The 119,143-nt window shown below is 34.3% G+C and overlaps 12 protein-coding genes and 1 pseudogene across 14 annotated transcripts; 10 read left to right on the top strand and 3 right to left on the bottom strand.

Annotated features, from left to right (window-relative positions):
- Window positions 1-2,047: 2,047 nt before the first annotated feature.
- On the top strand, window positions 2,048-3,146 carry LOC132047125 (uncharacterized). Its single transcript, XM_059438030.1, has 2 exons — window positions 2,048-2,355; window positions 2,772-3,146. Exons 1-2 carry the CDS (start codon window positions 2,079-2,081, stop codon window positions 2,984-2,986), a joined length of 492 nt encoding a protein of 163 aa, XP_059294013.1. The 5' UTR covers window positions 2,048-2,078; the 3' UTR covers window positions 2,987-3,146.
- A 4,045-nt stretch (window positions 3,147-7,191) lies between these two features.
- LOC132047124 (auxin efflux carrier component 8) lies at window positions 7,192-10,500 on the bottom strand. The gene is made up of 6 exons (XM_059438029.1): window positions 9,126-10,500; window positions 8,179-8,359; window positions 7,989-8,074; window positions 7,736-7,893; window positions 7,592-7,668; window positions 7,192-7,496 (listed from the first exon to the last, which is right to left on the bottom strand). Exons 1-6 carry the CDS (start codon window positions 9,631-9,633, stop codon window positions 7,430-7,432), a joined length of 1,077 nt encoding a protein of 358 aa, XP_059294012.1. The 5' UTR covers window positions 9,634-10,500; the 3' UTR covers window positions 7,192-7,429.
- An 18,066-nt stretch (window positions 10,501-28,566) lies between these two features.
- Window positions 28,567-32,064, top strand: LOC132047123 (probable pectate lyase P59; annotated as a pseudogene).
- Window positions 32,065-33,010: 946 nt separating this feature from the next.
- Window positions 33,011-41,094, bottom strand: LOC132047122 (FACT complex subunit SSRP1). Its single transcript, XM_059438028.1, has 16 exons — window positions 40,909-41,094; window positions 39,921-40,106; window positions 38,977-39,082; window positions 37,823-37,959; window positions 37,563-37,646; window positions 37,352-37,446; window positions 37,160-37,268; window positions 36,923-37,009; window positions 36,754-36,846; window positions 36,402-36,599; window positions 36,169-36,314; window positions 35,935-36,079; window positions 35,425-35,520; window positions 35,163-35,333; window positions 33,734-33,812; window positions 33,011-33,546 (listed from the first exon to the last, which is right to left on the bottom strand). Exons 1-16 carry the CDS (start codon window positions 40,960-40,962, stop codon window positions 33,419-33,421), a joined length of 1,914 nt encoding a protein of 637 aa, XP_059294011.1. The 5' UTR covers window positions 40,963-41,094; the 3' UTR covers window positions 33,011-33,418.
- A 1,390-nt stretch (window positions 41,095-42,484) lies between these two features.
- LOC132047121 (uncharacterized) lies at window positions 42,485-44,891 on the bottom strand. Its single transcript, XM_059438027.1, has one exon. The coding sequence runs from the start codon at window positions 44,886-44,888 to the stop codon at window positions 42,864-42,866; it is 2,025 nt and encodes a 674-aa protein (XP_059294010.1). The 5' UTR covers window positions 44,889-44,891; the 3' UTR covers window positions 42,485-42,863.
- Window positions 44,892-47,598: 2,707 nt separating this feature from the next.
- LOC132047119 (uncharacterized) lies at window positions 47,599-56,539 on the top strand. 2 transcript variants are annotated; one of them, XM_059438024.1, is made up of 8 exons: window positions 47,599-47,750; window positions 48,358-48,544; window positions 50,626-50,723; window positions 52,885-52,990; window positions 53,627-53,844; window positions 54,616-54,658; window positions 55,387-55,649; window positions 55,806-56,539. In XM_059438024.1, exons 1-8 carry the CDS (start codon window positions 47,629-47,631, stop codon window positions 56,236-56,238), a joined length of 1,470 nt encoding a protein of 489 aa, XP_059294007.1. In that variant the 5' UTR covers window positions 47,599-47,628; the 3' UTR covers window positions 56,239-56,539. The 2 variants fall into 2 exon arrangements, with proteins under 2 accessions (XP_059294007.1, XP_059294009.1); XM_059438026.1 differs by lacking the exons at window positions 52,885-52,990; window positions 53,627-53,844.
- A 9,438-nt stretch (window positions 56,540-65,977) lies between these two features.
- LOC132047118 (plant cysteine oxidase 2-like) lies at window positions 65,978-70,093 on the top strand. The gene is made up of 5 exons (XM_059438023.1): window positions 65,978-66,357; window positions 67,394-67,512; window positions 67,985-68,135; window positions 68,859-69,086; window positions 69,726-70,093. The coding sequence occupies exons 1-5, from the start codon at window positions 66,165-66,167 to the stop codon at window positions 69,830-69,832; spliced, it is 798 nt and encodes a 265-aa protein (XP_059294006.1). The 5' UTR covers window positions 65,978-66,164; the 3' UTR covers window positions 69,833-70,093.
- A 4,803-nt stretch (window positions 70,094-74,896) lies between these two features.
- Window positions 74,897-79,066, top strand: LOC132047117 (ubiquitin-conjugating enzyme E2 2-like). Of its 2 annotated transcripts, none has more exons than XM_059438022.1 (6): window positions 74,897-75,037; window positions 75,836-75,969; window positions 76,073-76,098; window positions 76,693-76,782; window positions 77,482-77,570; window positions 78,653-79,066. In XM_059438022.1, exons 2-6 carry the CDS (start codon window positions 75,845-75,847, stop codon window positions 78,779-78,781), a joined length of 459 nt encoding a protein of 152 aa, XP_059294005.1. In that variant the 5' UTR covers window positions 74,897-75,037; window positions 75,836-75,844; the 3' UTR covers window positions 78,782-79,066. The 2 variants fall into 2 exon arrangements, with proteins under 2 accessions (XP_059294005.1, XP_059294004.1); XM_059438021.1 differs by having other exon boundaries at window positions 74,935-75,037; window positions 75,770-75,969.
- A 5,217-nt stretch (window positions 79,067-84,283) lies between these two features.
- On the top strand, window positions 84,284-90,777 carry LOC132047115 (protein IQ-DOMAIN 31). Its single transcript, XM_059438019.1, has 8 exons — window positions 84,284-84,365; window positions 84,495-84,542; window positions 85,535-85,656; window positions 86,216-86,500; window positions 87,016-87,219; window positions 87,517-87,567; window positions 88,873-89,896; window positions 90,528-90,777. Exons 3-8 carry the CDS (start codon window positions 85,579-85,581, stop codon window positions 90,554-90,556), a joined length of 1,671 nt encoding a protein of 556 aa, XP_059294002.1. The 5' UTR covers window positions 84,284-84,365; window positions 84,495-84,542; window positions 85,535-85,578; the 3' UTR covers window positions 90,557-90,777.
- Window positions 90,778-92,723: 1,946 nt separating this feature from the next.
- On the top strand, window positions 92,724-95,475 carry LOC132047116 (uncharacterized). The gene is made up of 5 exons (XM_059438020.1): window positions 92,724-92,994; window positions 93,534-93,583; window positions 94,241-94,364; window positions 94,465-94,572; window positions 94,677-95,475. The coding sequence occupies exons 1-5, from the start codon at window positions 92,823-92,825 to the stop codon at window positions 95,291-95,293; spliced, it is 1,071 nt and encodes a 356-aa protein (XP_059294003.1). The 5' UTR covers window positions 92,724-92,822; the 3' UTR covers window positions 95,294-95,475.
- Window positions 95,476-99,384: 3,909 nt separating this feature from the next.
- LOC132047113 (uncharacterized) lies at window positions 99,385-102,086 on the top strand. The gene is made up of 5 exons (XM_059438016.1): window positions 99,385-99,660; window positions 99,807-99,856; window positions 100,896-101,019; window positions 101,121-101,228; window positions 101,311-102,086. Exons 1-5 carry the CDS (start codon window positions 99,486-99,488, stop codon window positions 101,937-101,939), a joined length of 1,086 nt encoding a protein of 361 aa, XP_059293999.1. The 5' UTR covers window positions 99,385-99,485; the 3' UTR covers window positions 101,940-102,086.
- Window positions 102,087-102,674: 588 nt separating this feature from the next.
- Window positions 102,675-104,978, top strand: LOC132047114 (uncharacterized). The gene is made up of 5 exons (XM_059438018.1): window positions 102,675-103,201; window positions 103,339-103,388; window positions 103,572-103,695; window positions 103,795-103,902; window positions 103,974-104,978. The coding sequence occupies exons 1-5, from the start codon at window positions 103,027-103,029 to the stop codon at window positions 104,591-104,593; spliced, it is 1,077 nt and encodes a 358-aa protein (XP_059294001.1). The 5' UTR covers window positions 102,675-103,026; the 3' UTR covers window positions 104,594-104,978.
- Window positions 104,979-106,765: 1,787 nt separating this feature from the next.
- LOC132047112 (uncharacterized) lies at window positions 106,766-109,312 on the top strand. The gene is made up of 5 exons (XM_059438015.1): window positions 106,766-107,151; window positions 107,241-107,290; window positions 107,997-108,120; window positions 108,238-108,345; window positions 108,594-109,312. The coding sequence occupies exons 1-5, from the start codon at window positions 106,980-106,982 to the stop codon at window positions 109,214-109,216; spliced, it is 1,077 nt and encodes a 358-aa protein (XP_059293998.1). The 5' UTR covers window positions 106,766-106,979; the 3' UTR covers window positions 109,217-109,312.
- The last annotated feature ends 9,831 nt before the right edge of the window (window positions 109,313-119,143 follow it).

Raw genomic sequence — 119,143 nt, 5'->3', positions numbered from 1 at the left:
TCCATCTTTCATTAATTCCAATTTTTGGTCCCAAATTTTTCTAATTAATGCATACCAACAAATTCATGCACAACTTATGACTCAAAATAAAATCGAAAGTCAAAAGTCTCGACTTTGCATCCCGGAATGGTTTGGACCCTAACTTATCATAATTAATCCGGATTGTTCCAATGTACAAAAATACGGGATATAACATTAAGTATGAAACTAAAAAAAAGGTGATAGTTGGGGTGTGTTTTTGCCTCTTATTACTACTATATATAAGGGAGAATCAAGGGCTTTTGTAGTCCTCACAAAAAATTTCAAATTAATGCTAAACTTTTCAATTAATTACTTCTAGGTCCTAATGTTATTTTTTAAAGTCAATTTTACTTTTTATGTCTTTTTAATTATTTTATTACATAGTGGTAGGGGAAGGGGAAATGCGGGAGGGTATTACAACGTGGGATTCGAACCCTCGCCAACAAGGTGAAAGTTCAGGTAGCCAACCAGCTGAGCTACTAGATCCCAACGTCAACTTTACTTTTTGTTCTTATGGTCTACTTTTTAAAAGCTGTCAAACACCTACCTTATTTCTTCTTTCACTTTCTTCTATTGATCTTATCTATTATTCTAATAAAACAATTATTTCTTCGCTAGATATTCTTGCTTCTTGCCGCTCTCTCCTTTCTCCTTTTTCATTTGTTGCATATTATCCTCCAACTTTTTTTTTTCCTCCTGTTGTTGGTTCGTTGGTTGTAGATTCGTACATGTAGGCATTTCTTTTACTTTATACTTGCATCATTGAATTTGAGAATTTCCTGAAAATTTGTTTACTTACATGTAGGCATTTCTGTTACATTATATTTATACTTTACCGAGCTCATGTGTTTAAAAAAATTTGTACTAAAATGATTTTCAGGTATAATTTTAGAAATTATTTAGTCTAAAACTAAGGTTAAAAATTACATTTAACCAGCATAAACCCTTAACACAAAATAATGAGTGCATAATTTAATAAGTATCAAAACAGATTTATTTTTATCTATAAATAAAATCACACGCTTACAAATTCACAAAAATATGATTTTTTTTTTTGATTTATGATTTTTGCAAGTTGTAATTATCCTAATTTATCATCTTAGCTTAGGATATTGAATCACTTGTGTCCCTTTGAGACTTGCTAATTTTTCTACTTAACTTTGTTCCTCATAAATAAATTTTTCGTTAAAAATCATCTAATTGTGTGATCAAGAAACTTTAATAATTATAAAACTTATTAATAAAATATTATTAACCTGCAAATACATTAAATTAGTTATCCGGTAGAAAAATTGTACTCCCTCCATCTCAATTTATGTGATATAGTTTGATTAGGCACGAAATTTAAGAAAGAAAAGAAGTGCTTTTGAAACTTATGGCCTAAAACAAGTCATATATATTTGTGTGGCTGTAATTCATTTTATTAAGGGTAAAAGGGAAAAATTTTAAGTTATATTATTTCTAAATATAGAAATGTATCATTCTTTTTTATACAGACTAAAAAGGAATGTGTATCACATAAATTGGGACATAAAGAATAGCATGTTATACTTATTTAATAAAAGATTATATTTTTATATTTTGAGTTTGGGCCCGGGCTTAACACGGGCGTTCCATAACTAGTGTCTAGAATATATGCAAAACTTAATCTTACCTTTATTAAATATTCGACAAATGCCTTTTTAAATATTCTAATAAAGTTAAAAGATCAGAATTATTTAGGGAAATCCCTTTGAACCTACAGGCCTACCCCGTCACCGACCATAAAAACACAAGGGATTATTTATCATTGTTTTTTCTGTTAAAAGATTATTTGTCATTTTTCCTATAAAATAAAATCCATCAGTATCAAAATCAAAATGATAATTTCAACCACACATTTCCAAAATTTAAATAATTCTAATATTGACTGAGCATCAAACCCGGAAATAAGCTTCCCAAAATTTCCTCCCTCTCTAATGCTGGAAATCAAAACCCAAATTAAGCTAGCGCAATCAAAAGTAGCCTCAATAATTACTCTCTCGAAGTGTCACTCTGTTTTAAGTGGACACTAGCAGATGCCGTTTCACCCAAACACGATGCGTAACAAAGCAGGTGCTCAAATTGCAAAATCATTCGATGCCCAGAAATACCTGAAGAGAGTTGGATTAGGTAAAGAGGATTATCACTTCTGGAAACAAGTAGGAAAAGCTTTGCTCTGTACTTACACTCTGTTTGGGGTGATGTGGGTGTGGAATGAAACTTCACCGCTTGGTTGGTGGACATTAAAGCCACGTCCAAAAGAAGAAAAAGAACTAGCACATCTTTACGAACGCCGCAAATTTCCATATCCAGGTAGGCCTGAATTTGGGCGGCTCAAAATGGGTTGAGCTAATATATGGGTGGGTCAAAACCCAACCTGGCCAATTCTTACTGCTAACTTTTAGTAGACGTTTGGCCATAGAAACCAAATATTTCTCACTTTATTTGGAGTTTTTGAAGTTAGAGCTGTGTTTGGTTACAGTTTTCGCAAAGAATATTCGATTGTTTGAATTTACTGAAAGTAAAAAAGTGAAAACAGGGTTTTAGTTATTTTTCATGGCCAAACGCTGATTTTCAAATAAAGTGAAAAAAGTTTCTGGAAAGAAGTGAATAATTCTCATGACGAAACGGGTCCTTAATTTCTTTGTTTGTTCTTCTATAAATTTTTTTTAAGTACGGGTTGGGCGAGTTATGTTTTTATGGGCTAATTTTGCCACCTCTATATCCAGGTGATGAGAAGGCTATGGAAGAGTTTGTTGCTAAAGGTGGGATGATTGGTACTACTATTGGTCCAAAGGGAGTGATTGAATCTGATAAAGATTCGTATAATTATCAGAAAGCATTGCAGGATAAGAAAGTTGATCAAGAAGCGTTCAAGCTGTGGACGAGGATGAGGAATGAGGTTATTTCTGAGCTTCAAGAGAAAGGGTTTGATGTAGAGTGAATGAATATAGCTAACTACTGTTATTGGTTTTATAACTCTAATGCCTATACCCGAATTACGTTTTTTTTCGTCTTGCAAATTTATTATGTATTGTGGATTCTGTAGTTGGATGTTTTATTTTATGGAATTATGGATTAAGGTTTTGGCTATTTTAGCTCAATCAAGTGTTATCTCGGTTTCGTTGGACCTTTCTCATTTATCCTACTTTAATTCGCAGAATGTGATTTCATCCCTTGTAGTCGAGCGTTGTCTAGTTTTTCTTACCAGTAGTATTATTACTACCTTCCTATTATCTTTTTCTGCGATTTTTATTACCACCTGTTGTTTCCTCTGTTTCGGTTATCGTACTATTTGCTGTGTCAAAGTGGAAGAAGCTGCACTCTACCAGGAAACTTAGGTTTTTGGAGAAGTAAGGAAAGAGGGAAAAATCAGCTATGAGTAGGGGCTTGGGCATACCAGTGAAGCTTCTACAAGAAGTGACAGGGCATATAGTGACAGTAGAGATGAAGAGTGGTGAGGTGTATAGAGGTAGTATGGTGGAGTGTGAGGCAACTGGAATTGCCAACTCGAGAGCATTACTTACGCAGCTAAAGTACGCTTAAAGCTTCTTTTCTGGTTTGTTGTGATTTTCCTGATGCGTTATTACCTGTGCTTTCTTTGCTGTTTCTTAAACCCTAAACCCTAGATATCTCCTATTATCTTGGCTGCTTATGATATTGATCTTACTCTTGTTTGCACGTGTCCTATATTCATTAGTTCGGAAACAAGCTAATTGTCAGTGCAGTATTTAGGGTGACATTAGTGGAGACTTGCTTAACTTCCACAGTGGAGAAGTAGTACACAAAATGGCATGTTCTTATTTCCTAAGTTTTAGCCATTACCAATTGTTCCATATTTTACCAGGAGTGTCATGCCTGGTTAAGATCAGTGGAAATTATGGTTATTCACATTGCTCAAAGTAGGAAGTTCTCGATCACTTGATTTCTGTGAGTTTGTTCCTGGAGTTGTACTATTTTGGTTAGGCATTTCTACTAGAAATTTTCTAGTAACAACAACATACCCAGGCATTTCTAGTCTGGGATTAAATTCCTGTATCTTCTAGGGTTTAATACAAATATAATTGCTTATTGCTCTGAAATATATCATATATTGACTTTTAATTTCAAATTGTGGCCTTTATAATTATATCAAGCTCACTTTTATCCTGTGTGATAACCGAGCCTACTTTATCACTTGGAAACACTTATGTTTAGCTCGAGAATTGTACCTTAAAGTCAGTTGCTTTGTCTCGTAAAAGTTAAAAGCGATAACGTGATGGGAAGCAACGGGTTATCACTTCATGGGTGAAAGCATGCATTTCAAAGAAGTGTGTGTTTCACACAATGATGCAGAAAGGGATTCCAACGAGAAGTAGTTGATTCTCTTAATCTCAACTTTGAGGATTTGGCTTAATATCAACATTATTGTTATTGGATGGAAATTAGTTATTTTATTTAAAATTTGCTTACATTGTATTTTTTAATCTTTCGCAAATTGTGTGTATCACTTTTTGCTTTTCGCTTCAAGCGCCGTGGACCTTGTCATTCTTCTGGGTGTTTTTGGTAGCTTTTGATTTACTTTTATCAAATCTCAACCATGAAAAGCAAACATGGTGTTGACTGTCATAGTTGCGTAGCTCGAAAACAAAGATTTAGGGTATCTCTTACCCAATGTTGTTAAGATAGCATAAATAATTTGAGAACCTAAAGAAACAGGAAAGTTTTTGAAGTTTCAGTTACCAAGAGTTTGCTCCTTTTCCTTTTCTTCGGCAGGAAAAAGGGGGAACTGCAGAAAGCCTCATTCAACAATACCAAATGGGGGCAGTTTACTGACAATTCTTGGAGTTGAATATATTGTGATTCCTCGAGACACAGCCCATATGCGAAAAGCCAAGGGTTGTTTTCCCTTCTTCTCCTAATTATGAATAAAAAGGCTATACTGTTCATTAATGAGGTAGTCAGAATAACACATCTCCTATCTCCCTTGTTTCTTTACTTCCCTCAGTCTCCCATCAATATGAGAAGGGCCTGAGGACATCCATCCATAGATCCGAGTTACTTCCAGGCATAAAATTCATATTGTCAACTAAAGAAATTGGCTCAATAGGCATCTTAAATATCGATAAGGGAAGAATCTGATTTTCCCTGCCATGAAAACCCATTTTGAGGTCCCACCCACGGATAGAATAATGACCAGTAGATCTTCCTCTCTGTCTTTTTCCTTTCAATAGAAAATGAAGAGTTCATGAAATTTCGTTCAATTGAAAACAGAAGATCTTTTCTTTTTCTTGACTGATAAGATGAGAGTTGGAGTGAGTCCCACCATCTTTACGAGGCCTTCACAAATCATCATAGCTCTAGAAAAACCAACTATATTGGCATACTAGTGTGCTTTGTTTGCAAATTGGTGCTTTTCATTCACCCTCTTTTGGGGATAAGGTAGGTCGTTCTCAATCACTTCCGTGGGTTAATGCTTTCATGTTCTTGAGAAATCTGCTTTGTGTTAATGGAGGAGCTAGTTCAGTCATTAGAGAAACGTCTTGCCATTTCTAGTGTTGAACTAAATTCACCCAAAAAAGAAAGTCACGGGAAGATGAAAAACAAGAGATCTGAAAAAGGACCTCAACTGTCTAAAGAATGGAGAAAAGGGAATGTTCCGAATCGAGCAAACCTCTATCTTCCAAGTTCTTTTTCTTTCTAATCTTGGGCTTACTGATGTCGTACAAAATGCTGATAGTTGAAGTACCAGTAGAAATTTAGTGTTTGTGGCATTTTGTCATTCTTATATTCATAAGGTGTTCTACATATTATTTTTAACTATATGCTTTCTTTTGGTTGCTCACTGTTTTTCTTTTGCTTGGGTAGGTGTATGCAGTATGCCCAATAAATTATGAAAAGTAGGAAAAACTGAGTCGGGCCTACTGCTGTGCCTATCCTTGATTTTGATAACAATGTTTTTTCTTTAGTCAAAGACAAAGGAAACACATTGTAGCAAATGCAGAAATTTTTGGCCAGTGAAGAGCTCCCAAGTTCAGAAAATGCAAATAGCGAAGATGAGGATGCTAAGATGGATTTGTAGGCATACTAGGAGGGATATGATTAGAAATGAGGATATTCAGGGCAAGGTGGGAATGGCCTCCGTGGTGGATAAGATGAGGGAAGCGAGGCTGAGGTGGTTCGGAGATGTGAAGAGGAGAAGCGCCGATGCACCAGTAAGGAGGTATGAGAGGTTGGATATGGTGGGTATGAGGAGAGGTAGGGGAGGCTGAAGAAGTATTGAGGAGAGGTAATTAGACAAGACATGGCGCAGCATCAGCTTACCGAGGACATGACCTTAGATAGGAGGGTATGGAGATCACGGAGAAGGATAGAAGGTAGGTAGGTTGCCGAGCTGCTATACTCTCCTTTTCATAACAGATTTGTTGTACTTGAGCCGAGGGTCTTCCGAAAACAGCCTCTCTACCTCACGAGGTAGGGGTAAGGTCTACGCACACTCTACCCTCCCCGGAACCCTTTTGTGGGATTACATCGGGTATGTTGTTTTTGTTACTGTTCATTTCTTTACTATTTTCGACATGTCTTCTTCACTACTGTATTTCCTTTTCAAACCTGTTTAGAACTGTTTTACTTGAGCTGAGGGTCGTTCAGAAACAATCTCTCTGCCTTCAGAAGGTAGGGGTAAGGTCTGAGTGCATACCACCCTCCCCAGAACCCACTTGTGGGATTACACTGGGTATGTTGTTGTTGTTGTCACTTGTCAAAGTTTGAGAATTTACTTCAATCATAGTACCTACATTACTGCATATCCTTTTTTGGTTTGCCTCTTTTACATCAATTGATACGAAGCTATACTTGTGAATTCATTAGTTTTGTCGTTAAAATGCGTGCTGACTATCTTAAAAGTTTCTTGACCAGGAACACCTCCTAGTTGTTCTCTTTGATTATCTAGAAACTCTTTTATCTCAAATATTTCAGTTCTTCTTTTTCTTTAGTCAACAGTTGTAATCTTGAAATTGTTTTATCCTAGTATGGTGGCTGGTTTAGTTATCTTGTACTTAGGTTTTATGTAATTTTATGTTTTAGAGAACATAAAATGGCATTCTCTCATCAATACCCGTTCATGTCATTCTTGTTCTCTCTGAAATGTTTGAACTTGGAGACTCTGCATTGACTAAGTTTGGATTAATTCATGTATGCTAGCTGATGTTTTAATATAATAAAGCAGCTGGTAAGATAAAATGAAACACATTCATCCTTTATTCTTTTATACAAGATCTATAGTTGCTAAGATTTTTGTCCTTTCTTCATTGTAATCCCTCTACAGTTGAATGTTGTTAGAGAAGAGCAAACTGTATCTCTGATGAATTTGTGAATAACTGCTAATAGTCATGACCATGTCTGAGTTTCATATTTCCAACAGGAAATAGTATGCCAAAGCAATTGGTATTGCAATCAGCATGCCAAAGATTACCCTGCAATCAGAATGAAACCACATTAGAAATCATATCTGCTTAAAATGTTCTTAGTGGAGGAGTTAAAAGTTTGAGATGATAATTGTATCTGGTACCCTGTACTTAAGATGGTTGGATGTACGTTATACTCCTTGGCAAACACAAAAGGAACGATTCCTTGGGGAAGGGCTGCCTGCAGTACAAAGTACATCATTGAGTAATCTGCCATGAGTTGACAACAGAAAACAATGTAGTTTCACCTGCACTATTGCCAATTTAAACAATTTTCCCCTTAGTCCAACAGCAATAGATGAGATAGCCATGAGGATAGGTCCAAGCACAAACTTCAATGCCATTGCTAATATTGCCTTTTTCGTTCCGCATGCTATAATACTAGCTTGGGATGCCATGAAAACACCTGTAGGATTAATGCAATATGAGTAGCTGGCATTTTTTCGTTTTCGGTAGTTCTCTAGCAATTCATGCGATGAGTGCTTATTTTATGTTGTGTACCTATGCTAAACATTGCCATTCCTAGCCCTCCATCTGAAAGTATTGATATTGATTGTTCAACAACTTTTGGCAGATTGACTCCCCACCTGCACTTCATTTTGTGTAAAAAGAAATAAGTCCATTGACTTTTAATTTGGATTTTCTGTAGAAGATAGGTTTTATGTTCTAGAGAGGCTTAGTAAGGCTTTACCTGAAGTGTATGCTTGACCAAATAACACTGGCCAGAGTTGCATGTGTATTAGGATTTATTATGAGTTTCCTTCCAACTGTTAGAAGAATTAGCATAATCGTTTTCTTCCTTGGGGATCTATCTTTTGCTTCCTCCTCCCCATCCTCTTCTAGTTCTGGTTCTTCAGGTACCTCTAGCTCAACTTTCAATGGCAGAAATAAATGTATAAGACAAAAGAGCTTGCATAATGATGCTTGCATGAATAGTCGACGCGTCGGAATGGTCATTACTTAAAACTTACTAATTGCTAACTTCAAGTGAGCTGTTCTTGTTTTTGTTTTGGTGGCTGGGGTTGGGTTTTTTTTTTTTGGGTGGGGGGTTTAAGGGAAAGGAAGGTGGTTGCATCATACTCCGGGGACCAATTATGGCTACTGTCTACTTTTTTCACTGTTGAAGGGGTTGTCTCAGCAAACTTCCTATTTGTTTCATTTAGGTGAGTTGAAAGTATTTGTCTCTCACAAGTAGATGAATCAATTCATTGTGGTAAAGCAAACCTATATTTCGTTGGAGACTGTTCACCTCTCAGTTCTTTAGCTTTTGCTGCCAAACTACATTAATATTTTTTAGGAGTGACTTATGTTATTTAAGAGATGAAGCAAGTTGATGGTTCTTTACTCTAATTTTGAATTTTGACTAGTTTTGAAAATGGGAAAAGAGCATCTCAGAAATTGAGCGCTGTCATGCTTCACGATATCACAAATTAGTTCATCTAGAAATCATATGTAGGCTAATCTGAAATTTGTGGGCCCAGAATAGGATTCTTTTTTCACTTGACACATTTACAATCTATTGCTTTTTGGTTCTTAACAGTTAAATTTGGAGAGCTTTAAATTGGTTCTGTTACAGGGATGCCATCCAAATAGATATTCTACGTTTAGGAGCCATTATTCTGTTATCTGTGTAAATACCTGCTACTTCTGAGGGTGATGTCACATAAGATTCTGTTGTTGCATTGAGCTCAAACAAGAGTAGGAGGAGGTTGTACCAAACTAAACTCTGCAGTGCAATTAGCTGCGCTAGTAATTCTGCTTCCGCATCACCAAAAATGGCCTTTATTAGCGGGATCCCCAAGATTAAGGTGTTTGGAAGGGTGGAAACTGAAAGACCTGTTATGATCCAAGTCAGGCTTCCTTTTGGCTTCAGTTTGGCAAAAACTGCCAGCAGAAAGACAGCAAGAAATTTTTGAATGAAATCTGCTAATAGAAGCTTCAGGTTTACTTTGTAGAGGTTGCTTCCTGATATCACTTGGAAGGACAATAAAGGTATTGAAAATTTCGCCACAAACTTATTGATGCCAGAGCATTGCTCTGGTGAAAAGAGTTTCCACCACTTGACTGATATATAGGCTAAGATCATGACAACATATAAAGGTATAGTGGCTACCACAACATGGTAGACATCAATTAGGGATATCATGGTATTTCTTGTAGATTTTCATATGTCGAAACCTTAGTAACAGGGCCTTTTATGCTGTTTGGTTTGCTTTATTGGCATATGATAGGAAAGTGACCACTACATCTTTCTGGTGAAGCTCTCTGACTAATCTTTTTGAGTTTTATCCCAGCATCTGTTGGTTATCATATATGAAAGTATTTACTTACCTATGGCTTTGTACCTTCACAGACAGTGCAGAAAGTAATCTGCTTTTTTAGTGCGTGCGTCTTCCCTCATGTAACACCTTTTTTAGGCTGTAAATTTGATATTACTGATGTTTACCATGCTTGCATGCTCAAAAGCCAGGTATCTAATCTTGTTTAGTCAAAAAGTTGATTCTAGTTGTCTTCATGTGGTTAAGCCCTTTTTGCTTATTTGTCTTTTGCTCATTTCTTCATGCGGCATAGATGTTAGCCTATACCTATATCAATAGGCTGAAAATAGTAAGCTATGCATGCTTTAATTTGTCTCCTGTTTCGTGCCCCCACTTGCACTTTATTTCCATGTTAGATTTCATTTAGGAAGAGGTATTTCACTACACTTTACATGCAGTGATACATGCAGTGATCTTTACTGCACCAAAATGCCTTACATTCGAACTATTTGTCTTTATCTTTGGTGGCAGCAAAATTCAGGAGGGAAAAATGTGTTAAGTTGATCCTGCCTAAGTCTCCATTTATGCAGTTGCATAGCCTTTAGCTGCCTGGTTATCTGAAAAAAGTAAGCTACGAGAATAAAGATGTAAATTGCAAAAGAAGTAACTGACTTGAAATGAGTAAATAACGTTCCTGAAGCAAGAATTTTTGATATATATGGTCAAAGTTTTGGAATAAGTATTACAGGGTTTTGCTTTTAGAGGTATGCAATTTTCACAGCCAAGTTCTGGTGCCTCCTTATTACTATTATTTTTATTATAGCTCTTTTTATTTTTGGGTATTCCTCCACTGTTACTCTTGAAATACGGGCAATCTAGCCAAGACACACCCCGGGGGTGGGGGTGGGGGGGGGGTTTGGTTTGCTTTTCTCTCTTAAAAGACAAATTATTTAGTTTTAGCAATATCGAAATCAAATGGATCTGAATAGAGTGAACTGAATGCAGAAGATTCACGTAGTTGATCCTAACCAGTTTCGAATTTGTGGTGTAATGAATTGATTGATCTAACGTTTTTCATGGAACGTTTCCTGATCCTCTTTGTCACATTAACATTTGGAATTTTTCCATGGTTGGGAGGGGAGCAGGGGTGGATCGACGTTTAGGCTTTACGGTTCAACATTTAAGGTTCTTATCATTGAACTAATTATATTTTTAAGATTATGAGTTCATATCTATTATTTATTGTAATTTTAGTAGATTTTTACACGTAAATATATGTTGCGCATAGGAAATATTGAGTTCAGATGAATCGAGTATATAAACTGCCCCTGAGGTGGGGAGAGTTGATTGGCTTTCTAATCAGGGGCGGATTTAGCATATATTATGGGGGTTCTTGGGAACCTCCATGTATTTGTGCGGATCCTATATTTGTATTGAAAAATTTAATAATTATATAAGAAATACGTTTTGGGAATTTATTAATAAAGTGTGTTGTTGGTTCAGTGGCAAAGAAGGAACTTTGTTTCTTTTGGTCAATGGGTTCGAATCCTTGGTCACCTATAGGTTTTTGTTTCGTCTCTTTGTATTTTTTAATTTGAAATGGGTTGGAATCCACAAGCATCAAATTCTGGATCCGCTCCCGTTTCTAATGATGATTATTTGCAGTTTCGAAATGGATGTACATTGCGATTCACATGCGTTTGACTGTTTATATGTACTTTTTTCTTTCTGTTTGACTGTTTATATTGTATGTTTTGCTTTTAACAAGTAAACTATTCTTAGAGGTAAGCTTAAGCTTAGCACATTCTTTACTCTCCGCAAAATATGCAGATCGCTTTTTCTGAAAAAAATGTTCTTTTGAAATGGTTTTCCCTTGTTAAAGAAGCCTTCTTAACAATGGACTTAATCCCTAGGAAATTACTTATCCGCTTTGATTTTGGCGAGGGCAATATTAATCAGAATAAATTAATCAAGAAACTGGACGAAAAAATGTTATTTCCTTTGTCTCAAATTATTTGTTATGGAAATTAAAAATAGTTGTCTCAAATTATTTGTCGTTTTAGGAGTTCACGACATAATTAATTATTTTTTCTTATTTTACGTTTAGTAAAATTTTGTCATTAGTTAAGATGACACATAAATAGAATAAACATTTAGTGGAGAGATAGTATAACTCTGACACAAATAATAATAAGTTAGTCAAGTATCCCTTCAAATTAATATTTCTTAAAGGACGTATAAAACAAAAAAGCAACAATAATTTGAGACGAAGGGAGTAGTATTTGAGGAAAAAAAAAACGTATTCGAAGTTCAAGTTGGTAAAGGCTCTTATTGGGGGCACCTAAATCAATTGTTGCTGTTTAAGAAAACAAGTCGCTTAACCTGAATTAGAAACTTCGAGTTACATATTTAAAATCAGTTTTTGAACTTAATTTGTGTGATGTTTTTTTACTATATATATTTCACTTGATTGTCACTTTTTCAATCACTTTGTTCATGTCGTTGTTTGCCGCCGTACAACTTTATGGTATGCCGCTGCCTTGTGGAGGCATAACGCAAGGGAGGAAGTAGAGTACTACTCCGTTCCATTTTATATGCATTAATAGTTAAAAAAAAAAAAAAAATACTATTGTAAACATTTATGTTATAGTTAATATATAAACTTTACCAAAGCTAATGTGAGATAATAAGTAAAAGATGACTACTTATTACAATTAGGAGACTTTACCAAAAAAAGGTAATGGAGATTATGAAATGTCATTTGCGTGATCTAAGCATTAGCCAATATATGTGATGTTTGTTAATCCACATTGAATTTGGTATATCAACCCACTAATGTAATGTTGATGTCGAATTAAATACACTACATCCAACCAAATGATTCCCAAGTTTCAAGTTTTTGCACTATTCAGTGTTCAATTGACAATAGAACTTTGTGCCATTTTGAAATTGAGTCAAAGTTTTGCGAAGAATCCTCGAACATTTTTGGACCCATAAACTCAGAAACGTAGTTCTATTTTATGGACGATATATGTTCACGGATTAGCTGCCGGGCCATTTGAGATAGTGTACACTTGGTTTTTTACTCTTCTCCATCCAAATACCAGGTATTAGGGTAATTATAGAAATGCCATGACTGTCATATCACAGTGCTGGGTCAAAATATGCTATATGTCCTGTATTTTTTTTTTTCACCAAATCCAAAACAGAGAAAATAAAATTCAGACCAGTGTCCCTAAAGCAAAAATTGTGACTTCAGTGACTATTGTTTGTACATCTTGCGGTTCTTGTATTTGGCGTGCTCCATCAAGAGAAAAATACCCAATGTATATTTGAATTATATCTATGAAATTATTAAGATTCTATTTAATGGTGAAAATGGGACAATTTCATGACGAGAATTTAGGAAAAATATGTAAGAAGCTACTTCTTACTTAATTATCTACTCCCAACTTACAGAGACAGGCTATAATTATAATTGTGAATTAAAAAAAATTGAATAAAATAAAATAAAGAGTTTGATTCAAAAAGTCGAAAAGAGTAAGTACTAAACTAATAAAAAGACTGAAACATAAGCTAATACAAGAAAAGATACGAAGAGATGCGTCCGCCCCCTATATATTTGATACCTAATAGATTTGAACTATGTATGAAATTATTTCGATACATTATACTTAGTGATTAAAGTTGAAATCCATGTGGTGACAATTATTAAAAATATTACCCTAACCTTGAATATTTTTTAAAATATTAGATAAATTCTGGTGAATGGTAAAGATGCGTACAAGATTGCCTGAATAAGTCCACTTGTTACGCTAACTTTTAGTGTGAGTCACTCTTCTTTTAGTTTGAGTTGCTTTCTTGGCGCCGCCTCAACAACATTGAAAAATTTAAAAGTGCCCAAATTCAGAGGGGCCTAATTTTTTTTAAAAGAAAAGATCGTGATATATAGTTTTCTACTTTTCTAGCTTTTTTAGATGCGAAGTTATTGTTTTATTATCGATTTGTTCTAACAATTCCTTTTCAATTGATAATATGCTAATTCATTCAATGTTTATCATTAGATCATATAGAATTGACAACAAGAATGGGTATGGATTGGCTCGATCAGGAGGTATCTTCAGGGTAATTGTTGAACATCAAAATTGATGATTAAATATTATATCAGATTTATAATTTAAATTAACTTAAATAATCCAAAGACTTTCTTGAACATTTTCCAGTGGAATTCCAAGAAGTTGATTATTCTCTTCTACCCTTGCTGGTTCATCAATACCCACGTTTGTTGGAGCGTTTGTAGTGGCGGCCAAAGGAATTTCATGAAGTTGATCATTTGTCACGTTTTCTCCAAGAAAATCAGCAATGTCTATCAGATTTTCTTGAACATTTTCCAGTGGGATTCCATGAAATTGATTATTCTCCTCCACCCCTACTAGTTCATCAATGTTTCCCACGTTTGTTGGATTTGCTTGAAAAGTTTCAATAGGCATCGTTAAATTGAAGGGATTATCGTCATGCAATTCATTCCATCTGTAGGAATCTGATTTGCACCAACTGCTGCATCATCATTTTATTCCATTAAGAAGAGATGGAATGAAGTCTGGTAAGAGAAATTAAAGTATGAGAAAAGTGATTAGAAGGTGGAAAATTGAGGGGTTGTAAAGTGTAGAGTTAAATCAAATAGCGACACAGATTTTATATTTCTTGAATTCAAGTGAAGTGAGTAGAGTTGCAGCGGGCGACGTATTTGAATAAGAATGGAGATATTCTTGATTCTTGAAATTTACTCCAGATTAAATCAAAATAGCGACACAGATTATATATTTCTTGAATTCAATTGAAGTGAGTAGAGTTGCAGTGGGCAACGTATTTGAATAAGAACGGAGATATTCTTGATTCTTGAAATTTACTCCAGTATTAAGAGTTTCTATATTTTTATATTTATTTTATTATGTTCGGATTATATTGTACACTTTTAGTCCTTAAGGACCCATTTGACCATGAGAATTATTCAATTTTTTTGAAAATTAACGTTTCGGCGTGAAAATTGGAAGACGCCAAAACCTTGTTTTCACTATTTTCACTTTTAGGTTTTATATGTTGCTTTTGTTTTTTCTATTTGGAATTTTACCCTAAATCTTTTATTTTTATAAATTTGACCCCATTAATATCGGTCAACAACTAGGGAAATACCCAACTTTTGCTTCTTGAATATTTCCCAATTTGTTTCTTGTTGGTGCCTTACATTGTTTGAGATTCAAGATTGTGATCTGATTACTTTATATGGTTTCCATTTATTTTCCTACCTCTGCCTTGCTTTGCAACAATTATGATCTGATCTTAAAGTGTGTGTATCACCTCTACCTCCACATGTGATGTCTGAATTACGTTGTAGAGAAACAACAATATCTGAATGTCATATATGAAATAGAACATTTCAATGTAATTCTTGCCAATTGACACTCTTTGGGAGTTAATCAGTTTGAACAAAATAATAAGCATTAGAGTTAATGAATATAGTTTCATATATTGCATAACATAACTAGGATTAGAGTTAACGAATATGATTTGGATAGAGGAAGAAAATAATAAGGATAATAAATTCGGGTAAATTAGTAAAGTTGGTGATTGTGCTAGTTTTAAAAAAAGTGATTTTTTTTTTTTTTTTTGGCCAAACACCTACTTATTAAATGTAGAGTTTAAGTTCTATATGTTGACTAGTGGGCATTTGGCCCGGGCTTAAAATTAAAATTAAAAGTTAAATTTTTAATTACTTTTTATTTTTTTCCCTCTTCCTTGTGACATTAAGCTATTGAAAGATTAGTTTGATTTTTTCTGCAAACTCTAGCACGGACCCAAAATCAAGATTAAAAGTTACAATTGCAATTATTTTTTATTTTTTCCCCCACTCATTATGGAATTAAATTATTGAAAGATTAGTTTGATATTTTCTGCAAACTCTTAAAAACTAAAGGCTTCCCATATATTTAAATTGCATAAAAATATTTGAAAATTGAACAAAAATTCTTTTTTTGTCCTAACTTTAGAACCCCCCCCCCCCACCCCCCCACCCCTTTTTTTTTTTTTTTTTTTTTTTTTTACCTTAAACCAAATACATGACATAAAGTCTCTTAATTTTTAACAACAGATATCCAATATAACATTTTCTTTAAAAAGAAAAAAAAATAGTTTGGTTCTAGAGACATCAATTAGATATGCTATATTTATTTGTTTGTTGAGATTTTAATGAGGTTACTTATAAATAAAAATAAATTTTTATACTTTATAAATGTTTGTAGATGTTAATTCAATTAAATTATACAAAGTATATTGAAAAGACGAAGAAAATTAATTACTTTTTTTTTGGGTGAACAATTACATTTCTTAATACAATTAGACTTTCCTTTTACTTTCTAAAAATTTACGTGAAGAGAAAATGACATTTTTTCCATTTGCTAGTTTAAATGTTACATTATTTTATAAAATGCATATTTTAATTATTTTCTCAAACACAAATGAAGATTCAATGCTTCATGATTCATTTAATCATGTTTCCCTATACTAACAAACACTGCCTAACATATTTTTTACCCCCGTAAAAAAATGATACTCAAAAAACATAACAAGTTTACTCTTTTTGTCACAAGATGTTGGACATTACTACTACTAGAAAACTAAAAATGTTTCATTAGCTACATATTCTCAAAGATGTTCTCAACATTTAAACTACTCCATCAAGTTCATATTATAATTTCTTTTTATGTAACTTTTAAGAGTATTTTATATATTAAGAAATATATTTATGAATTCATACCAAAAATTGAACTGCCTAACCACATAGTACGTCTTGCATTATTTTTTTTTAAGATGAACGCAATATAAACTACAACTTACATTGTTCATTATGCATAGAAAATGTAATTAAGTATGCGTGCATCATATTTAAAAAATAAAATATTATAATACACAAAATAATATCCAAAAAAGAAAGTTAATTTTGTTAAGCATGAACGATATGGGCAATCAACATACAAACCAACAAAACATGCCGATGAAAAGATTCAAATTTCAATAATGTTAACCAATGATTAGATAAAAAAAATATTTTAGATAACAATATCTAATCCAAATTGTTGGCAGTTTCGGCGGCTAAAACAGCAGCCTTTGAACGCCTTTATGCAGAACTAGAGGACAAAGGTGGGGATAAGAAGCTATTTAAGCTCGCCAAGGCGAGAGAAAGGAAGGCACGCGACTTGGATCAAGTGAAGTGCATCAAGGACGAGGATGGCCAAGTGTTGGTACAGGAAACCCGCATTAGACAGAGATGGCAGTCATACTTTCATGAACTCTTGAACGAAGGAGGGGACAGAGACATTGTGTTGGGAGACTTGGAGCACTCTGATAGGCGTCGCGACTTTGGATATTGTAGGAGTATAAAGGTTGAGGAGGTTAAGGGAGCTGTTCATAGGATGCGCAGGGGAAGAGCGACCGGACCTGACGAGATTCCTGGGGAATTTTAGAAGAATGCAGGCAGGGTAGGCTTGGAGTGGTTGATTGGGTTTTTAATGTCATTTTCAAGACAGCGAAGATACCGAAAGAATGGAGGTGGAGTACAATGATTCCCGCGTACAAGAACAAGGGAGACATTCAAAGCTGCAACAACTATAGAGGTATCAAGCTGCTAAGTCACACTATGAAAGTGTGGGAAAGGGTGGTGGAAATGAGGGTGAGGAGAGGTGTGTCTATTTCAGAGAACCAGATTGGATTCATGATGGGGTGCTCGACTGCAGAAGCCATTCATATTGTAAGGAGATTGGTGGAGCAGTATAGGGAGCGGAAGAGGGACTTACACATGGTATTCATTGACCTAGAAAAGGCTTACAACAAAGTGCCAAGAGAGGTCCTATGGAGATGCTTGGAGGCTAAAGGTGTACCTGTGGTGTACATTAGAGTGATAAAGGACATGTATGATGGAGCTAAGACCAGGGTAAGGACGTAGGAGGAAACTCGGAGCACTTCCCCGTTCGATGGGGTTGCGTCGGGGATCGCCCTCTTAGCCCGTTTCTATTCGCCTTGGTGATGGATGAATTGACGCGACAAATACAAGGTGAGGTGCCTTGGTGTATATTGTTCGCGGATGACATAGTCCCGATTGACGAGACCGCAACGGAGTTAACGATAAGTCGGAGGACCGGGAGACGAGACGTTGGAGTCTAAAGGATTTAAATTGAGTAGGACCAGACGGAAGAATACTTGGAGTGCAAAGTTCGGTGGCGTACCGCGTGGGCCGACGAGGAAGTGAGGCTTGGTACCTGTATTCAAAAGAAAGCAAGTTTCAAGTATCTTGGGTCTATTATATAGGAGATGGGGATATCGACGATGATGTTTCACATCGTATTAGTGCAGGGTGGATGAAATGAAGGCTCGCCTCCGGAGTCCTGTGTGATAAGAAAGTGCCACCAAAACTTAAAGGCAAGTTCTCCAAAGTGGCGGTTAGACCGACTTTATTGTACGGGGCGGAGTGTTGGCCAGTCAAGAAATTTCACGTTCAGAAGATGAAAGTCGCGGATGTAGCATCCCCTTTGGGAGGATACCACTTACGAAACAAAAGCTAATTTTACACTTACAACGTTTAAAAGAACTTATGCCAAAAGATATTCACAAAAATATTTAATAGCGGAAATAGGCCCTTGCGAAAACAAAGGGGTGAAAGTGCGACATTTTTCTTTTCCATTGTACCCTCTGAAAATTTCTTAGATGAATTACAATATCAGAATATCAATTTAAAATGGTAATTCCCTCCTCAAATAGTCAACACATTAAGAAACTTCGTTTCGGAATTAATATTTTCAAATCAACACTACAGCGGGTCCATAAGACACACGAAACTCAAACTTGCGATTATCGCAGAAACTAGTAGCTTCCTTTGTACATAATTACAAGGCAAAATATAAACCCGGTACATGGCATGACTTGGGTTGAAAGCACACCCTAAAATAGCAAAACAAGTCATCAAGTTCAAGCTACAAGCATATGGTCTTGTGTCCAACAAGCCTCCAAAATTTCATACATAAGAGCCACATATGAATCATGTACAAGTCCCCAAAATTTTACAAGACCTAGATACTTATGCAAATGTGATCTTCATTAAGGCTCCCAAAAGTCTACTCCAATTGGCCATCTTCAAGACTCTTCCCGTACATTACCTACGATAGAAAACAACTATCGCTAAACATAAAGCTTAGTGGTGTATAAACTTTGGGCTTGGAGCCATTAGATTCTCCAATTCCCTTATCTGTCATAGGTAGCTCAATAAGATAACAATAAATCAAGTAAACGAATATATTAAAGTATCAAATATCAAAACCTTGAAGAGTTTCCAAATGTCGAAATCAATATTCGAAGGTTCAAGTATCAAGAAAGCTTACAATTCAATTCAAGAGAGTTTGTCAAATAACCAATTTCGCCCGATATATACGTCATGCCATCACACTAAGCACAATCAATAACAAGATGGACCGAAGCCCCGAATCAAGAAGGGTCATCACCAATAAAATAAGAGAATCAAGAGCCATGTTGAAAGTGGCTTTCCATTCGTACTCGAGAATGGACGAAAATCCATCATCAAGACGAAATGTAAATCCAAAGTCAATATGGGCAAGATCCGAATCGAGAGGCATGCCGATATCGATGACAAAGTCACCTCAACAAGAAGGACAAAGTCCCAACAAGAATGCAAAATGATCAAGCAATTCGTACAAGTGGGCGATTCAGCGAACGTTTTGCAATACTTGAGAAAATAACCATACAATGATATAAGATGAAGAGTAAGGAAACAACCCATCAAGATACTTCAAAAATTTCAAAAAATTAAAGATATTCCAAGTTCAAGTTTATACACAAACCTTGGCGTTTTACCACACAACAAGTTCTACCACAACTCGCGAAGTTTAGATCGTACACGCCGTAGACCAACCAAAGTCCACTTCGTCACACAATTCCTCTTAGCTTGTACAAGAGCATATATACCTTAAATACACACAATCAAATATCTACTTAAGTTTAATAGTTTCAGCACGTCGAAAACTAAACAAGAAATCGATGAAAATCAAATTTTAAACTATCAAAACAGATGTTCGGACTTGATGATTTACACCGTCTTGTATGAAATTTTCAGTTTCAAAGGGGTAAACGGCAAAAATAGACTTTGTGGCCTTAATGAAAGTTGTAGATATATGTCTTAGGGTCTCAGTGGAATTCGAATCACTCCTATAGCAATTTTGTACAAAAAGATATGCTCAGAATACTAACAGCAGTACATGTAGGGTTTGCAAAACAAAATCTGGGCAGCACCTGCCCTGTACTTCCTCGCCCCTTTTCGAGTAAATACAAGCAAAACTGGGTTTTTAGTCCTGAACGAAAGTTGTAGGGCTATGAAATAGCTTTCTAGAACATCTTGAATCACTTAAAACGGAGCTTTATACAAGGAGTTATGCTAAAAACAGTAACAGCAGTCCAGTCTAAAAACGGGTTTGCAACTTACCTTAATCGTGTGGAGTTGTTTGGGGCTCAACCAAGGCAAGTCTTGATGATTGATTTAGTGGATGAATCTTGTGAGAGAAGAGAGGTTTTGGTGTTTTTCTTCCTTGTAGAAAACGAAATTGGAGGGGTGTGGTGGAGAGGATAAGAACTAAAGGGTATATATCTTACTTAGTAAGCTAAAGATGAAAAATAATAAAATAAAATAAAAAGGGCTGCCCACTTTTATGAATATTTAATCCATTTAATAAATTTAATAAGATAATCATAGTAGGTGTAGTTTATATAACTACACCATAACACTTCACACAAGTTTCAAATATCGTCAAGTTCTCATTCAAGAAGTGCGAAGTAAAATATACCCTTACTATCAAGATATGGTCAATAAAAAATGTGTTTGAGTTAGCAAGAAAAGAAAAAAGATCTTGGGGTGTTATAGCGGAAATGCGAATGCTGCGGTGGATGTGTGGGCACACTAGGAGGGATAGAATTATGAATGAAGATATCCGAGACAAGGTGGGAGTGGCATCGGTGGAGGACAAGATGCGGGAAGCGAGGCTGAGATGGTTTGGGCATGTGAAGAGGAAAGACACGGATGCTCCGGTGCGGAGGTGTGAGAGGTTGGCTATGGACAGTTTCGGGGGAGAGGTAAAGGGAGGCCGAAGAAATATTGGGGAGAGGTGATTAGACAGGGATATGCACAGTTTTAGCTCACCGAGGACATGACCCTTAGATAGGAGGTTGTGGAGGACTCGTATTAGGATAGAAGGCTAGGTGGCTTATCCTTTCACCATAGTAGTTGTAGTTTTGCTCATTTGTTTATTGCCATTTGATTCGCATTTGATTCTTGCTATATTTGTTGGGCCGTTGTACTTTGATTATCTTATTTATCTATAGTAATTAATGCTTCTTTCTTTCCGGACTGTTCTATCATGACTTTCTCACTTTTGTTATTCCTTATTTTCATATTGTTTTTGATATGCTTGGTCCTATCTGACCTTTTGTCTTGTTTTCCTCTCTTCAAAGGGTCTTTCGGAAAGCAGCCGACCACCTTTCAAGGGTGGGGGTTAGGTCGCACAGACACTCTACCCTCCCCAGACCCCACATGGTGGGATTATACTGGGCTTCTTCTTGTTGTTGTTGTTGTTGTTGAATATCTAATCCAAATTAAGACCAACTTTATCTATTAAATTTTCAAAGTTTCACACTAAACAATTAAAGAGCTGTTAATTAGAGAAATTTCAATTTTTTTGTGCAATACATGTTTTAATTAAGGTAACTGCAAATGTGGTGTACTCTCTCATTCAAATTATGCATAGTGACATGTTTTTTTTTAAATTGACATCATCACAATTCACAATTTCTTAAGCGTAAAAAGAGGACCTTAAAATTTTCTAAATTTACCAAAATTTGGTGTGACGCCTTAAATAATAAAGAAATAAAGTAGGACTAAAAATAAGCCATATGAAGAAGTTATAGGACATGTCATCACCTTCAAAAAGTTAGTCTAAGGGATTTTCTATAATAAAAAAGGCTTAAAAGTGCCTTAATATTTCTAAAACACTCCATAGTAGAATAAACAATAAAAGACAAATATAGGAATAAATTTGGAAGAGGAAACCTTTAGTTGGCAACGTTAGTTGTAATGTATCCAAGGACTCCAACTAAGTACTACAAAAAAGTTAGATTGACCCTTATTATATATAGTAATGTTGTAAGAATATATATATATATACAATCAGGTTGTTTATAAGGTAATAATAGACGAATGTTTTCATAAACTTTAATTGAATTAGTTGTTATTACATGTGAATTTCCCTTTTAATATAACTCAAATTCTGACATGTATAAGTTATTCTCTAACCAGCTTCTTGTTTGCAGCGGGTAGTGCTGAAATTAATACGTTATACCGCACCCTTCTTCATTTTTCTTCTCTATTTGGCCCTTAATACATCCTTCTTAGAGTTAATTCCCTAAAAAGTCATTCATGTTTTGAGAGATAATAGTCAAAATACCCCCCAACGTTTGACCAAAATGCCAACTACACACCTAACCTTTGCGTTGGACCTATTACCCCCTGGATAATTTTTTTCAGTATTAAAATGCCCCTTTTTTGGATGTGGACAAGAGCGTGACTACACCGCTCGGTGGCGCGTTATAGCCTTTAAAAAAAGCATCCGATGTGTTTTAAAATGCCAACGGGACTGTAGATGCCACATAGATAAATTTAAATTCCCTCCATTTTTAGGCTACTTCATCTTCTTCTTCACCTATTTAACACCCATCTCCATTTTTTTGGTCAAAATAATACCCATTATAAATTTAGAGCTAGGATAGTGATTATTCTTATAATCACTGTTTTTCCAAATCAAATTCACAAAAAAAAAAAAAAAAAAAATCAAGAAAAAAAAAACCAAAAAAGGGAAAAAAAAAAAAAGGTTGAAAATATAATCTTGTTAAAGAAAATCGATTGAAAGTTGCTTGTTTGGAGTTGCTACTTGTTGCTTGGTTGGAGTTGTTTAAGCACTAATTCTTTGATTTAGGAGAAAACTAAACTCCATTGTTAGAATTTGGAGAAAGCTATGAAGAACACAAGTGGGTTTTCTTAAAGGGCAATTCGTTAATTGCCCTTCGTTTGGGGTGGTCTTTAAATTTTGCCCCTCATATTTGAAATCTTTAAATTTTGCCCTTCGGCTAAAACCCATAGGTTCCAGTTCGAACCCACGCGATCAAAAATTTGAAAAAAAATTCGCAAGGTAGTTAAATTTCGCTATGCCCCCAACGGCGCACTGGCGCGGAAGGAATTAAAAAGTTATGCCGGACCCCGGCATACTTATGCCTTATGGGCGGACTTGGCATAAGTATGCCGGGTCCGGATAACTTTGATAATTCCTTCACAAAGTATGGGCGTCGGTCCCAGATAAAAGTTTGCCCATTAAATTTTGCCTTATAAGGCAAACTTTTGTTATACCTTAAGGAAAACTTACGCCTTACGGGGCATACTTTTAGTTATGTTTTATGGACACACTTTTAGCTAAGGCAATACTAAAAGTTTCCCTTGAAAAGTTAAAAAAATATATATATATATGCTCAAGGAAAGTACGCACCCGGAGACTTTTAGTTGTGTTCAACTTCAAAAGTACGTCGAGGGGGTACTTTTAGTTGTGTTTAAGTAAAAGTCGCGTGGGAGGGCAGACTTTTAGTTATGTTTAAGTAAAAATCACGGAGAGACAGACTTTTAGTTGTGTTTAAATAAAAGTACGCATGAAGGAGACTTGCCTTATATATATATATATATATATATTTACTTTTCAAGGTAAACTTTTAGTTATGCCTTAACAAAAGTAAGCCCCAAAGACATAACTAAAAGTATGCCCATAATGCTAAAGTTTTTCTTAAGGCATAACTTAAACTTTGCCTTATAAGACAAAGTCTATGCATTAAGGAAAAGTTCTTGCCTTATGGGGCATAATTTTGTTATGCCTTAACTAAAATTCTGCCCCACAAGGCATAACTAAACTATGTCTTAGGAAAAATTCTGCCTTATGGGGCAGACTTTTAGTTATGCCGGATCCGGCATAACTTTAGCTTTTCCTTAAAGATTGTATGCCGGATCCGGCATACTCTCTCGATCTGCCTTGCGAAATTATTTTTTATTTATGCTTGAGCGGGGTTCGAACCCTTAACTTTATGTATTCTTGATTGTTTGATCAAATTAATGGATGAAATTTGTTCTACTTTGGTGTTAGGAAGCTTCCTTTCACATTTGAATTTTTTTCCCAAATCAAATTCAAAAAAAAAATCAAAAAAAAAGGTTGAAAATCTGGAAAAAAAAAAAAAAAAGGTTGAAAATCTAATCGTTAAAGAAAATCGATTGAAAGTTGCTTGTTTGGAGTTACTACTTGTTGCTTGGTTGGAGTTGTTTAAGCTAAGCACTAATTCTTTGAGTTGATTTGGGGAGAAAATTAAACTCCATTGTTAGGAATTTGGAGAAAACTATGAAGAACACCAAGTGGGTTTCTTTAAATTCTTAATTGTTTGATCAAATTAATGGATGAACTTTGTTCTACTTGGTATTAGGAAGCTTTCTTTCACATTTGGGTTTTTTGGATCAAATTTGAGGAAGTTGGTGTGATTTTTTTTTTTTCAACTCCTAATGAAGATGATGATGATGATGATGTTGATGAAGATGAAGAAGAATTGGGTATGGGTTTTTGGATCCTCATACTGAAAATGGAGTGTGGAAAATTGAGAGATTTTTTTTTTTTTTTTGAAGAAGAGTAAATGGATGGAGGAAGTTGGGGAAATTAATAAAAAATGAAATTAAAGATGTGGCAAGACGCTGGGTGCGCGTGTGGACAAGCACCGTAAATAATTTGAGGTTGTCATATTGGGTACCACATCAAAGAAAAAAGGGCATTTTAATATTGAAAAAAATTGTCCAAGGGGGTAATAGGACCAAAGCAAAGGTTCGGTGTGTAGTTGGCATTTTGGTCAAACGTTGGGGAGTATTTTGACTATTATCTCCATGTTTTGACAATTATCTCCTAATATCACTTTTGTTTCTTTTGGGACTAGAATATCACTTAAATATCACAATTTTTCTCAAAAAATACTAAACATAACAAAACCCTTCTTCTCTCCTAGTTGGCATGCCATATCACATTATTATTTTTTTAATAAAAAATTAATGAAATAATTTCAAAGACCTCCTCCAAGTTTGTCTTGATAACACTTAGTTCTCTTGTTGTTTTAGATATTTACACTAACCTCCCTTATTTTGATTTTTGTAACCAAACTTGTTTAAATAATAAAAAATCTATATATTCCAAATTTACCCTTTTATAACTTAATTATGGTTCATAACAGTTCTCTCCCCTAAAATTGTTAGGTATTATATTAATAGTTAGGCTAAAAATGTACAACTATCTTATAGCTAAATAAGAAATCCTAAATTCTAGTGTTAATGTAATATATTTTTTCGGTAGTATTAATGTAATATCACTGTGACAAATCCTAAATTCTAGTGTTACGGTAATATTTTTCTTTGTTCTTATAATCATGTTATTAATAACAATATTTAGTCTAAAATGAGCACATCTCGCTTTTACAATTCAGGGGGTGAGATGAATAATCGATTTTTTAAATTCTTATAGTTGTATAATGCAATAAGTTTTAAACTAATTATTTGGGTAGAAGGAGCATAATTATATTTACGAAAAAGGATTGGAAACTGTATATACAACATGAGACTTTAAAAATTATCAATGAAGCCCAAGCTTTTTGAATCAATTTTCATATCACAATTGTTGAATGTCATGTTTTAGCGTTTGAGATTAAAATTTTCAAGCACAATAAAAAAAAAAACCCAGCACTTTACCTATAAAATTAGATAGTTATAAATTAGAAAAAAATCTTACGATCAATGAGAAGCTATTATTATCAAAAGTTTAAACATTATAAATAAGGTTACAAAAGGGTATATTAGGAACATAAATAATTTTTAGTATTTAAAATTAGTTTGGTTACCAAAGAATCAAAATAAGGGAGGCTAGTGTAAAGGAAACTAAGTGTTATAAAGACAAACTCGGACGGAGGTCTTTGAAAGTATTTTATAAGTTTATTATTAGAAAATAAAATTTTACTGTAACATGGCATGCCAATTAGGAGAGAAGGAGGTTTTGTAATGTTCAGTATCTTTTGAGGAAAATGTGATAGTTGAGTGATATTCTAGTCCTCACAGAAACAAAAGTAATATTAGGAGGCAATTGTCAAAACATGAGTGACCTTTTAGAGAATTAAATCTCTCATTTGATAACTCTATGTTTGTAAGAGCGTTCATGGTGTAATCATTCCACTAAATTTCCTTCATTCATGGACATTAAAAATCTACTATTTGGAAAGTCATCTAGGAATTGGATTTGCATATAATTGGACCTAATTACATAATATTACATGTATTTGTTTTATGGAATTCAGTATAATTAAAGAGTGCAATTACATCTCCAAATCTTATATGGTTTACACTGCAATTACAATCTAAGATATTTTTTCTAAATATTTTTTTTGTTTCTTCATATAATATTACTATTTTTTTTACGAGCTAAGGATTTATTGGTAACAACCTCTCTATCAAGGTAAGTTCTGTGTACACCTTACCTTCCCGTGCATTCTACTTGTGGGACTACACTAGTATTGTTGTTGTTGTTGTATTACTAGTTTTTTTTTTTTTTTTTTTTACACTATTCTCTTCCATTTCTCTTATTCACTTGTTTCAACCTTCCAACACGTTATTTATGGTGTGGTTTCATATAGTTTTGCAACTTCTCATATTTTGCTTCTTCCTTTTTTATTTTTCTTTGTTTTTCTTAGTTGTTAAACATGATTCATATTTTCTCAAGCGTTGTTTTCTATTCATTTGTACAAATACCTATAAAAATTATATTCTATGCTCATATTTATCTTTTAGTTATTTAAAAAGTGCAATAAATCATAACTTTCATATTATATTTATATGAGTTGGTAAAAAATATTAAATTCCCAATTGAACTATTATTGATTATTTAAAGCTAAGATACTATTTATTTGAAAGATATTCAAGATACTGCTTATTTTTTCTTTACTATATCAGTGTCAATTTATAATTATTTAATTTTTTATTTTAAAGAAGAATATGTAGTCTAAATTTCTAGTAATACATAATATTTAATATTTTTTACATATATATGTATTTGTCACATATTAAAGTTTGTTTACTTCTTCATCTGAAAAGAAGTTTATTTGACTTCTTATAAATAATTTTATCCTTAAAATAATATGTGATAATGTAATTACATCTTTTAAACCAAACTAGTTTTTTTCTTTCTAAAATGACTCAAACGTGTCATATAACTTTCATCGTACTAATATTCTTCAAAGAGCAACTTTTCCAAAAGTTTCAGTCAAAAATAAAAATTACGAGTTTGTGTGAACTGTGACGTTTTAACTTAGCGTTAAAGGAGGTGTGTAAAAAATGTACGTAACTTGTAAGGGCAAGAACACTTGGATGGACGTAGTTAATTAATTCAGACTCCATGCAATTGAAACAATTAAATAGATGCTGACTGGGAGAGCATATATATGTGATTAAGCAGCTAATATCAATCCCAAGATTGAGTCCATTACTGTAATCACCTGGGCTGCTACAATATTGTAAAAATAACACAGATGGCAACAAAAAGGATTGGTTGGACAGGAGGTATCTTCAGGGTAATGGTTAAAAAGCAAAATTGATGATTAAATAGTATATCAGATTTGTAATTTAAATAACGTAAATAATCCAAAGACGTTCTTTAATTAAAGTTCATTTGGATGTGAGAATTCAAATATATGGTTAGCTAGGGGTGTTCACGGAAAACCAAAAAAAATCGAACCAAATCGAAAAAAAAAAAAAAAAAAAAAAAAAAAAAACACCTTTTGGTTTGATTTGATTTTGATTTTTAATTTTAGAAATCGAAAATTTGACTTGATTTTGATTTTAAGCAAAAATAACCGAAATAACGGAACCAAACCGACAATATAAATATCTATCTAAAAATTATAATTTTTATATAAATGATGTCATCCAATTTGTTACTAGTTTAATTATTATATGTGATTTAATAAATATTAGATTAATACGCAATTGGTAATCTTCGATTTTTAATTACTCTACGTACATCAAATACTTCTTTAAGAGGAAAACTAAAATGAGGGATATGAGAGTTGATAAGTAAGCAAATCGTGCATTCCTCTTTTAACATGTGAAACTTACTATAAACATTTCTTTGATGTTGTGATTAATATTTTAAACTTTACCAAAACAAATGTGAGATAATAAGTAAAAGATGATTACTTATTACAAGCCAGAGACTCTACAAGAAGAAAGAAGAAAAAAAAAAAGGCAATGGAGATTATGATTTATGGGTAATATCATGTAGGTGATCTAAGCATTGACTAATATGTGTAATGTTTGTTAATCCAGATTGAATTTGGTACAAAATACTTAATTGTTACATATCAACGCACTAATGTATTTTTAAAGTACCAAAACACAATAGAACATCGTACTTCCTGAAATTGAGTCAAACTTTTTACGAACAATCTTCGGGTATTTTTGGACCATAGGCAAGTAATGCAATTAACCATGCACTTGTATAAGCTGTTTGCCTTTGAAAGAAATGGCTATGCGCATCTTACGGTATTTGTCATTTAATTTGTCCATTAGCATTTAGTATTTAACCAACATTTTTTGCCAGAAAAAAACACATCTTTTTAACGTTGTTGCTTTTTTAGGCTACAACAAAGAGGGTCTCACCCCTAAACATCCAAAGGGTTTGACCCAATTAAGACCTTCTTTCATATATTTTAAAAACCAAGAAAACTTCAACTGTGATTCTTAATTAACTATAAATTCTAATTAATGACAGGATCTAAGCTGATATATTTGTGTCTGTTACTATTTTCCACATTTTTGGCAATAAATGGCCACATTGGTGACTTTGATGACGTGTGGCGGAGGAGAGCCCAGGAAGCTGATGAATGGGCCCTTCAGGCCTATAAGCCCGACCCGATGAATGTCACCCTTGCATTTGCCAAGCAAACTAGGGAGTACGTTCATTAATTTCCTCCCTCTCTAATTTCTAGTAGTTCTTTTTTGTTTGTTGTGCTTATAACCTTGCAATTATAGTAACATCAATAATTAATTTAGGTGGCATTTGTCCATAAAAGATGCCTCGAAATCTTTCTATAGTTTCTTCTCTTTCTTTTCTTTTTTTTCAAAAATGTGCCCCTTCAACAAGTTTTACAATTTTATCCAAAATACTATTTTTTGCAATAACTTTTCTTTTCTCCAAAAAATTAACAAATGGCTCTTCAACTATTTACTCTATTAAATATGACACCACCACAATTTGTGGAGTCGAAATATTTATCCTTTCATTTATAGCAATTTTTACGTTGTTTCTTGTTATCTAATTTAATATTAAAAGATTAAGAATTGGATATTTAAATTGAGACAGAAAATTAGATTTTTTGACCCTCATACACTGAACGCTTTCCAAAGAGAGTAGCATTTTAGGAAATTATAAATATTGTAACGCAAAAAAGGTCCAGAATGCAATTTTACAATGCATAACCATCTGATCCTGTAAGAAATATTTCTAGCATCACAAAATTCAAATTCATTCAAACTGGCTAACAATTTAATTTCTGGACTCGATTACTGATCTTTTTAACAAAAACTATAAAACAGGACCTTGGAGGACATAAACGAAGCGAAGAAGCTGGCAACAAATGAAACAAGGAGACAATTAAAAGGAGACAAAAAATACAATGGACCTTGTTTAGTCACAAACCCAATTGATAGGTGTTGGAGATGCCAACCAAACTGGGCTGACAATCGTCAAAGATTAGCAGATTGTGCAATGGGGTTTGCAAAAGGGACCACTGGTGGAAAAGCTGGTGATATCTACATTGTTACGGACAATTCGGATGACAGTAGCGACCCAAAACCAGGAACTCTCCGTTACGGTGTAATTCAAAAAGAGCCATTGTGGATTATTTTTGCTAAAAGCATGAACATTAGGCTGACTCAAGAACTCATAGTGCAAAGTGATAAGACCATTGATGGCCGTGGAGTTAACGTTCACATTGCAAATGGCGCAGGTATATATAGATACGAACGAATTTTAAGCGTTTGGATAAGTGCATAAATAATTAGGCTGATCAAACTAGCTTATAAATTTTTTTAGTTTATATACGTGTTTAATAAAAACTAATAAATGTGTTAAATTTAAAGTTTATGTGTTACGAACTTACTAAGCATTACCCATAGCTCGTTTTAGTTGGTACTAAAATCGCAATTAAATATACATATTTAATAAATTTCCTAGTATAAATACACAGTCTAAGCAAAAGTTACTGAATTCGTTGAACCCGTACCTGATAGTGTAGCTCCACCCTACATACCCAAAACGTTTATAAGTCAAACTCGGTCAAAAGTCAAAAGTTGGTCACCCCTAACTTATGAGTTTTCAGGTAACAATCACTTTTGATTTTGATCAAATCTTTTACTATTTTATACCAAATATTTTAACCATGTGTACGTCATTTTTCCTTTTCCATACAAAAATATATACATTTTTTTGTAAAGAGATAGTTTAAGGGCATTTTGGTTATTTTAACAAAGGACAGTTTCAGTATTTCTATTCAAATATGTAAGTGCTTATTAATTGATAAAAAGTCGATGCTTGTCAACTATTTTTAATCAGCTACAACTCAAACGAACTTCTAATCATATTATGTCTGGACAGGTATCATGTTGATACGTCAAGAACGTAATCATCCACGGTCTCCACATACACGACATTCACGAAGGCAATGGTGGGTTGATCAGAGACGCCGTGGACCACATTGGCCAACGGACAAAGAGCGACGGAGATGGTATTTCTATATTTGGTTCGTCAAATATATGGGTCGATCATGTGTCAATGTGGCGTTGTTATGATGGGCTTGTTGATGCTGTGGAGGGATCCACTGCTGTTACAATATCTAACAGTCACTTCACTGATCATAACGAAGTTATGCTTTTTGGTGCGAGTGACAGTTCTTCAATTGATCAAAGGATGCAAATCACTGTGGCTTTTAATCATTTTGGGAAGAGATTGATACAGAGAATGCCTAGGTGCAGATGGGGTTTTATTCATGTTGTTAACAATGACTATACTCATTGGAATATGTATGCTATTGGTGGTAGCCAACATCCCACTATTATTAGCCAGGGTAATCGTTTCATTGCTCCACCTGACCAGTTCAAGAAAGAGGTAATTAATCAAACATTCCCATTCAATTTTTTGTGGCTTCTTGGTTAACCTCAAGTAGTTTGGGCATGAATATGGAAGAATCTTCACACTGTATCACTTAAAAGATAACTATACCAACTGACCATAAAGAGTGAAAGTAGTAACTTCGAAGATAACTAAAAGATAACTAAAAGATAACTATAGACGATGCTCCATAAAAAGTAGGACTTGTAATATGAAAAATAAGACAAGTTACCTTACGATACAACAACATACTCCCACAAGTGAGGTTTAGAGAGGGTAGAATGTACGCAGAACTTACGGTAATATGATAAAATAAATCGACAGTGTAGAATTTCTTTTACATTGTCGGCGCATATAAGTTATATCCCTAGAAAATAAGGCAAAGTACTTATTACAAGTTAAACATGCAGTGTAAAAATCCTTTACATTGTCGGCGTATACAAGTTACGTCCACTTGGGGCTGAGGTATAATAGCTCTGGTTTCCATATTATTGCTGATCTTTGCATCTGGATTTTTTTTTTCATGTGCAAATGCAGGTAACAAAGAGGGACTATTCCCCAGAATCAGTATGGCAACAGTGGACTTGGAGATCACAAGGTGATCTATTCATGAATGGAGCCTTCTTTGTTGAATCTGGAGATCCAGATTGGACCAAGAAACACATCGACCTTTTTGATGGGATTGCATCAGCCTCAGGGGATGACGTCACTTGGATTACAAGGTTTTCAGGCGCACTAAATTGCAAGCCAGGACAAGCTTGTTAAGAGAGTTTTGTCCTATACATATTATCACCACAGCGAAGTCGTTGTCATCATATATATGTCCTTAGTTTTACGCTGTATGCACTTATTGTATCAAAATTCTTTGTAATTTTGAGTTGTTAAGGATTACAAAAGCACAACGAAATGAAAAAGGGACTAAAAATTGCAAATTCATACCAATTTACTGGCTATGCAACTCTGCGTCGATGCTTTGGTTCGCAAATTTAGATGCAATCTCTATATCAGTACGCAGTTTGTTAAAAGCTAAAAAGAAAAAGATACGAACCATTCCACGAGTTTGAAAACCGAGGAAAGACCAAGACATGGTCTAAAGAACCATACTAATGCATTTTCATAAATTAGTTTATAGGCCATATTACAATCAAATTTCTGTTGTAGTATTAGTACTTTATATTTCTTCTGTTGGGGATGGATACTAGTCGTTTATCCATAACTAACATTGCTTTAAGAGGAGGGATTTTAATGAGAGCTAGTTGCAAGCAATCTTTTTCTTGAAATGTGAAGTTAGGTGAAAAAATCTAAAATTTGCTTGTTGGTTCGTAATTAATCAACCTACTATGGTACAAAAATGTAAAAAGACAAATATCATGTAGTACAAATTTTCGCAGGACTAGCTTTTTTAAGTGATTCGACCAAAGACAATATAACAGTCAAGCGATTTATTATTTCCCCTTATTTGCTTCATAGTTGTTCCAACATAGTCCCTGTATCTAAAGTCTAAAACACTCGTGTTTGTATTGGTCCATTAAGAATTATCTGGCTTATAGAAGTCAACAATTTTTGTTAGCCTCCCCATTTCTTCGGAAATACAAATCTTTTCTCCTCATTTGTCTTAAAATGAATTGTTTATAATATTAAACAATTGTACTAGCTTTCTTTTGAAAATTTGAATCGAAAATGATTTGATTTCTAAGTCAGATTTTCCAAAGTTGCTGCCGTTCACCAAGTTCACATTCGAAGAAGTTCTACAAATTATTGGCAGCAATAATCATGTATAGAGCAGGGACAGATCTACAATGTCAATGATGGGTTCGTGACCCAATAACTATTGCCCGGAACCTATGTATGTGTTTTCCAATTCACTAAATATATTTAAACATTTAACCATAAATCTAATGGATTATATATTAACTTAAAAATTCTTATAGGAATACAAAACTTTTAAATCCTAGATACATCTCTGGTAAAAGCACACCAAACTATAAAACTACATCTTTATATTCTGAAAACACAAGTTAAGGATAATTTATGCAGTTAGCTCCCAGATTATGCTGCTACACATACATAGGAATATCTAGAAATACTCAGCATGTCGTGGACAATTAGATTCGTTATGCTGTCGATTAGAAGTGCCTCATGACACCTATTTCTCATCTGCCCCAAAACTTGAACTTGACAACTTGACATAAACGTCAACAGCAAGCACTCCCAAATACGAACCACAAATGCTGATTAGGCACTTCTCGACCTTCTAAGTTCCTACTCTCAATCTAAATGATTTTTGCACTTAGGAACTCCCAGAATCATTCCCTGAATCCACGGCAGTCGGCTGAGGGTTCTTGTAACCACTGATCTGATCGCTGTAGCGTTTCTTATCTGCCTTAGCCATTGCCTCATAGGGTTCTTTCTCCTCAGCTGCAAAATCATTAATCCAACAAGTGAGCCAAGGATGTATCAATTGCCCTTAAATATCAAATAATCCATGAAAATAAAAACACAAAAACAAACTGCAACAAGCATGACCAAGTATTGTGTCAACTGCCTTTAAATATAAAATAGTTGAAGCAAATAAGACGAACGAAAAGAGATAAAAATAACCAACCTGACAGCTTGTTCCATCTCTCTCCAAGAACCTTCCCAACGTCAGTGAAGGAGATTCCAGGATTACTTTTCTTCACATTCTAAAAATAAAACGGAAGGCATGTAAAGAACCATGATGAGCCTCAAAAGGTATCTCAAAGCAAGAAAAGCACACCAACTTAACAAAGCAGCAGGTTACCATAGACTGATGGCGCGTGGTTGAAATTTCCATAAAACCAGAAAAAATTATGAAAAACTCATCTAGGGAAGTTAATGAGAAATGAATACAGAAAACTTATCACAATGATAAAAACGGGTACACAAATATAGAAATGCTTCCCGAAGGACTCCAAACAGTCACCATTACCGCTGATCAGCAATTACACTCACTACAAACATATCCAGTCAACTGCTTTAAGAACTCTCATCACAAACCTTTTGCAAGTAATGAAATCAAAATGATAATTACTCCGAAAATAAGATAAGTGAGATGATTCTTCTCTCGAACCAGATATAATCAAATTTTAGGAAAGGAGACGAGCCCATTTACATTTTGTGGTGCATTTTGGCTCCCAGATTATCATCCCACCAAAGGAATTACAGAGTTGTGCTTAAGTCTACTCATGGTTTTTTTTTTTTTTTGAATTTGATTATGAACTCTGTTTGTTAGTCCTATAGCTCCTGTAGAAACATCCAACAAACAAAATATTGGTAGTGTGTCCCTTGTTAAATTTATCAAGGATCCAAAGCCTGGGTTTCGTTTGTATTTCCTATTTTCTTTCCACCCCGAGCATTCTACTTTAACCACTAAGTCTCTCAGTCAAACCTGCACGAGAAATAAGCCCTTTTCACTATCCATGGTTCTTACAATCTTATCTATCCATGCCTTTGTCCTCAGGGACACAGAAAATGTTAATTTAGGAAATCAATCTACTATCCAGAATGCTTTTAGTTTGGAACTCTCCCCTAACCATGGATGCTAGATGTGCTACTGCCCAAATGTTCGATGAAATTCCCATGAAAGGTACCGATTCAAGGAACTCAATTAATTCAGGATTTATAAACAAAGGGATTCTAGAATGGGATTAGGGTACTCAAAAGAAATTATGGGCTATGGCAATTTTTGAGTTTTACGATTTTATCAGCTTGATCATGGACTAGATTTTCTTGTTGTTAATAACACGATGATGCATGTATTGGTTGTTTTGAGTATCCTGGACTCCAAATACATTCATGTGAGAAAAGCCAGACTTAGTTATGCAGCACTGGGTGCTTGTTTTTATTCCCGATGAGGAAAGAAGACCTTGTTCCCTTCAAAACGAACATTATATTTCAGTAACTCTCATCACAAAAAGCTGGGACACAGACCACGGAATGCACGGAAAAGTCATCAAAGTTCCATCAGCATGAGAAACACACACAGATAAGAAATCCTGTAACAGAAAACCTACCTCTCTTTCACTCTGCGAGAAGAACATAAAAGCACTAATTGCCCTCTTTGGGGCATTTGGATCCTTTTTCTTTTTCTGTTTTTTCTTCTTCGACCCATCATCATCTGCCTTTTTCCTGCTTGTAGATGGCTTTGAAGTAACCTCCTTTTTGGGCTTCTTTTTTGCAGGTTTCTGAAGCCACCATACATGAACATCAGCTCATACTTTTCCAATTTGCAAATTAGGACATGAAAATATATTAAATGTAGAAGGGAAATTATACCTCCTCATCACCGCTACCACTGGCATCAGATTCAACCCCTCCAGAGTCATCAGTAGGAGACCCTCCATCATCCTTATCGAGGACAAAATCTTCGTCCTGAAAAGGTCATGAATATCAGACAGCATTTCAAGATTTTTTTTTTTTTTTTTTTTTTTTTTTTGATGAATTAATTGATTCTATTCAAAGCATTAAGAAGATGCAAAGTAGTTACAAAAGATTGAGCACAAGAATGTTAGCTCTAGTACATAATCAAAGAAAAAAAAAATTCCAAAAGGCTATCAGGGGAATCTACTGGGGATAAAAAAGCCCAACTATGTAAATAAAAAAGACATTTAGCTTTGAGCATAGCTTGACTAGTTGAAAGACCATCAAAATATCTTCTATTCCTTTCAAGAATTTTTGACAACAGAAGAGGTAAGAAAAAGATACAATCCAACAAGACACTTGAGGATGAGTTAGAAAAAGACGATCATGGAGTTCAAGATGAAGTATACAAATAGGCATGTTTACCTCTTCATCACTATCATCTCCACCTGCTTCATTCTTAATGCGCTCAAGATGCGGATCAACAGCATCATCGTCATCATCGGGCAAAACAGGAACACCTTCTGTAGCCCGAGCTTCATTAAGGTTCATTATTTTCAGACCCTTTGAACTGCATTACTCGATAATTGTGTCAGAAAGACGAAGTAGACTTGTTAAAGCCCATATTGAGAAAGAAGGCGGCTTGAAAGTCGCGCTTACTTGATGAAATCAAAAAGATTGTGGTACTCATTTCTCTGGATATTCCGGAAAAGATGTTCTTGTTCAGTCTTCAGTCTAATGAGAAGATCAAAGTAATGCATGTTCGCTGTTCCCGCAGCATGCCTCTCAAACTCCACATAATCAATCTAATTGCATAATGAAATAAGTCAAAATTTCAAGAATGAAAACGTATAGCTCACATGATTTTGAGCCTTATAGCAACTTGAGTATACCTCCTCATGCAGTATAAGAGTTGGTGGTTTAGGTAAGAAGAAGAAGCTCTTCTCCAGAGGATAGAGGAGTCCATCTTCAGCTTTCAATGAGGACTTCACCGCATACCCATCTTGACTGCTACGGAACTTCCCTGGTTTAGTGACTTTGGCACCGGACAAGCCCCGTAAAATTTGAGTAAAGATGTCATGGATAAGACCCTGGTTCATAAGTCAAATTATATGCTAATAAGTAAACAAACACCAAACATGTGTCCATAACTTTAAGCAGCAAAAATGGAATATAATGAACTTGCATTTCTTCTTTCTCAGTTGATGCAAATCCAAATGACTACAAAAAAAAAAAAAAAATTACCTTGTAACCCATTAGCAGCCTATCCTTGTATTTTGTATTTAAAAGATCTTCGCTTAGAGCCAGCGAAAGGTCTACCACATTGTCAGTCTCAAACTGGTAAGACAAAAAGTCAGCAGGTTGATACCAAAAATAGAATGTATGTCATTATCCAATATTCATCAATCAATACCTGCAATACAATGTGCGGATACAAAGTTTGGCCCTTCCTAATTGGAGGATCAAGAGTGATAACTACTAAAGTGTGCGGTTGATTATGCTGCAAAAGCAGAGAAGTCGCATTTTCAACAACACTAACTTAAAAGTTCAATGAAGACAATTTCAAAAGACTCCATGTAGAAATTAAAAGGAGTAGGCATAGCTAAAACATTGATGAAGGTGCTAAAAGGTGAATGAACATAGAAATAACCTTCGGCAACAAAAAAATACGGACTACGCTGCTGTACTGAATTTTAAAGTCATTGGCTTGCCCTTGCAAGCGCAAGAATGAGAGATGAAGCTCAACATTGTAACGACCCCTGCAGCATATGGGCACATGTTAATCACTCTGAAGCAAAAAGTAGATAGTAATAATGAATGACATGAAAAGCGCTTAACCAACCTTGGAGTAAGAATAGCAATGCCGTCAAATGTGACAACAGCTTCCTCGCCTCCAGCACCCACATCAGCCATTGACATGATTTTGTCACGAAAAACCTAATAGGTACAATCACATTACTCAATTTCTACCAAGAAAAGTTACCATGTCATGGAAGGGATTAAGGATCCTCTCCAGTGAATTCAAATAATTGAATTGATACGCCTTTGCTTACTTGAGCAGGAGGTCGGTTTTCATCACCAACAAATTGAGTGTTTGAATTAGGGATGTGAAAGCTGATTTCCATCAGCGAGTCTTTCTGCAATCAATAAAAGCGTGGCTTACTAAGACTAGAGCGGCTTCAAAGGATTAGTCAAGAAGTGTGCCATTCAAGTAGGACTGGGCATGACTACCAAATTAGGAACACATTAATGTAAAATGGTAAAAAAAAAAAAAAAAAAGGGAACTCCTCAGCAATCATCAAACAGAGAGTACCTCATTAGCTCCAGTTGTATCATCTACATGGAACTCCAACATAACATCATTTTTTCCTTGAAGCTGTGTTTGAGAAACATCTGCTAATGATATCTCAAATGCTTGCTTCGAACCAACAAGAAAAGCAAGCATATTCCCTGCAAAAAGAGAAGTAGAGTCAAATGTGTCTGCACATTCCAAATAAAATTGATGTTGCAAGAGAAGATCATGTTCAAAAGTATATACACCCTCTGTCCCAATTTATGTGATACACTTTCCTTTTTAGTCTGTCCCAAAAAGAATGATACATTTCTTTATTTAGAAATAACTTAATTTGAAACTTCCACTTTTACCCTTAATGAAATGATCTACAGCCACACAAATATCTATGACTTGTTTTAGACCACAAGTTTCAAAAGTGTTTTTTTTTTCTTTCTTAAACTTCGTGCCCAGTCAAACTATATCACATAAATTGGGACGGACGGAGTACCAAAATAGAAAGAAAAAGAAAAGTAAGTATCAAACAAATAGAAAAAAATTATCAGTACACACACAGGTGGAAACAAATAAATTACACCATTGCGCCCGCTCTTTCATGTCATATGAGTTGCCCAACTCATAGAATAAAGCAGCTTTTTAAAGTGAGGTAACTAACTCATAGAATAAAGCAGTTGGTGATCTACTAGTAATCTAACACCAGAAGTAGAAAGAATGGGTCTCATGCTGGTAGAGAAGCTTAAGGACTGGGTGGGGGTGGGTGGGTTGGGGTTTCTCTTTTCCCTTTTGCCTTTGTGCCTTCAATATTTCCTCCTAAACCTTCAACTTTCCCATGCCTATTTCAAAAAAGAAAGTCCTTTGAAGATTGTGTAAAACCAATAGTCACTAAGAGTGCCCCATGTAGACAGAAGAATTACTAATATAACAGCTCTCTTCAGTATTAAATCTTGCTTCCACATATGATCTGTTGCAGACTATTAAAAGCAATATGTGCGCTGTAAACTTTCCATTTAGACCACTCTCATTCAGCCAGTTAAGTTGAGGCAAAAAAATCAGTATATGCGTGATTAAGGTTAATTTCAATTACAACTCATTTACACAAGAAGAAAAAACATGTATGTCAAGCATAAGCAAATCAGGGAAGCCAGAGAAATCATGAAGAAAGTATATCTGCCAACCATTTAGATCAACTTCTCCCCAATTTTTCCCACTAACTGATAGCTGCTTTTCCTCCGGAGATATCCCGCAAGAATTCTGGAAATAGGTGGTCAAACTCACAACATCCTGCAAAGCAGTAAATACACAACTAAGGGACATCAAAACTGATAACACAAGATAATAATGCATGAATGTGCTCTATCCCAGAGGTCCTCCAGCTATCACATACATTGAAAAGATTCAGAGGCATAAACTTGTACAAAGAAGTTAGAGATAATCAACCTTTACCCATTTGTTTGGTTTTGACTTGGCACGGAGTTTAAGAAATAAAGAAGACTTTTGAATCTTGTAGTCTTAAACTAAAGATATGTAGAATGTACCGAAAAGCTTTTTTATCTTGTGGTGGTCTCAAACATGCCTTGTGGAAAGTTGGAATTAAAGAGTTACCAAAAAAAAAAGGAAAGAGGAATTCTTTTTTAAACGGACTAAAAAGGAAAGTAAGACAAACAAATTGAAACGGGGGGAGTATCACTTTCTTTGGCTTCAATAAACAAACACCACAATAAACTCAGAACTTTGCTCCCCTTGTTTCTCTTTCCTCACAGCCTGTAATACAGTAGTGAACCTGCGACACTAAGCACTTCCAGTAGCCAGTTCCAAACTAGATGTGTGTTAGGTGTCCAAGTCACCCCTAATTCAATTAATTTACCAGTGAACGTGTAAGATTGATAACCATTACGAAGCCTGATGTGTCAATTCCCTGGGCTTCCCAAAATCAAATTATTCTTAAGTTGCTAATTACCATGTACTGAGTAACCTAGTAATAATATTTTCAAACCTATTCTGGCTAATCGTCTATGCTTCTCTCCATTGGTTAAGCTGTTTCTATTCCACTACGTCAGCAATGAAATAGTTCAAGAAGCTGATAAATTGGAACTTACTAAAAACAAAATAAAAGACTTACCTGGTCACGAAAGCCAGTAAATTTGTAGTAAAGACCATCCTTAATCCGCACACCCAGCTGATTAGATCGAGGAACCTTCATCCAAGTAAGGCCCACTATATCATCCTTGTCCACTTCCACAGCCTTACCACCACCTTGTTTCTTCCATAATATACCTCCAGACTGAACCTTGAGCTGCCCTGGATTCTGCATTTCTCAGAAATGAAAAATATAAGTTTTAACGTTAACAAACATCGTAGGCGTTTACGTCAAAAAAATAAATCTTTCTACCAAGGTAACATTGCACTCCCCTTTTTCATGGTATCCTAGCAATTCTTTTGTTTTTCCCTTTACTTTTTGTCCAAATGGATCCAAAACAAATGGAAATGTACCATAAAGACACTAAATTAGAACTAAAAACTAAGAAAAGCAAGAAACAGATAGAGTACAACATTAGGGTTTGCAATTACATTAAAGAATCATCAATTAACAGGAGCTAGGGTTCCAAGTATCCATCTAAATACAACAAAAAATGAAGAAATTCTAACAAAACAAAACAAAAAAACAGGCTTTAACATTCACCATCCCCTTTTTCGGATGTATCGTGGAAATTCTTTTATTTTTTTCCTTTTCTTTTGTCCAAATGGAACCAAAACAGATGGAAATGTACCATAAACACACTAAATTAGAATCAAAAAGTAAGAAAAGCAAAGCAGTAAACAGACAGAGCACAAAATTAGGGTTTGCGATTACATTACATAACAACAAATTCATGAATGAATAGGAGCTAGGGTTCCAAATGTCGATCTAAATCCAACAACAAAAAAAGAGGAAATTATATCAAAACTGAAAAAACAGGGTTTAAGAAAAAATCATTACAAGGATTTTATCGTAAAACATAGGGTTTTCAGCATCCATCTAAAGAAACAAAAATCATATAGAACAAACATATGACACTCGCAAATAAATCAGCGAAGATATTAAAAAAATAATAATAATAATAACTTACGGTGCCTCCACGGCCGCCGAGAGAGATGTTGTTGAACAAATGACCGTCCGTCATTGCTCCGTTAATATGGAAGAGAATGAAAAAATGCACACTGCTTGCACTGAGGAAAACCTTATATATATATGTGCACAGATATCAACCTCCTCCCGCGCGAAAACGCATTAGGAGGTTTGGGAATTTTCGACCCGACCCGACCCGGAAACGACTTTTTGCAATTTCGCTTCCGATAGAAATTTATTTTTCTTTTCAGTATGCTAAATTGTATTTTAATCACATAATGTTATATGAGACTCGTTTTTACATTGTCAATACTAACATATATCATGAAAATTTAATTCACTACCAAAGTTTCTTCTTTAAAAAATGTTTTTCAAATTAAAGACGGAGTATTTCATAGGTTAATAATCTCTAAATTTTATGCAAATTATTTCGCTCAAATTACAGAAAATAGCATTTCTAATATTGAATGAAATATCATTTTCCTTTTTTAATAATTGTTTGAGAGATTTTAATACTTTATTTTTTAAAATTTATATATGATAGTATTTGATCGGCCACGTAATATAAGATTTTCTTTTAAACACGTGAGTCTAAAAATCAATGCATATTACCTACTCGAGTTTTACTTGGAAGTTGGAACGTGTGTTACATATATGTTGCCTCTTGCTATAAAACAAGTTTGGAGTTATTTTTTCCAATGACGAGAAACATTTTGAAAGAATCAAATCGATCATTAAAACTTCTAATTTCAAAGCCCGAATAAATAGCAATTTCATGCATGTTCATGTTTCAGTACTAATGCGGAGATTCTTTTTTCAGAACAACAATTGTTTTTGCACTTCATGTTCAATTCTAATAGACATTCTTTTTTTACTTCAGAAAAATAATTGTAGCATATTCCTTTTGAAATTATTCGACCTTAGGAGCTGCATAACATAAAGGGTAGAAGAAGTAACCACAATAGCAATCATACAATTGCACCAAGATTAGGCATCTTCAAAAGCAGTGTTAACATTATAACTCAAAATCCTCAAAGTTATAGCTAGAGAAAAAGAGTTGAACAAAATTTTCTATCCGTGTCTCAAATTAATTCTCTTTTGCTCCCCCTACCCCCCGCCCCCACACCCCAATCATGGATTAACATATTTGACTAAGATTTCTAATATGTGAAGTCAAAATTTTGAAATGTCAAAGTTAGACATTTGTAGCAGAGCTCAGAATTTTAGATTCTAGTTTTATTTCCAAAAGATGAATAATTTGGCGCACAATGTTGCACCAATAGGAATATGAAAACTGGACCAAGGGAGTAAGTGTCCACTGCCATTACATCCATATGTCTCATATCCTTCCTGATTTTCACTAACTTCTGTTGTCACCATAGAAAGGGTACTTAAAATAACAGAAGGTGAATCAGATGAGGAGCTGAGAAAATTAAAAAACAGTATACCAAGAATCAGGAAATTATCATTTCTATCAAATAAAATAAAAAATCTAGAAACTATCATTAGAGATTTTTTATAGAGCAATAAGCATAACTTAGATATAGTTCTCTGCCCAAGATAAAAAAACTGATCACTAAATCGAGCATAAAATTCTTCTCTGTTTTATTCAATTTAGAGATTCTTTGTGTTCCTAACCCATTGTGCAAGAAGCTAATTCACAAAACTCGAAGTTAAAACTCTTCCTTCTCGGAAAATAAATTACACATGGGAGGAAGTTGGCAAACAAGTTAGTTGATGTGTTTATAATCTATTAAGACTCCAATGAAACATCCATATGAAGTTCGACCAAAATGCTCATATATGATCATCGGCAAGCACGATCAAGATGTTCCGTGCTAGTTGAAAGTTGAAACTGCAGTACCTTCTCTTAACAAAATGAATTCTAATTTCAGAGCTTGCAGCATACAGGCATTGTATCAACTCAGATGTTACAAAACAGCGCTTCAGAAAATATCAAAATTGTTTTCGCTTGTTGGAAAAGAACTTATCTCTCTTTACCCAAACATACAAAAGGAATATTAAGACTCCAGCGGTCATAGAAACTGATGCCCAGGGAAATGGTGGGTCCTTGAAACAGACTAGCGATGCTTCCAGCTCTTGAGAAGCATGATAAACAATAGAATGAATGGCATATATGTCATGATCCGATGCCCTCAGGTAATACAAAGCCATTTCAAAGTCAAAGTGTGAGAGCGCTGAAACTGCCTTGTCTAGCTTGTACTTGAACAAGTTCCACCTTTGCATGAACTCAGTACGCTGATTATGCTTTAGAAGCTTTCTCTCCCCGCCATGAGCAGAAATGGATTCAAGAACTTCAAGAGCACTAGTAATACTGAAGTTCAACGATGTCAACAATACATTTCTCCTTGCAGCATCCTTCTGTACAAATGATAACGAAGAAACCTCTGAAAACGGGCCAAATGGTGTTTGCCCGACACTCCATGTATAGTCTACGAAAGTACTGTTGTGTCTTGGGCTCCAAACTAAATGTGTTGGTGAGACTCCCCACATGCTCTGTAAAATGGAACCTACAATAGGCCTCTCTAATTCGCGAGTCTGAGTAAACACATGACGCCCATTACAACTATAGTCACTCACAGTCTGTGTACTCTTTGTCCTGACCGCTATAACCATATCCTTAAACGCCACAGACTGATGATGCCGATCAAGCAACAAAATCGAGCTAACATCCAAATCAAAAACATAAACCGGAAGTATCCTACCACTAAAGTCCTCTTCAGGAATCTTAGCAATCCGCCTAAACTGATCAGCCGATTCAGACAACGTCTGGTGTAACCGCTTCGAATCCAGGTATTCACTCACAATCAAAGTATAGTTATCAAACAAGTACCTAGAAGTATACGAAGTAGCTGCCCTCGAAATGGCAAAAGAACAAATAGGACACTCAGCTAAATTCACCTCATACTTCTTAAATCTCAAAGATTGATCACCAAACAACAAACCATTCTCATTTACTTCATCCTTGAAATTCCTCTCTATCAACTTCCAATCTAACCCAAAACTATCCTTATTATCCGAAGAACCATATATGTGTATAAACTCAACTATCAAAGAATTCTCAAACGGTACAGGAATTCGCAAAGAGGGAACCATAAGAACCTGATAAGCACTCCAAACAAGCGACGCCAAATCAGAAAGCAATGCCTTTTGGGATTTAGGTCGACCGTGCAACGTCGCGAACGGATGAAACTCGCCACGTGGCAGCACGCCATCGCCCGACAACCCCGGGCCATAGTCAACCGGACCAGCCCCCAAATCAATCCATAAATAACGTTCCTTTCCAGTCCAAACAGTGCCTAAACACTTAGTAAAAGCAGGTGATGGATCACCAGGTGTGTAACTATAAGCATAGGGTTTTGATTGAGAACCCAAATTAAGAATATATATGTAAATCCCATTAATGGGTTTCTCTTTTTCGAAATCTTGTTTGATAATTTCATCAATTATCCCATGTGGGACCGATGCAAGAACGGATCTGAAAGATGAAGGAACAGTAGCAAGATGAGTTTTTAGGGTTTGAGATAAACGTGAAGAAAGAGATGAAGGAGAAAGTGCCACGTCAAGGTGAAGTGAATGGGATATGGATAGATGATGTGATGGTTGAAAAGAGAAAGGGGTGATGACGTGGAACTGATCGGAGGTAATAGCAGAAGTGAGAAATGAAGAGAGTTGAGATTTGGCGTTAGAAGAGAAGTTGGTGCCAACGAGTTTAACGGTTATGGGGACGGAGATTTGGAGGGAGAGGAGAGAAGACGGGTCGACCCGGGATTGTTGTTGAGAGAGAAGTTTTTTGAGAGAGGATGGGAGGGAGAGGAAGGAGTCGTTTGAGCAAGTCGGGTCAACCCGGGATTGTTGGTTGAGGAAAGAGTCGAGACCTAGGATTGGGGCGGAGGTGGTGGTGGTGATGATGACGTGGAGGAGGATGAGGACGGAGGAGATGACGGTGGTCGGAGGCATTTCAGAGGGTTTGGGATCTGTTGGTTCAGTTGACGGAATTGGAAGTGAACGACTGAGGACTGCGAACCTGATCAGTAACTCATTTTTTTTCTTTTTTATTTCTTTTGGATGGGGAAAAACTTAGTAATAATTAATAAATTACTCACTAATTCACTATGCACCGTGTTCTGGGCGTTCGGTTCTTCAGTTCGATTTTTTTAAACTTCAATTCGGCTATTTCGGTTTCGATTTTTTAAAAGTGGATACCAAATACCAAACCCAACTAGTTCGATTCGATTCTTTCAGTTTCAATTTTTTCAATTCGATTTTCTTGATATGATATTAGAAACGATTTTATTTACACTAATTTATATTCTCAAAAGCAATAAAATATAAAACTGATAAATTGAAATCAAAATTAAACAAACAGGATACACAAGAACAGAAAACCGCAATCATAATATAGGATTATTAGGTGTTATATACATACAGTAAGAATAATTAACAAAACACATAAAAGACATACATTAATCCTAAAAACACATCCTAATATACATTAATCCTAAAGACACATCCTAGTCATCTTCTTTTGTTGAGGATACTACGATTGAGTTTCTTTTTGGTTTGTTACAATTGGATTTTTTTTTTTTTTTTGGGAAAAGGACCTGAATAATGGCGGATTTAGCCACAAATAATCCATGTACGCCCAAAAATTAGCCCATAAACTATTCCCATCTGATGGCCAAATCTGTAGCAAGCCTTTTAGTAGCCACAAAAGATTTAAAAAGTCACCAGTAAAGGCTGGGTGGTCCAACAGCCCCATCGTTTTTTTTTTTTAAAAAGTCGGACTTTTTTAAGCGACTTTTAAATTTCTTCTGAGAAAAAACGTTTTTTTTAGTGGCAATTAAAAAAGTTGCCACTAAAGGTTAAATATGTCAAAACATGTATAATATGTGTATACTTAATGAGAAATATCCCAAAAAACTCTGAGGTGATTTTTGTATATAATATGTATCGTTTGTGTATAAAAATATGTATCAGTACCTATCTATAATGTATAGAAACTGTATAAAATATGAATCACTAAGGTATGTATCATTTTTGTATATAATATGTATCATTTGTGTATATAATGTGTATTATAGAATAGAAAATTGTATCATTTTTGTATAGAAAGTGTATATATAATTCCAACTTGTGTATATAAACTATACCAGTCTTGTATAGAAAGTGCATCATACGTATAAAAAAATTATCATAGAAACCGTATCATTGTGGTATATAATATGTATCACTATTGTATATGTTAAAAATAAATATCATATCATTATTGTATAATATGTGTATAACAAATGTATAATTAACGTATAATTTATGCAAAATAAATGTAAGATTAATTCCAGCACACGTATATAAAATGTATAATTCTTGTATATAAAGTGTATATATAATTCCAACATATGTATATATCTTTAACCCTTTAGTGGCGACGTTTTTGTGGTGCTTAGTCGCACAAAAGTTTTTTTTTTTTTTTTTTAACCTTGGCATTATTTTGGGCCGAGGCCATTTTTTAGCATTATTTTGGGCCGAACGGACACCTAGTGAGATTAAGCCCAAACAATGGTTAAATGTGGGATTAGTTTGGCTGAGTGGACACACACTGTCCTTTTCCCCCTTTTTTTTGCTTAAACTTAATGGGCATGGATTTTTTTTTTTGTTTTGTTTTGGTAATGTATTAAATTTCGGTTTAAACCGAAATACTAAAGAACCTAACTCCAAAAATCGAACACCGAAGTTTCTAAAAACGTAAAATGAAATCGAACCTAAAAATTAAAAATCAAATTAATTCAGTTCGGTCCGATTTTTTAATTTTCGGTATTTATGCCCAGCCCTACCGTGTGTTCCCTTTTATGTGACTTGGCTGCACACAAAAGTTGTGATGGTACTATATTATTGATTGATAATTCAGGGAAGTACTAAAGTAATACTCAAAAAATTATTAAAGTAGTGCTTACTTATTTGAACAATTTTATGAATTGATTTTTGCAAATTGTCAAATTTCTTTAAAAAAATACTATAACAGGGTAGATACCTAGATTGAGATTATTGTAATTCTCAAGTCAAATTTTAATAACTACATTACTTGTTTGAAAGGAAAAGCAGTTTTTAAGGAATGCATATTTTTCTACTATTAAGAACTTTGCAATACTTCGAGTTTCGTTATCTAATTTACGGAAGTTGATTTTAATTATATTCTAAAATTTGTCTTTTATTATGCACATGTGTATATAAATATAAATATTTATATGACATCTTATAATATTTTGTAATATATGATTTGCATCACTACTTAAGTTTTAATCTGTTTAATTTTCTGTTGTTCACAAGTAAATCAAGATAATAAAAAATAAAAAGTAACCCATTTTAGAAATCGGATAATTCAATTTTCTTTTCTTTTTTAAAAAAAGCTCTTCCTTTCCATTTTAACACTTCTACTAGTTTCACGTTTCACTAATTAGAAGAGGCAATTGTTGCCAAATGTCCCTAATCCTATTATTCTTTTTTTTTCTTTTTCTTCTAGACTTACTAGAACACGCTTCAATTACACTGTTACTACTATTAATTAACCATTGAAGATGAAGGATTCTCTTATAATTAGTCTCTCTCAATTTTGATTTTGAGGGTCTACAATCCAAAGATGGAGGACACTGATACTTCACCGGCAACTCAAAAAACCTCGACAAGTATAACAGACCTAGACATGGACTCATTGGTTCAGTGTGCAAGTTATTTGGATCTCCATGACCTATCCAACATGGCCATGTCTAGTAAATACCTTCAAAGAGCTGCATATTCTGACTCTATCTGGCAATCCTTTTTCAGGTTATACCTTTTTCCAAACTCGCCTAATTCTTGGAATTGATGTAAACCCTTGCTAATGGTTGGATAAAGATACAATCTTTAATGCTTTTAGCAACTGTGTAAATGACCCTAGGAGCACGGCTATTGTCCATCTAATTAAAAAGAAAGCATTATTTATCTCTTTGTAAAAATTTGAAGTATTGCAGACATGGGACAATAAAAAAATCAAATATTTTAACTACTAAACTATGGGGATGTGGAGCAACTTTTAACTGCTTAACATATCTCTAAACCATATATATTCTTAGATATTGGCTAAATTTGTCGTCTGTGAAGCGATGAAAATGAATTATCTTCTTAGATATTGGGATTCTTGGTTTTTGAATAACTAACACAAAAGTAGAATCTTTATTGCATTGGAAGCTAAAGAATATTCAGAGATAGACCTCTTTTTTTTTTTTTTTTTTTAAAGCTAATTCTGAAAAGGAATCTTGAAGATGCTACAAAAGTATCTATGATTGGAAATTGTGACTGGGTTGGTCTGTTATTAACATATTCTCCGCGCTACTTCAAGTATTTCATTGCTTGCCGGTTTCTTGGAGAGTAGTACTAATTTTATGTTCTGCAGACAGCAGTGGTCTCCAGTAGTACCTTCTGGCTTTCCTCAGACATCAACTGCCAGGGAAGCATATCTTTCCAGGCGTACTGATTTGATGCAGTTCAAGTTCGTTGACCCTCTCGTTATAGACTTCCCTACTGAGGCAAAACCTCATGAAAATCTGCATCTTGAACAAGACACTATCTTATTTTCTCAGGTAGTATATATATCATTTCGTCAAATTCCCGTCATAAAACTCCAAGTGCTTACTCTAACTTCTTCTTCAGTCGCCAAATGCTACAGCAATTTTTGGAAAAAAATGAGACTTTAAGAATGAATGATGTGTTATATTATTTGTACCCTAAAGAATGTGGGTGTCTGGCAGCATAATAAACATTGTACCCTTTTACTTTTTGTAGGAGTTTTGGTGTATTACATGTTTCTATGACCTGATGCAGGTTATTAGATGTGAAAAGTATTTATTTGGCTCAAAGGGGGACTTCACGTTGTGTTTAACTTTCTATTCTTTCTTGCCCCCTGAAAGTTGGTCTCTAAAGCAACCAGTTTTAAAATGAGGTATAACAGGACATCCGAGAGCCTGTTATGGTGATCTTGGCATTTCCATTCTTCCCTCTCTTCTGCCGCATTGGATTCCGTCATGCATTTTACTTCCTTTAGCTTAGATCCTCTCTAATCTTAGATCCTTGTGTATGAGAAGAACCAGCACATAATGAATTTTCCTTGGTATGGTTTGCATCTAGATAAGTGAAGTGATGTTTGACAGGCTGCTCAGAATGCAACTGCCCCTTGAGCTAGTTTGTGCTGCACTCCCCTCGCATTGTTCTTCATGAATGGAAAGAAATCCATTGCAACTTCCTGACTTTTAGCTATATGCTAAAGGGCTGATAGTTTAGCAGCATTACTTTCTGAATAATGAGTTCAATTTCTACTTCCGACTTTCTGAAGCCTCCTTTAAGATCTGGAATGTTCCCTTTTTTTTTAATGACCAAGAAATTTCTGAGCACCAGTACTGCATGTTTGGAACTCTAGTGGGTGATGAGCCCGCTCTTCTACCCTTCTCCGCTTAAATATCGTACTTTTCTTTGTGCCAGTGCACATAATCTACATATCATGCGCTGCACTCTTACCACTAGACCAAAGTTCTGGGGCCCTTTAAGATCCGGAAAAGCTGCTTGCCTCTTTCCATTACAGGCTTGTGCATTTTCTTCTTTTTATCTTTCAAGACGGACCACGCGTTTTCTTATAACCAAAAAATTCCCAATGGCCAAGAGCGCTCTTTTTGGATCTCGGTGGATTCTGAGCCCCCCTCTACCGTTCTCCACATTTATGCCTAGTTGATTATAGTCTAATTACTGATCTCGCCTCCTTTTGACCCTTTTGTTATTCTTGCTTGACAAAGTTCAGGTATCCAAGGGATTTTGTGTGGTCAAGAGATGCCTTTTTTCTATTTTTAACATTCCTTGGAAAAGCTGGTAACATCACCATCATCTGGATTGTCCACTTAATTAGGTTTCATCTGTTGGTACTTTTTCTTTTCCTTCCATCCTCCATTGTAGGTTTCTGCACTTCACAATCACCTTCTAGTACTTCTACTTTTATTTTGTAAAATATTGGACTAAGATGAACTTAAATGGAGTGACATGGTCGGTGAGGGTTCACGTAGCCAACCCCACTTGTCTGGGATTGAGGCATAGTTTTTGTAAAGACTGCTTATTTCCAGAATGCCCTCTGCATTATCTTTGTGGGGCGGGGGAGTATTCTTGCTTCGGATTATCATAAAATATACCTGTCATTCTGAAATCCATTTGTAATAACTTGAAATTCTGATGTTGTAGATGTACTATATTTTTCATTGTACTCTGTCGTACTGATGATTATGTTACGATACTAGCTTGCCAGCTTATTATTCGGATCTTAGATTTGCTCTGTGGAATGGACTGTTTCAAGCTTTCAGTGTTCTTCATAAATAAATAAAAACACTCCCCCCATCCTGCCGCCCCTGGAGTGGCTATGTGTTTCCTTGTTTAAGGTTGGTGGTTGTATGTGCACGGAGAAGGTGGCTATGTGTTTCCTTGTTTAAGGGTGGTGATTGTATGTGCACGGAGGAGGTGACTATTAGCTTTTACTCAACTGCATTATCTTATGTATTATTTGTCATCAATAGCAGTGTGGACATAAGACCGGCAATTGTAATCCTTATCTTCTGGAGTTAGTTGATAAAATATTTAATCAAACTATTTTTAGGACATGATTTTTTTGTTGATAACTTGTATGCAGGGCTCTTCAGTTCATGTATTGAACATTAACAATTTTCTGAATGGAAGAGATCCATATGTCACGCTGAGGGATCACACTGCCAGAATTACTTCTATGAGGTTAGAGTTGCTTTATATTTTCTTTTATTTGACAGTTAGCAGAGTGTAGCAAACCAGATGGATATGTTGGACTTGTTTCTGCTTCAAGGTAGGAAATATTCTTAGGAAGCTATAGAGTAACTATCTTTGGAAAATGTTAGCTGGTGAGGAGAAGTTTCTAAATTTCTCCCTTTATAGACTTCACACTTCTTCCAAGATAGACTTGAAGGATGTCACTGATGTTTCCATTTGTAAGTGTGGCTGCTGAAATTTTTCAATCATCTATTAAAATGATAAATGATTCTTCTCGCCTAACTGAAGAATACAATGTATTTATCCAAGTAGGTTCTTTCTCATTCTAAACTTCTGTGCTTGTCCATTTAGACTTTAGATTCTGGATCTGGCCTAGATGAGTTAGGTTTTTTAGGTTTAGAACTAGAGGCAGATCTAGGATTTGGAGGTTCCGGGTGCCACATTAGGATAAACGAGTCGGGTTGTTCAATTTTGGGCTTCGGTTCGGGTGTATCTTTTTTAATTTATATAGATAATTGATTGAATATGCAGATTTGTCTAATTATGTTCTCTATCAAGCTGTCTAATTTTTTTTTTTTTTTTTTACACAGATAAAAGACCTTATTCTCTAAAATTTTGAGAAATTAAAAAAATTCTGTGTTAGAAATTTGATTCTGTATAAACCATCTACTATTGTTACCTCAATATATTCATACTCCATTGCCTATTGTGTGTTGTGCTGATATGTAGTTGAGAATAAAAAAATTTAGCCTCTATCCGGTCATCTTCACTTGGTTTGAACTTTGGTAAAAGATCGAAATAACCCTTTAAATTTTAAAAATTATAATATAATCAACATTCATTTTTTTTAACTTATATTTTACTTTTCAAGCATATTTTTATTAATATGAATCTAACTTCTTCAAAATAGTACTCATCGAGTCTAGTACTTGAAGAAAGGGGAAGTAAGAAAAAAAGTCAAAATTTAATCAAACCAAAAAAAGAGCCAACGAGGAGTTTTTAATGAAGAATGGCAAGTAAAGAGAAATTTATAAGAAATTAAAAAAGAAAGAAAAGAACTGAAGTAAAGATATGTTGTACTTGCAAAGGAATAAAGCAAAACGTGTACTTCGCAAGAAAGCAAAAGGAGCAAAACTTGCAGCAAGTGTGAATCGAACTCAGTCACTCGTGTTGAATAAATAGCCCTTTGCCAGTGGCACCTGGTGTTCACTTCTTGCTACGGGTGGCAGGTTTAAGATCTATACAATTTCTTATACATATAGACATACATAAACAGAATTTCAACTAAGGAGTCTGGGTGGCGTGGCACTCGGAATCTTCTACGAAGATCCGCCCCTGTTTAGAACGGAGTATTAAATATTGGATTTGAATCAAGGTTCTTTTGAGAAACTTGACTCAATAGATTGCCGCAAATGTAATATATGGGGGTAACATAGCTTGAAATTGTCATGAGTTTTTTTTTTTTCTTGAACTAATCAATGAAAAATAGATCTGAAGCAGTGAAAAAAAACCATTCTTTGCTGGCAATTCAGATCGATACAGTAGAGTAGAATGATTAATTAAAATGAGGAGGTTGCCAAATAAGAACCTGCGTCTTCTTCCATAACAAAAGACAAGCACTATATGTAAGAGCCTAGGTCTTCATTTCCTTTCTCCTTTTTCTTTCCTTTTTTGAATTGTTTGAAACCTTCATGTAAAAATTTAAATTAATTGAAACAAAATATTTTACACTGACTCTCTTACTTTTTGGGAGGCTCGGAGCTTTTTTCCCTTTGGGGTTGGGGGGCTTGCAAACATGTGAAATTATATGTTCATGGTGGCAAGTGAGACTCAAACTTAGGATCTCTGGCTGCCGTTATATCATGTTGAATTGTGTGATTTACCTCAACACTTTTATTCTTCTTTTACGGCCTACAACAATTTTATTCTTGTTTGATTGATTTCTGGAACAAATAGAATTCTGATACAGATGTATTGTCAGACAGTTATAATATTTGTGGTAAATAGCATACAAAGGTTGGTGAGTCAATAGAACAAGTTCTTGATTATTCAATTCAGACTCGTTTTATTCCCCCACAAATGTAGTATGTCTTAGTATGATATTTCTTTTTAATATGTGTATCAATAGCCCTAATACTACTAACTGCAGATTAATTCCATTTGAAGAGACATGCTTGTACAGTAGCAAGATGCAGAAAAATGATAATCTTTTGGTAACCTCAAGCTTTGACCATTCAATTCGGCTATGGTTGAAGGTAGTTTAAATAACTCAAGATGAATTTTAGTTCTTTTAACGTTCACTTGAATACTTGTGTTTGTCCGAGTCTCCTGACTAATTGACCTAATGAGCTTATGAAACTCATTATCAAATTTTACCCTGTCTGTGACGTTCTATTCTGCATATTCTTTTAGTTGACTCTCTTTTACCTTATTATTACTAATTTTAAGTTTTGTTTTCACTATATCATGCAGTTGTTGTATTTACTGTTTTTCTCTTTTTAATTCTTTGCTGAATATCATTTTCCTATTGCTAAATAAAGAAATAGAATATTCTTCTGATGCATCATAGCTGGTCTATAGTCTATAAGGATTGTGGGCAAAAGTTTATATACATTACGATGCATCAGTGGAACTATTGATGTTTTTCACATTTACTTTGCGCAAAAGTATGTTTAGTTTATGATACAGAATCCCATCAGCGGAACTATTGAAGTTTTACCTAGACAATAAGCTAATATTTTTGAACTAGGTGAATGGCACGTTCTATGCATATGAGCATGCATCATTTTCTGGTTATGTTCGTTTTAGATTTCATGTATGGGTATCCAGTCTCTTCAAATAACTATGTTTTCCGTCACTTTCTTAGTTTTGCCTGTGGGTTTCATTCCTAGGGGCGTTGTCAGCGATGTTTCAGAGGCCATAATGGTGCAGTTTCCACACTTTCAGACAAATTGCTGGGTGATCGTCCTAACAAAATACTTGCAAGTGGTGGTTTAGATGGAACTGTACGATTATGGTCCCTTGATTCTAGTGGAAAGGGCGGCCAACATGCTTTAAAGGCAACACTTTACGGGCATGAGAAACCTGTAGCGCTGATGTCAGTTGCCGGGTATGATTTAATTTCTTTTGCATAATTGTTGCAATTATCAATATTATTAACCTGTTGTGCTGCTAAAGCTTCTTGCTTGGGAATTTGACATCTGCCTTTGCTTCTAGTTGCCCGTTTAGGTTGACAATCAGGATTTGTTTCTTTTGTCCCTGCATCATTGCAACGGAAGAAGTATTTATTTTTGGTCCAACAGTACTGAATCTCTAGAGTATAGATTTCACGAAACGAGCATCTCCAAATACTCTTTGGAAGTTCCTAAAAAGTTTAAAAGACTTTATCCCAATATAAGTCCTTTTTGGAAGAAAAAGATTTCACAATCTTTGTAGGTAATTTTCTCAACTTAAGATTGGAGGAAAATAACCATAGTATAAGAAGATAAAAAATAAAAGCAGCAGGCTAAATGACTAAACAAGAGATACCTTCAACTTTGGCGAAGACTAACAACTTCCAAATACCTTTTCCAACTTCAACTTCAAATACTCTTCTTTTCTAACTTCAACTAAATATTGTCCAGACGCCTAGGTAAGAACTTTGCTTCCTCCTGGTATCCTTCTTTCTTGTTATGATGGTCTGCTGGCTGCTTCAGCATTTGGATCACACAGTATAAGGATTGCAAGGATTTTTGCTATGAATATGAATTTAGAGAAATCTATTTTATAGCTTGGTGGATCTTAGTTTTTCTGATGGAAACATTAAATTTCTTTTAAGAGGTTGCAATCTGAGCTTATCTTCTTCTCAGCTATCTTATTGTCTGAATCTCTCTGGTTTCAGGCACAAGACATCTCTTCTGGTGAGCATATCAAGGAACTCCAAGGTATAGTGAGATCTGTGTTGGGACATTTAAGTTTGAGTTATGAGCAAGCCACCCTGAAGGTGCCAAATGTGAATGTGGTTCTAAAATTTCCATGGCATTTTGTTTGATTCTGTTGACAACTAGATATTGCAGATTCTCTTTTTGAGTTATTATATCTTTTTTGTTTATAGTGATTTTCATCTTATTTAGTATGAAAAACTTTTGATTTGAGTATTAGCTAGAAAGTATTAATATCCTCAGCTAATATTTCCAAGAACTCATTTGCAGAATCAAGTTTGCACAAATTTTTGGATTCTGTAGCTTTTATTCCTTTCTTTCCTTTACTTTTTTCAATTTAGTTTTGCAGAAGAGTGGATTTCTTTTATCATTTATATGGCCCAATTAACAAAAATAAACTTGTATTCCCTTTCAGCAAACATCTTTCAAACTCTCAGTACTAATCTTTTTCACATCACACCAACAACAATATACCCAGTATAATCCCACAACGGTTGTACGCATACCTTACCCCTACCTCGTGAGGTAGAGAGGCTTTTTCACATCATACCATTTAAGGGAAAATAGGCTTAAGTGGCTGAAACAAGCATTGCAACCACTTGCCAAAGCTAGTGCAGTCAAAGTTTTAATTGTTTTGCAATGATCATTCGCATACATGTTGCCATGATGAGAAATTACCTCTTTAGTTTAGCATCTTTTATAACTTTTATGCTTCTGCCTTCCTGTTGTAGAACTCAGGGCAGGTGATGGTTTGGGACACTGCTACTTCATCTGCTGTTCGTTCTTCATGCTGTGTGGGAAAGAGCACTCTCCCTGGCGCACCTAAGGCAATGAAGTGTCACGAATCACTAATCTATGCTGCGGCTGGTTCCTCGGTCGTTGCAATTGATATAAGAACGATGCGTCAAGTCTTCAAAGTGAACCATCAAGAAGAGCTACATTCATTTCAAATGTTGCCAGAGAAATCATTGATCTGCACAGGGTTAGCTCAAAGGTATGATCTTTCCAACTCACTGATAGTATTCTTCCAGCTCATATGGTTGAATTTGTTTGACAAGTGCATTCTAGAGCTATGTCTTTTAGGTTTGTGTTATATACCACTGTTTTAATTGGAAGAAAACTGATAAAAGCTAATGGAAATGGTTGTCAGAGCCATGCTTTGGGATGTTAGAAGAGGCTGTGACATACAGCAGGGAGAAGCAGTAGCTGAATTAGATGGACATATAGGCAATGTAAATCTCTTGCACATGGATCCCTACAAAATTGTTAGTGGTGGGCAGGAGGATTTCCAGGTACATGTTTGGGAAACGGGGAATGGCAGACGAGCAAGTTCTTTGATTTTCTGTCGTCAGTGTGATTCCCATCGAGGTTTTGGTTGTTCTGCAATGGCTGTCAATGGATGTAGAATAGTTACAGCTTGTAATTACGGAGACCATAGTGCCTTGGGTTTCCAGGACTTCAACAACGCCATGGTTCCTATCTCTTCAAATTCAACGGTCCTCCAATCAAAATTTTGGGGTCCTCAATCACAGAGTGATACTGAAGAAGAATCAGATAATGACTCAACTGAGCTGCCCCCCTGACTCTGAAATCTTGCAAGTTCACAATACTCATGCGCGCCTTTTTACTGCTATCATTGTTTTAGTTATGTTGTATATTCCTTCTGTCTTGTGGGATGCACTGTGTAACTTCAGTAGGAATTGTCAATAGTTTAAGGCAAACACGTATGGATTGAAGTGTCTTCTAAGTGGGATGCACTGCTTATACAAAAGGTGAAATGTGGGAAGTTACAGAGAGATTGATAATGGCAGAATTTTTACTGGCATTACACTTACAAGATTCATCTTTTGAATTTACATCGTTCTTGGCATTACGTTCTTCTTACAGCTTATGTATTATAAAGCTCTCTGTCACGTAAAGTTACGAATTTGAGTAATCGTAATCTAAGTATGTTTGCGCTCTCGCTAGGTTGATTTGACGAACGTCAAAGTACTTCGGATCAGATTATTCTTTACAATGTTCTTGAGCTAATTGATGAGTCTTTAGATAAAAGAGCATAACATTAATATGAAATTTTAAAGACTCTATCCATCCCTATTGCATTGCAGCTATTGAGTAGTTCTTTTTTCTTTTTTCTAACTGAACAACAAAAGGGATATACGCAATACCGCCGACCCATACTTGTTCTGCTTGGCATTGGTTCTTCTTGGATATTGCCACTTTACGTTACGCTCTTTTTTAAGGTCTGCTTCGAAAAGAGCGATGTATTTTATTAAGTTTAAGCTTATACCTTTTTATTAGCATGATTTATAATCACAAAAAATTACTACAGTATAACATATTTAATATTAAAAGTTTCAAAGAAAAAAAATTAATCTATTTTAAAGATCCGCTCCCATCATAAAACTTCACAAAATGAAACATAGAAATACCTGAAATTTTTATTACATAGGGGCAAGGAAAAGAAAAACGGGGAAGGAGATTACAACGTGGGGATTTAAAACCTCACCAGCGAGGCGAAAAGTTCAGATAGTCAACCAACTGAGCTACTAGATCTCAACGAAATACCCGATATGACACGTGAAAGATGATGAAATGCTCCGTCCGATGATGAAATGCTTCGTCCTCCGGACGGAGCAGCCACGTCAAGTACAATCAGACCTCTCTTACTCTCTATAACAGTATCCGCATATAACAATATCTCTATAATAGCCAAGTTTTTTCGGAACCGAATTTTTATGTTATATTTTACTTCTCTATAACAACATTTTACCTATAACAACAACAACCAACATTATATCGGTAGGCTCTTTGTTAAATTACCCTCATATAACAACAATCTTCTTTTTTTGGTAATATAATAATGAACCATCTTTATAAAAATAAAATATCTATGATTACCAATAATAAGTGTAGAGATTTTGATTAAATATTTGACCCTTTAATACACTATTTATGACGAAAAATACCATATGAATATATATATATATATATTCATCATTAAAAGATTTTTCTTTATTATATAAAGTGTGATTAAGCTTAGAATTTGACAATTAAAAGTGAAAAATTAGATTTTATACATCTTTTTTCCCTATAACAGCAAAATATTACATAAATATCAATGCTGTTATATGTGTTTAGCAGTTATTCTCTATAACATTCAAAAAATTCGGACCCAACGATACTGTAATAGAAAGGTTTGACCGTAATAGGCATGGGACTACGTAAATTACAGATGACACGTTGCAGCGTGACCAGGAGCGTGCTCAGTTTCTGATGTGGCAATTATTTCCAAATTTTTTATTTCGTATTATAATTAATGACATAAAAAAAACGGAAAAGGGCCAAAATTACCCCTGAACTTTGAGAAATAGTTCATCCATACCCTTCGTTATACTTTGGGGCCAATTATACCCTTACCGTTATACTATAGGGTCAATTATACCCTTATGTCTAACGGCTGTCACGTGGCATCATCCCAGGCCTTCAAAATTATTTTTCCCCTCAAATAATTTTTTACCCACTAAAATAACCCAACACGACCCGATTTTTTTTCTTTTTCCAGCCAAACTAATACGGACCCAACATTATTTTCCCCTCATCTATTTTCCTTCAAAATTATATGTTAAATGAATAAACTGGAATAGATGGTTGACAAAACAATCTGTTAAATGCTTGTTTTGGTTGGTTGGCTACACATGCTGCCTGCATAACTCAAGATAAATTGCAAAAGATAGGCTCCTGTTGACACCCAATTTTGTCCCTCCTTTATTCTAATTTATTTTTCTTGGGTTTTTAAATTTATTGACGAGCTAAACACCTTATTTTCACTATTATTAATTTTCACTATTTTACTGTCAACGTTACTAGCATTGCTTTTTCACAACTTTCAAAATGGTTCGTCGTCATTTGATTTTAGGATTTGTACTCGTTAAATTAATTTTACTTTATTAAATCCTTTACTTTCTACATACTAATTATTATTTATCTTCACATAATACATATATTATACTAGTTGTTAAATTAGAAGCCCAAATAAATAATTAAATGAGAGGAAAGACCCACATTTTTTTAGCCAAATTAATAGCACAAACCACCAAATTCATCACCATTTCAAATCACCACCTAACAATACCCTGATACCGGTCCCCACACCACCTCCGACCGATCCATTCCCATTTCGTTTCCTTCGTACCACCCAAACGAACCCTAAAAATAAAAAAATAAAAAAAAAACGAACCACACACGCAGATACTCTTCTCTCTCGTCTCTCTCTACTCTCTCTCCTCTCCTCGTCATCTTCTTCTCCTCCGTCTCCATTTCTAGCATAAAAACAAAACCCCTTTAACTTTACACAACTTTGCCTACCCATTTCCACACAAGAAAACGTCCAAACGTCTGTTTTATCTAAACTCTGTCGTTGAAAGAGAAAGAGATCCCTCTTCTAGCTTCAAACATAAGTCAATCCTCACAGATCACAAATGGTCGAACCATTTTCGGCAACACCGAATCGAATCACGAGAATCAAGCCCAACGTTCTTATTTTGGAACGAATTTGACTTCAAATCCAGCCTAAAATTCAAACAAAATGAAACCCTAGACTTAGCCTATAAATAGATCTCTAGTTCCTAGCCGAAAAAAGAAAAAAAAGACACGACCATCTTCTAAAATGTACTCTCTTTATTTCGGAAACTTTAGCCGTGATAAACGTTGGATTTTATTTCTGTTGGCTGATAGTCATAAGCGAATTGTTCGAACTCATTCTGTCGAGCCTCGGATCCGTTCGTTCTTGAAGGGAGAGCGTATTCGTGACCCCCTTTCATCGCACACAAACAAGGTAAACTTTGATACACTTATCAAGCCAGCCTTTTGGTTTTCGCTTTTAGTTAAAACTTTAGCTCTTTCGTTTTTCTTTTTTATTATTATGTAGTTTCTTTGTCGTCGTGTTATTCGTTTGATGTTTGGGAGTCACAGATAGATTACTATTTATTAAAATGAATTTGAAAGACGTGTACTCTAGTTTGATAGTTAGACCGAATTTCCGGATTTAGAACCTATTTAAAGTGTTCTAATGTACATAAGATATACGGTGGGTTATCAATGTAAGAAGAAGGTATACATTCAATATATATACGATATACACATCCTTTGTGTGTATATCTTAGATATATTGAGGTACGTGATTAAACGGATCGGGAATGAATCATCTCCATAATTGTCTTCCGTCCGTAAGCTATGTTTTTACGTTTGATTAATCACGAAATGTAAACTTGATGGCAGTGAGTATTAATTTGTTTGTTCTTGACTCGTTTTTTCTTCGTTATTTAGATGTTGCTATTGTACATGATAATTCATTGTGTATTGTTTTTTAACATGGGTCTTTAAAACTGGAAATAAATTTCATCCTTCCATATCACTTCTTCAAATGTGTTTGGGTTGCACAAATCGCTTTTTCCGTGTCGCGGATATGAATCTAATTTACTATAACTTGTGTTAAGGAGGTTAAATGACATTTATTAGTTTAAGTTAAGGTAATGTTTTACGGTTGCATAGTCTAAATTACGAATGTTCGACAAAATGCTTCTAAGCATTCTACATGTACCAAAATGATTACTTTGCGTGTTAAGAGATCGGCCCATATCTGTTTGTACCTCACTCGGTGAAATAAACCCGATTTCATTTTCCTAAGGGTATGAGTTTTAGGAATTAGAAACGATGTGTTAGACTTGGCTTTAGAGTTCAAAATGGTCTAATTTGTTAAAGAGGTGATAGTCTATCGTTCAAATAATGTGCATAATGGGTCCGTATCATCCTTTATTCTCTTTGAATTCTATGCATTGCTTTCTCTCACTTTTGCACATTATTGGATTGCTAGATCGCCGTACATATTTCTCCTCCAATCGTTATTTTCAAATCTCGTCCCTCTAAAACCACGTCGTAGGTTTTCTATTTGTACAGGTAGTGCTTTGACATGTATTTGGAATTTTTGACTCCTCACGTACGCATTATTTTTTTTCATCCATGACCTTATGGTCTGCTTCCATGCCGTAATGCGGTCCTATTTGGTTATAGCAATTGATCATATGCATCGGCCTTATCCTTGTTTGTCCTTCCCTCACATTAATCTGTCTACGTACGCGCCATGCACGATTCTAATCAGAATGTTTTTAAGTATGATACATAGTTTTAAATGTTCTATAGGATAGTGATCTCATTATACTAGTTAATGTTTAGTTTGCCTTAACTTGTTTGCCTAGCTCACCCATCTATAGTTATGATATTGGGCTTTTGATTTGTTTGTTGAGTTCGCTATGTTTAGTTATAATGGTAGTGTCTCGCTTTATTTTACTCGGCTCACTATGTTGCCTAGTCCCTTTGTTATTCATTTAGGGATCTCCCCTGTCTCTAATTTATTTTTTTAAAATATACATGGCATATGCACAACCTACTAATCTACTTTGAGTTTACATTTTGTATGTTTGGCTTTATCCCTTGGTTATACACTAATCTTTTTCCCTTTTGTTTTGTGCATGACCACCTCGCACACGAGTCAGGGCTCGTCATCTTCGCATTTTGTTGTTGGGCCAAAGCCCAACGAAATTTTCTCTTCGAGTCATCCGCAACCCGCAACATATAAAAGAAATTCAAATGGGCTAGGCCTGTCTACTTTCTCTACTCTATTCCTTTTTGTATACTTGACTTGTATGGATTGACTAACACTTTATCTTATTCTTGTTCTTTCTTAGCTTAGATGAATCCTAGCGGGGTTTGTAGGAATTCTCGTTTGGAAGATTAAGTAGGTTTGTTTAAGATCTAGAGTGAGTTTAAATGTTGATATCTATAACATTTTGGGCTACACGAATGATTTCCCTGACAAAGAGAAAATAATAACTACACTTTCCAAACAAATCATGTTGATTTCAAAACATTTTAAAATAGTGAAGGCTTGAATCATTTCCTTTATACGATAAAATCCTCTCTTTGATTTCCTACGATTTCGTCGTATTTTAATAATGTAAAACTTTAAAACTTTATCGATATCAATCTTACAATGATTCTTTTAATTTGTTAATCAGCATAACTTATTTTCTTCAAGTATTTACAAACATTATACATCCTGCACATTCTCAACTTATTTATAACTAAGCTATTTTACACCAATTACTATTTTCCTACAAGTCCTATTTCAAATAGCATTACTATATGTCTATCTACAACTTTAACCATACTTACAAAGATATTTCTTAAATATCATAAAATATTCTTAGCCTAATTAAATTTGAGTCCGGTCGGATTAACCATTATTAATGGAATTTAGAGATGCCTAATACCTTCCTCTAAGCTTAGTTGAACCACTTAATTTTTTGGTTTCGTAGGCTTTTTTTAAAATAAAGTTAACTTTAGATACTTACTTTGATTAAACTTAGGTGCCCTAATTCCATAAATAATTAGGTGGCTCCTCAACTTTAAATAACCCTAATTGCAGGATGTTGTAAACTATTTTGACCTTTGATTAAAATGGGGTATAATTTTGCATTATTAAATGGCTACATGACTATGACACCAAATATATATGTTGCCATCAGCAAATTTCTTTTTCTTTTGATAAGGTAAAACCATCAACAAGTTTCTTAATTGATATAGAAGGTAGAGATGACATAATAATAGAAGAAAAGAGTGGAATAATAGATGAGGGGAAAATAATTTTGAAGAGAAATAAATTAGGGGAAATAATAGATGAGGGGAAAATAATGTTGGGTCCGTATTAGTTTGGCTGGAAAAAAAAAATTCGGGTCGGGTTGGGTTATTTTAGTGGATAAAAAATTATTTGAGGAGAAGATAATTTTGAAGGCCTGGGATGATGCCACGTGGCAGCCGTTAAACATAAGGATAATAATTTGCAAGATAACGTAAGTATATAATCGACAAAATATAACGAAGGGTATGGATGAACTATTTCTTAAAGTTCAGGGGTAATTTTGGCGCTTTTCCAAAGAAAAAAAAAATGAATTTATGCATATCAGGCATGGGAGTAATAGTTATCCCAGCTGTACAAGCATGGGGCAGTGTTTAATAAGATGGGCGTGCGTGCGGCATTAGGGAATACCCGCTATGACACGTGAAAGTTGGTGTACACGTCAAATGAGCTTTATCCAAATGAGCAGCCACGTCAGGAAATAAGCATGGGACAAATGACACGTAGCAGCAGTTAGGATTTAATGATGACGACACAAGAGCAGAAAGCAGAAGCATCTAGAAGTTGGAAGGTACAACTGTTCAGTGCAGGCAGTGATGATGTTAGCAGTGTAGGCACGGTTACGGTGGTACATTGTATTTTGCCTTCACTATTTTCGACAAAATTACCGTTTCTCGCATGGACAGGACTAAATTCCCCTCCAAAGGAAAAAGAAATATGGAGCCCATTTGGATTTAAATAGTAGGAAAAAAGTTACTTTTTAATGCTAAAATTAATTGTATAAATAAATGATGTGAAGCCGGTGATGTATTTAATTAGTGAAAATGCTATTAAGCAACCTTTTGGTAAAATAAATAATTTGTTCTTAATTAGAGCTACTTTACTTGCACTAATATAGATTTAGAACTATCTCAATATATGGATAATAACAAATAGAAGAAAACGGTGAAGAGGGAGCCTGTTTGGATGGGCTTAAAAAAAGCAGCTTCTAAGCCAAATGGGAACTAATTATTTTTTGAACTATTTTAAGACAAAAATAAAGTTGGTAAGCAGCAAACACTTAAAAAAACAGTAACTTATAAGCTAATCCAAACGGGCTCGAAGTTAGGAATTGAGAGGGGTATTTTAGTCAACAAAGGGTAGCCGCGTTTAGGTAAAAAAACAAACAAAAACAAACAAACTCCAATAGTTCTTTGATAATTATTACTGAAGCTTTTGTTGCATGGTAGGCACGTTCAGGCAAAAAAACAAACAAATTCCACTTCAAATTACCATTTTTTTTTCATGACTTCACTACCTTAAACAAATGGCATTAACTACCTAGGTATTTTCACTTTCCTTGGACTTCTCTTGCTTGTAATTTTGGTTTACACATGCATCTTGGACCAAGGAGCACAGGCAGGATAAATAGTTGTTTCAGAAAGACGGTATAAAACTAAATCCGATTTAAAAAAAAATAATTAAAATTAATAGGAAGTAGGAATTCATTGACAAAGTTCATGCCATAACGATATATGTGAAGGGCAATCTTATTAATACATTCCTCTTGTTTTTTTCTTATTTCATGTTCATCACACGCATACATAATGTTGCGGAAGCTAAAAGACATTAAGGGGTTCAATTAAATCTCATTCAATAGTGAAATAGGCTTCATCGCATTTTAAAGTGTTATTTTCATTATATACTTCTTAATGTCATCACAATAGATCAACACAGCATAACACATGAAACTTTTATAAAATCATTCTTTTCTTCAAAAAATCATTTTCTCTATAATTGTTTAAACCAATGAATGCATGCATAATTTAACAATCATTTTAGGTTAGATATCGTATCAGAAACTAAGGAGGAAGAAACAGATCTAGCACACATTCAATGTATAGACTATAGAGACAAAAAAAATTGCTGACAGTTAAAAAGTACGATGACTAGGTTCATATCCCCATTGTCTAGACTACTATTTAAATTGGTCTTCCCAAAAGATGTTACTACCTTCGTACAGAATTAAACATTTTTGTAAGTATGCTACGGTCAAAAGTACGCATATACTACGGAGTATTTTTGTGCATAAATGCAAGCCGTCACCGAATGAAGATTGCATATAGTTTCAAACGATGTCAAACAAGAATCTTTTTATTTAGTTAGAAAATGGTTAATATGCATCATATAAAACAATTTATGGATCAAGGCGGACAAAATAGCGGAAAAGCAAACGAGTTAAGTCTTAAATTATTTTTGAAATTGTTCTAACAAAACAATTCTTAATTCGTCTATTATAACTACTTTTAGATAAGTTTCTTCTTAGCTTCTTTTGCAGAGAAGATCACTCATTCTATTATGCTATGTATAACTGCATCAAACAAGATTCATGTTTCTCTGTCGTCAATCATTCTTTGAGTTGCTTCTTAATCAGTCACCTTATTTGTTGAAGTTTATAAATCCTTATGTTCTTAAGCTTTTTAAGGAATTATATATAAAGCGTCTATTTTGGTGTATATTTCTCCATTATATTCTTATCTTTCTAATAAAATTTAGTACAATTTCATTATAACGAGGATTTAAGCTAGATATATGACATAACATGTTAAAATATGCTTACAATTTTAAGAGAAAATGGAAAGTAAGAAATTAAATCTCTTTTTCATTTAGTTTTTGAAATCTAATGACTTGATTAATTTAGATCCATGATTTTACGCAGTATATAAGTATTAAAAAGAAAAGCGTCTCTCATCATGAGATTCTCAGGTCTTAAATCTCGAATTCTTGATAAGTGATACTGATACCCTTTTTTTTTTAAATAAAAAATAAAAAATAGAAGGATCTCATTCGTCAAAATACCAAATACAGTCACACCTCTCTATAACGGCACCTGCATATAATAAAATCTCTCTATAACAGCCAACTTTTTTAGGAACCGATTTTTTATGTTAAATTTTACTTCTCTATAACAACATTTCACCTATAACAACAACAACCAACTTTATAACAGTAAGCTCTTTGTAAAATTATCCCCCATATAACAGCTATCTTCTTTTTTTGGTAATATAATAATTAACTATCTTTATAAAAATAACATATTTATGAAAATAATAAATGTAGAGATTTTGATCAAATATTTAATCATTTAATACACTATTACAATACAAAAATATTATATGAATGTATATATTTTCATCATTAAATGATTCTCCTTCGTTATACAAAATGTGATTAAGTTTAAAATTTGACAATTAAAAATAAAAATTAGCTTTTATGCATTTTTTTTCCTATAATAGTTAAATATTATTTAAATATCAATACTGTTATAGGTGTATAACAGTCATTCTCTATAACAGTTGAAATTTTTTGAACCCAACTATACTCTTATCGGGAGATTTGACGGTACTAAAAAGGAAAGTAAATGACTAAAGGGTTAAATTAGGAAAAGTAGAGGGGTGGGGGGAAAGAATAAAAGCGGATAAAATAAACAAAACAAAAAAAACCGGCTAGTGGCACAGCCCATAGGAAAAAAGCCCCTGGTTTTTGTTATTCCGCTCTCTCTTCCCAATTTACCAATTCTGTGTCTTTGTTGAATCATCATTTATACTCTTTCAAGAACCTGTACAATTTCACACATCTCTCTGTCTTTCTTTCTTTCTTTCATTTTTAACCCCCTCTACTCCAACATAGTAAATATCAACAACTTCCTTTTTAACCAAAAAAACATCCTGTTTTGCTTCTTTCTTTTTTTGTTTTGTTTTTTTGATACCCAAGATCATAGTTTTCTTGAATTTATTGGAATTGTGATTAAATTTGAAGTTGGGTATTAATAGGATGAGGATTGAGAAAAATGTTGTAAGTGAAAGAAGAGGTAGGGAATATAGTGACTCCAAAAAAACCCGGAGAAGACAAAGGATGGTTTCTCCTGTTCAAAGACTTTATGAAACTTGCAAACAAGTGTTTGCTAATTGTGGTCCTGGTATTGTACCTTCTGCTGAAAAGATTGAACGACTCAAGGCTGTTTTGGGTATACACTTCTTGTCTTTTTTTTGCCTAATCTAACTTCCTAGCTACTAGTATGTGTTAAGCAGAAGCTGTTCATTTGATAAAAAATTCGATTTATTTGAGGTGTTTTTTTGTTAATGTTGAATTGCTGTTGCCTCGTAAAACTGGCAAAAATTGAGTTACCTTTTTTTTTAATTTTTTTATAACTATAGTGCTAGTGCGAATTTGCTTATGTGGGCCCAAGTACATTATTTCAGCTACAAAGTAGAACCTCTCCTAGCATGATCTGGCATTGTCATTTTTTCACTACTTCGTTTTAAAGTTGATTCTGACATTATAAATAGTACTCCTAATGATGACAACCATTATTGGAATTAGTTTAGTTTAACACAATTCCAAAGTTATCACCACTTTGCGCAAAGATTCAACTTTTGTGTTCTTTAAATTACAAAAGTCAGGGAAGTAATGCAGAAAAGCAGAAGAATGTCGAAATGGGTGCCAAAAATTAAATTTTTTGAATGCCTCTCTGCATTTGGTTATCGGTGCAATGTTGTGGTGGTTATGTTGTTGACATTTCCAAAATTATAAAGAAACTGATGTTGATAATTTTGATTGATGATATCCAATTTTAGCATGACAGAATCTGATTAATGCCTTTTCGTTTAGAACTGTTATTTTCTTTCTAGATTTGGTTAATACTACTCTTTTCAGGATAAGGCGTTTGAAATTTATCTTCATTATTGGTTTCTGTTGAGATTGCTTTCTTGCTAGTCACAAGAGAGAATAAAATTATTGTTTGATTGGGAAATAATTGCTGCACCTTTTCTCTATGGTTCAACAGTTTTTTCTTGCTTGTTTTATTGTTCAGGGTTTTATAATGAGAATGAGGATTTTTTCAATAAAATTATTTAGGTGAGTATAGATTCTGGAAAGGAAAATGAGTTGCTAGTTTGTTTTGATGTGAATGCAAATTTCTCCTTCCTTTGCTACATTAGTTCACCTTTGTTTTGATTTAGACACAATGTCTAATTACTTACTTCTCCTTCCAATGTGTGCAGATACCTTGACTGAAGCGGATGTTGGCTTGAGACCGAACATGCCATATTTTAAGTCAACAACGTTTGATAAACCTCCTAAAATAACGTACCTGCACCTCCATGACTGTGACAAATTCTCGGTTAGTGGCCAAATATCACTCCAAAAATACTTAGTTACACTTGGGTGTTTACACTAAACCATATCAACTTATCCTAGTTAAGAGATTTAATGAAGGGAGAATTTATATTAATTAATCATGGTTTTGATAGAGATAAGTCTATGTGCAACTTCATTTCATGCACTTAGGGGTCGTTTGGTTGGGGAACAAGTTATCCCGGGATAACTAATCCCGGGATTGTTATTCCACCCTCTACATGGGATAAAATAACACTTTAATACCGGGATAACTAATCCCGGGATTAGTTATCCCGTGGTTTTATCCCAACCAAATGTGGGATAAGATGGTACTAAATTTTTATCCCAGGACTATTTTTGCTTATCCATCATACCAAACGACCCCTTGCTGTTTCACTTTAATGAATCAGTTCTGTATGTTCTTCTCTTCAGTGTTTTCTTATTGAGGCTTATAAAGTCTTTTGCTTCTTTGGCAGATTGGTATCTTCTGCTTGCCTCCATCAGCTGTCATTCCACTTCATGATCACCCTGGAATGACGGTTTTTAGCAAGCTTCTTTTTGGAGATATGCACATAAAGTCGTATGACTGGGCTGCTGAACCAACTCCAATTGCTAATCCTTTAGATAGTAAGTTCTTTTTAAGCTTGAGATTGCTTCGTTTAGCAGTTGTCTTCTCTATTTTAAAATGGCATGTGTAACTCTTCCAGCCCTGTGATATAAAATCACTCGGAATTTCTTATATTAGGAAAACGGCAAGGAGGAACTTGGAAGTGTAGGAAGCATGTCTTTACGTTGGGGCATAGTGTAGCTGGGTGTCTTGGTGGCTAAGTTAAAGATTCCTTGAAAGTAAAGTATAAATATGTGTATATTTCTGCAATTAAGATTTCCTCTAATGTACCAGGTCTTATTCTTTCAAATTTTTCTCGGATACTGAAAAATGTCTTGCTTCCCGAACTCACTCCACTTTTGTACTATCTTGGTATTTTTTTCAATAAAAATTTATCTTATCAAAAAAGAAACTCCACTTCTGTTCCTAGTATTCTAGTTTTAGCGGGATAGAAAATATTTTGCTAATGGTATTGCTCTGGCATTTCCTTCTTGGGGAAATAGTCTCTTCTTTCTTGTTCAGATCAGTCAAAGGGGTCGTTTCTTGTTCCTTGTAAATTTTTTGTGCACCATAACATTCTTTAGCTGAGCATCATAAAGTTTTGATGTTTCAGTTAGTATAGATCATTTGGTTTTATTTTCTATTTTCTTGTATACCACTTTTATAATAGTGTATCCGTTAGATGAATTTTAAAAAAATAGGATCAAAGGGGCCTAACTAATTGGTGATTATTTCTTTATCAGATGGACTTAAGGATTCTACTGGACTTCGTTTAGCAAAAGTGAAGATGAATTCGGAGTTTAGAGCTCCTTGCAAGACCTCCATCCTATATCCAGCAGATGGTGGTAATATGCACTGTTTCACAGCAAGAACAGCCTGCGCCGTGCTAGACGTGCTTGGCCCTCCATATTGTGATCCCGAAGGTCGCCACTGTCAATACTACTATGATTTCCCGTTAGCCAATATCTCAGGTATATGGCTTGTAATTTTTGGGGATAATGCTCAATTACTTTCCATTGTACTTTGGGGTTATTCATACCCTTAGGATGAATAAGACATTTGCCCTTGATTTTGACGGAGCGCTAGTGTGAATTCTATGGATTACAGTTGTCAAAATACTTTGGTTAAAAGGTCTAAATTAGCCTCTGTTATACTTCAGGAGCCCTTAGAGCCAAGGATAAATACGAGACAGATTTGCTAACTACAAGGTTAAGAAAGTGCCAATTTTAACAATGGATAAAATTAAGGTATTTTGATCCTTAGGTTGATGCCTTTTAAGTAGTAACATTGATATTTGATTCTCCAAATTGTTGGCTGGTCGGTGGACAGTTCCCAGAACAGTTGAGTGTGTCTATAAAATTGGCAACTTGGTTTGCTGCTGGATTTTTATTCTATTTCTGGGATAACATGAATAGACAACAAGAATCTTTGTTACCTTTTTCTTGGCAGAGTGGTTGGATAATTATGGTAAATTGATCTGGATGTGTACTTGAAAGGACATTTTATATACGGCACCAGCCCTTTCATGCAACAAAATGAGAACTTGTTATCCGACATTATCTTTAAACATGGAGTTACTAATATCAGGCTTTTTCCCCTTTCCATTTCAGTGCCTGAGGAACAGAAGGGTGAGTATGCATGGCTGAAAGAGAGGGAGAAACCTGAAGATTTAACTGTAGTTGGAGCACCGTACAAGGGACCAAAGATAGTTGAGTGATATAATTCCCCACCAAGAGAATTTCTGTGGATGATGACGACGGTTGCAGTGAAGCAGAAGAAAAGAACTCCCTTTTTCCTTTCTCGTCTTTCTTTCCCTGTTTTCCTCCTCATTTTTTCTTTGTTTTCCTTGGAGGGAAAAGGGACATTCTTTTCCCTTCTCGCGGTTTGCTAATGTACATAGTTAGACAGGAGGAAACAAACAATGGTCAATGCAACTCAAAATGGTTGGTGAAAATTTGATAAAGTAGTGTTTTTCTTAGTAGGCGTTTGGACAATTGGTTTGAAACTATGAGAGGAAATGAGCATTTAGACATGCATTTTATCTCATAGTTTCAAATCATGGTTTGAAATCCCAAATCATTTAAAAAGACATGATTTGGGGTTCAAATTATGATTTTAAAAAATTTAAATATAAAATTTGACTCATAAGTTTATATTTTATAAAAAAAAAGACTCATAAATTGGTAAATATTTTTAACAATTACTCTCACCAATTATTTACTATTCTCATAAATTTTCACCAATTTTTATTTATGTGTATCATGTGAGAGGATTATATTAAAGAGTAGTTATATTACTATTTATATTAAATTTTCGTTTTTATTGAATTAAAGTTTGATCAATTAATGTTGTATTTTCGTTTTTATTGAACTAAAGTTTGATCAATTGATGTTGTATTTTTTAGAAAGGTTTTTTAATAGAGTATTAATTTTGTTTAATTAACTCGTTTGGTAAGATTGTATAAGAATTGAAAATATTTGATAGTTTTTATAGATTGGTATAAGTATAAAATTGAAAATATTTTGATAGTTTTTACAACTTGTGAGGTTTTTACGTTTATAAGAGAAAATATTCAAATTATATGTCCAAACATATTTTTAAATCATGGGTTGAAATCGTGGTTTCAAATCATGTCCAACCTCCTCTTTTAACCTTTGGATATTTCTAAGATGTGGCTCTGTTTTAGCATTTGTTTACTCCATTTCTTGGTAAAATTTGTAGCAGATTAGCAGTTAGGTTGTCCTAGATTTATATCATGGTGAATCTGAATACGACAATAACAAGTCTGTGGTGACAAGCTGTTTTCTTGTTGGATTCGGTTTCGATGCAAAGCAAGAATACTCCTTAATATCTTGAAAAACTACTTGCCACAATGATTGTGATTGGTCATTGGTACTTTCATGGAATTTACTTAGTACTCCCTCTGTCCCAAAAAATTATATTCCTTTTCTTTTTAATGTATTAAAAAGATTGATCTTTTTTTATATTTAGAAATAATTTAATTTTATATGATGAGTTATAATCACACATAAATATTTAAGGTTTGTTGTGAATCACACACTTCAAAAAAATTCTTTTATTTTTTAAATTTTATGTTAAATTAAATTAAGATAATCTTTTTGAGAATATCCATTCTGTGTAGCTTTTCATGAGTCGCTAATTTTGTGAAGGCTCTTTTATTTTGTGAACATGTGATTTAAACTCGATATGTCCCATCAAACCTCGGATGCTTAGGGAATCAACTAGTCAACTAGTACTCAAATATTATTGGTTTAGTCATAGACTATTGAGTTTCACTTACTAATATTGTAGCCTTTTTCACGTCAGCAAAATACGTAAAAAAGTGGAAAATAGATGGCTGGAATTTCTCAACTTGGCAAAGTGGGCCTTACAAAAAAAACCAGCTGTAATTGGTGGCCCGTCCAATTAAGGGCGAACTTTGTTGCTAATGGGTGCGTCCTTGTAAGAAATATCACAGCTTCTTCTAAAAAAGTTATGGTACCTTTCACTTAGATCTTTATTTAAATGTCAGAAAATCACAGGCCAATATATTGCTCTATATAAACGACATGTTCACTGGTAAACATATTTATGTTTTAAAGCGGATTTGGCATATCTTGAATCTAGTCCGAAATTCTTTCCTGACTTTCTCTTTCCAAATTTGAGTTTGTGATCGAGAGCGATGTAAATAAGTTTTTTTTTTCTTTTGATGTAAATAAGTCCATTGTTTTATTTCATCTGCTCCGGTAAAGGGATGCGTAGTGATAACTATGATCAATGTTTAAATGCCATACAGAGTTTATTACAAGTGGTTTTTCTTTCTTTCTTTCTTTATGAATAATAAAAAAAGATCTTAGTTTATAGAATTAGATCAGATCCAGTTACGCATATAAACACAACTGTTTTGGCATGGATAATAATTAACTTGTCCGTCGTTGTAACAATGAAGGGTGTGTGTGGTAAGGAAGAAAATATTTACAATTTTCTAGTGTTTGATTGGCAAAAATGTTCTTAAAAATTTTTTCTTTAGGAAAGTAACATCTCTAATAGAATTAGAAAACAAGTTGCACAAGTAATATTTTAAGTTTATTATTTCTTCTCCATCCATCCAATACCCCATCCCCAACACTTAAACCCGCCGCGCGGCACCCTGGAACCCCAATTCCCCACCCCATCCCGCCTCCATAATGTTTTGCTCTTTGAATAACATTGTTTTTGCTTACTTACTTATGGGACCACACTGAGTATGTTGTTGTTATTTGCTTACTTACCAAACAATAAAAAATAAGTAAGATGTTGATTTATTTTTCACGAAAACATTTTTTTTTGTACCAAAAGAGTAAGTACAGTCGGATTAATATATCTATATTATTTTTAAAACATGAATATAAATATTGATTGACCAAAATCTCCTTTAAATATTAAATGACTTTTATACCCTCCAAAACAATTCCTTCAAATAGATAATTCTATTCTATGTTGGATATAATTAATTGTCATATTAAGAACTTTGAATTCAACAATAACAACACTATAACGTCATGCAAAGATTCATATCAGCAAAGAAAACCTTTTTTAGGACTCTCAATTCAAGTAGGAATGACTTCTTGTATTAACTAAGCTAATTTGTATTGATCACAGTTTAGTTTGGCACGTATAGAATTACTTGGTATTAATAATTGTACTGAATCCAAAGGAGAGATCAAATTAGTTAGTTAGAATTAGAAGTAAATTTTAGGTTAAAAAAAGAATCAGGTAAAAACACGAATTAGCCTAATTCTTTGTTTAGTGTTCGTATTCAATTTAGTGAATTGTATAAATACCCATACTAATATACTCATATTATACAGTGAGTTTTATAAATAACTTTCTGTAGTTAGCATAATATTTGTTGTTAGAGCCTCAAATAAATTTAATGACAAGACAAAATCTACGAGCTTGATATATGTTTATGACTTCGAATTGTTATAAAGAAATAAAAATAATAAAGAGAATAATATAATTTCATAAATCACAAGGGAGATTAGTGTTAAGACGAGAAACACTAGTGAGGGTCTTTGTAATTGATCCATTACACTATCTATCTATTTTAGAGTGTCATGTCATATTTTCAGTTCAAAATATAAGAATTCACGTTAGATTTTTTATTTTTTTTGTTGACTTGGCTAAAATTGGATGACTTTTATGTAAAAAAAAAAAAAGAAGTTGAAAAAAGGTTTTTGTGTGTTAAATTTTGGTTAAGGATTTTTATGTAAAAAAATAAAATAGAAAAGTATTTTTTTGTAATAAATTTTATGTTTGATGACTTTTATGTAACAAAACATAGAAAAGTGACTTTTGTGTGATAAACTCAAAGTTGAATGACCATTGGTTAGGATATTATTGCGGGAATCCATATGGATATGCTTAAATAAAATAGGAGGATGAGAAAAAATAAGATTATCTATCATAAAATGATTGATTATCTTTTATAAGTTGGTAGATATAAAATTTTATGTTGAACGAAAATAAAATAGTTGAAATTGTTTCTTCGTATGAGTATTTCATTATAAAAATTACCGTAAAGTACAAAAAAATTACGGCGATGAGAGGCTTGGTTTTTAATGTTAAATATTGTATCTTACTTTTGTAATCATGTTAAATTTTATAAAAATAAAGAATTAAATATTTTTAAAATTGAAAAACATTCTTATAATTTGATTTTGTTTATTAACGATATTCAACACTTTTATATTTGTAAATGACGATAAATAAATATATGATCGCTTAATCACTAATAGTGGATTATCTTAGTAGTAACATGTTTCTCTTATGGAGAAAAAAAATATATATACCAAGAACATCTTTTCAAAGACATATTAAGTGGATACGATCTCATACCATAGTAACATTTTTGTATTTCATAAAATAAATGTATGCAATTAGGAAAACTACCTAATATTTTCTGTGGTGATTGAGGTTGTCAGGAAATATGAATATCACGCGGGGCATGTTTATAGAGACTAGTTTTATTAAATACTGTAATGCGTCTACTACTATAAGTACAACAAAGGGTCCCCAATCCATAAGATGGACTGGCATCATAAAACTAACACGGCTTAGGTCAGTGCTCTAAACTCTAAAGTCCTTTGACTCGAATCATGTAAGCCTTTAAAAAAAAAAAAAAAAAAATCTTCAGGCATCAGAGGGTGTTAATTGTAGTTGCATAAACAAGGTTTTATGAATAAGCTTTCGAAGTTTTGATGGTATAATATTTTCGTCATCACTGTAATTCTTTAAATATATGGTAGTTAGAGTTTTATATATTTTCTATTTTCTCTTTTAAGCATTAATTTTTTTTCAAGGTCAGTCGCCAAAAAATCATGTCATTAATACTAAATAAAACATAATAAAATTGAACAAGTTACAAAAAGAAAATCGTGTCATTACTTTTTACACATACTAAATGGATTAATAACTTTTTGATCCCTTATTTATTAGTCAATTTTATTTTAGTCCTTGTGATGTCAAACAAATTAATTCTTCAATTAATTAAAACGTACAATTCTAATTCCTATGCTTATGAATGTTCAAAAATTCACCATGATTATCAATTGTTCCATATTAAGCTCGCATTGTTTCTCCATACTCAATGAATACTATAGTTGAAAAAACAATTCAGTATAACAAATTTCCCATACAAAGTAACAAAAATACGTATTTTACACATATCAAAATTAGAATCGACGTTTACTAATAACAAAGGGTGTTGCCTTGTATATATTGGGTGTAGATACGCGTATCTGATGTGTCAGGTCATGTATCTGACCCCAGCTTACATATCACGCAACGCTCAATAAACATTAAGCTCAAAAGTCTTAGCTAACCATTCAAACCTCAATTTTCAATCTCGTCAATTCACTTTGCCGCTTTAAACACTCAGGTAATTGAATTGATCTTCGTCCTTTGCATATTAACCTGGGATAATTCAATCAACTGTGATATCTTGTATAATAATTTTCATTTTCTTTAGGGATCTAGGGTTTTCTTGATTTGCTGCTATTGGCTCGGTTCGATTCGATTTCATAGTGTGTAATTGCTTAATCTTCTACGTAATTTAATGGCTTCTTAGTGTGGCGACCTGAAAACTTTACATTTTTTTGTATTGAATTTATCAAGTTGTTGAATTATGGAATATTTTTCTTTTTTTTTAGGGATCTAGGGTTTTTCTTGATTTAATGTTTTCGACTCGGTTCGATTTCATAGCATGTGACTGCTTATACTGCTACGTAAATTAGTACTTCCTTTGTCCCAATTTATGTGTCACAGTTTGGATTTCGAGAATTGAACAATTTAATTTTGACTGTGAATTTGGGCATGGAATCTTTTAAGTTTTTTGAAATAAAATTCATATGTTGGAAACTATGTAAATAGTACTATTATAAGTCAAAATAATTGATGATTCAAAATATTTTCGAAATACGAAAGGTGCCACATAAATTGAGATGGAGGGAGTAGCTTACTAGTGTATGGCATGAAAACTGTGGATTTTTGTATTGATTTAACATGTTGAATAATTTTCATTTTCTTTGGGGATCTAGGGCTTTGACTTGGTTCGATTTTATAGTATGTGATTGGCTAAATTGCTACATAAATTAGTGGCTTGTTAGTGTAGGTACTTGAAAACTCTAGATTTTTGTATTGAATCTAGCAAGTTGTTGAATTGTGATTCGTGGATTAGGCGGTGAGGATGTCGACGCCGGCTAGGAAACGATTGATGAGGGATTTTAAGCGGTTACAGCAGGATCCTCCTGCGGGTATCAGTGGTGCTCCTTATGACAACAATATAATGCTTTGGAATGCTGTTATATTCGGGTATGGCTTTGGATTTTGATGAATATGTTTAACTCATTATTTTTTGTAAGCTGTAGTTTCTCTGTACTTATGCTCAGTCTTTTCTTGTTTCTTTGAAATGCAGTCCTGATGACACACCTTGGGATGGAGGTGAGGAAATTGTTGCTCAATTACAATCTTTTTTTGCCCTTATATTTATGCTTAAAATAAGAACAGAACTATATGTTTGAATCTAAGTCCATCATGTAGATACATCCGAAGACATAGTAACAGTGTCAAATGCCACACACTATTTTCTGCTTTACTTTGTGATTTTTTTGTTCCTTTTAGATGCATAACTTGCGCTTTGAGGCACTTGACTATGTAGATGAAATATTTTGTGTGGATACAATCACTACCACCTGTGTAATGCATATGCCTTGTGCTTTTGATGCTGGGGATGCTCTGTTTCCAATCTTCCAGTGAAGGGTTTTTAGGAATCTGTGTTCTGTGTTTCATGACCATAGTCCCCACCCTGTCCTTGCTGAATATTCTTATTTACTTTTAGGTGGTTAAGGTAATTAATCATTTTTGAAATATCGATTTGTCATTATTAAAGTTTGTTCTCTCTTTTCCATCATTGATTTTCCTCTTTCAATAGGATGTAGGATGAGCAGGGTCATCTAGTTTGTCTGGACAACCCTCATAATTTATAGCATGCCCTTCCACCCAATTTTGACTAGTAAATTTGTGATTTGTGTACAGGTACGTTTAAGCTGACACTACAATTTTCGGAGGATTACCCCAACAAGCCTCCAACGGTGCGGTTTGTTTCCAGGATGTTCCATCCAAATAGTAAGTAGCTCAATGCATTATCTTTCTCTCCCACTCTTCGCGCATATTGTAGTCCTTACTAAAGGTAAAACTTTCTACTTTAAGCTTAGGTCGTTTATTCAGTTTATCTTGATGGAATTTTTCTAGAAAGTGTCACCAAGACTTGTAGCATCGATAACAAGAGGTTATATCAATTCCAAGATTTCTTAAAATTAGCTACTGTTAGTATTGTGTCTCGCGCCACATGCGCCGAGGAGGAAGCTAGCTTCCTAGGGTTTCTGATTTCCCGCATGGGTCACACATTCTGCATTACCCTTCAATCCCCATTTTGAAATTCCTTGTATTGCGCTCTCTCCCTCTGTATCACCCTATCCCGCCTTTCACCACCAATAGGCCACTCATATATCCTGTGAAGAATCAGCTCCCTCTCAGTGGCTTAGCAGCCTTGAGTTTTTGCTTCTAGTTCTCAACTCCCAGCTCATTCTAGTTTTTTTTTGCAGTATTTGGAGTTATAACCATATGATTTGTAATCATTCATGGATCTTCTTGATGCCTTTTTAATGCAACAACTTAATAAAAAAATCATATCCTGTGACGAAATTCCTCAATCTTCTATTATTTCACCCAGAGTTTTTCCACCACAACGCTTGTTACAAAGTGTAAATTTGAGGAATTTTTAGTTTTGCTGATGTCTCATACCTCTGTTTATCTATTGCTCAGTTTATGCCGACGGAAGTATTTGCTTGGACATACTGCAAAATCAGTGGAGTCCTATATATGACGTCGCTGCTATACTTACTTCAATCCAGGTATGTTGAAGTTGTTGTTAAATGCACATCATTATGCCTAGTGTCTACAAAATTTTAAAGAAACATAACATGGAAAGTATCTTTCATTTTATTTCCTTTGTGAGTGTTTTCGACGCAGACAGATGGACATCCCTAGTATTGGCATTTATTTTATTATAGGCCATGTCTTTTGTCCCCGCCTTATTTAGCTTTGTGGCTTTGTGTCCTTTCGTATTTCATATTATGTACTAATAGTCTACTGCTATTTAGACATGATATTCTTGGTGGTCAAGTAGCTCATCGGCTGTAGCTATTAGTGGACACTTTATTGAGTTATGTTGCTTACTTTTGCATGTCTCTGTTTGAACCGGTGGCAGGGTAGGTAGTGTACAACGATGGGAACATGATATCAGTTATTTTGGATAAGTGGGGAATGCAGGCTTCATTATTTGGTTCAGATGAGATGATAATTTTTTTTGTAGATGCATATTCTGTGCTTGGATCACTAGTAGTAAATTAACTAATTTAACGAATAAACGCTCACTCAAAGAAAACTCTTTTAGAGCCTGGTACCAGTCACGCCCCGTCAACTCGGCAACAAGACTTTGTTATGGAATAGCCTTTTAAAATAAACAAAAAAACAATACAACCTGCTCTAAAGCAAACAGGTCAAGTCCTTGTTCTTAAAACATTGATACGTCTATACTTGCTGGAGCGGCAAACTTCATTTTATTTTGTTGCATTTATTTGGTTCAAGCAGTTTTTTACTCGACATCAATATCATTCTGTCTACATTATGTTTCACCTAGGCACTATCTTGGGAGTTTAAAACATCTTCTCTTACTGCCATCTTTCATTTATCTTTGCACAAAGTCCAGTTCAATTTTTTGGTGGCAGTGGTGTTTCCTACAGCATCTTAATCTTCTCATTTGCTTTTAGAAATTAATCGATGTCTGTTCTGGTGTGAGACCGAAGTCAAGTAAATTCTCATTAATCAAACCAGTGATAGAAGTGTGCTGGAGTAAATGAAACTGAGCTGAGAAAACATTGACATTAGTATCCGTTGTTAACATCCTCTAATATTTGACTTTCTCTAAATGCAGTCTTTGCTCTGTGATCCAAACCCAAACTCACCAGCTAATTCAGAAGCAGCGCGCATGTTTAGTGAGAACAAGCGCGAATACAACAGGAAGGTGCGTGAGATTGTTGAGCAGAGCTGGACAGCTGACTAACATCTCTCTGAATCTGCTTCGGGAGATTTTCCTGGTAGGAATGCCCACCGTCAAGCTGCAATGTTCTCAGTGTTGTTGCTACATTAATAATAAATGTAGCATGAAATTGTCCTTTTATGTGCTGTTTAGGAACTGTGATCGCCTTTATCTTCATGTTCTGTTACTCGACTATGAGACAGTGTACATATGATCACTTGTATTCAATTTGTATGAAACTCTTTTCTGTTTGTCATCGTGAGACTTTCTACGAAAAATGGATAAATATCTGATATTTTTGTCAACCAATTTAATTCCCTGTGGATGTGCATTATCATTCATCTATCATTGTTCGACTCAGCAAATAAATTCTTGGTAGAAGTGAGCTTTTAACACCAACTGATTGAGGAGATAGGGAAGTCGAAATTCTTCTGCCTGTCTTGAGTGTTTCTCTAAGATCTAAGTTGCACATATTTCTTGGCTAGTTTTAATTTCAGGCCATGAGATCTGTTAAAATGGGTAGTGGAGAGTTAAAGGACCACCAATATTGGATATAGAGAGATTCATAATGAGTCCTTTACAATGGCATCCAACGGATGATTAACGTTTCTAAGTGTTACAAGAGGCAGTTTCGGTTTTACTTGCCACAAATGTCAAAAAATTATGAAACCTCATGAAGGCACACAGTGTTTGCCTTTTTGTGTGGGTCATAGTAATTGAAGAGCTTCTGGATTTAGGCGAGGTAGTGGCTATTGTTCTTTATTGTTTGATTCCTAATCATAATCTTTTCTATAGTTGGAATTTTACAGGTGTGCAGCTGAAATGCTCACTGCTTGTATGAAAACCTCCATTGCGTGTGTTGTCTAAGAAGAACTATATAAGCAGTTAAATATGTTGCAACTATATTGCTGCTAATGATGAGCCAGGTTTGAGGAGGACTAGAAGTATTGCCCGTATCCTGAAGTAATCTATACCATCCCAGTGAGGAGATTTAGACACTAGGATGTTTGGCTCTCTCGAGCCTGTATTGTTAAGGTCTCCCCGCCGTTATCTTCTTTTTGCAATTTTTATCTCAATGATGCCTTTTGCAGGGCCAGTTTGGCCAGTCACTTGTTAATTGGAATCGAGTGTAATTACTAAGTTTTGGCGTGTTTGTCTACCAAGTAACTAGTTGATCAACATGTAATGGGTCTAATTGAGGGTGAGTATCACACCCTTCAATTTATGGAAAGAAATCATCATGTTAACAATTGTCGTGTGTTTCTTTTTATTTTCTTCAAAAAAATATAGGACAAGGGTGAGACAACTGGAAGATGCTCCTCCTTAGACGTTATCCTTTTTTCTATAATAGCTGTGTGTTAGCTTGGCTGTCAGTTTCGTGTGACAGAAAATCCTGTATTACTACGGAGTACAACGATGTCGGTGAAGGGTAACATTCTCGTGAAAGTCTGTCACACGGGAAACGCGCAATGGCAATGAAGCGGCAAAAAATACTGGCTTTTCCCCTTTGGTTAAGTGCGCCACTCCACTTGTTACCTTAATCTTGGCAATTTGCAAGGATCTAAAAATGTCGGTGGATTCATTGTCACGCACTCCTTGCCTTGAAAACTCAATACGCTCCATTCCTCCACACGTCAATGAATGACACGATATGATGTCTCCCGTTACAAAGTGGGTCTGGCACCCAAAAAGCGTGATTGTGTGACTTAGTGGTCAATAAAGTAGACTGAAAATTATGAGATCTCAGGGTTCAAATTTTAGCGGTGGAAAAAATATCAGGTAATTTCTTTTCATTCGCTGAGCTTTGAGGGATAGGGTTATTCGATATCTGTGTTTGTGGGATGTAATAGATATTTTGTGAAATTAATGGAGTGTGTGTGGATTGATCCAAACATCATGATTGTAAAAATAAAATGAGTATTTGGTATAACATTATTGAGGAGTAACACATGTTTAGTTACTTTCGTATTTTTATCTTAAAAGTTGTGACAGGATTATGATTTTGTTGTTGAATCACTACCATGGGGAAAACATTGGCGATTCGTTGAGATATATGATGACAAAAGACATGAGAAAGTGTCTTTTTTAACCGTTGTTTGAGCTGGAAGAATCATTTATATGTTGTAAGTTTAAGTTAAGACTTAGTAGGCGTTGGGCCATCAATTTTCAAACCATGGTTTCAAATCAGCGTTTGGACATGCGTTTTCAATCATCATCCAAAAAGGTATGATTTGAGTTTCAACTTTTCTAAATATAAAATTTAACCCATAAGTTTATATCTTGTTAAAAAAAAAACCCATAAGTTGGTAGATATTTTTAACAATTACCCCATCAATCATTTACCAATCTCATTAACTTCCACCAAATTTTATTTATTGAACTAAAATTTGATCAATTGATGTTGTATTTTTAGAAAGGTCTGATCTAGTATTAATTTTTTCTAGTATTAGGATATTGTTATGAATTAGCGTGTATTAATTTTGTTATAACTATGATTTCGTCATTCATTTGGTAGAAGATTCAGTAAGAATTGAGAATGGTTTGATAGTTTTAGCGATTTGTTGTGGGGTTTTTATGTCTATAAGAGAAAATACTCTTTAAAATATTCAAATTGCATGTCCAAACATGATTTCAAACCATATTTCAAACTATGTCCAAACGGGGCCTTAAAAAGAGTTTGAAGCCTTTCAAAGTCGTGTAAAAGAGGCATCTAATTATATATCTATGTTTGTTGATGGGCACATGGGGTTTAGAAGGCCCCTCCATGCCTATAGGTAAGTTGAGGAATAATGAAAATGACAATATTTGTTTGGTGTACCTAATGAACGAACCAAGGGGGACCGCAGCTTTAAATCATTATTAAGTGCTTATTTATGGATTGGGATGCTCGTCTTTCGATATTTTGTAACTTGGATGCTTCTCCCTACACCTTCGTACATCGTTCTCAACGGATCTTCAATCATAAGACACTTCTTGTCTAGTGATTGGCCACTACAATATCTTTGCATATTATTAAATAGTCTCCCAAAAGTTTTTTTGCGATATATGTGTCTAGATTTAGATACATGAAATACTGATAGTACCACTTCTATATAGTGATGGGTGTTTGACACATTCGTTATCTTCTATTAGAACTATATATAACACAACATATCCAATGTAGTCCACAAGTGAGGTCTGGGGAGAATAGAATGTACACAAATTTTTCTTTTGTGGGTAGAGAGATTGTTGGCTCAAAAGAAGTATAATCATAACTATTAAGAATATAATTTGTACTACCCTGTATTACTTCATATTTGAATATATTAAATTTTAAATCTGTACCAATATCAATACTACAAAAAAATTGTCAATTTTTTTAAAGCATCTTATAATAAACTTTACATAAACATAAGATAAAAACTGATGGTGAATCAGTGAATTTCTAAATTTGAAGAGTATAGAGCTCCCAACAGATTAAAGAGAAAATAATTCAGATATATAAGTAGTCCTCTTACTAGTGATACTATAAGGGAAAGGTTCATTTGGGATGAAACAACTTGAGTTGATAAACATACGGTCTTGATATTTTGACTTCATGTAGGAAACAATCAACATCATTCTTGTGTATTTTTAGTAAAGTTTGATTTAAATTAAAAATACGTGGCGTCCGACTTTAGCAGGGATGTAAATTTTGTTATTGATTCGAGGCTTTCATAATTACTTTCATACTGTATATTTTATTTAAAACACTGTTGGTGTGCAGAATTACTTTCATATATTTTAGTTAACACACTGTTTGGAGGAATAATGAGAGAGAAAAAGCCTACATGAATTTTCAGAAGGATAAAACTCATTATCGAAAATAATCTTATAACGACTACTTTTTCTATAAAAAGTTGGGTATTATTAAACTGTAATATATTAATATTAGTATGTATCATTGGCACCAATTAAACCCTTGAACTATGTTGGCTCTTGAAATCAAAAGGGTCCACTATGCGAAAGCACTCAAATTATAACTTTTTTGGTACTTATTATTTTGCTAAATGAACACGTATTATCTCTGATGTAATCTACGTCTCTTTTTTCTTTTCTCAGATTTTCTTTTTACTGTGGACTGTATATAATGTACATATCATGATAAGTAACCTGTAATGACTTTTATCGATTTAAATTCGAAGGTTGGGTCCCTATAGAGAGTATAGCACTAACTAATCTTTTGCTTTTTTTGTTCTTTTCAACTTTTGTTTTATATAATGAGAGTCGTTTCCCCTTTTTTCCTTTCACAATCACATTGTTTAACAAATGAGTAGAAAAGACCAAATAGACAGCATGACCACAAATTATTGAAACTTAAATGATCACTTTACTGTTAAAAATATGATACTTTAACTAATGAAATGTCATCTCAGAAACTTGTTTTCTCTCTTTTTGAAAAAGGAACAAAACAAAAACAGACGAGTAGAAAGACCACATAGACAGTAAGAACAAAAAATATACTAAAGATTGTGGTGTATGAATAATAATATGACCCTTCCATTCTTATTTAGAGATTTTGGCTTTGAGGATAAGAATTTAAATTTTTTGGTAAGGAGCGATTTCCCTTTAATGAGCTTCACGGGCCGAAAAATTCATATTAGTGATCCCAATATAAATATCAAACACCGAATAGAAGAAAAAAGAAGAAGGAAAAATTGAAATTCAAATTATGAAATTACTATTTAAAATGTGACACCTTAACTAATGAAGTGTCATATGAGGAACTTGTTTTCTTCCATTCTGAAGCAGGAACAAATCAGAAAGAGAGTAAAAACTGACCGTTGATGGAATTTGGTTTGTTTAGTGGTGATTTATACAACTTAGCACTAGTTTGTTTGTCATGGTTTAGGTGGCTCGAATAAAAAAATTTTTTTAAAAAAAAAAACTAATTATCTACTGCTTTCTTCCTTTCAATTTGTTTGTCAGATTTTGATTTAGCACAAAATTTAATAAAGTAAAGTTTTTATTTGAATCTTATGGTCTTAAATTAAAAATATGAGGATGTATTAAAATATTGTTTAATCTTGTGGTCATAGAGATACTATGTGGAAAGTTGGAATCAAGAGTTGCCAAATAAAAATAGAAATACTACTCCCTCCGTTTCAATTTATGTGAACACATTTAACTGAGCACGACATTTAAGAAAGAGCCAAGACTTTGAAACTGTCAAGTTCAAAATAAGTCTTGAATATTTGTGTGGCTGTAAATCATTTCATAAAGTAAATTTATTTTTAAATTAGGAAAAATGTCATTTATTTTTGCATGAATTAAAAAAAAAAATAAGTTCACATAAATTAAAATAGAAGGAGTATTATTTTTGAAACGGATTAAAAGAAAAGTATTGAAACAGCGAGTTTACTTCAAAGGATAGTTTCCGAAACCAATAACGCAACGACGTCGTGGCGCTTAATGATAAGTTTAAGAAAAAGGGAGATTAGGAGGAAATCACCAACTTTAGTAAAAGCGATAGTATAACAACTAAACTAGAGTATACAGTTGTACTCATCTCGTATATGTACGACTCTCATCACTGTTCACTACTTCTCAGAGAAGCGGTGGAGTAGAGGGGTCCATTTTTCTTCCAAAGGTATGAAATGGGCCTTATTACCATATCCTTTTTTTATATTTCCTTTTAGATTTCATCTCAAATCAAATTTTCACCTGAATTCCTGTTTTCTACTAACAATTCATATCTCTCTTCTTTTCTTACTTTCAGCTCAGTTATGCTAAGTTTGGGATCTTAAAAGCAGCTTCCTTTCTTCAGGTACTTCTCAGATCTGACCTACATTTGCTCCAAAAACCCTATTCCACCTTTTGTTTTTGCCTAATCTGTGTTTAATTTTGCATTTCTTCATTTATTAGTGCTTTTTTCTTGTGATTTTAGTACAGATCTTGTCCTGATTTAGTGTTTACTCGTTTTTAGCACACTGATCCAGAGTTAGCTTGATTTGTTTTACCTATTTTCTTCGGTTATCTTCTAGTATTTGATAGTATGTTATTTCAGGAAATTGCAGTGATGCTCTCAAATAGCTAGCAGCACTTCTATTTATAATAATACGAAACCTACTTTAACTCAAAACAGAAAGACTTACTCCGATATAAATTTGACTATAAATCCTAACACGACATGAATTGAAATACCAAATCCTAACTGATTTTGGTTTCCTACCAACTTGGAATTATTTTTTCCAACATGTTCTGACTTTACTTTTTCGAATTGCAATTTCTGATTGTTGATGCTTGTTGTTCATGTATATTAACTGAAAATTTAAGTATTGACAGGAGAACACCTATGTTACTCGGACTCTTAAAAAAATGTTGCTGCACCTGTGTTTGATCCTTCAAAAATGCGCTATGTTTGGAGGATCCGACACACACCCATCGACATTTTTGAAGAGTCTGAGCAACATAGGAGGACATTGTTCACAAATTTACACTATGTTTTCCCCTGGTTCTGTTTCTTCATTTCTGTCAGTAGTGGGTGCTGTTGTTGTAATCCTGACTCAAAGTGACTGGTTGTATTGAGAAAAGCTTTGATGTCCCAACCTAACTTTAGCATATAGATCTTCACTATTTATTGCTGTAGCTGATCGTGTGTGTGTTGACGTTACTTGGGAAGAGTTTGATTATCCTTCAGTGATTCTTTTCACACATTGTTTCTTAGGGAAACTATTTTGTCTTTGATGTTGAATTAGTGCAAACTACTTCATGTTTACTTGTTCTAAGGAGAACTTGTTTTTTTATTGAATAATGCAGGATTCAGTTGAAATCCCCTTTAATTCAGCAGCTTGCTGTCTGCGATGGGGAAAAAATCTCCCGCCAAATGGATCAAGTCCGTGCTTTTCGGAAAGAAATCTTCCAAGTCTCCTTTATCAAAAGTAAGAGAATGTTTCAAATTTTGTCATAATTCCGCATAATCTGGGTTCTAAAAGACATATTTTCGGGTCTATGGTTGAGTGTTGATAATTCAAAATTGCGATTTGTTTGGTTGTAAAAGACAATGTTAACTCTCTTGTTCCTCCTCTTGCTGTTTCCTCCTTTATAGTTAATCATGGATGCCCCCTACTATGTCTGATTGTGTTTTCCATGATTATAAGTTTCTCATATTGTGATGAAAATTGTACTACTCGTGTTTGGTTCGATCTGGTTTTCAGCAATTTGGCACTCTGGCTTCTTATTAACTAAATGTCACTGCTGTATGAATCCAATACCTTCCGCTCTCTCTCCACATCTCTTTCTATCTCTGTCTCTCTCCATTTATCAAGTTGTCAGAATTTTGTATATTGTTTAACATCATTTAGGAACACTGGCATGAAAAATTCGTAGAATTAAAGAAAACAGGGGTAAACCAAGATCTTTAGAGATTTCAACATAATGCATATTACTTTAATTTTTTTATCCTATATTATTAAGTTACTGTCTATGTTTCGTATGAAGGATGTTACCGGTGAGAAAAAATCTTCTGCCAAAGCACCGTTGGAGGATCTTTCTCTTAATTCACCAACTTTAGATCCACCAGTTCAGAATTTTGATAATGGTGGTGAAGAGGCTGCATTGGAAAAGGGGACAAGCACTGACTTTGCATGTGAAACTGCCTCATTATCCTCTGCAACACATGATATAGATCCGCATGTGGAGCGGGCAATCTCGACAGATGATGCTGAGCTGAAAAGACAAGAGGATGCTGCCACCAAAGCACAAGCAGCCTTTAGGGGTTACTTGGTACTGTTTAATAGCAGAATTTACAACTTTAATCTCTAAAAAACCTGTAGGATTATTAAGATTTTAGTTTGGTTTTAAGTTCTGAATTAAGACTTGAGGTATTCACTCTGCTGAATTTATTCTCTCTTGGATTGTGGAACATTTGAATGTTTATGCATGTATAAAATTTGTAAGAGTTTAGAGCTTTTTCTTCTGCGTAACTGGGACAGTAGAATTTATGTGATCCTCTACATAGTCATTGCTTGTGTGGCACTAGGGTTCCTAATTATCTGCTTGTGAATATTAATTCTGCATTAGATTTGGAACCTTTTCTGTTAAGTCAAATAATCAATTGACGCTTTTTAGCATGCATACTTTTTTCAAAAGCCCATACCTTTATGTAGAACACACTAGTTGGACTTAAAACTGAAGAAGCTTCAATGTCTTTTCCTCTTCTAATTTCAAAGCATGATCTACTTTTCAATTGTTCTTTCTTTGAAAGGACTATGTCCTTATCCACTTGTAACTTTCCTCAGGCTCGTCGGGCTTTCCGAGCTCTCAAAGGCATCATAAGGCTACAAGCCCTGATTCGTGGGCACTTGGTAAGGAGACAGGCAGTTGCTACTCTACGCTGCATGCAGGCAATTGTCAGGATTCAGGCATTAGCACGTGGTCGAAGGGTTAGACTCTTAGATCCTGGGCATCAGCTGCTTGGAAAGTATAGTTTTCAGGAACTTAAGGTAACTCTTGCAATGCAAGTCTAACTAAATGCTCTTTTTCCCTAGCTCTTGTATTCTCATACCTTTGTTATTGTAAAAGCATAGGCATAAAAACGAGATGGGATTTGTTTTCATTGAAATGTTTTCTCTTTTGACTTTGTTGTGAGTCTTTTGACATAGAACGAGTAGGAATCTGGTACTGTTTTTCTTTTCCCCTTGTTTCAGCTTTGACTTGTAGTAGCTATTTCGAATTTATTCGAGTTGGTACAAATTGTTTTGGCTATTGACTCTGTGCTCCATGTATTCTTCTTTAACCAGGATCCTGAGCAGAGGCCTACGAAACTGACAGCTTATGCATTTCCATGCAAGGTATTGTTGAGCTCTCTGCCCCTTTGTTAACTGACAAGTTACCGTTGCATTACAGGTTTTTCCTGTAAGGTGTTATTTCTTTCTTTTTCTTTTTCTCCTTTTGGCCCTGGGTTAAGATGGAGTTGAAGACCTGTGTGTGGCTGATAATGTATCTGAGTAGGAGATTGGAGTTAGAAAACAAAAATGTTGCCTCATCCTTTTACTTTTGGGGTTTTATGTTGACGATGGGTCAGGGTGGTGCCAAAAAACAGAGAACCAAGTATAAGGAGACGGGTATGAATTTATTGGCGCTGCTTATATAAGGTTGAGGAACCTTGAATATAGTCCCCAATGTGTAATAAAAGCTGGGGGTGAGTAAAGATTGAACAAAACTGGAGGAAACGCATCTTAGAAGGTTGGAAAATCTGGTTTCTGATACAGGTTCAACATTCTGTATATCCAGAGTGCAAAAGTGTTACTGTATTTTCTGCAACATTGCTTTCATTTACTGCAACATGGCTGCAGAATGAAGTATAATGGGTGCCTCTTTTGACTCTTATCTGATCTGCAACATTTTGCATGTCTTTTGCTAAGGTTGTTATGTGCTTATAAAAAAAAAAGCTCCATCCCTGCTAGTATTTTCTGAGAAAGTAGAGCAAGTCTGGTTTTAAATCCATCTTTGATGCCTTAGTAGAGTGACTATGCTAGACGTGGGTCTTTACAAAGGAAGAATTGGACGTTGAGCTGAAGTTACTTACTATGAAGAGAGAGAATGTTGCTTTGAAGAGTATGTGTATCACAAAGGTCTAATGGATATCCATAAAAAGTTGAGATATAAAATCCATATACTAGCTAAAGTGGATGTGAAGGGTGAGAAAATCAATATAGGAAGTTGAAACGGATGTCAAAAGATAGATATTCCCTCCATTTGAAAAGGAATGGCAGGGTTTAGAGTGCCAGAGTCAATATGCAACATTTTGTTATTCCTTGGAATAAAATTAACATATCTCGGAATTGCACGAAAAGTACTAATTATGAACAATTTTAACAAAAATATTTGAAAAGATCTTTTAAAACAGTCAACCATAATTTTTATTTTTTATTTTTTTATTCCTTGGAATAAAATTAACATATCTCGGAATTGCACGAAAAGTACTAATTATGAACAATTTTAACAAAAATATTTGAAAAGATCTTTTAAAACAGTCAACCATAATTTTTTTTTTTTGAATAATGCTAACCATTTGGGACTGTGAAGTATTTCTTATTATTTTTCTGATATAAACATGATTCTGTATTTGATGGTAATCTCTTGCTTTTTTTAAGCTACTTGTGTCAGTGCCAACAGCCATGCCCTTGAGCCTTCAGTATGATGAGTGCGAACCTAATTCAGCTTGGCAGTGGCTTGAAAGATGGTCACTATCTCATTTTTGGGAACCACTCCCACAACCAAAGAAAGTTGTTGAAGCAAAGTCGCAGAAGAAGCAGGGTAACAGGCTGAGTGTTGAAACAGAAGCAGTAAGACCAAAACGAAGTGTCAAGAAGGTTCTTACAGCATCAAATGGAGATGCTAATGCCGTAAGTTCCTCTGAACCAGAAAAGGCTAAACGCAACCCAAGGAAATTTTCAAATCATCACATAGAGCCAGTGCAGGATCAGCCTCAAAATGAACTTGAAAAAGTCAAGCGGAGTTTAAGAAAAGTTTCTGCAGCTTTGACAACACCTTCAGAGAGGTCAGAAACAGACACTGAGAAGGCACAACAGACTCCTAATCTGGCTCACGCTCATGCTATAGCATCAAAATCCTCAGCTCCAGATGTTGTTGAACAAATGGTTGTTAATTCTTCTGAGAAAACGAGTGATTCAGCTCCTGAAATTGAGAAATTGGCTGTAAGGGAAGCTCCTTTACCTGTAGCGATGGATGAGCCAAGTAATGTACTGCCTGATCATCCTACCACTGAGCAGCAGCAGTTAGAGGATGTTGGGAACGCTGCAAACAGCGCAGTTGTCAATGAGGAACTTAGCGCGATGGAAGATCAGACTGCCAAAGAAAGAACTCGGAGGAGGAAATCTCTTCCTACTAAGCAGGACAATTCTGAGAATATTTCACAGAATACACCAAGTGTCCCCAGTTATATGGCTGCCACTCAATCTGCTAAGGCAAAGCTTAAAGCTCAAGGATCTCCTAAGGTAAGTGATGATGGAGCTGAAAATGGTTTTGTCCGCCGTCATTCCCTACCATCCTCGGCCAATGGAAAATTCAACTCATTGTCACCTCGGATGCAAAGGCCAGGGCAAGCAAATGGAAAAGGTGGAAACAAGAACAGACCGGTGTCATCCTCAAAAGATGGTAAGAAAATATTAATAGGGACCTTTTAGTTTCAAGTTGGTATTGCTACATGTTTCTTGCTATGTGAGACGATTCTTTTGTTTCCAATAGCGGGGTACATAATGAATGTGTCATAGGTTGATGTGAGTTTTTTTCTGTTTGGGCCTTTGAAACGTTTTTTTTTCCTCATTAGCTGAATGAGTAATATAGTTGGGAGTTTCCAAATTTGATCTTGATCAGACCCAAGAAAATTATGTGCCCACTTGTTTTCTCAAGTAACTTATCAAATAACTTGTTTTCTGTAGTGATATATGGTAATTATTAATGTTTGGGTCCGGATGAGGGGCATCATTTTTTTTTTCTGACCATTCATAAAGTGAAGACAATATCAAGACAACCAAATTCTCAAAAGAAAAGAAAAGAAAAGAAAAGTAAATGCATGACTTTAGCGCTATACGATATGTTAAAGACTCCATATGTAATATGGTCTGACATTTATTCTTGTTCTTCATTGTGATAGTCTTATGCCTATATCTTTTGGTAAATGGTTCTCTTAGACCATCTCAGAATTGATGGGTTTATAAGCTCATGTACTTTCATCAACTTTGAACACTTCACTGACTCAATGATGACCTTTTGGCTCCCTCTTCAGAAAAGGCGCTTCCCGGTTGGAGGAGATGAGTTCAACATTCTGCCTACTCAAGGAACTTTAGTACTGCATGTGTTGACATCAATTGTTTCTTCTGCTATTTTCTGTACAAGTTTAAACTGCAAATTCCGAATAACTGTGGTTTGATATAAGCATCTTTATCGTGTTTCTATTAGTATTGTGGGGGTGTTTGCAGGGATTGTATAGTTGAGACTCTGTGCTTTGTTTAACATAATTTCCGTCATATTCTTTATATTCCTTTCCAACTTACTGGCACTAGTACCCCTTGGCCTGAATTTTCTGGCAAAATGATCTTCATTTTTCTTCTTCACATAATTTTCATCACTGCTACCAGCAATGGTTAAAAATATTATGGGTTAATAATTGGTTTAAAAATATTTGCTTTATTTTTAAAGATGCAGTAGCAGGGATATTGAAAATATGGAAATTCATCTTCACATGTGGTACTTCGGACAAAATCTTCATTATCGCGAAATCGATTGCAGCTTCATTAGAACATGCCTTGAACCTGTCTTCAACTCGCTAAACCGTTGGTTGAACCATCAGTTTTGATACTACTTGTTGGGATAAAAATAATCACGGCGTCATGTGGAAGCTAAAAATTGTAAACTTTGAATATGATAAATCGATGACAAAGAAAAAATATACTAAAAGAAACATAATATTTAATATTGTTTGGTTATGTGACCTACATATTAAAAAAAAATCATTAAAACTATGTAGTGAATAATCTTTTCATAAACAAGATTTTCTAAACGATTACATTGTGTATGCTATTGTGTTGTTTAATAGAAGAAAGGATCTATTATTTATAGAGATTTAAAACTTCTCCTCCAAGAAAAGGGTAAACATGGTTGAAAATTTTTTCCACCAAGAAACTTTTTTGAAGTAAAACACAATTATAGTAAAATTCAAACCCTAACGGTAGGTGGGACATAGATTTGTTTGATTAGTTGGAGGAAGTGCGACGATCTCGTATAATAGTAATCATGTCGGAAAGACGAAAACTTGCATGTTTTGGAAATTTGGAAGAAAATATGATGCGATTGATCCCTTACGGTATCCTTTTATATCAGTTCCAATATCTTTATAATATATACTATTTTCCAATATATCTCTGTCTATTTTTCTATATTTATGCCTCTTAATATATTTCCCAGTCTTAAGGAAGATGATGGGGTGCCCCTCCTAAGCTGGCAAACCAATTATCTTTTTTAAAGCATTTTTCTCCTTATTTTTCTGTTTATCTTTGAACACAAAGTGCTTGAGTATAACTCATCAATCCGCAATAAGTAATTGGTCATTAATATGGCCAAATAAAGGTCATCAGCATGGAGATATTGAAGTTAACCAAAAGTAATAACGAGATTAGAGTTTTGGGATTTCCTTAAATTAATAGGCAAATCCCGCGTTTTCATCAAATTCCATCCTGTTTTTAACATTTTTCTAACCATTCAAACAAATTCAAGAGAAAACACATTAAAGAAGGCAAGAAGCTGAGTTAAAATTATACAAAACATAGGGAAGAAGCAAAGTGCTAAGGGTACACACTCTCACTTCCTTTGTCATCATCAGACAGTCGTTTTAGACTATAGGTTATTTTTTACATTCACTTGTGTTCTACCTGAATCTCATCTTTTGCTCAATGTATAGCTTTTTAGATGAGGTGTTTGTTGCTTCCTTTTCTTAGTCATCATGGTACATTACATATTTTATCAAAATTAATTATCTAAGACTATTTCCATAGACCAAGAGAGATTTCGTGCTGCAAGTCAAACCTTCATGTCGACCATGACTTACTGATGGTGTAAGTTTTATCAAGTATCAATGACTTTTAACGTGCACGGTAGTATTTTTCTAAATTACTAATTTTAATTAAATATATTTATCTTTTAAATAACCTGATAATATAATGTCAGATAGACTTGAAAGAAAAATAGAATTGAAGAGATGGCAAATCATATGATTGATTTTAATGTCTCATATGCCAAATGGGCCAAGATTTTATTTAGAATGAACATCATTCCAACTTGGATGCCATTTTTTTATTTACAAGTCAACACAAACGGCTACTTCTGCATAAAACTATACATAAAACAACTTGACTCTGTCTAAATCCAAGACTGTACACACATCATCGTCAGCTGACAAGTCCTCGTTTGTGCACATGCACTTAACAAACTTTTCTATAATAAGACCAGTGGATAACCTATTGTATTCAAAGGCTTGAATAAGCTCTCATCAAGGCACACTCTCTGAAGTTCACTTGAGTTGACTATGTCTTCAAAGGTTAATATGTTGATCTGTTTTTTCATGCTTCATCTATGGACTGCTGCCAGTGTTACAGAGAACAAGATAGGAATTTATGAGATAAAGAAAGGAGATTTCTCTGTTAAGGTCACTAATTATGGTGCCAGAATCATCTCTGTTCTTCTTCCTGATAAGCATGGTATGTCTGTGTTTTACATAATCACTTCCCAGGCGAAACTCAAGATCTAAATTTGATGAGTTCTATTTTTATGGTTCTTAGTACTGAACCTATTGCATTTTTTTCAATGATGAGTTTAGAAATTAATACTCACTCCATTTTAATTTATGTGTCTTACTTTTCATTTTAGTTTGTTTAAAAAGATGTCAATTTCTATATTTAGTTACTCTTTAGTTGTAACATCTCACTTGACATGCTGAAGAATACGAGATTCAAAAGGCATTTTAGTACATTATACACATCATCTTTAGTTTATGACCAGAAGATCCAAAAGTCTCTTAATTTCTTACATGCGCTGCCCGGACAAACTAAGACACGTAATAAAATAGAGGGAGTATTTGTTAAAATTTCAGTGGGTTTCCAATTTCACACATATATGTTCATGTTCTGGTTGCTACTGCTATTGATCTTGTTTCAACCTTCTTGATGTGTATATGTGTAATGTTTTCTTCTGTTCCTTGAAGAAATCAGTCTTATAGTTTCTTGCTGATCCTTTACAGGAAAAGTAGGTGATGTTGTTCTTGGATATGATACCATCGAGGAATACAAGGTTAGTTCACTTTGTTCTATTTTAATGGATCTATTTGAATTTGCTCTTTTCCTTGCTTCTTTGAACTTTGGCCTAAACTAAATGAAGTTTACAGTGAAACAAGTTCAATAATTTAGTGTACTCTGTACTGCACAATAAAATATATGCTTATCCTAACTGGTTGGCACTATGAAAATTCACGTTTTGAAGCACTAAATGTGGTGGACCATCATGAACTATAGGGATATCAATGCTCTTCTGTGGCCTGCATTTTTTATGCCTCTTTTTATCATTTGAGCCTTTAAGTAGCTAAAATTACCTCATTTCTCCTATCCCTTATTTGTTTTTATTTGTGTGTTTGTATTTATTAACTGAACAATGCCCCATATTGATAAAAAGGAATCCAAAAGGGATTTATGAAGGTTTTTAGCTACTCCACTTATTGCATTGAAGTTTTAGGTTTGATAGATTATCTCACATGATATCCAAACCAACAGTTGACAAGCTCATTTTAACAGTTTGGACTTAATGATGCCATATTCTAAGTTAATAGTGGCATAAAGTATGTCAAATTTCGAAATTCTTTCCGAGTAATTAATGGATGCGAATATGGATTCAGCCTCTTGATGCTTTTCAAATCTTCATAGGCATAAGCAAATATGAAATAATTTTGTGCAGAATGATACAAGTTCTTTTGGAGCAATAGTTGGAAGAGTTGCTAACCGGATTAGTGGTGCTCAATTTACTTTGAATGGAACCCTTTATAGGCTTATCGCTAATGATGGCAAAAACACGCTGCATGGTATCGTCACTAAATTTTCTTTTATAATTGCTTTCTCTTCCAATATCACCACCATATACCCAAGTTTCCTTCCTCTTACGTAAAAACTTCAAATATCTAGGTGGCCCTAAAGGATTTAGCCATGTCGTTTGGAAGGTGAGCAAGTACGTGAAAGATGGTTCCCATCCTCACATTACTTTAACATACCACAGTGCTGATGGTGAAGAAGGTGAATATATCTGCTTGGTTATTCCACAAGACAATTAATGGCAGCAACTAATTTCATTTGAAGAACATAATGAATGCAACAAAATCCACTTTTTTCTTATGTAGGATTTCCTGGTGATCTTCTTGTCTCTGTTACCTATGCATTGAAAGATCCTTACAAGCTTAGGGTGGTAATGAAGGCAAAAGCTCTAAACAAGGCCACTCCAGTTAACTTGGCTCAACACACTTATTGGAACCTTGGTGGGCACAACAGTGGCGATATCTTGTCCAACGACATTCAAATCTTTGGATCACTCATCACTCTATTAGATCAACATCTCATTCCAACAGGCGAAATCGCCCCTGTCAAGAACACGCCCTATGATTTCCTCAAACCCCGTAAAGTTGGGAGCCAATTCAACAAACTCCAAAATGGATATGACATCTACTACGCACTAGAAAACACTGAAAAATTGAAGCCTATGGCAATAGTTCATGATAAAAAATCTGGAAGAGTGATGAATTTACAAGCATCTGCACCTGGTGTCCAATTCTACACTTCAAACACACTTCAAAAGAAGGGGAAAGGTGGATATGTGTATCAGCCTTATTCAGCCTTGTGTTTGGAGACTCAAGGTTATTCCGATGCTGTGAATCACCCAAATTTCCCATCAACAATTGTGACTCCGAAAAAGTCCTACTTTCACAAAATGTTGTATACGTTCTCAATCAAGAAATACTAGAATGCTATATGTTCTGTCGAGGTTATATGCTTTTTGTGACAAATAAAACATCTATCATTTGGACTCCATACAGTTTTGCTTGGCTGGAGTTTTCTAAAGAAATGTTTTCAAACATGTTTGGTGAGTGCTTTGTATGTGGACTCGCTGTTTTTGGAGTGATAATTTTGTTTCTAAAGAACAAATCAATTTTGTACCTCTATTGTTTCAAGTTAGGTTTCTGTTTGAGTTCTCCAATCACATTATCCATGAAAATAGTTAGCAGTTTCATAAATGGTATTTTACCAAAGACATGCTTTTGGCGTTGATCCTGTCCTACTCTTCTAAAAGTATCTATTGCACAATAAACAATTACTACTACTAAATATGTCCTAAGACATATTATAAAAGAATGAAATAGCACAGTTACTACATTCCAGAATGAATTAGGTTCATAAAGGTACAATCTGATAATCTCAGAGTTTATTCTGGACACAATATACAAATGCATTCATTACTGTATTTTAGAATCAAAATAGGGACTTATGAGATAAACAAAGGAGATTTCCCTTTTTAGGTCACTAATTATGGTGTGCCACAAAATCTCTATTCTTCTTCCTGATAAGTGATCAGCATGGTATGTCTGTCTTTTACCTTCTTGATGTGCAAATAAGTACTGTTTTCTGCATTTCCTGGAAGAAATAGTGCATTGTCAGTTGTACTCTCTGAAAAGATATAGTAATTCAAGAAAGGGAGAATCACGTGATTGATTTTAATATCTTCTACGCCAAATGGTCCAAGTCTTTATTATTTCTACAATAAGATCTTGCCAACTTTGGCGCCATTTTTGTAATTTCTGAGTCAACACAAACTGCTATTCCACTACTACATGTAACTATACATTAAATAATGGCCAAAATAAATACATGAGCACCCCTTAGAGTTATTATCAACTTTTATTTTCACACCTCTATTAAAAGTTTAAAACTTGTACACATTCCAAGCGTCTTTCAAAGTGTGACGTAGCATAATATCTATTTTGCACACTTTTACAGCGCGGGAAAGGTCTTCATTTTTCTTTCTCTTCTTTATGGTTGTGGACAGTAGCGGACCTCCCCTCTTAGGAGGTTGTCCACGAAACTTTTTTTTTTTTTTAATTTCCTTTTAAAATAATAATAATATATATATATATATATATATATATATATATATATATATATATTAAAAATAATTAGTTTCTAGATAAGTATATAAAGTGTGTCCCATGTCAGTCTCTACATATTTTTTAAAGTTGTACATACAATATTTACATATGTGGGTAATGAGTAACTAAAATCAAAAGGGTAAAGTTAGAGGTGAATCCAGGATTTCAAGAAGATAGGTTCACCATTAATTTTAATATAAGATATAAAATTTTAGAGCGACATCAACTTGGCGAGCAAACGTTAAAAGGCTGCTTAGAATTTCTTTTTATTTTAAAACAAAGGACAACAAAAGTGCATTTAGTCAGGTTTGATCCTGCAACATTAAGGGATTAAAAGCACTTAACCAGTGCTCCTATGGGTTCACGTGACCCATTTTTGATACACAAATTCACCCCTGGGTAAAGTGCAAGCTCAAATCGATGATCAATGAGTATTGAATGAGTTGATTATTTATCACAAAATTATTAGATATCATTTGGACCTGCAAAATTAAACAACTAAATTTAGCTATGGAGTAGATCCAAATATACTATAGTTGTAATGCAAAAGTGCCTTTTACTATAATATGAGTGAGATACATTTTAATTTTATTTTTAAAAAAACGAGCAACTTCAATTGATAATAGGGCATAATTGAAAACGAATTATTAATGATTTTGAATAAACAGGTATCCGGTGGAGTTAGTCGAGGTGAGCGCGAGTTAACCCGCGCACCACGGTTAATTAAAAAAATCTTGACTCAATTTGTAGCAAAATTGAGAAGTCTCAACTAAAACTTGAGACTTGCAAGATGTGTCCCATATTTATTGTGTATAATAAAAAGGGAAAAGGGTAAAAAATACTCCTCTACTTTGGAAAAAGGGCTAAAAATATTCTCTGAACTTATTTCGGATTAAAAATACCTCTCTCGTCTTCAAAGTTTTCAAATATATTCCTGTCTTAACGGAAATTATCCGCCAAAATAACCCGAAATCATTTTTTTAACCAGCTCCATCATTTAAACCCGACCCAACTAAATAATAACCAATAAGATCCCCTTATTCCCCCAATTTCGTCAAACTTCATACCTACGTATTGGGAGAATAAGGGGATCTTATGGGTTATTATTTAGTCATTTTTTAAATGACGTAAGGTGTATAAAAAATAATTTCGGGTTATTTTGGTGGATAATTTCCGACAAGGTAGGGGTATATTTGAAAACTTTAAGTCGTTTGGTACGTAGACAAAATTATCCCAGGATTATAATCCTGGGACTAATTTATCCCATCTCTTGGGACTAATTTATCCCATCTAGGAGATGGGATAAAATAATCTCAGGATTAATGGGATAAGATGGGATATTCCATCTTTAAGTTTGGGATGCACTTTATACTTTGTTTGGTACAAGGTATTATATCTATTCCGGGATAAATTTATACCTTCTACCACACATGGTACAAAATTAATCCCACAGTTAGTACTGTGATATCCCAGCTAATACCGTGTACCAAATGACCCCTACTAAATCGGTCATTTGGTAGGAGGATAAGTTATCCGATGTAGATGAGATTGGGTGGGATAAGATGGGATTACTAATCCCACCGTTTATGTGGGATAACTTATCCCACCTTTTATCCCATGTAGAGTGGATTGGATGAGATACCAAAAAGGTTATCCCACCAACCAAACATAGGAATTAATTCTAATCCCATTGGATGAATAATCCAGCTCATCCTATCCCTCCTACCAAACGACCCCTAAGGACGGAAGGGTATTTTTGACCCAAAATAAATTCAGAGGATATTTGTAGCCCTTTTTCCAAAATAGAGGAGTATTTTTGAGCCTTTTCCCTAATTAAAATAACAAACAAGCTAGCATATGATGAATAATTATTGTTAAATTATATTGTAAGTATTACATTTACATGTTATTCCGGAATGTACAAGCAACTATAATAGTTGGCAGTAAGCAAAAATTGAATTTGTAAAACACGAAACAAAATAATTTAATTACCTGTACATGACTACTTGCTGAAAGAGAAGATCAATAAAAGGTCTTCATGGAAAGGAAATTTTTTAGCAGAAAGAATAAAAGGATAACAATGATTTGATTCTACTTTTATAAAGTATAACATAGAATATTAAAAGACTATACATGAATATAGAATTTTAACGGTGGAATATGAAAGGGAGATATTTTAAAATTTTAAAACGCTTTGCACAACAACTGCCTACCATAATGAATGGAAGATGAAATAATTGTTTCCACTTATCTGGTTTTTCATTGGAGCTTTAATTATTCATTAGTGGAAGAAAATTTTGTGAAAGGTAAAATGGTCCATTAATTTATAATGGGCATTTCATAATTCAACTTTAGATTTAAAACCTTCCCTCTTTTAATATAATATGATGTTTGAGATTATATATTAGGGTGATTTTTCACAAATGTTTTGAAGATGAAATTCAAGTTTGAAAGTGATTTTTGACCATTTTTTCACGTGAAAAATTATCTTTATTCACAAAAAATTAATATTTTTCAAGTTAAATGCAGGTTTAAACATAACTTCAATTTTTAATTATATTTTTTCCAGTTATCTTCATTTTTTTTCTTCAAATTATCAAAATTTTTAAGTCCAAATGCCTGCTTAATCTTTCTCCGGCTATTTCCATCACCTACTCCTCATTTTTAGACCTGGTGTGCAAGATGGGGAAGAAAGCCCAATCTTTTTCCTGCTCGGTTAAAGTGTCAAACTGAAAATTGGTGGTAATTTTAAAATGTATTTGGCCTCAAATGATTGGAACGGCCAGCTAACCTATTGTCTGTCAACTTAACGACCAACACTCATCATTGTTTATATTTTACGTGAGTTATTATCCCATATATCCACGCAGCTGACAAGTTCTGATTTGTGCACGTGTAGTTATAAAACTTTTTCATAATAAGGCCAATGATATTTTGAGGAGTGCACGTATTTTAAGGCTGAAGAAGCTGTTACTAGGACACTGTCAAGTCTCAAAACCACTAGAGTTCACTATGCCTTCCAAGATTATAAGTCTGTTGAGCTGTTTGTTCATTCTTCAACTGTGGGCTGCCACCAGTGTTACAGGGCAAAATATAGGAATTTATGAGATAAAGAAAGGAGATTTCTCTGTTAAGGTCACCAATTATGGTGCCAGAATTATCTCTGTTTTTCTTCCTGATAAGAACGGTATGTGTGTCTTTTACCTAATCAATCTCATATTTTGGGAAACATATTCCAATTTTACATATGTTACTGTTTCAATTTTCTTGATGTGTACTGTTTCCTGTGAGTTCTTGAAGAAATCAGTCTTATCTTGTCTTGCTCCTTTCCAGGAAAAATAGATGATGTTGCTCTGGGATATGACACCATTGAGGAATACAAGGTCAGTTTGTTCTATTTTAGTGATCTATCTGAATTTGCTCTTTTCTAGAAACTTTTTAGTTCATTTTCTCATTAAGGTAAAGATTAGAGAAAGCGAGTAACATATCTCTTGCCTTCCCTTTCTTGGATTTGCCTTCTATTTTGTCACATTACACTGTGGTTCTCTGGAAGTCAATAGCAATTGTGCCATGCCAAAATTCATAGCCAATTATGAACCAAATCAATTGTGTGATTAACAATTTCTTTATTTGACACTTTCTAATTGTAGCTCTTTCCTAACAAACATCGTGTCTCTAGTCCATAGTATCTAACTTAAAACCTTCCATCTTATGCACTAATGTGAAGTCTAAAGGAAATTTAGACTAGCAAAAAGTTCTCTACCCTTTTGGAGTTATACATTCTATGATTCTTTATTGTCTCTGCATTTAATGAACTCTCCTTAAGCTTGAACATCAATTTAGGTAATTAAAAAACCTCTTCTGGCTTCTTTTCTTCAGTGAAAAATTGGGCCTAAATAAATTTCCGACGAAACAAATTCAACAGTCATAGTAATAGTACAGAAATATGATTCCGTTTCTACGTCGTTTTAGCGTACTGCACACTAAAATATATGCTTACCTGAGCTGTTGCCACTATGAAAATTCACGTTTAGAAGCATCTAATGCTCCTCTTCCGTGTTGTGATGCTTTATGGCTCATATTTCTTATTTGTTCTTATTTGTGTGTTTGTTTCTATTTAATTTAATAATGTCCCCTTTCAGGATACATTGATGAAAGTGATTTATGAAGGTTTTCGGCTACGACATATATTGCACTAAGGTCTTAGATTAGATAGTTAGGTTATTTGACATTGGTATGAAATCAACTTTTGATAAGCTCGTTTTATCACCTCGTTGTGCTGTCAAGTCTATATTAAAGTCCATGTGATAAAGAGTTTTGAACTTAATTATGTTCCATTTTAAGTTCAAGCTCTCTATGGAATGAGTCATTTGATACGTCGAAATCTTCATACGGATTAAATTGGAAAGAAATTTTGTGCAGAATGATGCAAATTCTTTTGGAGCCCTACTTGGAAGGGTTGCCAACCGGATTGGTGGAGCTCAATTTACTTTGAATGGAACCCTTTATAAGCTTTCCGCCAATGATGGTGCAAACACGCTGCACGGTATCCTCACTGCAATTTTCTTTTACCTTTGCTTTCTCTTCCACTTTCACCTCCATATACACAAACTTCCTTCCTCTTAACATAAAACTTCAAGAATATAGGTGGATTTAAAGGATTTAGCAAAGTTGTTTGGAATGTTATCAAGTATGAGAAAGAAGGTTTCTATCCTCACATTACTTTAACCTACCACAGTGCTGATGGCGAAGAAGGTGCGTAGTTATTCCACAAGACTATTACAGTAATTAAATGGAATATTATGAATTGAGTAAAATCCATTGTTTTCTTTTGTAGGATTTCCTGGCGATCTTCTTGTCTCAGTTACCTATGCATTGAAAGATCCTTACAAGCTTAGTGTGGTAATGAAGGCAAAAGCTCTGAACAAGGCCACTCCAGTTAACTTGGCTCAACACACTTATTGGAACCTTGGTGGACACAACAGTGGCGATATCTTGTCCAGCGTTGTTCAAATCTTTGCATCACACATCACTCCAGTAGACAAGAACCTCATTCCTACAGGCGAAATTTCTCCCGTCAAGAACACGCCCTATGATTTTCTTAAGCCCCGTAAAGTTGGGAGCCAGATCAACAAACTTCAAAATGGATATGACATCAACTATGCACTCGACAGCACTGAAAAAATGAAGCCCGTGGCAATAGTTCATGAAGAAAAGTCAGGAAGAGTGATGGACGTACAAGCAACCGCACCTGGTGTGCAATTCTACACTGCAAACTCCCTTAATCAGAAAGGGAAAGGTGGATATGTGTATCAACCTCATTCAGCCTTATGTTTTGAGACTCAAGGGTTCCCGGATGCTGTGAATCACCCAAATTTCCCTTCAACAATTGTGACTCCAGGAAAGGCCTATGTTCACAAAATGTTGTATACATTCTCAATCATGAAATACTGGAATTCTTATTAGTTTTTTTGCATCAGCGCTTGTGTCTTTTGTATCTTCTGCATAGATTGATACTTCTGTCAAGGTTATATGTTCTATATGATAAATAAAACACCTGACAGTGAGGACACTTGTGTTCTGAGGGAGTTCCCACAGAACTGTTTTCAGACATTTTTAGTGACTGTTCAAATGTGGAGTGGACAGTTTTGTTTCTTTTCCTTTATGGAACTCCAAGGACTATAACACGTAAAGTTCAGTGATGGGTTGCTTCTTGACACATTTCATGCTGCATTTGAAGAAGTAGAAACTGAAGTCTAATTTCGTTAAAGACTCCAGTGTGTGAAATTAACATATTCTAATGAGGTTGAAGGGCCAAAATTGGAAGCTAAATTTAGGGGTACTTAAAAAGTTGAATTCAGGAAATGGAGGATATGTGATCGAGTTTAATATATCTTTTAAGCCAAAAAATTCTCCAAGTCTTAATTATTTCCGGAATAAGAATCACGCCAACATGGCTGTCATTTTTTTTTAATTCAAAAGTCAGCATAAACAGCTACTTGCTCATGTAACCATACATAAAATAATAGGAAAGGCTAACTTGAGTATCTCAATTTCATTGCTGCACACTCACCATTGTCAATTTTTAATGGAGTTATCCCATTTCCAGGCAGATCATTTGGCGGACCAGTTCCCTTTTGTTCACATGCTGATAATAATCTAATCCCATAATAGTGCCAGATGAATTGGAGGAGTGCATAATTTCAAGCTAAGTCTGAAGAAGCTGTCACTAATGTTGAAGTTGCTTCAGTTAGTACTGCATTTTTTTTTTAATCATAATACGTTGCTTAGTTTTATGATTAATCTACTTTTTTGAATTTTAAACTTATATTAGATTTTTTTAGTTGTTAAGATATTTTAGGTTTTTTTTTTGAATATTTGGTATGCAGATTTTCTGCAGATTATGTTTCAAGTTGGCTATTTAAAGCCCTGCTTAATAAAATTTTCGAGAGACATTATAAATTATTCTTCTAATCTTTTTTGGAGCACCATCTTTTAAAAAACCAACAATCAAGAAGCTCTTTCTAAAGTCTAAAAACTACTGGAATTGACTATGTCTTCAAAAGTTATTAGTCTGTTGATCTGTTTGTTCACTCTTCATATGTTGGCTGCTGGCACTGTTACAGGCTGCAAGATAGGGATCTATGAGTTAACGAAGGGAGACTTCTCTGTTAAGATCACAAATTATGGTGCCAGAATCATCTCTGTTTTTCTTCCTGATAAGAATGGTATATCTGTCTTTTACCTAATCAATCCCATATTTTGGAATCTTATTCCTAGTTTACATATGCTTTGTTTCACTTTTCGTGATTTGTTTTGCGAGTTCTTGAAGAAATCGGTCTTATCTTGTCTTGCTCCTTTCCAGGAAAAATAAATGATGTTGTTCTTGGATATGACAACATCAAGGAATACATGGTTAGTTCACTCTCTTCATTGTATTTAATAGATGATGTTGCTCTTAGGCCACTACCTATTCCTTCAGAGTTTTTGGATTGGATACTCAAGATTTTTCCACAATTCATTAGTTCAATATGGAAGTCATTTGATACTGTTCAAATCTTGGAATGGATAAACAAGCACGGAATTTATTTTGTGCAGAATGAAACACGTTATTTCGGAGCCCTACTTGGAAGGGTTGTTAACCGGATTGGTGGTGCTCAATTTACTTTGAATGGAACCGTTTACAAACTTGTCCCTAATGAAGGCAATAACACAATTCATGGTACCCTCATTACATTTCCTTTGCTTTCTCTTCCACTTCTACCCAAAGTTCCTTTCTTTTTTTTTTCCCTCCGATGTAACTAAAACTTCGAAAATACAGGTGGCCCTAAAGGATTTAGCTTTGTTGTTTGGAAGGTGAGCGAGTACGTGCAAGATGGTCCATGTCCTTACATAACTCTAACCTACCACAGCGCTGATGGTGAAGAAGGTAAATCTTAGAGTCCTTTTGAAGAAAGCTATGAATTGAATCATGTCCATTAATTGCTTTCTGATGTGTAGGCTTTCCTGGTGATGTTCTTGTCTCTGTTACCTATGCACTGAAAGATCCTTACAAACTTAGTGTGGAATTTAAGGCAAAATCAGTGAACAAGGCCTCTCCTATTAATTTGTCTCACCACCCTTACTGGAACCTCGGTGGTCACAACAGTGGCGACGTCTTGTCCCAAGTTGTTCAAATATTTGCATCACACATCACCCCAGTAGATGAACAGCTCATCCCCACAGGCGAAATCACCCCTATCAAGAACACGCCTTATGACTTTCTAAAACCTCGTAAGGTGGGGAGCAGGATTGATAAAGTCCAAATTGGATATGACAGAAACTATGTACTCGACAGTAACGAAAAAATGAAGCATGTGGCGATAGTTCATGATGAGAAATCAGGAAGAGTGATGGATATACGAGCGACAGCGCCTTGTGTGCATTTCTACACTGCAAATTGGATCATTGATGTAAAAGGGAAAGGTGGATATGTGTATCAGCCTCATTCAGCATTATCTTTGGAGACTCAAGGGTACCCTGACGCTGTGAATCACCCAAATTTCGCATCAACAATTGTGAATCCGGGAAAGACTTACGCCCACTCTGCATTGTATACTTTCTCCATCAAGAAATACTAGCAGACTTGGTTTGTGTCTTTTGTATCATCTTAATATCGTCTACTTAAGTTGACTTTTGTATCAAGGTTATATGTTCCGTGACAAATAAAACTCCGACATTCAGGATACAATTGAATTGGTAAGGTTGACTTACCTGTTTGCAAGGCGTGCCAATGAGACAGCTACAACCTCTTTTTTGTCACTCTACAAAAGTGTGCCTTATCCCACAGGAGAATTAACTACAAATATTGAAACCTTAATGTGTCCTCCCGTTATGAACTCATTGGTGTAAGGGTGTGTTTCTTATGAACTCATGTTCCGTTGGTTAAAATTTTGAAAAATATTTTCTTTAAGAAAATAAATTCTTTAAAAATGAAGAAAATGACTTCACTAATGGAAGTATGGAAAACAAATTTCACAAGCGGCACCACATGAATTGTCTCCTCCCAACCCTTGATCCACTTCATCTTCACACCCTTACCTCCACCCCCACCCCCACCCCCACCTATCCCCATCCACCTCACCCCACGCCATCCCTCTAGTATTTCTCTATGTTATATACAAATGCTTTTAGGATAATAGTTTTCGCTAACGTACCAAACACAAGAAAACAAATAAAAAACTCGCTTTTTTTTCCTAAAAAACACAATATACATATCACACTTATAATTGAGCTCATATCGGGGACGGTAATTCATTCCCAAATAGTTAAAGTATGTTATCTCTCTCGGAATTTATGCGAAGTGGTAGAGAGTAGGAAGGTCAAAACACATTTGACTATGAATTTGGGTAGATATTTTTGAAATATTTTAAAATAAAATTTACAAATTTGAAAATTACACCAAAAGTAATACAAGGCAACATAGCCAATTTAAAATTTATCTAAAAAAGTTTGAAAAATTATAGTCAAAGAAAAATCTCTTCAACTTCCTAAATATATATTAACACCTTCACATAAACGAAATGAAAAAGCATATAAATGTTTTAAGCAATGTAAGTCCATAAAAGAGCGGAAGTGTCATGAAGGTCCTTACAACATTTTTTTGCGCGGATTGCCCTTCAAAGGCATTGGTCTTTAATTTTTGCTTTTTGCGTTCTTCGCCTAAAAATTCATGGTTTCGGGTTTGAACTCCGTTCAGTCAAAAATTTTAAAAAAATTCGCAAGATAAAGCTTTGGATTCAAACTCTACTTAGGCAAACTCTATGTTGTAAGGTAGCAAACTCTGCCTTAAGATAGAATTTTGCCTGCCTTAAGGTAGAGTTTTTCAAACAAATTCTATCTTGCGATTTTTTTTAAAATTTTTTTGACTGGATGAAGGTTCGAACCCGGAACCCATGAGTTTTTAAGTGAAGGACAAACCTTAAAAGACCAGGAATTTGCAATTTGAGGGACAAAAATTAATGAGTACCCTCGAATAAGGACAATCATGCAAATTGCGCTTCTTACATATATAGAAGATGCTTCTGCTGTAAGTTCCTCAGAACCGGATCGGAAAACCCTGAACGCAACTCAAGGACTACATTTTATGAGGTACGCACGATTTTTTTCCAATTCGGTTGAAGTACCAAAATTAAAAGCTAAATTTACGATCTCGAGGTCTTTAATCATCAGGACAATTCAAGAAATGGCAAAACATGTGGTTGGGTTTAATAAAGGAATCTCTACCTAAATAGTAGCTGGTTGAATTTAATACTTATTTTGCTAGACGTAGATATTTTAATTTAGGCGATTGAGTGTGCATATATTTAAATTAATTCTACTTTAACAATATCTTGGGAGAATCACGCAAACGCGGGTGCCATTTTTATATTTACGAGTGAACACAAACATAGTACATTGTTTAATTTTTCGAGACCTTATACTTTAATTTATCACTCAAACATAAATTATTTAATAATTTTATGCAATTTTTTTTTTTAAATTATACTGGATGTCCGTACTCAAAAACTACTCCTTTCATCTCATTTTAATTTTGACTTTAGTTTTTTTCACGTCATTTAAGAAAAATAATAAATAAAAGGTACTTTACTAAAGTTATCTTTATGTGTTAGATTCTTTTTCAGAATAGAATAATGTTAAAAGGAACTGCTTTTTTAATAAGAATATAATAAAAAACAATTGTCAATTTTAGAATCCTAGAGTAGCACCTAACAATGGGACCAGGGAGTAGTACATAAATGGGAGGCGGGCAGGCGGCTAACGTGACTCGGTCAATTTCAAGACTTTTATTTTTGTCAATTTTCTATTGACATATGCCATTTTCAGGCCGATTTTCTGGGAGACAAGTTTCCTTTTGTTCACATGCAATTAATAATCTAATACCCACAATAAATGTCAGATGAACTGGAGGAGTGCATAAATTCAATTAAGACACTCTAAAAGTCTAAAAGAACACAGGAGTTGACTATGTCTTCAAAGATTAATTTGCTCATCTGTTTCTTCATTTTTCATCTGTTGGCTGCCACTAGTGTTTCAGGGAGCAAGATAGGGATATATGAGTTAAAGAAGGGAGATTTCTCTGTTAAGCTCACAAATTATGGTGCCAGAATTATCTCTGTATTTCTTCCTGATAAGAATGGTATGTACTATGTCTTTGACCTTCTTGATGTGTAAATGTGTACTGTGTTCTGCTAGAAATTAGTCTTATTTTCTCTTGTTTCTTTCCAGGTAAAGTAGATGATATTGTTCTGGGCTATGACACCATTAAGGAATACTTGGTTAGTTCACTTTATTTTGTTCATTGTATTTAAATGCGTCTATTCCAATTTGCCCTTTTCTAAGAACTTTCTTTGATTGCCTTCTATTTTATTACATTTCATTCTGGTTCTGAGTCTCATAAGTCAATAAGCACCGGTTCCTTGATTCATGGCCGGCTCAAGAACAAAATGCAATTAAAGCCTTCGCTTTAGGCACCAAAAAATTTCAATTTTATGTTGATTTTTAATTTTTGGGATTTAGTTGAGGTTTTTCAAATGAGTGGGTAAATTGTGGTAATTCTATTCTCGTCAATTAGTATATTTACCACCATTTTCAATTTTGATTTGTCCTCTTTTGTTTGCATTCATTTCTTTTTCCGGAATTTGTCCACTATATCAGATTTTCTCTTTGTCCCCATTTGAGTGATATGTAGCTTCGAAATTAAAATCCTTTGTCTAATAGATGTCAGAATTTTATGAAATAAGTTTAAGGCCTCTTATAGAGATTTAGTTTTAAGTCACCAAATCCTTTAGCCGCCCCTGCTCGAATTGTACCATGTCAAAATCCACAGTCATTTGACACTGTAATTGTAGTTCTTTCCTAACAAACACTGCATCCCTAGCCTATAATATCTCAGCTAAAGCTCCCATCTTTTTGATTGGTGTGAAGTACATTGAAGGAATGTAAGCCTGGTTTGTTTTCACTTATGAAAGAAATTTGGTGCAGAATGATACAAGTTATTTTGGAGCCTTAGTTGGAAGGGTCGCTAACCGGATTGGTGGTGCTCAATTTACTCTGAATGGAACCCATTATAAGCTTGTCCCCAATGAAGGCAAAAACATGTTGCATGGTACTCCTCACTACATTTCCTTTTACCTTTGCTTTCCCTTCTACTTTTACCTTCATTTACCTAAATTTCCTTTCTGTACGGTCTACGCTTGATGTAATTATAACTTTAAAAATATAGGTGGCCCGAAAGGATTTAGTAAAGTTGTCTGGAAGGTGAGCAAGTACGTGAAAGATGGTCCCTGTCCTTACATAACTCTAACCTACTTCAGTCCCGACGGTGATCAAGGTAAGTCTTGGTATTCCATACAGGACAATTACTTCTTTCGTTTCAATTTACGTAGTTGGATTAAACACGAAACTCAAGAATGAAAGGCATTTGAAACTCGTGGTATTTAAACATGTCCAAAGATTTTCGTCACTTTCTTTTTGAACGAACTAATGACAAAATAACATTGCGTAAAATAGAATGGAGGAAGTAATTTCTTTTTGAAGAACACTAACAAATTGAATAAACTCCATTGCTTTCTTATGTAGGATTTCCTGGTGCTGTTCTTGCCTCTGTTACCTATGCATTAAAAGACCCTTACAAACTTAGTGTGGTATTTAAGGCAAAAGCTCTGAACAAGGCTACTCCAATTAACCTGTCTCACCACCCTTACTGGAACATTGGTGGACACAACAGTGGCGATATTTTGTCCAACGTTATTGAAATCTTTGGATCACACATCACCCTAGTTGATAAAGAGCTCATTCCCACAGGGAAAATTGCCCCCGTCAAAAACACGCCTTACGACTTCCTTAAACCCCGTAAGGTGGGGAGCAGGATCGATAAGCTCCAAAACGGATATGACATCAACTATGTACTCGATGACACTGAGAAAATGAATCGTGTGGGGACAGTTTATGATAAGAAGTCTGGAAGAGTGATGGATGTAAAAGCATCTGCACCTGGTGTTCAATTCTACACTTCAAATTGGGGTAATAGAACTGTAAAAGGGAAAGGTGGATTTGTGTATCAGAGTCATGCAGCATTAGCTTTGGAAACTCTAGTGTTCCCTGACGCTGTGAATCACCCAAATTTCCCATCGACAATTGTGAACCCAGGAGCGAGATACGTCCACAAAGTGTTGTATACATTCTCCATAAAGAAATACTAGACTGCTTATATTTATTTATTTCCACTATCGCTTCTATTTTTTGTATTATCTTCTGCATAATTTGACATTTCTGTCAAGGTTGTATGTTCTTTGTGATAAATAAAACACCCGACATTTAGACTAAAAAATAGATAGTATTTGCTTTTCTAGAACAAATTCAAATTTGTGACTCTGTCAAGTTAAAAGGCTATGTTGAGATTTCTAATCTTGTTTATTACTACTACTTAAAAATAATGCGCAGTTTCATAAGTGATTGTTACCAAACATATGCTTTTGACATTGATCCTGTCCTACTCTTCTAAACATTACAATAATGAAAAAGCGCGATTAGAAACAAAAGGCTAGTATTCGCATTTCTTTCCAAAATGAATTAGGTTCATAAAGGTACAAGCACAACTGACTAATCTTCGAGTTTATCCTAGACACACGAGCATTTACTGTTTTTGTCTCGACCTATTTTGCCTAAGTCGTGCGGGCACTTACCTTTCCACCTCTAAAGCGAACCCTCAATCCAACAATGAATAAATACATAAGCAACGGAATAGAGTAAATACGTAAGTCTCACGATATATAGATATATATATATAAATAGTAGAAAAGTGCGGAATGATGATAAACACCCTCCAGGGTCTAGTCCGAATAACACAAGAGCATCTAAAGGGAGATAATACAATCTGGAATACTAATACATAAAGTGTCTATGTCTCTTAATAGAATAGGACATAATGATAGAAAGTTTTCAAGGCAGCGGACGGCCATGCTCACCTTGGAAACTCGAGAATAGAGCTGAAGCGACGATTAGCCACGCGTCACGGAAGTGGATCTGACCTGATACTCTGCATTCATAAAAGAATGCAAAGAAGTGCGAGTTAGTACAAACAACAAGATCGGTAGGGCATCAGCCGACTAAGCATAGCTAACACAATTCAGATAATAAAGCAGATAAGCAAATACACCAGCAAGTATAAGATAATACAATCGATTCCAATTATCCGTCATCACCTATGTAAAGCATCTAATCCCAAATGTGCCAAGTCTGAATATATCCAATCCAATCCAACATCACAATGTTATATCCTATTTTAACCGGAGTCAAAATGGTTTACAACATTCCGGTAATTCCGGGGTTAATTAAAGTAAAGGAGTCGCCATCTAATTATTTATGGTGAATTAGGGCACCTAAAGTTTATTAAAGTAATTGTCTAAAGTTACTCCGTTTTAAAGTCTACAAAACCAAAAGATTCTAGGTAAGGGTTCAATTAATCTAAAGCGAAGATATTAAGCATCCTTTAAGATCCATTAACAATGGTGAATCGATCGGACTTATGTTAATTAAAAGGCCTTGTAAAGTATAAGTAATAATGTATAAAATAATTGGTTAATTATAAAACAAGAGGGAATTAGTATTTAAAAGTGAAAAGTGGTGACTAACTTTATATATAAATCCAATTGACATTATAAAAAAAATGTGATGTTGAGCTAAAACACTTTTACATATGAATTCAAGGATTAAGAGTAAAAAAAACAAGGTAATCAATATTTTAAAATCTGGTTTTGTATAGAAATTAAGTTCCTCGTTGAAAGAACCATTAAAGTCGTCCAACATGCCATTTTCTAAATAAACCAAGGCTCCAAAATTTGACTTGAATAAACTCAAAGATCTGCTCATCCTTTAACTTATTAAAGTCTTGAAAACATAAACTCAATAATGATTTAAAAGATAGGATTTTTTTTGGGGGGGGGGGGGGGGGGGGGGGGAAGAAAGGTAGCTGAACGTTGTAAAATACTAAATGGTTTATTATAGAGGCAATACCTATATTATCCCTATGAAGTTAAATCATTAACTAGATGCTCACCACAAGTAAAGACCACAAGTAAAGAGTCAAACAAGCAATAAATGTGTTCTTATATGAACTACAACAGTTAAAGGCACACAGCAAAGTTAGTATCTACAACATGAATTGTAAAGGAAGATGGGGTTTTTCAACAATATCTCCATGGTCTCTAGGACATATCCCATGGTAGATTACCGGTATGGGTAAATTGCTGAGGATAACTTCATGTGCGGCGTCGTTGAGTCTCAAAACAAGACTCTTCAGCTCCGATGTTCATGCGAAAAGAAAAAGAGTAGACACGAGTTAGAGAGGAACATATGCTTCTTAGCCAATATTAAAAACAGAGAAGAAATTCACAACTTTAAAAGAAATACTTGTAAATATCATGATAACTAGAACCATAAAAAATCCAACTCATGCTAATAGAAAGGTTCTTAAGTAGTTCTCTAATTAGAAGATAAATACTTCATTCTCTGTTCAAGTGAGACCCTAAAATAAGTTTTTCCCAAGTGACAAATAAAGTAAAGAGTAAACAAAGTTTGCATTTTTTGAGATAGCGTAAGAGACAGATTATAACATCAGGCATTATTCAAAATGAGCGTCAAAGTCAATTGCATATAATCCAAAGTCATGTTTCTAATACAACTTGTCAATATCCAGATTTGCATATCCAACTATAGTGATGTTTAAATATATTCCAAACAATTTAACTGAACGTACATGCAGGACCTCTAACTTTGAAATAAAAGAAAATTCAGGTCATATACTCTTATCACATACTTAACCACAAAAATAAGTATCCTACATCATTCAAAAAAAAAAAAAAAAAAAAAAAACACAATTAAAATCACAGGCCAAACAACATCCGGGATTCAGAGAAAGATTCCTAAAAGAATAGCTCTAAAGTCTCATTTGACACCAACCAAAACATAAACATAACTTATTTATATTTTTTGATTCAGCTAGGGAAAGAATACTCTAAACACGATTATAGTATTTCAAACATGGTCATTTTTGACATAAGCAATTTATACTGATCTTAAAATAGGTTCGAACATATCACGATAGTAACAAATGTCTATTACTACATGATTTCTGAACGCATCATTATTGAATAGAAGAGATTAAATAGAAAGGGAAGAATATTACCTCTTGTGGGTGCAGTGAATAGAGGCTTTGTGGTCTCAGATCTACTCTCCTTTGAACAAAGTCGAAACGGACAACGATTGAGGATAATAAAATACTAAAGTTTCTTTTAGAAATAGTAGAAAAGTAACAATAGCTTAAATGAGAGAGTTTTTCATAGTCCCCCCCCCCCCCCCCCCCCGCTTCGGCTGAAGCATTAGCAAGGTATTTATAGGAGAAAGTTAGGGTTTTCAGATCTGAAATTTTGAGCACAAAAAAGAGAGTCACGGGTGTAGAGCCATTTGAAATTAAAAATCCAATCTCTGAAAAGTATTGATTTTGCTGAGATTTATGAAGAAAGGCTGTGTCATCTTTTGAATTCTCCTTTTGACTGAATCTTGTAGTTGAAAGAAGAGAGAGAGAGAGAGAGGGTAATATCATTTCTTGCACAAGAATAGCAAGGCAAACTCTATTTTATGAATGAAGGAATTTGGATTTTGGCTGAAGATGGAGAAATGACGTAGTGAAGGCATGGAGAGAGAAAATTAAAGAGAGGGTAAACCTAGTTTGACTCTTGAAAGATTGGGCTACCCTTATCAGAATTGGCCCTCAGTCCGAGTGCGTTTGAAGAATAATTTTGGGCTTCGTTTGGGTCGTAAAACCTGGGCATTTTGGCCTATTTTAGGATTTAAACCTCTTTTCCTTGTATTTCTTTGAGCTTCTTTATATTAACAAAATACTATATATATATATATATATATATATATATATATGTCTGTGTGTGATAATAATAATAATTTTGCAATTAGCATTACATGATAATCTTATTATTAGTGGATAGCATATAAGTAATGTAATAATATAGTAAAAATATTATCCAGGTTATATCTTATGATTAATTCGTAATTAGTAAGTAGCGATGTACTATATTAATAAATAACAATACTTTAATAATAATAATAATAATAATAATAATAATAATAATAATAATAATAATAATAATAATAATAATAATAATAATAATAATAATAGTGATTGTAAAAATAAGATAATTAGTTTATTAATAAATATTAGAAGCTCAAGAAAAAGAATTGGAATAAAGGAGGGACAAAATTGGGTGTCAACACACAATACAACACCAAACATCTCAATCAAGTCATAATGCAATGCAATGCAATAATGGTATGAATGCAATGCAATAATGGTATGAATGCAATGCAATGCCATGCAAATGCGGTGTACACATGTACTCCGGACGGAAATATCGACGTCTCAGTAACACAACCCAGTGTGACTCACGAAGTTTAAGTGCCACCCGTACCGGATCTTTGCCCACGGAGGGTTCTCACCGGCACCATTCTGGGGGACCAGCGGAGTCCATGCACTCACTCAATCCACGATTCCGGAATGAACATCGGACATCGTACTCTCACATCACCCAAGTAAAAGAGTTTCATCAAATATCAATTCACTCAATTCATGATTCCGGGACGAACATTAGATATCGGACTCTCACGTCACTCAAGTAAAACTGAGCCCAGCTCATCAAGTATTATATCAAGTATCATTAATAGCTCAACAGTGTATCATGAAATGATAGTGCGTGCAATGCATGAATCATGTCAATAATCGTGCTCAATATCACCAGTACCAATAATGGGTACGTCAACAATATTTCCGAATACAATTACCAACAGTGGATATGCCAATATTATAACTGAATAACAAGTAACAACAATGGGTACGCCAACAATATATCCGAGTACAAATACCAACGGTGGGTATGCCCACTACATCATCATCAAGATGATAAAACATAATCCAATATCTACCAACGACTCATGGCATCAAGCCGGCACAATCGAACAATCAAATCACACATAACGGGGTGGCTAGCCCCAACACACAACAGGGCCCAACCTAGGGTGATATCCAACCCGACTTCATACCCGAAGGTTCACATGCTATCTCCAACAATATAATCTAAATATGTGCTTCGCTATACGAAGTCTAACCAAAGGGAAGCCATAACCTACCTGGATGGCCGAACGGCAACACTAACAACTCACTCCTTTGCCTTGCCTTTCCGCTGAACCTCAGAACCAAAGTATTCTAAGCATAATCAAATTCCAGATTAGAAATCATGAAAAATGATACTAATATTGCTACTATACAAATTAGGTCAATTCTAGCCCTAGAAATTGGGGAAATGGACCCACAAGGGCAAAACGGAAAATTCGGAAGCAAAATATCAAATTAAGCACTAGGTGATCATAACCTAACCACTAATTGCTGATTTAACTCAAGATTTAGCCTAATTTCTGATTTCAAGCAAAACCCCCAAATTGGTTATAAACCTTAATTCCTTGATTTCGAAATTCAACACTAGGAATGGAAGGTATATAATTGATAAGCTTAGATTCATAAAAATCTAACATAAACATCATCAATTTATCATTACCATTTACTAAGCTTAGAGAAAGTGTTCATCAAAACCCTCTTCCATCTTCCATTACCAAGGGGTTATTAAAGGGAAGGAGAGAATCTAGGAAATTAAAGGAAAGGGGGGAATCTAGGATGATTATGATTTAAGGAAAAGTAAAGGAATAAACAAGATTTACCTCTAAGAGTCTCCTCCAAATATTCCTAAGAATAGTTCCCTCAAGCTCAAATATCGAGATGGAAAATAATGAGGGTCTAAGGGCTTTTAACACTTTATTAATTTTACAAACTGCCGTCACCCGCTTTAGCGGCACTGAGACCGCCCCAGCAGTGCCGCTTCAGCGGTAATGGCAAAATCCCATTGACCGCTCCAGCGGCAGGGCTACCGCTCCAGCGGTGCCGCTGCCGCGGTGCTGGTGCCGCCAAAGCGGGCACCAGACACCAGAAAACTCTCCCAAGTATCACAATTTGATCCGATTTCTGACTAATTCCCGAGGCCATCTGCTCGCATACTATACACATAGCCGCATATAAAAACACGCTACGAATGCGCCTGTGGCCTCGGAATTCCCAACAGAGGTCTCGTTGACCGAGTCAACCCCCGATGCCTTAATTTCAATTTTCCAACCCAAGTCCTGAAATGCATCCGAGTGCATTGGGAACCGAACCAAATACATACACAAGTTCTAAACGACCATCCGGACCTCTCGGAATCAACGAAATTTCGAAAAAGGTTCGTTTACCCAAAAGTCAACTCTGGATCAACCATTTTTCACTTTAAGCTTATATTTCATAAAAGTTGTCCGAATCCGATCTAGACACCTCGGGAAGCGTGTCAACGGTCCCCTCGGGTCAAAAGTGAGCTAATCAATGCTCAAAAACGGGCAAAAATGCCGAAAAGACTATAACGACCAAACAGGTCGTTACGCTTTTTTAGAATCAATATTGCAATTTGATCTGATTATTGGAAATAAATAAGAAATCTTGAGATTTTGAAAAAATTATTTAATTTTCAATTTAAATCAACGTGGCATCATGAACAAATTTGAGGAAACAAAGAGGATGGGTAATGAAGAGAAGCCGGATCCAGGAGTATTAGGCAAATGCGAAATAGATGCTTCTTTCTAAATGCAAAAAATATATTTCTCCAATTTGAGATTGAAAGTTACTGAAGTAAGGTGACAAGATAACCCGGTCAAGATAACCCATAAGCCATTAATTTATACTCTCAATTTCTATGACGCACATTCTTTTTAGTTAGTCTCATAAAAAAAAATACGTTTATATATTTGGAAATAGTCTAATTTCACACTCTCATTTTACCCTTAGTGAAATGTCTTACAGCCAAAAAAATGTCCGACATATTTTAGACCATAAGTTTTAATTCAATCAAAATATCAAGATTCCTTATTATTCCCAATAATCATAAGCGACCAAATTACAACTTATTTTTGCATATGCATAAAAATAATTCGGGGCATCTATAATAGATTTAATAAGAAGATGAGCGCAAAAAGAAATTTGATCATCAACGCAATAAATTCAAATTAATCGTTGAATTAAAGAAGGCAAAAAATTATTCACGTGTGAGAAGGTGAAAATATACCACTAAACTTTGCGGAAACATGCACATATACCCCTACAATGACTTTTATTTTAATTAAAAAAAATTTGTCAACGAAAAGGATATATTTGCACCATTTGTATAACGGCAGGGGTATATATGCACCACGTTTTTAACTAGGGTACATTTGCTCTAAATCGCAAAATTGAGGGATATATTTTCAAGAACTTATACTTTAATCTTAACTAGTGAAATTGTCGGCGCTTCGCGCGGTCATGAATAGCTTTATTAGATATGCAAAATAATTCTTTTTAGCCCCAAATGTTAAAAAATATGTTAAGATTCCTTTTAATTCTCAATTTTCAAGTTTTAATCCATTTTATTATTTACAATTAGTTTTGTACGGAGTAGTTTTTTTCCTTCTAATTCTTCATATTTAACCTATATAGTCAAACCTCTCTATAACAGTATCGTTGGGTCCGAAATTTTTTGGCTGTTATAGAGAATTGCTGTTATACACCTATAACAATTGACATTTAAATAATATTTTGTTGTTATATGCAAAAAGATGCATAAAATCTAATTTTTTATTTTTAATTGTCAAATTCTAAGCTTAATTACACTTTGTATAACGAAGAAAAATCTTTTAATGATGAAAATTATATATTCATATGATATTTTTTGTCATAAATAGTATATCAAAGGATCAAATATTTGGTCAAAATCTCTACACTTATTATTGGTAATCATAGATATTATATATTTATAAAGATGGTTAATTATTATATTACCTAAAAAATAAGATAGTTGTTATATGGGGGGTAATTTTATAAAGAGCATACTGTTATAAAGTTGGTTGTTGTTGTTATAGGTGAAATGCTGTTATATAGAAGTAAAATATAACATAAAAAATATGTTACGGAAAAATTTGATTTTTAAAGAGAAGTGCTATTATATGCGAATGCCTTTATAGAGAGGTCTGACTGTATATGTGATACTATGTGTTTTTTCCTTTGAAAATGAGTAAAGATAGAGAAAGAATTTCAAGAAAAATGTGTATGCCTAATAAAATAACATTCCTATATATAATTTATCTTTACAGTACAAGTAAAACGAACGACAACAACACGTATATTATGAATTGCTTCTCGATTTCATATCCCCAAATTAGTGGAATCAACTTTGATGAATTTCCATTCCGATTTTTCTCTCTTCTTTTGCCATTTCCTTTATCTTTTAATTTCTTCTATTTTTTCCCTCTCTCCTTAACCGTTCTTTTTAAAAATAAAAAAAATTGGTATCTCCTTTTTTCGTCTTTTCTAAAATCTCAAAAATAAAAGTAGATAACTAAAGAGACTCAAAACATTATGAAAATAACCTAAGAAACTCCGATATAATAAAGATAGGTAACCGAAAAGAATAAATGAAACTAAAAGAATAAAAACATAAGGACAAAAGAAATCTAGGTGAAACCTTTCCAGTTTTGCCACCCCATAATTTATTGGACTTCCTTTCACATTCAAGACGGGTTTTGGCACTTCTCATTTGCCATTTTGTATACAAATTCAGAACATTCGTTTAGATAGATGGAAATGGAATAGTTCAATCAAAAATATGAAACTATCGTGGTAAAAAGTTCTATTTGGTTGCATATTTTCTTCTTGTACTTAGATAAAATTGTTGAAATGAAATATCAGTAACAAGTATGTATTTGTTTGTATTTATTTTAGAAAACAATAAAGTATAGTTGACACTTGGATATATCATTGAAATAGTTCTTGCAAATATATATTTGAGTCCAGCGATGATTAAAAAGTTTTTATTTATGCGGCGTCATCATAAAACACGAGGAAGACATAAATATATCTCTTCAGAATTCACAAAAATAGTTAAAAGTTTAATTCTCACCTTAGTTTTTCAATCTATGCTTCAGATCCCTTTGTCGCGCAAATGAGATCAACAAATTAAGGACAAGCGGCACTAGTCAATATCTAATATCACATATACATGTCTTTCCTCCAGAGGAGTTAGATCACAAACTATAATTGATGTTATGAAGTATCTAATATCTTTCTAAATTTCTGTATTGTCATCTCTGAGAAAATAAAATGATGAAGATCATCAATTTAATGATCTACAACCAAAAGTTGAAGAGACTTAAGTTGTCCTACTTGCCCACATTATGTAGGTGCCGAAATAGGTTAATCATGGAATAAATATATGAATATATATCAAACACAAATATAAGTACAAAATTGTTGGAGGCTTGAAGTAGAACGACAACAGTCATTAGAAGTTTAAGAAGTAGAATACTATCTGCTAGCCTTTTTCTAGTTACATAATCAAGATTAGTCTAGCATGTCGATTTTGATACCAGATGATTGAATAAAAAAAAATGCAAACAAAAATAATCTCACAGATTCTCGGCTATATACAATTGTTATATACAACATGAAAGAAATAATCAAACTGCCCTTCCCACCCGCGGAAAATAAAAAAACAACAGCATAGTCCTTCACTCGACTTTTTCTTTCTTTCATTTCTAGACTAAAAATGTATGGCATAATTTAAAAGTTAAGGAACAAAGAACTTACTGGACATCTTCTAGGATGATGTTCACTTTCTTTTTTGGAAAAATCATTAGTCAAACTAATAATATCATCATGGCTAGCTACCAGGATAAGCGATGTTGAAGAACGTAAAAGAATCTTATAATTCTAGGCATTGTTTCCTTCCATAAATTATACTCCATCCATTTCAATTTATGTGAACCTATTACTATTTGGAGTCTACGAGGTGATTCTTTCACCACTTTTTTCTTACATAATTTTATAAACTCGTTTAGCGTACGTGCGTTGCACGTGTGTACTGCGTCAAACAATAAACATATACATAAATTATTAGATAATAAAAATTAACGATAAAATAAATCCAATATTTATTTAAATAATGAATAAATGT

The sequence above is a fragment of the Lycium ferocissimum genome, chromosome 2 (assembly GCF_029784015.1).
Source record: "Lycium ferocissimum isolate CSIRO_LF1 chromosome 2, AGI_CSIRO_Lferr_CH_V1, whole genome shotgun sequence".
Taxonomy (NCBI): domain Eukaryota; kingdom Viridiplantae; phylum Streptophyta; class Magnoliopsida; order Solanales; family Solanaceae; genus Lycium; species Lycium ferocissimum.
This window is presented reverse-complemented; position numbering and strand designations above follow the sequence as displayed.

What these genes read in the sequence shown, in the direction of transcription:
- LOC132047116 (XM_059438020.1), top strand. Translation starts at nt 92,823, where the DNA reads ATGTCTTCAAAGGTTAATATGTTGATCTGTTTTTTCATGCTTCATCTA. An exon ending in TCTTCTTCCTGATAAGCATG is followed by an intron (nt 92,995 to 93,533) that starts GTATGTCTGTGT and finishes GATCCTTTACAG; the next exon opens with GAAAAGTAGGTGATGTTGTT. An exon ending in ATACCATCGAGGAATACAAG is followed by an intron (nt 93,584 to 94,240) that starts GTTAGTTCACTT and finishes AATTTTGTGCAG; the next exon opens with AATGATACAAGTTCTTTTGG.
- LOC132047121 (XM_059438027.1), bottom strand. Translation starts at nt 44,888, where the DNA reads ATGCCTCCGACCACCGTCATCTCCTCCGTCCTCATCCTCCTCCACGTC.
- LOC132047117 (XM_059438022.1), top strand. Translation starts at nt 75,845, where the DNA reads ATGTCGACGCCGGCTAGGAAACGATTGATGAGGGATTTTAAGCGGTTA. An exon ending in TGACACACCTTGGGATGGAG is followed by an intron (nt 76,099 to 76,692) that starts GTGAGGAAATTG and finishes ATTTGTGTACAG; the next exon opens with GTACGTTTAAGCTGACACTA. An exon ending in CAGGATGTTCCATCCAAATA is followed by an intron (nt 76,783 to 77,481) that starts GTAAGTAGCTCA and finishes TCTATTGCTCAG; the next exon opens with TTTATGCCGACGGAAGTATT.
- LOC132047114 (XM_059438018.1), top strand. Translation starts at nt 103,027, where the DNA reads ATGTCTTCAAAAGTTATTAGTCTGTTGATCTGTTTGTTCACTCTTCAT. An exon ending in ACAACATCAAGGAATACATG is followed by an intron (nt 103,389 to 103,571) that starts GTTAGTTCACTC and finishes TATTTTGTGCAG; the next exon opens with AATGAAACACGTTATTTCGG. An exon ending in AGGCAATAACACAATTCATG is followed by an intron (nt 103,696 to 103,794) that starts GTACCCTCATTA and finishes TCGAAAATACAG; the next exon opens with GTGGCCCTAAAGGATTTAGC.
- LOC132047122 (XM_059438028.1), bottom strand. Translation starts at nt 40,962, where the DNA reads ATGACGGACGGTCATTTGTTCAACAACATCTCTCTCGGCGGCCGTGGA. An exon ending in AAAACCGACCTCCTGCTCAA is followed by an intron (nt 37,447 to 37,562) that starts GTAAGCAAAGGC and finishes TGTACCTATTAG; the next exon opens with GTTTTTCGTGACAAAATCAT. An exon ending in TCTCGCAGAGTGAAAGAGAG is followed by an intron (nt 33,813 to 35,162) that starts GTAGGTTTTCTG and finishes TTTTATTTTTAG; the next exon opens with AATGTGAAGAAAAGTAATCC.
- LOC132047125 (XM_059438030.1), top strand. Translation starts at nt 2,079, where the DNA reads ATGCCGTTTCACCCAAACACGATGCGTAACAAAGCAGGTGCTCAAATT. An exon ending in CCGCAAATTTCCATATCCAG is followed by an intron (nt 2,356 to 2,771) that starts GTAGGCCTGAAT and finishes CTCTATATCCAG; the next exon opens with GTGATGAGAAGGCTATGGAA.
- LOC132047113 (XM_059438016.1), top strand. Translation starts at nt 99,486, where the DNA reads ATGCCTTCCAAGATTATAAGTCTGTTGAGCTGTTTGTTCATTCTTCAA. An exon ending in TTTTCTTCCTGATAAGAACG is followed by an intron (nt 99,661 to 99,806) that starts GTATGTGTGTCT and finishes GCTCCTTTCCAG; the next exon opens with GAAAAATAGATGATGTTGCT. An exon ending in TGGTGCAAACACGCTGCACG is followed by an intron (nt 101,020 to 101,120) that starts GTATCCTCACTG and finishes TCAAGAATATAG; the next exon opens with GTGGATTTAAAGGATTTAGC.
- LOC132047124 (XM_059438029.1), bottom strand. Translation starts at nt 9,633, where the DNA reads ATGATATCCCTAATTGATGTCTACCATGTTGTGGTAGCCACTATACCT. An exon ending in TTAAATTGGCAATAGTGCAG is followed by an intron (nt 7,669 to 7,735) that starts GTGAAACTACAT and finishes TTTGTACTGCAG; the next exon opens with GCAGCCCTTCCCCAAGGAAT. An exon ending in CCAACCATCTTAAGTACAGG is followed by an intron (nt 7,497 to 7,591) that starts GTACCAGATACA and finishes TTCTGATTGCAG; the next exon opens with GGTAATCTTTGGCATGCTGA.
- LOC132047119 (XM_059438024.1), top strand. Translation starts at nt 47,629, where the DNA reads ATGGACTCATTGGTTCAGTGTGCAAGTTATTTGGATCTCCATGACCTA. An exon ending in GCATATCAAGGAACTCCAAG is followed by an intron (nt 54,659 to 55,386) that starts GTATAGTGAGAT and finishes TTCCTGTTGTAG; the next exon opens with AACTCAGGGCAGGTGATGGT. An exon ending in TGCACAGGGTTAGCTCAAAG is followed by an intron (nt 55,650 to 55,805) that starts GTATGATCTTTC and finishes AATGGTTGTCAG; the next exon opens with AGCCATGCTTTGGGATGTTA.
- LOC132047118 (XM_059438023.1), top strand. Translation starts at nt 66,165, where the DNA reads ATGAGGATTGAGAAAAATGTTGTAAGTGAAAGAAGAGGTAGGGAATAT. An exon ending in AATTGCTAATCCTTTAGATA is followed by an intron (nt 68,136 to 68,858) that starts GTAAGTTCTTTT and finishes TTTCTTTATCAG; the next exon opens with ATGGACTTAAGGATTCTACT. An exon ending in CCCGTTAGCCAATATCTCAG is followed by an intron (nt 69,087 to 69,725) that starts GTATATGGCTTG and finishes TTTCCATTTCAG; the next exon opens with TGCCTGAGGAACAGAAGGGT.
- LOC132047112 (XM_059438015.1), top strand. Translation starts at nt 106,980, where the DNA reads ATGTCTTCAAAGATTAATTTGCTCATCTGTTTCTTCATTTTTCATCTG. An exon ending in ATTTCTTCCTGATAAGAATG is followed by an intron (nt 107,152 to 107,240) that starts GTATGTACTATG and finishes GTTTCTTTCCAG; the next exon opens with GTAAAGTAGATGATATTGTT. An exon ending in ACACCATTAAGGAATACTTG is followed by an intron (nt 107,291 to 107,996) that starts GTTAGTTCACTT and finishes AATTTGGTGCAG; the next exon opens with AATGATACAAGTTATTTTGG.
- LOC132047115 (XM_059438019.1), top strand. Translation starts at nt 85,579, where the DNA reads ATGGGGAAAAAATCTCCCGCCAAATGGATCAAGTCCGTGCTTTTCGGA. An exon ending in CCAAGTCTCCTTTATCAAAA is followed by an intron (nt 85,657 to 86,215) that starts GTAAGAGAATGT and finishes TTTCGTATGAAG; the next exon opens with GATGTTACCGGTGAGAAAAA. An exon ending in GGTGTCATCCTCAAAAGATG is followed by an intron (nt 89,897 to 90,527) that starts GTAAGAAAATAT and finishes CTCCCTCTTCAG; the next exon opens with AAAAGGCGCTTCCCGGTTGG.